We start from the raw sequence: 144,179 nt of genomic DNA on the forward strand, positions 1-144,179 counted from the left end.
AAACCACCAGAATGCAGGGTACAACATGGGTACAACACCAAAATAATTCAAATTTCCTGATATTTGAGCCACCAACGTGTGTGGCTGCGTGCGCGGCTAAATTTTGGTCACCCCCGACAAAATCTCACTCCATGGTTTTTTGAAAAGTTGGCAGCTCTGCATCAACACACATACATATACACTCGTACACGGGTCAAAATGACCCGTGTACGAGTGTATATGTATGTGTGTTGATGGGTCATTTTGACCCGAAGACAACAGGAGGGTTAAGCTATCAGGTCAACACAGTGGCACAAGACAATTTTCATATTCAACTTGTCATCACTTTATTGTTTTGTCATTGTACATGTTGTAATTGGACATTCTGTAAAAGAAACAAAGAGGAAAGTAACGGAAACAAGTTCCTTTCAGTCATCATGAGCATCATGCTTTTGGCTAAACCGATGACGGGATCATTACAGAGAGCGCCACAAAACAGCGAAACGCAACAAATACAAAGCCGTCTCCTCTTTTTTTTTTCCTTCTTTTATTATTTACATTGTAAACCCCTCGGTCATACATACGCACGCATGACCCGGGCTGTTTTTAAAAGTCTATGTGTAAAAAGAAAATCCCCTCCCCCACCCGGCATGTGCACGTCCGACAGCAGGAGAGGAGTGTCGGCCGGCCTTCGCGCAAGACAGCGGCCAAGTGTCAGCGGCTCGGCAGCGCGATGACGCAATACAGAGGGCAGTACAGTGAGAAGGTGATGTATCCGGGTGTCTGATGGGAGTGGAAATAAATTAAAAGTGGAATGGTCGCTACACGATGCCGACGTCGGGCATCGTAGCGAGCAGCTCATTCGAAGCTCAACAAGTGCTGGGTCGGCTCGATGACGCGAGGAAGAGTCGTCCGCTGACTCAGCCGCTTTGCCCCTGGAGAATCAGGGTCGACCCAAGCGCCGCATTTCTTCACGTAAACCAGTTTGATGGCAGCCACGACGACCGTGATGGACTACAATAAATATTGAACCGAAGAACCCAGAATGTCCTGCATATTTGATGAAATGTTTCATCTCGGCTTGTTGGGAGTTCAGTCTTTAAAATATTCTCTTTGGGACTCAAATCCAGCGATAACTGTACTGCATTCCAGACCTGTGCTCCGCTGGGAGAGAACAGCTCTGTGCTGGAGATGTTTAATCGGGTTAGGATCATGTTGACCAGCCTGTGTTGTGTTTAAAGGAATACCTTGGCATTTGGGGAAACACGCTCATTCCCCTTCTCCCGGTTAGACGGTACATATGAGCAGCCGGCTAGCATAGCATCAAGACGGGAAGCGGTTGAACACAGCTACACTGGCAAGATTTGGTTGCCTTTGGGCGGGCTGAGGCTAGACGCTGAATCGCGGTTTCCAGTCTCCGTGTTGGAGCCAAGCTGCTAGTTGTAATAAAGGACAGTGGTATCAATATTCTCATAACTCTTGCACGGAAAGCTAATGAGTATATTTCCAACACGCCCTCAACCCTGAATGACAGACTAGGTCGTTTGCCAATGACGACATGTGTTGTGAGGCCGTCGCAGTATTAAACACGTTAGGGAACTGAACTACTTACAAACCAACTACTCACAAAACTGTTAGGTTTAAGAAAAGATTATGTTTACGTTGAAATAAGTATGTGATGTAGTTTGCAACTTAAAATAACTCAAAAGTGTTGACTTCAGGTTGTCACGCGGGACGCGAACACCGGTAACCTGGGTGAAAGTCCTGCTTGTTTGACCCTTCCATCTACCGCAAAGTCCTTTTGTGGGCACTCCGCTCGTTTGCGCCGGTCATAACTGTTACAGCCACTGGGGGGCGCCGCCAAACAAACGGAACATCGTGACCTAGTAAGCCGCCTGACAGACCAACCCAACAGATGTTTAGGAGGATTGTGTGTGTGTATTTCATAAAATGTCAAACTATTCCTTTAATGCCATAATTATTAAACTGTTTTTTTTATATATCCTGTGTAATTTAGCTACATTAAAATATATTGGTTGTTTATGGGAAGCCCTTAACACTTAACCAGGTTCCACCCGTGCTCTAAATGCAATTTTACGATTTTTAGCAGACAAATTTTGTCAAACCAAAAAGGTCATTTGAAAAGGGGAACAAATTAAATTCTCAGCTGTGATTCAATAATACATTATCACTAAACAGATATATTAAGAAAACTGGATTATATTTCAAGGCTCTGCAACCCATGACACCCAAGCACCGTCAGAATCATCTACCACCGCCGGTAGAAACACAAAGATCTCGAGTCTTTTCTCATATTATACACAAAAACATACACCGCATTAGATTCAAACTAAAAAGAAATGAGGCATCACTTCTCAACAAAAATGGTCCTTTGAAACAACCTTTCACAAACTGCACTTTCTTTCCATGGCGGCATAGTTCATCAGGCACACAGCACTGCTACGGCTACACTGATGGTGGGTTAATGAGCGGAAACACAAATCTGAGTTACTCCTACTGGTCATTTCTGTGCAGCTTTTCCTTTTCTCCAACTGCAGTGGCTTCACCCAACAGTCCGCTGCTCGAGGGCATCGGGTTCATAGTCCCGTTCAGAGCCGTTCTGCATCATTGAGAGCAAATGGAGTAACATTTGGACTTTTGTCAGAGAGCCGTTGTTTTGGGAAGGAGAAGGGAACATCTCCATTACGGTTGTGGTTAGCGTGCTCAACACCAGGACATGGAAACTAATAGAACATTTAATTTATCCGCTCGTGTTACAATGCAGAACTTCCCAGCATAATTCCCCGCCATACGAGTTTAACACAACAAAGTCAAAACCATAACCACAGTTAGACCCCGCCCACCCCCAAATCTCCAAGCTCTCTGACACTGAACAGAAGTGACGTTTGAAAACAGAGACAATGGAAAGACAATGAAGTAGCTTTGTAGAAGACGATTGAAAGATAAGTTAGACTCGTAACACAAATGAAAAGACAAAACAGAAATGTGCAGAAACCGTCGTCTGACAAGCTTTGGCCCACTGTGTTGTGTGCGAGGTGAAGCCGCAGGAGATATTAACCGTCTCCAATCGGAGAATAATTCCCTCGGAGTCTCTGTCCTGGATGGAGGGAGTAGAAGAGAGGGAAAGGGAGAGACAGCTGGTTTAGCTCTGCAACCAGGCTGTTCTTCCCCAAGAGGCCAGTGGGTGGGGCTGTTGCGCCGTAAAAAAGCCCCCCTCACGTTCCCTCGACACACAAGTCAGTGCTTGTTGGACATGAAGAATAAAAAATATATACATTAAAAAACAAAAACAGAATGTGACCCAAAAAAAAGAAAACAGCAGCAACAGTGACAACTCAGTCTATCTTGACCGCAGCGTAGATTTTCCGGATGAACATGTACGCTGCGTAGAAGCCGATCGTGCCCGTTAGCAGCCAGAAGGACAGCACCATCAGGGCGGTGTAGCCGAAGTACAAGAGGGAGGGGATGAACTCCACGATGTCCAGCTGGGGAGAAGAGAAGAGCAATCAAGATCACATCTTTTGGTTTATTTGCTCGTCACTTGCATGTGTATGGAAGCCTGTTTCGAAATTATGAGATAAAAAGTCACAATTTTTTTTTGCGTTGCCGGAAATGGGCTTCCATATCCATGAAGTTGTCAGAATTGAGAGATTTTTAAAAAAATGGTAAAAACATTTAATAGAAATCAGCACAGGGTGTAATATTGTGACTTAGTTCTCCAGCAGGGTCCTCATCAGAGATGAGTACACGCTCCATCGAGCTGCTAATAGAGCTAGGTACGGGTTTAAAAGGCTTTGTGTGTGTCCCACTAGCTAGCTAGCGGTTACTGCTGGTAACGCCATGGAGGAGGAAGAGGTGAAGTTGGAACTCTCTGATTCCCATTTGCTCCCATGCTGCAGGTCTCTAGCTGGAAATTCATAACTCCATCCGTGCGGTTGGCATGCATGAAAAAACAAAGCTGGTCTGCAGTTGTATGCTGCAGTTGCACAATAATTTCTAGAAATTGATGCGACATGAGAAGCTCAATGTAACGTTCCTCACATTCACGCAACAAAGTGCAAGTCTGGAGCTTCACATTTCCCATAATGCAATTTGACAGAACACCCTCTGTCTGTCAAACGCACAATGTGTCATTTTCCGCCTCAAAGGGACCTCGATAAAAAAACAAAAGCAAAAGACGGAGTTCGGTGACGTCGTGAAGTAGCGTGGGATCATGGGAGTTTTTGTCAGCTTCTTCTGGTGTAGGATCCTTCAGTCACACTGAATGAAGCGCATTAAATATCAATCAGTGTTTGTCCGACTGCTGTTCGGGGGACGCAGGGCGTCCTGGAGGGGCCGGTAACGTTGGCTCGACTCGTTCCTCAGACAACTTAGAATCCTTCTTTCAAAGCTAGATGTACCGCATAAATGTGACTTAAAAACAGGATGAAAAGTCAGTTCATGACAGCTTCTGGCAGGCGACCACAAAGGAAACGGACCTTACTTACTTTGATTCAAATGACAGATTTCATCTGGGTTTAAAACACTTGAAAACATTTGCGATAATGTGAGTACACAACTCGACTAAATATGGCATTTTAAAGCAAAGACGTGACATTGTACACCTTTAAATGCAGTCATCTTTCAAACTCAATGCCCCCAGTTTATAGTGCCGGGTTTCTGTCTTAGGCCTGACTCGCAATAACCCTGATGACATCATCAGAGATACCAGTCATGAGTGCCATCAAGACAAACTCATCATTCCAACGGCTGCCGCAGTGCGTGCGATTAAAAAGCATTCATCTCCGGTAGAATCAAAGAGTGAAGTGGGCGAAACAGCCTCGGGGCTTTTTACCTTGTTGATGAAGTAGAAGCCGGCGTAAATGAGGACGTAGAACGCCGAGCCTCCCGACACCAGGAAGGTTCTCCACCACCAGCGGTAGTCCTGATGGAGAGCAAGAACAAGAGAAAGCACAGCGTGTTGGTTCCATTTGTTTCTAACTTCACCGCTCTGGAAGAGACATCCACTACTGAGGAGGAACTTGTTAAATTGTGAATAATGACCTCAATCCATTTATATATAGCGAGACATGCCGTATATTGTTTATTGCATTGATATGTTGGGCTACTCTTGGACTATTTTCATTTCCACAATGCTGCTATAGAAACCACATTTAGCCTCGTTACATTTTAAATATTCTATTCTAAATCCAGGCTGACGTAGGAAAAGTACAGCGAACATGCACACTTTATTTGTTTACTTATTCATACCGTCACCACATCTGGCCCTAAATGAACTCACCTCTGCACAGAGCTGGAAATAAACCATGACAATGCTGATCTGAGAGCAGGACACCACCAAGATGATGAAGACCAGGAACAGGAAGCCAAATAGGTAATAGAACTGATTCTCCCAGATGGCCTGTAGGTGGTGACACACACACACACACACACACACACACACACACACACACACACACACACACACACACACACACACACACACACACACACACACACACACACACGCACACACACACACACACACACACACACACACACACACACACACACACACAAAATTATGACTTCAATACGATACCTGCCATAAGTATCACGATTTTCGATACGATACCATATCTATAGTATCCCATGATCCCATGATTATATATCTATAATAGTAATAAATAAAACGTCTGTATGGTTCCCTTTTTTACCAGCTAGTTCCTGCCCAGCTTTTTGAACTCTTAACAAATGGCATTACTATTGGATATTAATGAAAACTACATGGTGCCATCATAGCATTGATTATACACAGCTATGTAGGCCATTGTCCATACATACATAGTTATTTTCCATAAGTATGAGACGTTGTAGAGTTACATCATTTTACAGGTGTGTGTTTGAGATGAAAAAAACCTAAAGCTATGTGGGATGGGTACATTAAAGATGGACACATAATTAAAGGGTAATTTCTCCCCTTTATTGAAAAACAACAATGAAAAACTGCCACCACATACCTTTCACCATTACAATGCAATTACACTATAGGAACAATGAGACAGCCAGTCTCTATGCTGTCTGGCAGAATTGTGAATATTCACAGTTGTTGCAACTATTGCACTTCTTTATGCGCTTATTACAACTATTTACTATTTAGTGAGTTTGATATCTTCATATTTTATCTTAATTCATGGAAGTTATTTTTCCGTAACTAAAAATAATTAGCTCAATATCCACCCTCACCGACACCCAAACCGCCAGTTTGCATCAATTGTGTATTCATGAGGACACTTGTGTGCATTCTGACCTCATGATCATATCGGCATCAAACTAGGCTGAGGCTACTCTGTTAGGCTGTATATGGTGAGCCTGGGGGTTTCATGTTTAGAATCACATTACCTGTCGCTCGTTGAGCTCTTTGAAAAGTGCGGGGTGTCTGCCTGAAAGGTGCCTTGCCATGTTCGACGTGTTACTCCCTTAGTCTGTGCGGCTTTAAAACACGTTTTGCAGTCAATGCATGCAGAGAGCATGACAGAGACGAGCGGAGCAGTTTTAAGGAAGCGCGCTATTTTGAGAAAGTTTCGATGCTAAAAATATGCAAAATCGCATCGACCTCTAAAAAAAAAATAAAAAAAAATCACGATAAATTACTTAAAGTAAAAGTATAACATTTAGAATCTTTGATGGTTTACTGGCTTCAGAGCGGTTGAAGACAAAGACACAAACACCTGAGTGGCACTGAAAGAAAAGGAGATTCCACATTTGGAGCAGAGCGACAGCACTCACGCTGAAAATGAAGAAGAGCTCGATGAACATGGCCCCGAATGGCAGGATCCCGGCCATCAGGATTCTAGAGGAAAGAAAAGGAAAGCTCAACACACGAGCCCTCCCAGTAAACAGCCAGAGACCAGTAGCAGGTTGTGGGACGGGTCGCACACTCACCCTACGAACTTGTTCATGTACCAGCGCTGCTCCGGGACCTGCCGGGGAATCTGGTTGGTGCGCACTGGGTTATCGTACGGCTGTTTGCGGAAGCCAAAGTAGTAGCCCAGGTAGACGAGGGGCAAGGAGATGCCGAACCACATACACAGCAGGGCCAGCATTGTGGTGAAGGGGACCTGGGGGGGCGAGAGAAGAAAGCAGGTTGTTGGTTCTTTCCCCACTTTGGAGGTCACGGAACATTTCTACCAGCCGCTCAATAGATTTGTCAGCGGTACCAGAAAGTAGAAATACGGCAGACCTCTTTACCCAGCCAACATTTGGCAAAGTGATTTCCTACGAGTAGTCAGTGTTTAGAAAAGTAATGAGTCTTCTGAGGAGTGTCTTCACGTTGAAATGAATGTACGCAGAATGCCTCCATGTGAACTCACCGCCCCAGAGGAGTGTTCCCCCCAGATGAAACAGTTGAGGATGAAGCCGATTCCAAACACCACAGCGGGATACAAAGTTGCCGTCTACAGGGGCGACGAAAAAAAAGAAAGAAAAACACAACGTCAGCCTCTCTGTTCACAGCGACACCGATCTACGGTACGGCTTCTTCATCCAGCTTGGGTACGCTGCACAGAACCAAACAAGTACAGGATTCAAATGGCTTATCGACTTACGCAAAATGCTCCTTTCCTCCACCGATGGCCCTTCAGTGTGCGGTACAGTCGGCCGGCGAAGTAGCCGCCGAATACGCTGGAGGAGAAACGTCCACAGATAAACAAAGACATTCCTGACTCTTGGGGATTTCCTCAGAGAGATGAATGTGGCTCTTACCCCATGAACATGAAGAGAAAGCAAGCAGTGGTCATCAAGGCTCCTCTACTGGATGGAGACAGCATGCCCAACATGGCAACAACTATGTGACACACACACACACACACACACACACACACACACACACACACACACACACACACACAATTATAATCCATCTTGAATGGCCGTAAACTCGGTACAACGACTGGCGTTTAACTGGTGAGCTCGACGCCGGGTCACGTGCATCATGTTTCAGTTTTGCCAGCTGGTTATTCCAAACATCAATACGTTAGTTATCATGTTAGGTTTCACTTCTCAATGCTGATTGGCTTAATTAAGCCACGCAAAATGTTTGTGTTTCGCGTCAAACCCGTCATTCGCGCGCCTGGCGGGAAATTTGCTTTTCGCATGTAATCTACTCGCGTGTCAAATTCGCAACGCGTTTGGTGTGAACGCAGCATTGGGCAGTCAAGGTGCTGCAGATTTCACAGTCCGCTTCTACATATTTTGGCTCTTCACATAGGTTTTTTTTTTTTGGGAAGGATAACATGGATGAGATCACTGCTTTGACCCAATTTCACCTCATGAATAAATGATAAAAGGAAAAGAACACTGTGGTCTGAGGCGAGATTGTGCACACCACCGGGATCTACAGGGAACTGATTGAGGGGAAAACAAACTCACATATGACAATGAGGATCATGCAGAAGAGCTGGATCCCCGAGCCCAGCAGGGAGCTGAGGATCATGGGATACTGAGGCGGCCTGAACACGTCGCCGTGCACATTCTTCCATCCCGACTCCTCCATGGTGTCCTCCTGGTCAGAAAGGAGGACGAAAATGTGGTTAAGTCATTCTAATCGCAACGATGTTCTCAAAAAGACATTTTATGTTCTTTCCCCAAAGACTCGCTGAAACCAAGCAAACTGTGTGTTTTCTTACGATGTCGTCCTCTCTGTTGTAGTTAGCGATGTCCTTCCTCAAGGTCCTGATAATGATCATACTCAGAATACCTGAACGGAGAGAAAAGACAGGAATCCCATCACCTCCCATGCTGTAATCAATCTACAGAGTTTGGATATCTGACATCATACATAGTAGGAGTATTGAACCGTTTAGAACAGGACGTTCGTATGCGCCATCCTTTCGGTACCCCTCGGACCCGAACGGCTGTTCAAGTCTACTACTACTACTTAGCCGTTGTTAATAGAGCTCAATGGTCCCACTTTAACGTCGACACTGATGTTGGGTTAAATGTGTGGACGCCCTTCAAACGTTTACTTAACGACGGCATCGACAGAATGTTTCGATCAGTGGAAACGAAACAAAAAGCCCTTGCCTTCACATGCGGATTTAGACCGTGCCAAGATGACTAATGCTGCAGAGTATATGGGACTACACTCAACCGCCGGGGATCCAGATTTAACTACGCAAGTTCACATGTGGGTTTAGACAGTCTGTCGTGCCTGCCTTGTATTTAAAAAGGAGCATAAGCCCAGTTCAGGAATCTTCGGCGGGTCAGAGTCTGATCAGAGGTTGTGGAGCGCAAACTTTACGACAGCTGCGCCGAGCAGGATGTGTCAAAAACAGGACATACCAGAGAGGAAGAAGACGACCACCACGGAGTTGACGATGGAGAACCAGTGAATTTGGACATCGCTCATGGTCAGGTAAGTGTCCCATCGAGACGCCCACTTCACCTCGCTCTCCTGCACAGAGGGGATAAGAGGCTCAGCTGCGCTTCCTCGACATGTCCCTAGCTTTGTTTAACCTCTCACACTAGAAAACTCAAACAGCTGGGGGGGAAAAAAGAATACCCGCATTTTATCATCCGACCTTGTTGCTTTGCGATGTATAATTGACTTTGTTAACAACCGCATTGAGCGTTACAGACGGGTCTGACTCCTCACTGAGAACCTGTGCTGCAGTCACTGACCTCCCAGTGGACCGAGTAGGTGAAGAGGACCTCGTTCTCCTTGGTCGGGTCAATCTCTTGTGGGGCAGAGCCACTGGCCTCAGGCAAGGTGCACGTCCTGTCCTTTTCCACTGCCTTCAGATCTGAGAAGAAATAAATAAGTATTACAAGAAGGGTTGCTTACTTCACTGGGTGCTTTTAAAAGAGCGTGTTGCCGCCTACCCTCGACTTTCACACTTTGGGGTATGACCTCAAATCGCACAACCCTGTAGTTGTGGACTTCCCCTTGCTCCAGCTTCTCTCTGTGGAAGTACAGGATCAAGGACAGGTGGTTGTGCAGATAAAACTGTGGGGAAGAAGAGAAGAGATCAAAAATGAGTGTCCTTCAAAGAAATACAAGTAGTACAAATACTAAACGCATATGTTGCAATGCCCAGAAATGGCACTATGTAAGCGCTAATTCACACAAGGACATGCGCCACAAATTACATTTATGGAACAACAATAACACAGAATATATTCCAGAAATTGGAGGATCGAGGATATGCAGACCGGGAAATGTGAAAGGCCTGACGAATCAGGGTGCAGAGACACGATGCCGTATCTACCTTGTTGCCGTCGACGAAGCCCAGCCGGTAGCCGTGTTCAAACTGGACATCTTTGGCCACGTCTTTCTTCTGCTCCTCCTCCACTGCCGCGTCTCTGTTGGCGTAGAACTCTAACCGGGTGGCAACTGGCAGGTTATCTGCAATGCTGAAAGTTACAGGGAAGGTGTTCAATTTGTTTTGCATTTCAACCATTACAAAAAATAATAATAATCTCAATGCCAGGTATTCTTTAACATATGGTTGAGAACCGATAAAAAATACTTTTTCAACTACATTATGCGACAAAGTACAACAAGAGGAATTGCTTGAATCATTATGTTAGACTTTTAGACCCACTGAAGACAAACTTTTACTCAACTACAATACAGTAATGCGTATTCCTCATGGCAATGGGTCAACAACAGCAGCATTCTGAGGGATTCCCCTGGAAACAACAGAGGAAAGGATGCTCACAGGTGCACATAATACTCCTCCTGGATTCGCTCAGCCACCAGCTTGCTCTCTTCTACGCTGAGCTTTTTCTTGTTGCATACCATCTCACATTTCCTATCCTTGTTCATCTCGACATTGTAGAGGGTGTTCACAATACGGTCCCCACGCAATACCTCACCTGTAATCATTATAAAAGAACACATATATATTTATAAAAACACATATTTTTATTTTAAATAGCAAAATGCAACACGAGATTGCTTGTCCCACTTACCCAGGTTCTCTCCCTTGTAGAATACATACTCAGGCTTACAGAAGGGCAGGGAGTAGTATTCATAAGGAAGCTGCGTGCGAGAGCTGGTCAGCTTCACTGCCTGAAAGACAAAAGATCTGACTGACGGACAGCGGCTCAGAAACAGTGATATGCAAAACTACTCACCGCAGCGTGGGCAATGCAAACTGTACTTTGGATGTGGGCTTCCTTTTCATAATATGTGAATATCTTTGTGAACATATATCTGCATAATTGCGGTTTTTTTTTCCCGGTGTGGGAGGCGGACACTCGCATGAATGAGGTAAGATGAGAAACTGCCACAAAGAAAGGCCACAGTTTTGTTCAGAACTGGGACCTTCAGGATGAAAGGCAATGGTGCTAAAAAAACGGAACAAACATTGCACAATGTTTCTGCTCATTCGTGAAATGTTGACCAGATGAATTTCGGTCTTACCTTAAGATCAACCGTGTCCCCCTCGTGGAAGTCCCGGGGAGCGACTCCCGGGACATAGAAGGGCCGGACAACAGGCAGTAAGGACAACAGCAGCAAGGCCAACCACGTCTCCTGCAAAAACAGATGCCAGCAAATAAGTCACCACACAGACACTTACACTTCATAATATGTGTGTTATGACAATGAACAGAACATTCCAGATTGAGAGATGCGGTTTTCAGCTCTTCGGCCAGTCACATATATCCTTTTGTCACATTTTACACACACACACAAAACATTTTTTACAACTACTTTGATCCGACACTTATTAGATTGCAATTCATTCACACGCATGCTGTTCACTCATATGAAAATCGAAATCGGCAAGCTAAACTTTAAAAAAATAAATAATCGGAATTGACCAAGACAATTGCAATCAGTGCATATCTATTCTAAACAGTACTGACAAGATAACTTCAATTTTCATCGTCATTGTGATGTGCACATCACAAAAGACTGTGTGAAATACAAGGAATAAGAAAAAACATTTAATAATGTTTAACGAAATCCGATATTAAATGGGCCCCAGGGCTGAAGATCAGAGTACTATCACACTAATGGGTGTGTCGGGACGGTAGAGGAGCTCTCCCACACACACACACCCCCCTAAACACACCTAAATCAGCAAACGGATCAGAGAGTGATGAAGACGGGGAAGTGACACACATAGGAAAAGCTATATTTCTTCATGTTGTTAACAAGGTTGTTTCCCTTTTGGTGAAGTCAATCTGTTTATATTCGATCACCTTCTTAAAGCATTGACCCTCGGCTCCACAAGCTAAACCAAAGGATGTCCGCATGCTTGTTCTCCAGTCTTTCCCAACGACACTTAGGAATATGACTTATTTGCTTGACATGTTAATTTGTTTCCAGTGAGATATTAACAGAATTTGTATAGTGACTCTGCTGTGATTAACATGACTGTTTCTACTCTACAACCTAAATGTAGCTTTGTTTATTCTGAATTCTTCAGACAACCAGGCTGTGTGTACAGCTAATACGCACACTTCTTCCCCGTTTATGTCAAGCAGTACCACCATCAATACTGAACATAGTTGTCGTGCATTGCAGATTAGATCAACATGCCTTACAAAGGCTGGAAGTTAAGGAACGCCTTGCTGTCCTCTCACAGTAAACCAACAATAACATTTCAGTGACTCTCCAATACATATAGGGATGCACTTTGCCTGGCGAAATGGTTAAAGCCATAGTCCAGTATTTGGACAGTAATGACAGGGGGGATCCCTTCAAGTCAATAGACACCCGCTATCTTATCTAAAGAATGCCAATAAAATGACGACATCAAGTCACAGCAACATTCCAAACTAATCAATGACTGGCAAATTAACAACCAGGGCAGGATATATTAATATTTCCAAGTTAAAGTATGGTATTTTTCTTTGACGGTAAAAAAACACAACGATGGCACAGCTGTAAATCTGGCAGGGCGCAAAGAAGAAATCTGTGAGGATCCTCAGTCCTACATGCCTGTGGACACCGAGGAGACTCCAGGGTGCCAACGCTGAGACGAGACACACACTCTATGCATACAACTGTTGCCCGGGTGATTCTGCAGTGGCAGCTTTATGTGACAGAGAACCTCACAGCCAGTGTTTCTCAGACGGCGTGTTCTCGTCGTGCCCTCTGAAGTGGCTACGTGGAGAACGAGAACTGATACCAGGGGAGGGAAAGACTTATTGCCCAACAAGACGTTGATCCAAGACACAAAAAAGCCATAGAAACATTCAACATGACCCCACAGCAAGTCGCTCCTCATTCCCACACGCCCTTCTACCCTCAATGTGTGGCAGCACCTGTGCAACTTGACAGAGCCTCAGCTGTTGTGCTTAGAGACAAACTGTGGGGAGAAACACTGCAGTGTCCTGATGTGCAAAGCTACAGGTCTGGCCTCCAAGAAGAGTCACTGCTGTGATTGCTTCCAAAGGTTCCCTAAATCCTGACTCGAGAGCGGGGGATGGAGTGGTGGGTCATAGTTTCGTTTTGACTTTAGTTTTAGGATATTTTCTACTGTTCAATGTCGGGGGGTCAAAAGACTTATAACGATTGTACGATCCAATGCTGTGAGCTCAGTGCTTTGTACGGGCATTGGGAGTTTATGGTACGTTAGTGAAGGAAGTTAGCAAGCGTGGCTTCCGACACAGACGACATTTACGTAATGGGACGGTACCGGCACAGCCGAACCCCGCAGACGGTCTGGGTTCACGCTGCGCGGGTCGTCTTGCAGTCTCCCGGCGCCGTGAACTTACGGCGACAACACGCGCAACCTGACGCGGTCCGGCGGGGTCGCTAACGGCTAACGCGGAGCCAAAGTTCGGCCAGCTGATTGCTCGAGGCTGTAACGGCGAATGACAGTCCAACAACCGAATACGTGGCGATGTATCCTCCGTCCGCAGAGTATCGTGTATTCGACAAACTACACAAATCGTTTTTTGTTTTTGTTTTGCCACAGCTCATTGACAGGCAAGCTAGGCAACGTTAATTAAAGGTAGCTAACGTTAGCTAACTCCAGCAAGCAGTTAGCTACATTGCCAACATCCAAACAGCCGCGAACCCAAGGAAGTCCGGGCCGAAAGTTTACATTAAAATGGCGTTTATCGACCGGGGGAGACGTCTACTCTCCCACAATGGCAGCGCTGCGTCGGAGCTCATTTGGGAAGACAGTATGTGCGAGGCGTAGTTTGAAGAAAAAGAGTTCGCTTTTCCACTTACCTTAGCCGCGGCCGCCATTTTGAATACGTGTCACTAGTGACGTCGCGGAAGTGCTCTGTGTTTTTTTCGATTCATCCATTTGTTTTTAATTTGACACACCCATATGTATTCATATGAGCGATATCTGACCCACCGGAATGAGACTATCCTACTTATAAGAATGAACAGGAATTCCCTTAACAAAGCGTTTACAGTATTTAGTCAATTTTTCTTTTGAAATCATGCGAAAGACTGCTATGATAAATATGCCTTAAAATAATTATGATTTGGTTCCACCTTCATGAATGCAATTAATGCATACAGACAAACGCATTAAGTGTGTATACAAAGTATGTAATACAAACTCATCAAACATTGCTTGCTTTGATATAAATACACAGATAGTTTTTTCTAAAACAATTTATTTGAAAATGTTCACTACAGTTGCATTGAGCCAAGCATCTAACCAAACAAAATATACAGTTTTATATTGATAAAGAAAAACCCCAACACACCATTCTCTATATTTGCATTCCATTAAAAAAAAAAACTCTCTCACTTGTTTCTAAATGGTTAATTGGTTAACATACTTTAAAATATTCCCTTTAACATTTGTAGGATTGTGGTCCTCAAAATGCATTGCTATTTCCAACAATAGAAGAATCACATTATCCAAAAAGTGTAGAAAAGAATTGCAAACTAATAAATCCTTCACTGGAAATCAAAAGGCATTTAGTTTCGGAAAGATCATTGCACTCAAGATACATTAATATTCAGTACCATTTGCACAAATAAATTAATCATTTCACAGAGAAAATAAGAAAGCCTGCTTTTTTTCATTTAGTTCCCAAATACAGAACAAAAGTTGACTGAGACAAAAGGATCAACACGCATTATCAGTTAATATGGCTTCACATAAACCCTATATTCCTAAATAATTGTATTTATTTGCATACTATATACACAGAGCGGATGGAATATATTAGAAATGTTGAGACAGAAAAAGGCACAACGAAATGCTAATGCTAATTTCAAGCCACATCGTGTTGGAACACATCTATGGAATATAGAAGATGTAACCATACATCAGCCATACAGTATATCTCACACTTTGTAAAGTCACTGCTCCCCTGCTCTACCTTCCTTTGATGGGTGCACATTGTGCGCTGGAGCACATCAACTAAATCCAGTCTTTTTCCACACGACTGCTTTTGTGTGGCCTCGTTTGTTTGCCGATATGGCCATATACGTGTGTGAAATAATATTTTCATACTTTTACATGTTATGGAAAATACTTTCAAAGCTGGTCCAATATTAGGGGCTGTACAAACATTATAAGAGGGGATGAGGGTAGAAAAGTAGTATGACTTTTTATCTTTTCTTTTTGTTTAGGAAAATGTTTTGTTTTTTTTACAGCACAGTGCAGGGCCTCCCCTCCACCCACCGTGTTGTTTTACTATTGTTTATTAATTATGATACATGTATAAATTATTCACTGACACTTAGTATGATGGCTAACTTTATAATGCATTATAAACATATGCTATATTTTGTTCATAACACTGAAGCCATGAAGCATATATTTATGAGTGCTTATAACAATAACCATATGGTTATTGTTATAAGCACTCACAAATATATCATGACACATTGTAAAGCACTATGAATAGTTATGAGTGCTTATAATAAAACAATTGCAGTGCTATGAATACTGTACAATACATGTCTATAATGTATATTGGAATGGGCGTCGTAGAAAGTGTTATATGTTAATGTGGAGCGCCCAATGAAAATATAATTGTCCTATAATATATAGTTCATGAAGTTTCAACCCTACCCAATCATTTTTGTACAGTCCCTTGTTACATGAACTGCGCTGCTTCATGTAGAAACGGGGCTTGCTGTTGAGTGTGAATGGAACAGCACTATTAGAGAAAAACATGTCTGTGGATGTTCAGCCTCATGGCTGCTGCTGATACTGGCTCTCTGTGGCTGTGTAGAAGTCCTCCAGGACACTCTGCAGGTAATCAAAGGTGGGGCGGTCCTCGGGCTTGTTCTTCCAGCACTCCAGCATGATTTCATAGAGTTCGGTAGGACAGCTGTCCTGGCGCTGCATTCGGTAGCCCTTCTCCAGGGCACGGATCACTTCCGGGTTGGTCATCCCTGAAAACAAGAGCATGTGATCGGGTTAGGAGAGGCTGGATGTGCTGCCATTCACGGTCACCAGAGGGCGTTCCCCTTACTTTACCTTTAGCACTATGATAACACTGATGAATCATGGTTTTGAGGTAAATATCCAGATAAATATATTGGATGGATTGCCATGTAATTTGGTTCATGTTGTCCCAACTTTTGTGATCATCTGACTTTTTTACTAGCGCCATCTTGAGTTTAAAATTCTAATCGTCCGATGCGTTGGTTTATGACCAAATACAACTAAGTAGACTAATCAGACGTTTGCATGCTAGATGCTATATGAAAATGGTAAATATGGTAAACCTAATATCTGTTTGCATGTTAGCATATACATTATGAGCATGGTAACATGCTAATGTTTTGGCTCACTGCACATGCCTATGCACAGCTTCACAGCTCCGCTAAACCAGGAAGTTAGCATCACGCTGGTTCCATCAAAAAAAGCAAGTCAGATTTTTCCATTGGATTTTTTAATTATTACAGAAAATCAATTCTGAGGTAAACACACATTATGATTCTCACAAGTTTTGTTCAGCAAGATAATCTTCACAAATTAACACCACTTTTAGGATTTTCTTAAGCATGAATGCAAAAACCAAAAACACAATAGGCTCGTTCGTTAGAGCTGCGCCTCGCCTGGAATCCAGACGAGAGCAGCGGCCGCAGCAGGAGGCGTTGACAAAAAACTGCAATCAAGTCGGACAGTTTTCAGCTGTGTAAACGCAGGAAGTCACAGAAAAAAGTACTTCCAGTTAGTTCCGAACTTTTGTTTACTTGTAGTTTACAGATCACGTTTGGATTTATTATATGTGTTTATAAATATATATATATTTATGTAGAAATGACTGTGTAGCTACATCCTTTGTTTTTTTTATGTCTGCCTGTGAAATACATTACTACTAGTTTTGATATGTGTTATATAAATACGATTTTGTATTAACAACCACACAAGATGTGTTTTTAGATCAAACATGAGACGAATAGTCAATAATCCAGTGTTAAGTATTACAACTACACATAAAAGAAGGATTTTATACAACACGTGGTGTTTGCTGTCAGATCTCAGAGCCAATCAGCTCTCTGATGTGGCGACAGCCAGGCGTTTCCCATCATGCACTGGGCCAAGCAGTCGGGGGAGAGCCACTGCAGCGCCTGCCTCTGAAATCGACGGTCGGCTTAGTCTCGTGAGAGTATCGTTGACCACGTGTGCATGACGTCAGAGCAAGTCGGGAGCAAGTCGGACACAAATCTAACCGGCATGCGTTACGCGCCGATCGCCGCCGATCGATTCTGCGCAGAACTGGCTCATCTCGAACGAGCCTATTGACTTGCAAAAATGCTGACTTATTTCCGGGTTTTAGGACTCATTCCTGCAGCATTCTATAGCTGTAACCGAAAGCCGCACTTTGGTGCTGGCTGGTGCGTTTTTGTCGTAATACATTGAGAAAAGCTTGATTGATACAAAATTAAATCTAAGGTGATGCGCTGTTGAAAATGACACGAGAAGGAAACTACAAATGGCCTTCCACACTCACAAGGTAAATCTGCATCTTCACCAGGACCCTACAATTTGGAAAGCCACTTTGAACGAAAGCCAATTATTGGGCTGAGTTTAGGTTCAGAAATAGAACAACGCCTTTGCTCTTCACAAGTATTCTATGTCAGAGCTGAAACCAGTGATCCACTTACCTGGGTATGGTGTGCGTCCATAGCTGATAATCTCAGTCAGCAAGATGCCGAAGGACCAGACGTCAGATTTGATGGTGAAAGAGCCGTAGTTGATGGCCTCAGGGGCCGTCCATTTGATGGGGAATTTGGCTCCTGGGTTGTAGGGCAAAATGGAGAATCAGTCAAGTAATGTTGACATTGTTAATTCCATGCTGGTCACGTATCCTCTTAAACTCATACATCCTCTGGCTCATTCAGTAAGCCATACAGCAAGTGACTCTCATCTTCACCCTTTACTATTTTTGGGCATCAGTTTTGGGTGAACTGGTTCCCCGGTTTTTGATCACTTCTACTGATGGCACTCGGCTACGCAACGTACCTTCCCTGGCCGTGTACTCGTTGTCTTCGATGATGCGGGCGAGGCCAAAGTCAGCGATTTTGCACACCAAAGCCTTGTTGACCAGGATGTTGGCAGCCCTCAGGTCTCTGTGGATGTAGTTCCTCTGCTCGATGTAGGCCATACCCTCTGCGGTCTAGAGACAAATAAATCCATGTAGAATAATCAAAACACAGTGGCCAACAGCAGCTATCACCCACAATGAAATTGTTCAAAACATCATGGACAGGGTGCCTCAATACTAGCAGCATTTCCTTATTATCAATGAAACTTTCAACTCAGAATGTAACATTTACTTCTACTTTGCTTGTTTTATTGTAGCCTTTGCATTCCCCTCATTCCCTCACCAACATAACTAGGACAGGGGATCTATAGTCAAAAATGGATTAATAGTCTTTATTATGTTTTCAATAAGTGTAAAATATCCTGACACTAATACCCGTAGTGTTTCTGTTAGCTTAGAAGGAGGCCTTCCAATCTACATTGGGCGTTGCACCACCACGTTTCTACAGTAGCTCAGAAGGAACAAACCAAATACTGGCTCTAGTCTAGACCATAGACCAGGGGTGTCAAACTCATGTTAGTGAAGGGGCCGCATGCTGCCCAATTTGATCTCAAGTGGGCCGGACCAGTAAAATCACAGCATATTAACGCATACATAATGACAATATTTCTCTATGTTTAAATCATTGGTGAAGGTTTTTGGATGATAAACCCTATTTTAAGGTATTTTTACAATAAACTAGAAACATAAAGACCAAAAATTCAGACATCAGCCCACTGTTTACCTGCCTGGGCTCTCCTCTGCAGATTCCCTCGCAGTTGAGCAATATTTATAGTAATGTCAGTGGTCTAATGAATTCTGACTCTGGGTCAATGTATAGCGTGCCCTAGGGCTGGGCGGTATGGCCAAAAATTCATATCACGGTATTTTGTAAGATTCTGGCGGTTTCACGGTATATCACGGCATTTTTTTTCCAAATAAACACATTAATTTACTGACGTCGAAAAGGACCGTCACCACCATCGTTATTCACCACTCGCTTGCAACTGGCCAGCAGCTGTTTGGATTGGTACATAGGGTGCTAACCTGGAGGAATTTAGGACCCAGGGGAATACCTTGATACTAGTGGCGCATGCGCGGCCGTAACGACTATTGTCATTCTTCAGCCGGCAGCAACATTTAATGTTTACAGTCACGGATACGTGTACAGCGGTCTGAGCTACTTACGTCTCACGGATATAAGTTGACTCAAGGTGTGCAAGACATGACATCGCCAAAAGGCATGATGGGTAAAGCCCGCCCACTGTGCTGCACAGGAAAAGACTTCTTCCTTCACAAGAAAAGTCTTCCTGTGTGGGCGGTGCCATTTACCCAGCATGCCTTTTGGCGATGTAATTTTTTGCACACCCTGAGTCAAATGAGTTAACATGAGACGTAAGTAGCTCGGTCCGCTGCTCCTTCAGCTTCAAGCTGTGAACATTAAATGTTGTTGCTGCCAAACAGCAGCGACCGGTATGACGGTATGTGAACAATTCATGCCGTAGGCACAACTGAGACTGTATACCGGTTCAACCGGTATGTCGCACAGCCCTAGCGTTCCTGTTTTTCAATCAGTGGTCAGTGGTTCGAGACCCAGCTCAGCTTTATTTCTTTTTTTCTGCAATTTTAACAATTATCTGGTGGGCTGGATTTTTGACACCCCTGCCATAGACTGTATATAAGAAGTGAACATAGCAGTGGTGGGCCGTCAGGGCCTTCTAAGCCTTCTCTGCTGGCCTAAACAGAATCACAAAGTTTAAATTTAAATGTAATTCTTTGATAATTTTTTAATATATATATTTTTAAAAGTTATAGCTATTTTATAATTTAATTGTTTTTCACAAATACACTACATATATTATAATTCTTTTTCCCTATTAGCTTATTTTCTCATTGACCATTTTCTGTGCAGGTGTAGGTACACATACCACGACACATAGTCATAGTGACGTCACCCATTGGTTTGCGGTTTTTGCCATCAGATTTTGGTCGTTGTCATCTTGGTTTTATGCTACCAGAGAACGCTCTGGTAGCAACCTGTCAATCACCTTGTAGCCCCGACCTAAATCATACCCTGCTTTATGGTCTATTTGATTCTAAATGGAGCATCATTTACTAAATTAACATCATGCTGTATTGAAGAATACTTGAAACTAGAGATTGAGATAAATCAAGAGATAAGTAGAGTAATTTTCTTATAGACTTCTATCCAAACAGAGATCTCAAATCTCACATGCTGCTGGTACTTTCCTAGAGGTAGTGCAGGTTGGAGGTGCTTCATATTTATTATACTGTGTGTGTTTGCTTATTTAGTGATCCATCTATTTTTTAGCCTTACTACACCCTGCAATAAGTGTGGTTGTTTTTCTTGCAGTCAGTATTGCATGTCATTCTCTGAACCACCATACAACCAGAGAATGAAACTCTTCCTGGTGTAAACAGTCAGGTATGGAAGAGCAAAGATCACCGATGGCCCACGGTCAATAAACTGTGTATTGTGTTGCAGAACTGATTTGAGTACTCAAATACAGCTTGTGTAGTGTTGCAGACACACAAAGGATTCATTGACATAAAACACAAAACAACCAAACCGATCTGGTGCGGCAAGCAAGCCGTCATGTGACAGACAGAACAGTCTCTCACCTGGGCAGAGAAGTCGATGAGCTTGGGGAGCTTGACACGGTTGCCCTCATCGCTCTTCAAGAAGTCTAATAAACTACCTGTAGGGGAACACACACACACACACACACACACAGATTAAGAAATGCACGCTGCATGTAAAGCTCAATGTGTTTCCTTTACCAGCCATTTAGAAGGAATATATGTTTGATAAATCACAACTTTGTTCTATGAATGTGCTATTGAAAACATACATGTGTTAAATACGTTGTAAATTAGACTAAATTAATGTATTTAGGCAGAGCTTAAACAAACAGAATGTACGCAAACCTTTCAAATCAGATTAAATGTTGTAAGTATAGGCTACAATCATCAGAACAATATGGCTATGTATATTTTTTTCAAACATATATTGCCAAAGATTCAACCATATCTTTTGATGTTAAATATATTTTCTGTACTGCTAAAAATGTCCTCACTCAGAAGGTCTAAAAGTTTAAGGTCTTGACTTGACTTTATGTATTTGATGTGGACATCACAATGTCATTAGAATTCATAGCACACATATATGCACAAAAAAACAGATGCACTGTGTTAAGTATATATAGCGAACTGAGGCAGGAGGCCTTTTTTTTATAGAATAAAATGTGATAAAAATAGAATAAAAAAGAGCATGCATCCACAGATACATACATAGATACATACACAAAGTAAAAGTATGTGTTACAGGGGTGTTAAATGTTAAAAGTCCTCACAAAGATAGCTGGACAAAACACACACACATACACACCGTTGTACTTTGTGAGGCTTCTCATTGACATAATGCATTCCCTGGCCCGTAAACCAACCATAAACATCTCAACTAAATGCCTCTAACACTAAACCAGATTCTAACCTGAACCTTAAATCCAGTTTTAAACCCTCAGGCTTGTGAAGGACCGACCAAAACGGCCTCAGTTTGAAGTCCTAAATCTCAAATTGGTCCTCACAAGAATAGCTGTACACACACACACACACACACACACACACACACACGCACACACACACACACGCACACACACACCTTTCTCCATGAACTCAGTGATGATGTAGATGGGCTCCTCTATGGTGACCACAGCATTGAGTCGGACCAGCTTGTCGTGCTGCAGAGTCTTCATCAGGTTGGCCTCGCCCATGAAGGCCTCCACCGACATGGTGCCAGGCTTCATGGTCTTCACCGCTACTTTGGTGTGCTTGTTGTACGTGGCTTAAAGCAAAATCAGACCATCAGAATTAGAAAATGAGTTGCTGGCTCCACACCTCCGTCAGTAGCTGGATTGTAAAACGGTCTGGATCATCTCACCCATCCAGACTTCTCCGAACTGGCCGGCACCGAGCTTCTTGTCCATTTTGAGTGAAGATCTCGGGATTTCCCAGGCGTCTTTCTCCCATGGTTTATCGGGTTTGGGGCTCAAGCACGGGCTGGTCAGGTGTTGGCAGAGGCCATCTCCCTGCTCTGGAATAAACAGGATTTTTTTTTCTTCAGGATTTCATCTTTTTTTTACATTCCATGAAATGTGTTGACATTTGTTGAAACAATAAACATCGTCACTATTTTTGATCTTATCTACGGGAAAATTATATTATTTAACAAATCATTAAAACATAAGTTTGGCAAAAATAAAAAACGCTAATGCCAGTACTAACCGAAGAACGATTCAATGTATATCACTTTATAGTTTATTGCAATTGCTAAGAAACCAAAACGTACACAATAACTGAAGCACTACCTCATGTATCCCTCTGTCTAGGTTTGATAAACCACAAGTACATTGTCTGCTTGACAATAAATTTAAAATTCTAAAACACACCTTTTGCAAATAACTACACACTCTTATCTACGTCAGACACGTCATAAAAAAGTAAAAGCATGTGCGTGTTGTTGGCTTAACACTTCCATTAAAATACCTACACTCAATTACAAACACCTGCACCCAGAATGCCCCTGTGAAAACACATAGTTTCACATAGTTTGAGGTATTGAAGTCGACCAATAGAGTGTGCTCTGCGTTACTGGACAGAGACTTTCTGAGAGCAGTAAACAAGAAATATCTGTCATTTGCTCTTTACCTTGTTGTTTCAAGAACAAAGCGATTACTCTACAAGACGGAGGTAGAAATCCTTCACTCACTCTTGTAATGGCTGACCAGCTCCAGCAGGGTGGTGAAGGTGTTGCGTGGAGAGATGTAGAATCCTCCGTTGTCCAGCGTTCGGATCTTATAATGTTTGACCGTGTCACTGACCTGGGGGTCGCCGTCCCGCACAGACAAGGAGTAGCTGCCTAAAACAGAAAGAAAGAAAAAAAACTATGCTGATACCAATATTTATTATTATTTTAGAAATATCCCAAAGATGTTAATTCTTCATGCCGAGCAACACTTAAAGGGACACTCCAATAATTTAGTATTGCACTCCAAGCCGCAGATATCCGGACTTTACTCAAGCTCCAAAAACACTGGATCCTTCATTTCCCCCAAAGCAATCAAGAGAATCTTGCCGTGACGTCGTCTTCATGGGGCACTCGCTTGAATCCTTTCATCGGCAACCAACTAGAGGAACGTCTGCACTGTGTTTTAAGGAGTGGAAGGCGTACTTTTGCAGGCTGACTTTTAAACAAAAGAAATCTGGGTCGCCTGCATAAAAGAATTGGCGGTAGCTACGATAGCTTGGCTTTTTAAAAATGGCTGGTTTGTGCAGGACGTCCTTAGTCATTAGTCGCACTAATGACAATTCTCGCAACTTAGGTGCTATCCAGGTAAGTCTGACTCATTGTGCCTTTAATGGCTAAGTCTTACGTATGCTAACCAAGTTTATTTATTTGTCTTTTAATTCATCTGTTAAAAACACAGTTTATGCAATAACTGCCCAGATCAAATTGCTTGATTTGTCATTTTTCTCTCAATAGCTTTGAATCCTGAAATAGGACTGCTCCACGAGAGAACAACCTTTGAGCTCACCCTTGGTGGTCTCGCTGTCTCGGATCATGAAGGAGCCCACTTTGTTCCCGGCGGCCAGCAGCTGCCTCTCGGCATCTTTCCTGCTCACGCCCTTGAAGAACCACCTGAACAACAGGAAACAGATCAGTTAGCGCAGAAACCCTCTCAGAGGACCTCCCTGTGCAAGCCTCGTGACAGCCTACAATGAGGTGCCATCCAAATATGGCGCATGGTATGGTATGGTGATGATGCATTTGAAAGTGTAATGCGAGTCCACTCACTCCTCTGCCTCCAGAGTGTCTTTGGCCACATAATTACTGGGGATGAAGCCCTCCTTACCCGAACTGATTAACTTAGCTTTCCACCACTCGCCCGATCTGGAGAGAGAGGGAGAGAGAGAGAGAGAGAGAGAGAGAGAGAGAGAGAGAGAGAGAGAGAGAGAGAGAGAGAGAGACACTTTAGGAACCAAGCCCTTCACCAAGTACAACAATTGCATTTTGAACATGCAGAGAACTTATTATTCCTCATATCTCACTGTTGGTACTTACTCCTCCAGGATCCGGAGCTTATCCCCCTTCTTGAAGCCGAGGTCGCCGTCGTGGATGGCCTCGTAGTCGTACAGCGCCATAGCGATGCTCTCACCTGCGGAAGCATGGCCCAGAAAAAGAAGTGAAAAGGAGCCGGAGGCTCGACGCGCAGCGTAGAAGGTTTGCCTTTTTACGCGTTGACATGTGAACTGTCTGAAGATCTGCATGCTGAGAAAAACTAACTCTGGATAACCTTCAACTATGGATTTGAAACCAAGCCTGTTTTTTTTGGCTCGTGTAAAGTCGACATTTGTCTCCACGTTCAGATCACATTCATTGGATTTAAAGTCTGAACCACAACTATCTTGTGTTCCCCCGGGCTTCGACTATGTAACTGACTTCCTTGTGTGCTTGATAATAATAGCAGCGGGGTCGGTCTTCAGTGCTTTGGAGGCCCGTGCAGTGGAAGCCTCGGTTTCGGGGATTCAAATTAAGACCTTCCATTGACTGATCTCAGTGGCTCGTTAGCGGTTGGACTTTCATACGAGATAGAAAAGCAAGGACAGGTTGCAATGCGCCCTGTGAGAGTGGAGCGGTATGGAGATAAAGATTGTGACTCACCGCCTGAAGAGTTTGCATTGGGCAGCATTTTGTTCTGTGGAAAGAAAGAGATGCGGTGGTATGAGGCCAAGAGAAGACCCTTCAAATATTCATCCCCACCCCCAGTTGTGTTGATTCAAAATGAGAAAACAAAAATTCTTAAGTTTCTAATATTTTTTGGCGTTTTTTAGGGACAGCTCGATGTTAACTTGCTTTAAAATGTCCGACTGCAGACGCTGGAAATGATACCGATGAGAGCTGTTGGAGTGAACCCAAACCTTAAAAGTACAGGACACGAAAAGCAAAACAAAAAGATGCTGAAAGATGCAAAGAAATTGCTCTGTAGAGCTGTGAGCATTCGCTACGAGCAATCCCTTTCTCATTTCAGGTATTTCATTTTTTTCCCATTGTTAAAATAGAAATATGAATTAGCGCCGCTTTCAACACTTTGCACTTGACATGATAATCGATCATTCTGTATATTAACATTTTTAAAGTCTCAAATTCAGCAAGAATAAAACCCCAAAGAAAACTGGAAGGATTTTGTCTTTTCAACTTTGATAAAATCAGCATGTTGTCGACAGTCATCTACAGTTGTCTGTTTGTTTGCAACATAGTGCAGCGTTACGAAGGTACAACGGGCCCAGCTGTGTAGAGAGCACACAGCCATGCAGACACATTTAGACTTCTGAGAGATAAAACAACTCAAGTCTTGTCTCCTGCCCGAGCGCTCTGCTTCTGTCACTTCCTCTTCCTGTTTGGGGGTGAAAGAGACGTGACAGTCATCACTCAGGAAGCGGTAGCCAGTGGAACCACACGAAGCAACACTGCCACAGCGACCAAAGTCTGGCCAGTATGCAAACAAGCCACAGGAGCATGTGTCGGAGAGCAAACTGTGGTCGTAACTAATGCGACAGTGTGCCCTTTACTCTGTTGCACCTCGTCATAATCTCACTGCTTCTGCAAATGACACCATTAATCTTCCTCATTCTTATATTTAAATGCCAGGGCACTTCTGTAGGTGTGCACATTCAGTGGTGGGAAGTAGTTAAGTACATTCAATCAAGTACTGTGCCCATCTGATGCTCTTCTACCCCACTGCATGTAATGTGAATGAAGTATAACATAATACAATGAAGTATAACATAACACATCACTTAACAACCGGATAAAACAATCTTTATATTTCTTATATAATGTTACATCAAGTCAGTGTTTGTTTTGGTTTCACGTGGAACATGAACATCGGCCTGCTGGGTGAAAGTCCTGTGTTTTTTTGACCTGCCCCCCCAAGCATCCCAATAGCCCTTAGTGGACATTTCTTGCTTGGAATACTCGTTATTAAACCACACAACTTTCAAAATAGTCGCTTGTCACCGTACACAAAAAATGGCATTCGATTTATCTGTGATTTGCAGAAATGTAGATTTAAAAACAAAATATTGGCTGACGTTTGCGACCTTTAGAGGTAACATCCTCCAGTATTACCCCCCCCCCCCCCCCAAAAAAAAATTATACTTTTGATGTATTAGGTGTATCTTGTTAAAACATCTTCTGTTTCACAGAATCAAGATTTTTAATGTGGAACTTTTACTGGTAATGGAGTATTTTTACATTGCTATATTGGTACTCCTGTTCTGAATACTTCCACCAGCGGACATGTCAAAGTTATTTGTAGAAGTTGTATTTGGAAGGAGGATCTTTGTGGAAGCAAAGTGAAAACGATAACTTCTCTATGTGACCTTTTATACATGTTGCATTGTTACTTACAGCTTTGCTGCCGGAGTTTGCTGCGGTGGGGTCTTTGACGTAGTGGGCCGCCTGCGCGCGGCTTTGCTGGTCGTCGTTGGCCGTCCCTTTGCCGAGAGCCTCCTGCTCCTTCTTGGAGCCCACACAGCCCATGGTTCCTTCTGACAACAGAGGAGAAACAGTCAGACATGAAGGCTGTAGAAATCAGCAGAAAAAAAAAGCCTAGTTCTCCCAGCTCTAGATTGACTTGATGTGTTCCTGCTTTATACAGTGGCAGTCACACACGTTTACTAAGGAACATAAACTGATAATGCAGTTGTCGTTGAGGAAGTGTTTGTGACAGAACACTGTTAATACATGAACAATTCAAGTATTAAATGACCTTTGAATACTACAAGGGGCACGATGCTGGTCAAACATTACAAAACAAACACTTTAAATATAAAACTAGTCCCTTTCTTACTGATATTAAGAATCATGAATGCAGTGTATGTGTGACATTGGCCTGTTGTTATGATTCATTCTGGTGTTATTGAAAAAAACATCACAGATCAATATTGAGGTATTGCAGGTTTTTTTCTTAACAGACAGAAAGACTGATTTGTGTTTAAAAAAAACTGAACACTAAATATTGTGGACAATGTTCAACTTTTACAACAACTGTATGTCAATGGATGGTAAGGCTAAAGGTTCTTTATCAAACGGGTAGCTCCAATCAAGCAATCGGATTGGTTTGTAGCCGCAGTGTGATGCCCACGCACCAACGCTACGCCGTCTGATGCCTCTGATGGGTCTTAAAACCAGAGAGATGATAGATGTAAGTGGCCGAAGCTACTGGCAACTGAAATTCAAGAGGCAGAGTGGGGCAACATCCTCGCCACGCCAAGCAACACACCTCCACCTGACAAATGAAGGCCAGCCTGCTGACGCTGGACAGTTTCTCAGCGGTTGCACAATAAATGGCAACATACAAATAATGTAAATAAAGGGCCGAATAATAAAGTCTGTGTAACGCTAGCTTGGATGAAAGAATAAATATGCTAGCTGTTAGTGTATATTTCATAGCAGCCATTACAGGAAGTCCTATTTTTATTTTCACCGCCTCGCTGTTTTATGCCTCCGCCAAACAGACCAGGTGGACGTTTGTGCCAAATCAGAAGAAATTCCAGAGATATCACATTCACGAGAATTAACAGACATGTGAGCGCCACCCACGGCCTGGCTGAAAATGGCCGCCGCTGTGTGCTGTGTTCATACAGTATTCACCCTCCAGTTGCCCCTCAGGTAAACATCTTCCTCTGACTGAATTAGCGATGCACGCCGGTACGCACAATCGTGACCGATCACATGATCCTCCAGGCGGATAACATAATGACAATAACAGTAAACCAAGTGAAGTAGGGTCATTTTTATCAGAGACTTCTATGCAATCAGACATCTTGCACCGTCAGCATCGTTTCACTTTTCAGGCCCAGAGGTTTCCTTTTTTGTAGACTGTGTAAACAACAGTTTTTTTTCTCTCTTAACTTTGTAAACTTGGACCACTAGTAAAAGGTTTTCTCACTTAAGAGGAGAGCAAAAATGAAAATACATCGGTGAATCCCAGAAATGTATGGGTGCTAGCAAAATATGGACAAAAGTTGGATACAAACAAAAATAAGAGTGCAAGTGTTCTCATATCGCTCCCTGCCTGAGGCCTCTTATCTCTCTCAGCTGGCTGTTGCTGTAAATGTGTTTCAAAATGTCCCTAATATTCGGTGGCAAATGTGTGAAAATGGACTATCACATGATGTTGTTAGGCATTCTTCACTTCAGGGGGGCAGACTTAACGCTGACACATTCAGCCAGTTTACGGGAAAACCTTGGCTATGATTTTGGGGATGCATCTGAAACCTCAACATTGTTGGTGTTCATTCTGACTTCATAGCTTTCACAGATGTTGGCAACCTGCTACAATGTTTTAATTGATCTATTAAGATATTACAAGAATCAACACAGCAAGGTCTTTCCATCTTCCGTTAACATATGTCCACACAAGACACTTTTCTCCTTCTTTCACACAAAGTCTGACTTTGTGTATCCTCATGTAAATGTGAACACAGTTATCTGGAACGAGGTTTAGGAGAAGCGAGAACAAAGAGGGAGTCTGTGATGGCAGTTAGAAGTTGTGTTTCATGGCGCACACACACGTGTAACCCGTCTCTCTTCAGCTCAGAGAAGCAGATCGCCATGTTTATCACAAACAGCGGCGCCCTGTAACCACGCAGACAGAACTCCTATGGTTGCAGAAGTCACACGTCAATTCAATTCAGTTTATTTTATATAGCCCAACATCACAAATACAAGTTTGCCTCAGAGGGCTTTACAATCTGTTCACATGACATCCTGTCCCGGAACCTCACATCAGATCAGGAAAAACTCCCCCAATAAAGATAGTAAAAACCCTTTCACAGGGAAAAAGGGAAGAAACCTGAGGGAGAGCAACAGAGGAGGATCCCTCTCCCCGGATGGACAGAAGCAATAGATGTCATGTGGCCAGAATGAATAACGTAACGGAGTTACAGCACATTACATGAATGTGACAGAAATCATTCATATAATGAGTATTAGGCCCAATGGGCCATGATCCAGAAAACCACGATCCATGTCAGCAGAAGGAGGTAGAGAGGAGGGGCGTCAGCAGGGCCATGATAGGAGGAAGGACCGGCTCCAGACACAGCCACTAACATGTCTCTGCGGAATGACCAGAACTACCACAAAAGAAGATTAAAATCTACAGTCACAGCCATACTCATGAGCATATACGGGCCTGCTGCCTCTCACCACTGTTCAGTGGTAAGCAGTGGAAAATGTTTCATTTGGATATTCAGACACAGGAAGTTCCGGTGTTCTGGAGGTCAAAACGGAACGTATCTGCTTCCTTTTTTGTGTTCCTCTTTAGAGGTCTAATTGCAGGAGGCTCAGGCTCGCAAGTATTGAACAGTTGCGGCTCCCTGTGATGTTTTCACTGATACAAAATGGAGGTCAGCATCAGGCTGGTGGTAACACATTGCCCTAGTTTGCCTCTGGGGAAAACATTACAGCTGTCATAGATTCCTCTGAGTTGGTGAGTAAAGCAGCTAAAATACATGTCAAATAAAATCTACATTTCACTGAGCCTGAATGTAATTGTAAATGTAAATCCGCTCACATGGCAGCTCTTGAGTGAATGCTAACTGGAAAAATGTTTTATGAAACTTTCAGTGGAAGACAGTGAGATCCATTAGGACCCAATCATGGAGACCAGCAAATAAAACAATTTGAAGGCAGATGAAAGCTTTTTAAGGCTGCAGACTGGGACTTTTTTAAATTATTCGATGATTTACAGACATCTCTTTTAGTATATGTATATATTAATATATGGGGAAATGTGTTTTGGGGCCTAATGGCTTCACATAGAGGACGTGGAAGTTGTAATTTCATGGTTTGGCCATTAATTCAAATTTGCTTTACACCCAGTGGCCATGCCTTGGACAGCCAGTCTCCATAAAAAACACTTTATGTTCATATACATATTGGTATCACTGTCTACTATATGTCCCATTTAGTATCTTGGTCACAATTTTTTTTTAAATTACTAACATTTTCATTATTGTTTTAAACACCCAAATATTGATATTATTTGCCTCAAAAGTCCAGTATTGGAACCCTAACCTTGACCCTGGATTGGTCTAGTGATTCACTAGATGACACCTCCTGTCATCATAGAATATTTAATTATATTTCTGGCCTCACAGCCTCCAAAGGGACTTTTCCGGTTCAATGGGGATGACCCCAGTAACACAACCCCTGCTGTGTCACTGACTGGAAAACACAATATTAACGCAATCATTTGACATTTTATTTGCTGTTCTACATTAGTGTGCTAATATATAGAGCTCGGGCTAGCAGATGCTAAGCTTACTGTAAAAACCCGAATCAAGGAGAAACAGCAAGTCTGGCCCTGCCTAAAGCCAAGAGAATCCAACAACCAGTATTCCTAAAGAAACATGTGCTAAAATGTCTCTGGCGTCATATTCATGAGAGTGGCGTCCATCTTGTCATCTCAACTCTCGGGAGGAAAGCGATCAACACTATTTTTGAAAATGTCAACCTTCACTGTTCATTCCAGAGTGAACAACCTCCTTCCTCTGCATGTCAGCATGTTTTCGCAGAGCATTATGAGGTCAGTGAAGATGACCTTTGACCTTTTGGATGTAAAATGCCATTGCGTCATCATTTTATTAAAAAACGTGTTTTGTGTGCTCACGATGACCTTTGACCACCGGAATCGGTCCGTCCTTGAGTCGAGGTGGATGTTGATATACGTTCACGAGAATAAGACGGACGGACAGGCGGAGAGACGGAAGGACAACCTGAAGCCATAATGCTGCTGCCCACTGCGATATTATATACAGCTGCAGTTTCACAAGCATTTCACATGTCAAAACTAGATGATTCTGAGAACATGGACACCAAGTAGGTGAAGGAATGTGTTTATTCCCCCTGTTGTTGAGGATATGAAAGAATAATCTATAAAAAAAAATGCTTATGCTTTCACTACACTGACAGTTTCAGTTCTGTGCTTCTGTTTCTCCTGGTTGTGACTTGTGTGTTACTGTCCAGATCACATGCTCCTTAAAAGTAGACCTTTCATCGAAGTGTGACCCACGTACATTATAATTAATTAATTAGTTTGTTTTGTGTGTGTTTTGATCCAAACCTTTAGTTCGTAGAATCAGCTCTGTGTTAGTTTGACAAGAATGTCAAAAGAAGACCATGTCTAATGCTGGAAATCCCAAATCTACCTATCATCAAATCTATCCTCCCCAACTCAGTTGTTAAGTAGGAAACATGTTGAAAGATAAACTCTCTGGGAAGTTAATAGGAATTCAGTTGTGAGCAGGAATGTGTGAGCTTTCTAAGGAAGGATAAACAAGTGTCTTGCATTAATGTAGATCATAAGAATAATGACATTATTGCAGCTCACACAACACCATGAGCCTCAACTTGGCGAAATAAGTCAGTTGTGGAAATATAACACATAATAACATTTAATTAAAAAAATCAGCTTCTTTGTGTTCTTGCAGAGATAGATGAGAAGATTGATACCACTGTAATACGCTTAATAAAAGGTCAGCAGCGGGTTAGCTTATTTTAGCACACAGTCACAGTGGGAAGCAGCTGACCTGCTGTGTGCAAAGTTAACTTCTCATAACCTCTGCAGCTCACTACTTAACATCATCTTTCCTGTTGGTGTAATCTGTAAAAATCTAGTTTCATGGAGGATTATGTGCCGGATTATTTCTCAGCCAGTAGCAGTGACTTGCTGGTGTCACAGATTTTTGCCTGGCAACCTAACGTTGACTAGAAGTGATAACACGTTCATGCCCAAACAAAATGGAGCCACTGTTTAATTTGTCCGTTCCTGGCACTTGTAGGAAAATGTTGCGACACAGCTTGTGACGTGGACGACAGACTGTACGTAAGAAGTGGGCGTCGTCACCGTGACGTCACCCATTGGTTCGTAGACTGCCTCAAGTTCGGCATTTTGGCTGTCACCATCTTGTTTTTTTGTAACCAGAAGTAAAACGAGAGGAAGTACTGAAGTCAGCAATGTAATCAGTAATGTTAGAACATCTATCTACATTTTTCAATTGTTTTTTAAACATTAGACACCATACACAAAATTCATCTGAAAGAGGAAGAGTGTGTTCTTTCTTCTTTCAAAGGTCACATAGATTTAAAATGAGCACCGTACTATATTCATGTTGCATCGGCCATTTTTCCTCTTCTGTAAAGTGTCAAATTTGACCCATAACGCATTGCGTGACAGGCGGTCTCAGTCATTGTTACATCAGTCAATAATAGGGGAACTCACAGGAAAAATGTTGTTTCGAGTTATATTTAAGACATTTTTTATGCAACTGGCCCCACTCTATTTTTGATTGAAGTGATAGTTTACTAGAATTTGGACAAGGTATAACAGGAAGAGAAACCGACCTTATTATTAAAACATAATATATACGGAATTCACATAACATAATAGTTAAGAGTTCTGGCCAAAAAAATACTGCTTCAAAACACTATTTAAAATACAATGTCGCCGACCTTTCTGTCACACTGCACCTCTAAGCGAAGTGTTTGTATAAAGGCCCAGTTCATAAGTATCATACCACATCATATCATGCAAATAAGTACCAACAGACGTCACCAGAACCATAAATCTACAATAAGACAGGCGGCCACATTCAGCGCAAGCTTTCAGGATGTGTGGATAGCAAGGGGCATTGATACTTTGGTAATTTAAGCACAACAAGAAATACACTTCAACATTATAGACCTTACATGTGTCATTGTAACCCTAGATAGCGTAACCCTAGCAAGCGTATCCATAGCTAGCGTAACCCTAGCTAGCGTATCCCTAGCTAGCGTAACCCTAGCAAGCGTATCCCTAGCTAGCGTATCCCTAGCTAGCGTAACCCTAGCTAGCGTAACCCTAGGCCCATCCGATTCATATCGGACCAAATAGGCAATTAGGCTTTCAGCTGGTGTCCCCACCGATCCTAGTGGCTATATATTTAACGCCTGAATAGTCTTTCCAACTTTCCCACATGAATTTAAGGCGACTCAGAGTGACTGACATGAACTTGATTATGAGGCTGATGCGCTGGGCTGATGCTGTGGCAACCCAGAAAATAGTACCCATACAATAGACTCCATAGATGTTGTTGTGGGCTTTAAAAAAACAATATTTCAAAATAAAAGTATTAAAAAAAATACAAAAGTTATCGATAAAACATTAAATAAAAGTATCCCCTCATTCACCTGTAGCGCCTGTGCCGAGGGCCGGCTCTGAGGGGTATTATCCTGCCGGAAAACTAGTTTAACACATAAGAGCTGAGACTCTCTCAACAGATGGGAATAATGGATGTATATTACATAACATGTATTCTGCTATGAGAGGTGATTTTTTAAATTGTATTATTAAACAGATGTACATTTTGTGGGCTACCAGGCTGTATGTACCTGTTTGGGACTGCCTCAGGCCATAACAATATCGCTTGGCACACAACCAGCAGCACCAAAGAAAGAAAGAAAAAAAAAAGAAAGAAAGAAAAAAAGGAAAGAAAGAAATAATTTGCATTGTTATTCAGTAACTTATCAGCAGGAAATGGACTGCATGACGTCTCCATCTCAGCATGCTCGGATGTTTTACTTTTAATAATCGTATACGCATGACATGTTGCATTAGACGTTATGGACAGTCCTGTTGGACTGAACCCAAGCTCCTCCCCCATTTATGCTTCTATAAAATTATGTTTGTTTGCTTTTGCCACCGCCTACATATCCAGTTTGCTTGACACAGTATATGAAAGTATAAAAGTTTATAAAAGCTAAAACTGATTACTTGTACGATCAACAAATACTTTTTGATCATACATATTATAATTATTTCATAAATTTGTATGCAAGATCATGTAGTGTATATGCAGGAATGTAGCATGTTGCATAGTGGAACTATTGGCATATGCCAAACATAATGTGACAAAAATTGATTGATGGACAGAAAATCAATCAGCAACTGTATTTTGATGATTGATTTTTTCTCTCATTTATATTAACCAGCAGACAATAAAATTCCCCAAAGTCTCTGGTTCCAGCTTCTAAAGTTTGAAGATGTACTTCTTGGAGTATCTTTGAGTTTGTTGAATAAAATGAGACCTCAGAAAGTTTCAACAACTTTTTTTCAACAATTTTCTGCCAAATTATAGAACAAACAATTCATTGAGACAATACGAAACAGATGAATCAATAATGCAGATAATCATTAGTATCAACCAGTGTCAAATTAGTGTCAAGTGGGTTTGTCCAAACATTTTAATTCTGCTTTCTCTGTCAAAGCAATTTGGAAATGCTGGGGTTGCGATAGATAACCCTCAAGGGAGGAAGCAGACTGAAGTGGCTGCAGGTGCTAATGCCCAATGGGGAATTCAACAACCGGTATGAAGCAACACCGGCCTTTCTGTAGTGTACAGTACAGTACATGCTAAAATGCGCAATGTGTGATACACTCTCTAATAGCACGGACACATGTCCTGGGATAGAAGACACAGTGTACCTGTGCTTCTTTGAGGGGGCTTATTAAAATCTGAAATGAAAGTTAATGCACAAAGAGACTGGAAGTAGCAGAACAGAAACTAGACTACTGATGCTGGTTTGGTCGAGATGGTCAGTCTAAAAATAACTCTCTCACGTACACACACGCACACGCGCACACCTCGCTTCACAGACGGCATGGGGAAAGTGGTGGGACGCGTAGGAATCCAAATGTTTTGTTTATTTCACTTCATTTTAGCCCACTTTCATATTTCCTCTTTGGATAATTTGTGACGTCTGCAGGCGGTTGTTTCAACTAAGAGATATTGAAGTTCCTCTTTTTTTTATTGTATCTTTTTTTGCATCCCTTTTGTAAAAGCCCCATGCCAAAGCAAAACGTCCGAAAAACGTCCGACACAAATCCGACACATTCATATATTAGCAGTTTTGCTCCTCTTTCAGACCGCCTCCACACAGATCAAGATGAAACTTACCGCGCTTCAACCGATCACTTGCTGGTACTCGTGCGCGTGGAGATGTGCTCTTCTAGACTCGGGTGTCCGTGTAAAGCGTAATCCTCATTTCTTCTTCGCCGGCTCCATCCTTTCGCATAACTTTTTGTTATCTCTCTCTCTCTCTCTCTCTCTCTCTCTCTCTCTCTCTCTCTCTCTCTCTCTCTCTCTCTCTCTCTCTCTCTATGGGGTTTCAGCTGAAGATGCGGACGGGTGGAAGAGGCGCAGCGCACTGTGCTCGGACGAGGAAGTCTGTGCTGTGAGAAGAGGAACCAGCGCGCGCGCGCGCACACACACACACACACACACACACACACACACACACACACACACACACACACACACACACACACACACACACACACTGCACATCTGACCAGAGTGCAAAAAGAGAAGCAGTAAAAGTGCAGTGGAGTATATGGCTACCCGGGCGCTTTTCAGCAGCCCACATCTCCTACATTGCTATGGATGGGTGAAATACAGAGCAAATTCCATGTATGTATGTATGTAAAAAGTATGCAATATGACAAATAACAAGTTCCTTCTTCTGGATTGCAGAGAAAAGCTGCTTTGTGTGTCAAAACACATTTTTTAAATTGTCATCATTGTCTGGAGTCATAGTTAACCTACTTCTTATTTTTATTTTTTTTGCCAATATGGAGACTGTTTAAATATGTACAGGAATCTTCTTTTCCCTGATCCTAAATGCCAAAAAAATGTAACGTTGAAGCCAAATTCTTATCTATGCTGCTGTTTTTGATGTTGGAGTGGATGGCCAGAGGGAAGAATGGATTAAATGGACGGATGCCATGGATGGGGCGGACAGATGTGAGGGACACAATTGCATGGTGCCCAGGACAGCTCATGTATTCAAATGAGTGGGACAGCGTCGGAGGCGGGCAGCAGAGCTGGAGGCGTGGGCGGCTCAGCCCTGGGGTCCACAACAGCAGCAGCTCGGCAATAACACATCAGAGAGAGCTGCCGGCTCTCCAGATGTAATCCTTAATCAACAGTCAGGATTAGAAAGAGTTCCTTCTGAAAGCCAGGCTGCAGTGATGGAGAGAGGGAGGGCTGTTCTTAAGGAGATGAGGATAAGAATGAAACAAACTGGATCAGAAGAAAAAACAGAAAAGGGTTAGATGTAAGAGTTTAAAAAAGGTGAAGTGTAATAGAAAATGCAAATAAAAACTCCTGCATGAGGGATACAAATACATAATTGGTGTTTAGCAGCTGCTCAGCAGCCGATGACGTTGCACAAGGAGCCTTTTACTCGGACATACAGGCCTCAGTTTGTGGCTCTTTATATTCAAACTTCAAGGGGAAATTAGATCCTCATTTACCAGGTTGAAGATCCACAGATAGCTTAATTATTATACAGCACATGTGGGTGACAGAGTACACACTTTACTGTTGTGGACGGTGTGTTTTGTGGAGCAGCTAACGGACCTACAACATTCACCGCTGAGTATATCAGCCGCTTAGCTGCTGCCAGCTTGGTGAGTTTAATTGTGTTTTGCATGACGTTTCTTATACACCTGGTGGGCATCTGCACTAGTTTGTATGAAATCTAATTAAATGTAAATACTTGTGAGTAAAACAGTCACCCAACAGCAAGTAAATGTAAAAAAAACATTGGTGTAACTTGATTATGCGTAAGCTATTGTTCACATGGGTCTTGTTCTTATTGTCTTATTGTCTTGGGATGTGTTCATGACTTGGGTCTTCTTTCTTTTAATCATTTTATTTTAAGTTTTTACAAGTTACACATTTCCTCACATTACTAGACAACAAAAAACAACCAATAAATAAAATAAATTAAAAAAAAAACATAACAGCATAACAACCAACTATACGAACAATCAGACAAGGACAGAAAAACACGGACAGAAATTTAACATAAATCATCCTCCTCCATATTGAACCTATAGCAATTGTATTTATCTCATTCTTACCACCATTTTATTTTCAATTCATACAGGCCACTTGTCGAATGTCACCAAGGTCGCAAAGCCTCTTCGTATGGTTTCGGCATAGTCCTCACCAACAAAATTCATAAAAGGGTTCCAGATGGAAAAACACCTGTTCATGTCTCCTTGGAGAACATGTGTGAGTCTTTCCAATGGTGTGAGTTGTAGGACATTGTGAAGCCAACTAGAGACATATGGTGTGGTGCTGTCTAGCCAATGCTGCATGATGGATAATCGAGCGCCGTACCATAGACGACTGAGGATTCTCTTATGTCTGTTTAATACAGGCGAGGCAGCGTGTAGGCCTAGGATACATAGAAGAGGATTGAGCTCAATTTGACATTTTATTATGGAAGATATTTGGTTCCCAATTTCAACTTGGGTCTTCTTCTTGACTTGGGTCTTGTTCTTGACCTGGGACTCCTTTTGTCTTTGGACTAGAACTTGATTGGGTCTTTTTCTTGACTCTGTACTGTTTTTTTACTTGGGTTTTGTTCCTGACTTTGGACTTCTAGTTGACTTGGGCTTTCTTATTGACTATAGGGTCTTCTTATTGACTTGGGTATTGGTCTTGACTTGGGCTTTCTTATTGACTTGGGTCTTGTCTTGGGACTCTTGGATCTTGTTCTTGACTCTGGACTGGTTTTTAAATGGGTCTTGTTCCTGACTTGGGCCTTGGTTTTGTGTCTTGTTCCTTATTTGTGTCTTCTTCTTGACTTGGGCCTTGGTTTTGTGTCTTGTTCCTTATTTGTGTCTTCTTCTTGACTTGGGCCTTGGTTTTGTGTCTTGTTCCTTATTTGTGTCTTCTTCTTGACTTGGGCCTTGGTTTTGTGTCTTGTTCCTTATTTGTGTCTTCTTCTTGACTTGGGACTTGCCTTTCTTAACTTACTTGTTGTTCTTGTCTCAGTACTTTAAAGCCAGACTTGATGTGACTTGCAACACAATGACTTTGTACAATCTCTGGCTCTGCCTCGCTTGACATTGTGTTTTTATTATTATTACAAATAATAACATTTTTTGTATTAATGTTCCACAAAATACGATTGGCATAATTTTGGTCAACAGTTCACACTGTCAGTCACATCCTGTGGGTGGAGATGTGAACATAAACCAAATGTCATGTAGGTACATCTTGAATAGAGTTGAGGAAATGCTCTGCACTATTGCAATCATTAATAGATTATAACTTTACCTAAAAATCTTTCTTTATGTAAATTGTATCTGTGAATAGAATGGTTTTACAAGAATCTGACCACTGAGATGATTTCCTGTAACATTACAGTTGTATCACACCACAAACTATTGATGGTTTCTACTGGTTTCTTCGCCCCTGTTCATCGCACCGCAACCGTTTTGCATAATGAACAAAACGTCACACATGATGTTACTTATATTTCCCAGAACACTCAGCATTATTCACTGGGGGTTATTCACACTTCAGTATGTGTACAGCAGGGAGCCACGGAAGTAACATTCAAAAGCAGAAGTATATTCCACATGAGAAGTAGTGCATTCAGACAAAAGTTTCTAAGAGTATATGTTGTACCAATAGAAAAAAACTACAACCACATTTCTGTTGAGGCCACACAACAATACAGCATTTATGGAGATGGATTAGCATACTGTAAAAGCCAGAGCACGCTATACAATACAGTCAATCTCATTTTAATTAACTGAGAGATACAAATGGCAGGGGAAGGCTATGTTGTCCAGTGACCGTTGACCAAGTGCTGTGCTTAATGGACTCTAATGGCTTTAGAGACATGGTAGAACAACTAGAATCAATAAAACAGCATTACGGCTGCACAGGTTTTCACACACAGGAAAATAAAAAATGCACAAAAAAGGACTGAAAAATAACAATCACATTTATTTGTAAATTGACTGATTCTTCCTATCGATTGTGGCACCACCATCAAAAACTAGCTTATATATTTACACAATATGGACATATTGACTTTAACGGTACAGTACCACAAAAGTGTAGGTTTTTCAGCTCACTGTGTTTTTAATCGCTTCCACCCGGCTTACACAAGCTGTTACAGCTGTGAACGGAAAGGTAATACTTGCAAAATATGTGCATTCTGAAAATGAAAAGAGGAACATGTTTTTTTTCTTCTGGGTTTTCACTTAGGAGGGGAGTGGTGGCTCTGTGTCAGAAATAGCCATGCAGTGACAGTAATGTCAGTGTGAGTTCTACCTTGTGTACTGTGACTGGGCACCTGTTACAAAAGTCTGTGTTTTTAAGCATGATCATGTTTCAGTTCTCCAACAAACAACTATGAGTTGCTGAACAGGATGCTAATGTGTGCTTATACATGCATATTCATATTTGCCTTTAAATGTTTTATTCAGATGGTGAGAGTCTAAAGAGAGACTCTCATTTTCATCATTGATTGGATTGATCATGATTTAGTGATTTCATGGAAATGGTATTTGTGCTGTTAAAAAAAATTCCCAATAACCAAGAGAATATGATGCTGGCATTAAAACACTGGTTCCATTTGGAATGTCCAAAGTAGCACATTGAGATTTATGTGAGCAGGAATTGGACATACCATTTATTGCAAACACTATATGGTACGAGATGTCAACTGTTCCATCTCATGAAATCACTATTTGAATATCCTGAAACTAAACAGAATATTAATGTCCATGCAAATGACATAAAGTGAATGTTGGATTTGTCAGGTGGACACAACACACACTCCACATGTTGCTGTGCGTCTGCTGGACGCAACACTATGAGTCAATGTAGTATCAGCTCACTGTGATCTTGGTCTTCCTCTCCCGATGGATGTCTGTGAGGAAGAAAAAGGAATTGTTAAAAAAACATTTGGCAAGAGTTGGTTGTGTGGATTAAAATACTGTGCATTTGCAATATAACACATTATCATTATAATTGTGTTTAATTTCCATGAATGTGTAATAATAATAATACATGTTATTTGTATGATTCATTCCATTTAGGCCATATAGGTCATGAATGTCAGATTTTACTCATAATTGAGCCGACGCTTAGTATCGATCTACGTGATTTGATGATAAGGAAAGCTTGACCAATCAGATTCTGAGTCGGGGAGTTGGGGAAAGACACACGAGGACTTGAAATGTGAACCAATGCCTACGGTCTGTTTCCGAGTCTCTGTCGGTTTCCGTCTCCACAGATGCCCTCTTCCTCTTGCGGCCGTGGTTGCTTTCTTGTCCTGACGCGCTCCCCTCCTCGCCCGGCTCATCAGAGCTGCTTCCTGGCCCGGCTGCTGGTGACGGCGTCTGTGACGAGGCAGAGGAAGCACAAGGGCTTACAAAAGAAAGGAAGCTCCGTTTCAAGGGGAAAAAAGAGCTAGAGCCAGCAAATATGTTCACATGGACATTTGACACATGACAAAACGGTCTCAACTGTGTCTGCTTTGGTGGCTTGAATGACCTCACCTTGCCGTTTGAGGATAAGGATTCTTGGAGAGCAGAATTCATGTTCTCCAGCACCACAACTATGAGATACATGAAACCAGACTATTATTATTCCACTGTGAAAATTAAGCACACGCATGAACACACACGGCCGTATGAATCTTAACTCCTCACCTGGACGTAATGATATCGTGAGGATGGGCACCTTCTTCATGTTGCTTTGGTCGGTCTTTCCATTCCGCTCCTCTCTCTGCTCCTGCTCTTTGATTACCTGTCGTGACCAGACCATCATACCATGAAGCATGTGTATCTCCTCTTTAGTATTTCTTTTGATTCGATTGCCAAGACAAATTACCTTGTGGTTATGGTCACTGGTAGACTCTTCCTCTTCTAGTTTTACTGGTGGGCTAGAAGTCCAGGAGCACGAGGGAGGAACGACAGGAGAAGGTGATGATACCGTTCCAGGTGAAGATAGATTTGCCTTCCCATCCATGTCAGGGCTCATGTGTACTCTCTCTCCACCATGTAAGGACAAGGGCGAATCATCTCTGGATTTGGACTTTCCTCGATCCGATAGGTCCAGAGGCCCGTCGTTCACCTCTCTTAGCCCTTCTGCAGAGACCCTTTCAGTTTTGGTAGGCGGGATTCCCTTTTTCTCTTGGGGCTTAGTTTGAGGCTCGACATGCTCTGGCAGACTTCTCAACCTGAACACCACAGTTGGTTCTTTGGCAGGGGGCTGAACGGCGCTCTGCTTGTGCCAGGGAGACCCCAAAACCTGCCTTATCGGGCTGGCATGTTGGCTAGTTGGGATCAGGTTGGGAAAGCGTGGCAGGTTTTGCTTGGGAGGCGGTTGCACTAGGCTGGTCCCGGGAGCAGCTGCGGTAACCCAGCCTGAGGATTCAGATACGGGCCAGGGGAAAGTAACAGGGCTGCTCTTGATTGGCTGAGGACGGCAGGGGACCGGAGCATGGAGCACATGTCCCCTGGGGTTCACATCTCCACCGGTCGAGGAAGAAGAGGTCTTAAGAAGGAGAGCTTGAGGAGCTATGGTGCATCGCTGGTCCGGTCCTTCAACACTCTGGACTCTAAGTTTTGAGAAACAGAGGCCAGGCAGATATGTAGAGGTTAAACTGTCTGTGCAATAAGGCAGTAATGCATTAGTTAGCAATAGTAATATGATTACATTTTCCACAACACAATTTAAATCTTTAATATCGGCTTTTGAAGTTGACTGATTGTTCTTTTCTGGCTCCCAAAACAATTCTTTGTTTAAATTCCAGCACACCCAATCACTGATTTGTTCCATTCATTGATCCATATTTCCATTGTTCATATAGTGGCACAACATCTTTAGTTTTTTGCTATTTCCCATGTCTCTGTGTCCCACCTCCTCTCTCCGAGATGGGTGACACCTTGTTCCGTCCTCCAGGAGAGAGGCTTGTATGACTCCTGTGAGAGTGGAAAGGGGCAGAAGGAAAAAGGTATGACCATATTTGCAGGTATCCTTAATCACATACATTAAAGTAACAGTTTGACATTTTGGAAACAAAAACAAAAAAATGACTCTCTCAATAAGAGTTTGATACGCTAAATATGAAACTACAACCAGGAGAAAGATAGCTTAGCTTAGCATAAAGACTAGAAACAAGCCCTATTTGTTTTTACACTTCTTGAGGATTAAACAAAAAGGAGAAACACCGTGTTATTGAGAGATAGGTGGATGTTTTTGCCGGCTAGCTGTTTCCATCGGTTTCAACTTTTGACTGTATGCTAAGCTAGGCTAAATATGAGAGTGGTCCTCTGAGGTAACTCAGAATTTAGAAACTTACAAAGTAGCTTCTGTTCATCCCTCTCAATTGTCTCTGTTCAATTTCTGTGATGGAACACAAACAAGAACGTCATGTAAGAATGAGCAAGTGATAATCGGACACACATATCCTCCTCCCAGCTCTTCTTCATGTCATCCTCACCTTCAGCTCTTTGGTCTGCCTCATTTCTCGCTGCAACACTGCCATCTGCTGGCTGGCTACTGGCCCTGCTGGTGGCCTGAGTGACGAGGGCCAGAGGTCCAAAAGAGGGTGAAAGGTCATGGGAGCTGTTTGCCTTGACCTCTGTGGTTTTGCTGCTGCTGTTGGAGTGCTCACTGGGGCATTTGCTGCACACACAATGTTGCTCGATTGGTGTGTGAGAAATTGTCAACCACTTGGAGTTTTACAGGGAGATGTTTTGATGTATATAAGCTATGCAAGGTGGTTATAAAAACTCAGACCAAACTATTACATTTATACAACAAAAACTAAAGAAATAGTGGTCACATATTCGCTGCATTAACTACAATTATTGAGAAATGATAAATCACACATTTGAAAAAGAGTTGAAGTTGACTCACACGAATAAAAATGGTGTGAGAGCACAACGGACGTATCCATTCAATTCAACACAGCAGGTAGGTCTAAAGTGGCGGCCATTTTCAACATGATCTACAGGCGATCTTCTGCGTCCATGACCCAGAGAGGAAGTGCACTAGCGTTTTATTTAACCCCGCCTACCAACTGCTCATATCAGTTTGCTCACCTGAACGCCGTTTCCTTATGCCGACGGAAATAACTCTGGCTTAGTGCATTTTACAACTCTATGGATCTAATGATTTAAAAAAAAGGGCAAAACAACAAAGATCATCACATTTCCAGAAGCCTCTTTTCCAATGTAGGTTTCTGGGAAAACGTTTTTTTGGCTACATCCGTCAAAACTGACTCCTTGAAAAAAAACGTTGACTTGTCCGTTGTCCTCTCATTCTATTTCCATGCTTATTCGCCATACTCACTCGAGTGCTGCTCTGATACTCCTGAGCTCGTCTCTCAGTTGCTTGTTCTCCTTCTTCAGGTTGTTCATCTCTCCCGCTGCAACACAGAACATGAGACATGATCAGAGCACTTTAAATTGGATCTTTTGGGGGGATAGGAACAAAACACAAATGGGAGGTTGAAACAAAAGTCGTGCCAAATGCCAGAAGCAGCATAAGAGATAAGAAAGGAATGGGGAAAAGTGAGAGTGCCATTAGAGGCAAACGATGGATCAGCAATGGTTGAAAGGTTGATTTGAACAGAATACCTAGTAGAGTGATGTGCTGGATGCTCTGTATCTGAGAGGACTCAAATTCCTGCTGTCTCCTCTTGGCGACCTCCTGAGTCACTGTGCATCGGTCACACAGCCCCGCCCTCAGCCTACACAAGCACCAGGAAACACAGCACACCAGAAACTCATGTCATCTTAAAGCTCAGGTACGAAATGCAGCGCCCAGCGCACCTAAAGACACATTCTACAGTCCGATAGAGCCAGACTACCTAACCTTTCAAAGAGGAAGTGACATATTCTACAAATGAAATGTTGAATTTTGAAGCATTGCCGCAGCCTCATTGGAGGAGGCTAATGTTAGCACACGATTGCTGTGGTGTTGACATTACTGTGTTTGTGGCCTCTTCTGTACTTGTTCGACAACTTATGTTTATACATATACAGGATATATATATATATATATATATATATATATATATATATATTTGACCTAACTGTACCTAACTGTACCTGTTTTCCAGTGTCTTGATGTTCTCGGTGAGTATTCTCTGCTGTTCTTTCATCTGCTGGTTTTTGGAAAACAGGTCCTCCATTCGCTTTGTATCACTGTTACATGCACACAGAGAACACACACACACACACACACACACGCACACACACACACACACACACACACACACACACACACACACACACACACACACACACACACACAAATCATGCTTTTAGTTGCAATGTTGTTGCTGCATTTCAGCATCAGCTTCCACATTTACACTCCTCTTTTCATTCATAGAAGTAAAAGTATCAAGAACCCACGATTTAAAAAAAAGTGTGACCACGTTCAGAATTTTTCTTTTATGCCAAATTTTCGAAGAATTATTACGAAAAAGGAGTTTAAGTTCATGCTCAAAACCCTGTAGATGAGGGTGGATTTTAGAAAGAGACTTTTAGTGTGGGAGAAATCACACAATCTATTTATACAGAGACAGTCAGAGGCACCAACACAAAGAAGAAACTCCATAATAAATATAGTAACATATTTGGCAAAAAGATGCAACCAAAAACAAGAAGAACTGGAAGTGAAATCCATTTGTGTTACTGCCCTGAGGATAAAATGCAGGGAAGAGAAAAACTGGACTTTTCAAGTTCAGTAAAAAACAGCGCTCAACAGCAACTTGTTGGAACCAAATAGTATGTTCGACACTTTCAGACCAACCTGTGTTTTTTAACTGATGTTTTGATATATTTTTACTGTTTACTGAGACCTTGTGCGTGTAATGAATATATAAATGATCATTTTGTGGTATTCCTTAAAACATTATGTGGATGTGATGCCGGAATTAAAATTCACTCACAAATATAACGCATGTTTTTAATTTTGGGTTGCTTGTTTTGCTGTTTATTGTCACTACTTGGCAACCAAAAGCCATGATTTGGTGGCCAATTTCTCAAAATGGTTGACAATGACAACCTGGCAACCCAGGTTGACTGTCAAGGCCTGAAAACAGCTGCAACATAATCCAACCTCGGGGATCAAGGGCCCACATTAAGAGATAACTACGAATCAATGTAATGGGATCAAAACCACATTGAGAACAATGACGAGTGTTATAATTATCTCCAGTGATAAACAGACCCGGTCTAATCTCCTGAGCCGCATGAGGTTAGACCGGTTATGACACAATCTGTAGACTTGACCAACAATTTGTACATGTGGACGAGGACAATCCATCCTAATAAGTTAATGAATCGGGTTAAGTTTGGATGTCATTGAAATCTTTTGGAGAACACTCTCTGCACTCCAATGCAATGAGCTCTCACTCATGGGAAGAGAGGATCCAGGTTGAACAAAAAGACAGGCTGGCATTTAGTGGGAACATGTTTCACTCCCAGTTGTAACAGGAATCTCAAATAACACCACTCTTGTTTCTCTCTGTTCCAAGTGGAAACGAAAGAAAGATTGTGTGACTCAGCACCAGACTGAATGACTTGTTGCAACATGAGCTTCCATGAGCCGAACATGACCCGGACCGACCAGCTGGTCCACACAGCGCCCCGAGTGGTGGGACCTGCGCACACCCGAACCTGAAAGTCTTGTCAGTGTTGTCTAAACATGATCATGCAGAGACCTCGGCGAGGTGAACCGTTCACTCACCAGCCTTTCTTGTTGGACACCTCCTGGATTTTCCCCTGCCACCCTGAAAACCAAGAACACACCTGGTTATATTTTTCAGGAATTATATGAGATATTACAGCTGTCGCTCTCTTTTATTTCTGCTGTTTCCATGATTTCCACTTACCCTCCACTTCTCGGTCGTGGAGCTCCCGCAGTTTGATGAGCAGGCTGTTGAAGCATTCCATTGCAAGACTTTGAGTCTGACTGTACAACAAAAGAAAAGAGACAGAAAAGGTTTCTTCCATGTTCCATGTTGGACTTGTACTATTTATTCTCCATAAATTCTTTCAGACTCGCGGAAAGAAAACATCCAGAATACATATCTATGTGTTTATTTGACTACTTTCTTTATTTGAGCCTGTAGAAGTCTCTAAATTCTCAGAAGATAATGCCTAATTTGCATATTTAAACATAACAAAACATAATAATAAAAAGTATTGTCTTATTGTAAGTAATCAACTCGGAAAATGTCATGTAGATATTAGTTTATTTTACGAAACATATATTGAAAGTCCGATTTCTCCAAATGAGTTTTTTCTCAGACTCAAACCTTCTCTTCAGCAGCTCTCATGCACGGACCTTCCAGTTTCATTCCTCTCTATATTCTGCAGGGTTTCACAGAGGGGTTTGATCTTATATAATTCATAGACTGATTTATAGAAAACACTTTCAATGATTTTCGACAGTATTTTCTTTTTTATGGAGTGATACGAAGAGATGTCAAAATGTCCCTTCATGAAGACCTCTGACTCTAACATGAAATGTTGCTTCATCCAATGTTTGGAATTCTGTTTTGGATATGTATGCAAATGATCACATATTTGATAAGATCATGCCTCATATGCATAACATGATTATCTTCATGTAAGTGATCAACCAGGGAAGTCTCGTGCTGATATCTTTTCGTAATGTTTTTTTTTACCTTGCCACCTGTAGTTTTAATCTGAAACAGAAATGTACAAACTTTTCACACATCCTAAATCCAACACAGTATTCACACTTCAGACAGATCGTGGAATGAAAACACAATAAATCAGTCAGAGTTATCAAGAGCTTGGGCGTTGTAGCCCGAGGATCTGCGCGTTGTGGACGTTCGGCACCGCTTTCATGAGCCGTCCCCGCCGCACGAATGCCTTATATCAAGGAAGATTAAAAACTGGCTCGACTGGTCCTGTGAGGCCTGGCACTCAACCCTGCAGCCTGTGTTCCCAGGGCACGCACCACAGCTTCTCACCGCGTGCGAGATGCGTGCACGCACACGTGCAACAGCCGCGTGCCGCAAAGAGATCGCTCGTTGATTTGTCTGAAACCCCCAATGTGTGTCTTCTGCTCCTGCTCACACGTGATCACCCACAGAAGCACAAATTAACGTATTCTACGTATGGTTTGGATCAGTTGATCCGGCCCTCCCGACATGTCAGGATGCGTCAGGCCGTTCAGATCAGCAGAGCAAGAAAAGACCTGCCTGCCTTCCTGTGGCTGCTCTGCGGTCTCATCATTATTCACACACTCACACGCACGCACAAATTGTTACTGTTTAACAGTTTGTTTTCGCTGTGTATACTTTGTATTACAAGCGTAGCCAGTGTGACGGCGGCAACAACACGTTTGTCTATACTGGGACCAAACCCCCGCAGCTGGGTGATTGCACTAGCTGAATGCAAGCTAGCTGCAAACTGGGGTTTAGCTACTTCTCCCGCGCTGTGTGTGAGTGTGTGTGTATGTGTGTGTGTGTGTGTGTGGGTGGGTGGGTGGGGTGGAGCGGGACGTTTTCCCACGCTGGATTATATCTAATAAACAAACTATCAAAATGTACGTGAACCATGTATGAGATTATCGACGAGCCCTCGGGGCGGCGCCACTTCTTCGTCCTCTCGTGTTGGACTGAGGACAGGCGGGCCGCTACAGAGACTCACTGTCGCCTCCAGAGGTACAATTGGTTATTACAAGACGGGTCGGGGCTAGCTGGTTAGCGTGCTCGGTCCCGTACACACTCTAATAAAAAACCCAAACTTGAGCCGCTCGTAGCGCTTTTAGCGTTCAGTTGTCGTGCAACAACACCGACCGATGCTGCTCCGAACGCAAAAGGCAGCAGCCGGGCTCTACAAACAAAACGACTCTCTCATTGGGCGGAGAGTGACGCTTGTCACTTGTCGCTCGTTCAATTTTTTTAAACTGCGACAACCACCGATAAATGTGTGTGGAGATAACAATAAATGAGGACAGACACTTGTATGAGCCCCACCCTACACACACTCACACACACACACACACACACACACACACACACACACACACACACACACACACACACACACACACACACACAAGCAGTTGTATATCTATTCATATAGACTTCGGTAATTTTTGTTTAACCTTGTTTAAAACTCCCACAATGAGCATGGAAGGCCTGATGAGGTCAGGGTCATTTCCTGAACGCAGCCCCTGTCCTTGACCTCCCTCCCAGGCACACATACCTGCGTCTCCCCGACCTACCTGTCAGCCGCCCAGACTCAACCGACCCTCGAGGCAACAACATAGCTGAATCATTGGAAACTTACCTCGGACATACGGGGACTCCTCTCAGCTCGCTTGCGATCCAGAGATAGGTCGAGTGCAAGGAATGACAGAGAGAGAAGAGAAGGAGAGGATAATGAGGTGAGGGAGAACGCCTCACAACCTGCCCTTCTCTCATCTCTCCACCCCAGAAAACCGGTCGGAGCTGTCGTCCCCTAAAGGAACACAAACACCGAGGCCCGGGCAAGTTCTCCCTTGATTTTCCTGTTCCTGCTGAAATCCCGCGTAACCGGCCAAACCGGCTCCATAAAGCCCTGGGGATAGAAGGACAAAGCCGATTGGGAAACACAAACATGTGATGCACAAGCTGGCAGTCGTTGAATTCACAAGTTAGCGAGGAAGAGGTTTTCAGTTTTTTGTATTATTATTATTATTATTATTATTATTATTTGTTCATAAATACACTTAAAATACTGGCATGAGTCATGATACTTGGATCACATATGTATTCATGAGAAAGTTCTGTTTTAAGTTTAGTTCAGTTTGGTGCTAAATCTCAGTGGGAATATCTTGGAAAGAAAAAGGCTAAATAACATGAAATATAATAACCCTTTGACCGTGGAATTTGAATAACTATGTCCCGAACATTAACGCTCCCAATTAACAACTAAGCTGGTTGTTGTCACACAATGGGAGTGTGGTAATACTTTTATTGTAAATTGTTCCAATTGAATAAGAAACAAACCATATCTTGAGTTCTGAACTTACAATATACGGCACATATAGGCCGTATAGGCTGTGTGTGAAAAGAGCCACAAAGCCGTGGCAGGGTGTGGTGGACACGGTGACTGTGGTCAGGTATGTATATTCGCTAGAAACACAGCAGACAATAGAAGTGTGTACTTTTTGTCCATGAAGCTCCACTTGATAGATGATGCTTGATTAGAAAAACGGCATTTCCTGATTCCTGAACCAGATGCCACACAACCGGCTGGACGGAGCTCGGGTGGCATCTCCCTCGTCATCCTCTTTCTCTTCGCTCAAACCACCACTCCTTGTTGTCGCAGGTATCGTAAATATCTGAAGATGAAGATTACACGTTTCCATTTTCAGCGTTCGCTGATACATGTACAGAAACACGAGAAGATAGAGGAAGGGAGGAGTCCCTCTGGGACGGAAGGACACGCAGCAGACGTCACGAGTACAGAATGTACCAAAATGATAATAGTACAATTACTATATGGAAATGTGTGAGTGGCAATAAAGACTTATATGAACAATGGGGATACGGACACACACCGCACACACACACACACGCACACACGCACACACAAGAGAGAACGCAGGAGAGCATTAAAGGAGGCACAAGAGGGTTGGATGGATGTAGTTTTAGTGATATTCTCAGGACAGGCATGTACTTCATTACTATGTCTTGACTAGATTACTGAGTGGGCCGACTGGGCGCTGGGTCCAACGGGTCAGGGAGGCCCTGCAGGCCCTACAGGCCCGAACCTCTGTCTGAATTGACAACATCTCTTGTCGGAAAGTCAATTAAACGACTTTCAGGAGACACAAAACTACCACAAAGAGAAGCAAAGAGACCACAAAGGATACACAAAACAAACACAAAGTTGCATACAATGACGAGAATGTGACGCAAAATGACTACAAAGAGTCATACAGCAACCAGCAAGAAACACGAAATGACCCCAAAAAAGTAGAAAATGACTACAAAGAGACAAAAAACAACCACACAGAGATGCCCAATTACTACAAAGAAGTAAAATAATAACAATAACAATGTAAGGGTATACATGACTACAAAGAGACACAACACGACCACACAGAGATGCCCAATTACTACAAAGAGATGCAAAATAAGTACAAAGTAAGGCTATACATGACTCCAAAGAGACGCACATTGGCTACAAAGACATTGGAAATGACTAAAAAGATACACAAAATGACCACAAATAGACACACAATTGCTTCAAAGATATGCACAACGACCACAAAGAGACTCATGTGGAATGGCTGTCAACAAAGGGAAGCTAAGGTTGGTGTAATAAAGTAAAATATTCTAGTTTTAGTCCAAATTCTGAACTTCTCCTCCACTATGCCAATAAAGTTGACCCGAATTGAATGCCTCATTTAAAAGTGGAGGTTTTATTTTCCTCCACCAGAGGGCCCAGTTGAACCTCGCAGCAGAAGGGTCTGATGAAAGCAGAATATTTTTGAGGCAGGTCCGTCTATGACGACCCATAACTTTCCCATACGCCACTGAGACGGCGCTCGTACTGAATGACTCCTCGCAGACGGGGAAAGCAGTTTGGGTGGTTTGGGAAGCATGCGACCGCTGAGTGGAGTGTATACAGGAGGATCCGGGGGTGAAAGGTCAAGCCTGCAATTTATCGCTGTCCTTCTTTCCCCTTCTGCTGCAGAGACTCCTCACGTGCAGCTTTCCTCTGACTGCTCAAGTTGAACACTTTCAAAGTCTGATGAAATTCTGAAAAAAGCTTAAAAAAATGTTTACCATCATGCCTACTACTCATTATATGAATAATTTCTGTCACATTCATTGAATGTGCTGTAACTCTGTTACGTTATTCATTCTGGCCACATGACATCTATTGCTTCTGTCCATCCGGGGAGAGGGATCCTCCTCTGTTGCTCTCCCTCAGGTTTCTTCCCCTTTTTTTCCCTGTGAAAGGGTTTTTACTATGATGTCATGTGTACAGGTTGTAAAGCCCTCCGAGGCAAACTTGTATTTGTGATGTTGGGCTTTATAAAATAAATTGAATTGAATTGAATTGAATGCCCAAGGTTCCCAAAAAAAAGTAATCATGAATAATTGTTCCACTCATAATTGTATTATGGACGCTGCACCGTTTTTGTACTGCTTGAGCACAGTTCAGCTTCCAAGTAAATGTAAAGTGTAATGTTTATTTTCCATCCAGTTTTCGGTTGTGCAGTCATAAACTGATAAAGGGGGCGGGGGGGAGTACAGTGCAACTCAGTTCAGGTTCTTTAGCTCAGCCAATCCAAGAGGAACATGAGTAACATGAACAAACAGAAAGCTGCAACTACACAATCCTATCAGAACATGTGTGTATTTTACAGGGTGAGTCTGTCTCAAGGGCTTCTGGGTACAATAACACGGACCATGGGTACGTCTGAGAGAGCGTGACTGTGGGTGTGAGAGTGTGTAAGTGTGTTTGCCGGGTTGTCTGGGTTTGAAACGTTCAGTCGGATCTGTTCATGAACAACTCGGTCTTACTGTCACCGATACGTTCAACAAACTTTGCATGCACATTGAAGTAAAAACACGTTTTATTTTTGCTTCAAACACGTTTTTGGGGGGGATTTTTTTAATAAAATAAACCAGGTTATCAAGCGAACAGAAGTTTCACAACAATATCAAATTATGAACATAAGATTATTGCTATTCTTGTTTCTATATTCACATAGGCAGCACCTGTGTAGAGCCTAGCCTGGCAGGGTTTTAATCCTACAGTCCTCAGATTGGGAGACACGAGTACTAAGCATGAAGTATCATGCAACCATCTATTTTTATTTCCACCTCCTTGTGTCCAGTGTACATTCATGATGTCCAGAAGGGGGTTCTCATCTCTTTTGTCATATGCTTTGGAAGTAAGAACATAATGATATTTCCACAAGCGATCCTTGTACTGTTTATTCCTAATTAATGTTAGGGAGAGTGGGCCTCCAGCAACATGTTGAGTTACGAATGCCAGATTGCCACCAAGGAAATATGCCTATGTTCAAAAATGAACTCTAAATACATTTTTCCCAAACTCATCTCCTTCATGCTTTTCTCCAAATGGCCACTTTCAGATTCAGTAATTATGTATGATGTTACGGATGTTCCATAAAAAGGTCACAAAGAGACGGTGCTGTATAAACATTTGCAGTTGTGAACAATTTACAAGTTGCCACTTTCACGGCTCTCTTCATGGGTAAATTATGACGTGAGTCGTAGGAATTTGAACCCGTCCTGGGACTTGTTATGTGGTTCATCCACCAGCTCTCACTTGTTATGATGTTCATCCGCCCTCTTCTCTCACTTCTCCCCCCACCACTCCTTCTCCTCCTCTCCTTTCCTGCACCTCTTATTTATGATCATTACCTTGACCTGCACCAGCCATCACTAAAACACTCAGAGGCCAGTAAATCACTGGAGTCTCTCTCTCTCTCTCTCTCTCTCTCTCTCTCTCTTCGTTGCGTAAACAGCGTTTAACAAATCTGTTGAGGAGGCAATAGGCCTGAGGGGCAGCGATCACACATTGTCACAGTTGCTCCGCGAATATCAAGGAAACATGTTTTGAATTTTGTTTTTGTTTCACTACTTCTATTACAATTTCTTGACTTATTTAATCTGTTTCACTTCCAAGAGGAAATCAACTGTAAAATCAATGCTTTAATTGTCTGTGGTTGAAAGCTTCCCCAAAGGGGCAATGTGTCTCAGTGCAGCTGCTGGCTTGATCTCACTCTGGAGGCCGAGTGTTGAATCACAGCTGGAGTGACTGTCAGGACGGCCAGCGCTTTGCTCAAGGGCACTCTGACAGGAGGCACTGCAGCTGACGGTCACATTGACCACCTAGATGAGTTTACTCTGTGAAAACCATCTCCAGGTCTCAGGAAATTACATTTTGTATAAAAAAAAAAGAGTCAATGTATGTTCATTCTTTTGTGGCATTGCTTGCCGTTATTTCCAAAGGTTTGTTGTCAAACTGTAGACTTTGCCGTTAGGGATAAGCTCCATCATCTTTATTTGGGTTATTTACTTAAATAAGTAAGTTGATTTTCTCAACTCTTAAAGGAATAATGAATCCTTCGATGTATTATTATTTACAATATTTCACTCACTGGATAGAGATGACTCTTACAAGTAAAATTAAAATGAATACATAATTAAAAATGTATTTGATCATTCATTTTTTTAATACAATTTCAAAGTGATTAGATTAATGAAACTAAACGAATGATGAAGTCAAAACAAATCTGCCAGTGGAACAAGTGAAAACTTCCCTGGCAAGATTTCTTGAAATATTATTTAGTCCTACTAAGAGAGCTGGGATATGCTCAAAAGTAGCACTTTTATTCTTCTCTTAATAAGATATTCAAGAAAGACAAATCCCTGTAACTCACTGAAATGTTGCTTTATAGGTGTTTGTCTAATATTAAGCGTTATGAGATACTTTGACTAGTAATTGGACAAAAAACCCATGTAAGATGTTTTTGCAGTGTAAACAATAGTTAGACACACACACACACACACACACACACACACACACACACACACACAGATAAGACATCAAAGCAGCGGGCAGATTTACAAGACACTGCTGAGGGCCTTTAAAAAATACTGCTGCATAAATGTTTACGCAGCCCTCTCCATGTCAGGCACCAGGGGGAGGCGAGCGTGGCGGGCAGCGAGGGCCCGGACACCTCGGGCAAAACGAACGGCCGCCCATGAATCTGACGAGCCGTTGCATGTCTGTGATGGGAGGCGCTGGAACGGCTGTAAATGGTTGACGGAGTAAATCTGGCCTGCTCAGCGAGGCTTTGACAGGTGCACTCTGGAGATCTCTGACTGGGGTGCACAGGGCTTGTGTGAGCCATACTGGGGAAAAAGAAGAAGAAAAAAAAGAAGAATGATATGCACTGCTCCTACTAGACACACAGCTCAGAGGAAAGGCAGGTGGCTTTTTGCAGGAGGGTCCTTCACATAGCTTTTTATGATGATACAGTGCCTCTTAAGGGGCTTTGTTTCTGTTAGAACATACTATATATCCTGTCTCGGTATATATACTGACACCTTGCATTTAGCCCATTACTGCACGAGTACAGTTAACACCACAGCCCACAAATCCACTGACAGAAATGGCCGTCTCTCCCAACGCCAGCCGGTCAGCCGGTCCTCTAGCTGATCTGCAGATTAAGGCCTGTGTGTGTGCACGATGCCTGAATGTGTGCACGACAGCATTGAACCTCACCATTCCGCCACCCTCATGCTGACCACTGTGTGCGATTGCAGGTATACGGTGCACGTGCTGCGGGTGTGCACGTGTCACTAAGGCTCGGCCATTGGACTCAGACGGGCCCAGCAGGGCGTGGCGGACTGAAGCGGAGCCTTTGATGGGAGAGTGGAGCGCCGAGCGCTGCGTGGCTACTCCAGTATGTGCACTGGACCCGTGCCCATGCTTAGGTACACACTGTAGGGTAGCCCAGGAGACACACACACACACACACACACACACACACACACACACACCTTTGAACACCCAAAAGGAACTATTATTTCAATACTTCTTCCCTCCTTGCTCTTTTTGGTCCCTTTCTGTGTCATGAATTAACTTTTTAAGTTTAATTTATAATATGAGACGTGAAGGACAACTCAACATAAAAGTACATTTTAATAAAGGGGACACATCACATTTTTCAGCTTCATACGGATTTCTACTAGAACATGAATACAATATTTGTCTCTTACCGTCTGTCTGAATATACCTGTTCACCCTCTGTCTGAAACGCTCATTAAATATTGAATCCAAAACATTGAGCTGAAAGACGTCTGAAACTGGGAACTGCAGAGTTGGTTCAACATCTGTGGCTTCATTCTCATGATCAACACCTTTCTCATAGTCTGTAGTCATTTGTTCCATTTAAAAATATTGACTAGATAATCTACTACGGTTCATTTGTGTTCCATATTAAACATCACAATATTAAAGTGTGGCCAATGAGGCCAACATAACGGAAAAACTATGGTTTGGTTGATAAACAGTGTGTGCAGGACGCCCCGCCGGTGGCAGGTACCAGACAACCAGAACATGTGGCTTCATCCTGTTGCATTGCACGCTGAACAGAAATAAAACACGGAATTTCGCTGCATATTAATGTGACGGAGAATAATAGTGTCCCTTCGACAGCCGAGCCAGAGAGCATCCAGATTTGGCAGCGTGGCCCGGGCCACCCAGAGCGATGAGTAAACCTGGGACTTCAAACAAGCGGAGAGGTATGATAAATATTACAAACCCCAGCAAGACGGAGGAGAAGAGAGAGGGAAGAGGCCGAGGAGAGAGGGACAGTGTGCGATAATGAGGCAGAAGAAAAGAGGAGGGAGGAGGGAGGGAAGAAGAGGGAGGGAAAGTGCCAATTACTGAGCTGGGAGGCATTCTTCGTACGTGGTTCAACAAAGTCGATCAAATGTCCTATTATCCATCTTAAATTAGCGAGATGATTGACACCAGGCTTTCCCGGTTCTTTAAAGGTTGACCCGCCCTCAAACAGTCTCGTTCATTCTAACCAGACGTCAGTCATCTGGATAAATGCGCGTGCCCGCTCCTCTTCAGAAGGGGGAGGAGTCGAACACAGATTCGATGATCTTCAAACGCTACAATTTTAAATAAACTCAGAGAAAGAGCGTCTTTTCTCTCCGTGGAGGAGCAGGAGATGATCATGACTACATGATGAATTTAAGACCTTAATCATGGCAAAGTCTAATGGTGCGTTCACATCCAAAGCGTAGCGAATATTCGCAACACTTCCTGTTTGTAAACGCAGCATAACGCCGCCTCCGCTGGTCGGGCTAGAGTCACATAAGCATCGCAAATATATCAAGTTAATGCGTAAGTGTTGGGAAAATGTATCGGCTAATTTTAAGTGCCTCATCACCCAAATCAATCAATAATATATACCTATGAGGATATATATGTACTGTATGCATATATACATGTATGTGTAGATTACCATATAATAGGAGTTTGAATATGTGTATGGGCGGATCAGTACCTTATAATATATAAGTATGAGTGATTTAACACATCTATCTTAAGCGCTAAATAAACGATACAAACAGCACGGCATGCAGCGGCTTTCCCGATGTTCTCCGCATCGCAGACGCTGTGCAAACATGAACCACTCGCAAAAAAAACCTAAAGACTGTGATGAAGTCTGTGAGACACTCTGTGATCCAGTCTGCATACAGTCTGTGAGACGAGCGATGCTCTGCTGCGCGGTGGTGTTTAATGTACGACTCGATGAGAATCGATAGCGCCGCGTACAGGAAGTCATCCTGATGTGAGGATGGATCCTGGTGATCTGGAAGAACTCTCTCCCTATAAAACTAATATAACTATTATCACTCCTTCATCAATGAGGAAGGGAGCTGCCTTTTTTGTCTGGTGGGAGTGGCCATCTTATCCAGTGAATTTCAGTAAACCTACTCTGGAGCAGGTTAAGGGATTTTGATGTGTTGCTATGGTGATTTATCTAAACTTGCTTCGAAGAACCGAAAAGCCTGACCTGCATCACCTTATCCTGAAAATTATCCAGCTAACTCAGTAAACCAGGTACAGAGAATAGGACCCTGGTGCGTGGTGAGAGTGTACCTACGTGTACATGTGTGTGTGTGTGTGTGTGTGTGTGTGTGTGTGTGTGTGTGTGTGTGTGTGTGTTTATAAGGTGAGTCTGTCTCCAAGGTCTTATGGTACTAAACCACAGATCTTGATATGCATGTGTGTGTGTGTGTGTGTGTGTGTGTGTGTGTGTGTGTGTGTGTGTGTGTGTGCGTGAAGGTGAACTTTGTTTTTATCATATGTGGTTATCAATAGTCAGTGTATACAGTAATAATACAGGAAAGAACCGGAGAGTTTGAGGATACCTCAAGGTCCTTCCTCTGTTGAACACACACACACACACACACACACACACACACACACACACCGCGGGTCTTTTTGTCTTGTTCTTCGTGTGATTAATTCCGCCGTCAATACATTCATTTCTAAATGTTGTTAGTTTTTAACGAGTGCTTTCACACTGATCGCAAATATAACCGAAAAACCAACATGATTTTTTATTTTTTGGGCTCAGCTAGCAGGGTAGAAGGCCCAGCTGATATTGCGTATACTGTGTTATTTCTTCATGGATTTCAACCAAACGTCATTGTCTGACACCCAGTTACATCTTTAGTGCCTCAAATTGACGTTCTTCGAACTAAAGAGAGAACGCTGGTTCAGGGTTCAGGTCCCACTCCCACAACCTCCTCCCCTTCTCTCGTGTTAACACATCAGGCGTGCTATCTTTGACTGGAGACATTTTCACACAGACAGACAGACAGACAGACAGAGAGACAGACACCAGCCTGAGTTGATTTGTTTGTTTGTGTGTCAGTGGTCTACAATAAGACGCCGTTGTTGCGGGCGGACTGTGCGAGCCCCGTTGCCGCCGGCTTCCTGTCTGTACTGGCCTGCTTCCTGTGTGCGTTTTGCCTCCATGACAGGACGCCTGCAGGCTTCCTCCCCAGATTAGTGTGTGTGGCTCTGCTGATAAAAAGCATACTGCTACCGTGTTTTTCTCCTACCCCCCCCCCCCCTCTTTCTCTCAGTCTATTCCTGTTTGACGTAAAAAAACTGATGGCCATGCGAAAACATTTGCGATGATCACATCGGTCTTCATTCCGGCTAAGAGAGATGGACAGATGGTCCTGAGAGAGACAGAGCCTATCGGTCACATGTTTTTTTTTCCCCAGCCAGACGAATGGACTGAAGACAGACCGAGAGAGGCGGGGTAAGGGATGGCTTTGAGATGACCAACATTAGGCATTCTTCTCTTCCTCCTCTCTCACTCAGCCTCAGCAAACAGATTGCTTGGCCTTGGATGGAGTGAGTGTGCGCGAGTGGAGGGAGCGTTTGGAGGGCCGAGATAGAGAGACTTTGCCCTGATTTATGCCCTGTTTCTAGGCCGCAGCCTTCACGTAACACCCTGCAGCCTCCAAGCCCCTCCTTGTCTTCAAGGAGTAATTGTTCCTGAAAATGACCCTCAAAACATTACACTCTCATGCCTCAGATGCTTCACCGCCGACCCCGCGTCACACAAACGGCTCAAACCCCGGCTGCTGCTGGTTTTGCTAACCCATCGTATTGTTGAGTTACAGTGCTGAACGCCTGTAACTCTCCTGGGAACCAAAACTGGAAACATTGCTTGGAATTCCCAACAAAGAGGAGCCCTGCGTGTCCCTGACTCCAGGAAAAAAATGCTGTTTACTCTCTCGCTCCCCCTTCTCACCCCGCTGTGGCCCCATTGGCTGTCAGCGTGGCCATTCATCCTGGGAGGAGCCAATGAGCGATAGGCCCCGGCGCCGAGTGGAGCCAATCAAACCGCACGAGATTGTGACATTGAGGGAGATGCTGGGAATAGCCGGCCAGTGTTTACGGGCTCCTGCCTGCCTGACATAAAGCAGAACCCCCTGACGGGAGAGAGAGAGAAGAAAAAAAAGCAATTAGGCAATTACACCATCTAGTCCTATGAGGATCCCACATCACACTGTTTTCTTAGCCTCTTCAGGGGCCAATAAGGGACAACCGCCCGCTGAAAAATGATCGGTGGAAGGACCTGTGGAGAATGGCAAGGAAGAGGAATGGGAAGGAGAGAGGGATGGGAGGGAAGGCTGGGCGGCAGAGTGGGATAGGAAAGGGAACGAGAGGGAAGAGGTGCAGGAGGCGAAAGTGAGGGAGAGAGAGTTCAGAGAGGGGAAAAAGTGGAGGAAGAAGGATGTTCAGGGAAGAAGGAAGAGTGAAATAAGAGTCAGTCACATGCTGAGGATTTGTTTTCTTGATTTGAACCTTCAAAATGGTGGAGTAAAAAGCGAGCAGCTCACTTCACGTACATCGTAGTGATGAAGCCAGTCCAGATTGATCGGATGATGGCGTGAACTCGGGTTACTCCGCCCACACATGCGGCGCTTCTCTTTTACCTGATCACACGTTGGCTCGGGTCTGCGTGGGTGTGTATAGACCCTGCTTGATTGACATCTCCCTCACGGTCTTAGCTTTTATCGCACCTGTAAAGGCGGGACAATTTAGACATCGATCACCCTTATTGGTTCATGTATAGCGCCACCCAACTGAACCCAGAGCAGAGGTCTAATCAGCCTGAATAAGTGGAAACACCTGTGTGGGTGTGCCGGGTTTACCTAAAGTTTACTTTACTCATTTATGACTACTATGGCAAATAGTAGATATTTATGGTTGGAATAATTCCTCCGTATTTGTATTTAGACTGCTGCTGAATTAAGTAAATATTACTCTAACGATAAGATTTCACTTACATTTTTAATTTGCACTCTGCACTATTATATTTTAACATTATTTGTACAGTGAGAGGAATACTTTCTTTTTCAGGAATGCCCTGCTCATATCAGCACTTCTCAAACCTTAAGGCCACTGCTGCCCACACATATATTGCTATTATTGCTAATAACTCATGGCTCCCTACCTGCAGTTCTTCTACAAGCATAGCACGAGTAACACGCACACCAATGGTGTCTATTGTTAAGCAGAGAGAGAGAAGTTTTGTGTTGACTTGCAAAGATTGTGTTGATTACTGGAAAAATAATCTATGAAAATATCCAATTCTTTGAGGTTAACTTGCCACCAACCTCCCAGAGTGACTAAATGCATCTGTTGAGGCCTAAAACCAACAAACCTTTGAGCATTTGCACCATGGAGCTCTTCTTCCTTTCACTTTTAAAGGGGTGTATGTCGGTGTATGCAGGGTAGACACGGGTGTATTTGGTCAAATTAAGTAGTCACCGTCGTTCCAGTGAGCCGGCATGCGCAGCACCAGGGCCCTGACCCACTGAAGTGGAACAGGGCCATAATTCATGTTATGAATTACACCTGTGCTTTCCCTGCAACGACGCATCTACATTCCTGTGAAAAAAGGACGTGTTGCATGTCATTTCTGGGCTTGGGTTGCATTATGGGAAATGCAGTAACCAGCGTTTTTGAGGCTTGACTGCTCTGCTCGAATGCAACGCATCTGGCCAGATGGGAAACACTCAAATCAGGAACTAGGTTTGAATAAAGCAACTTAAGAAGGAGCTCCAGCTGAAGTCCATCAGCATCTTTTCATGGCATGGCGTCGCTGCGAGGTAACATATCCTGGAGCAATGTACATGCTAACAATCGGACCCGGGTTGTGGATGCTGAGTCACTGGATCAAACCTGAAGCTGGCAGTGGACCCACCAGAAACCGATCCATCTTCCTGCAGCGAGGAGCAGGACACCTGGGTGGTCTCGCATCGCTCTCGCTCATTCTCTCTCCTTGTATGTCTGTCTTTCCCACCCTGTGCATTTTCTCTCTTTCACATTGCGTTCTCTTCCTTCTCCCTTCTCTTGCTCTCTGTGCATCATTTTCAGCCTTTGTAATGTCCAACCAGCAAACTGCACCATAAGAACCTAGATAAAAGTCCTCAAGAGTTTTCTGCTGTGCTTCTTCATTTTTTTGGGAGGGCTCTCCTCCACTTCCTATCATTTGACTCTCTCTTGGTTTCAAAGCCAGTTATTCCCTCTCTAAGTATGCCATTGAGAGACACGTAAGGTCCTCTAAGACCATTTCAAAACCAATAAACAATTGTCAAGTGAGAGGGAAAGCAGAGGGAGTGCGGGCCACTTTAAAAGCACATCAAAGGCCGGAGGAAGGAGAGGCATGAGGATGGGAAACGTGGAGGGATGAGAAAACACACACAGTTGCGGTTCCTTCACTGGAGAGTAGTCATTCCCAAGACTGGGTCGGGACCCAAAAGTGGGTCGCGAGAGATTTTATTTGGGTCGCAAAAAAAGAATTGCTGAATTTCGGCATTTGTTTATTATGTAACATGTATTTCTGCAGTACACCTTTGTGCCACATGAGGGCTCCTGAATCTTCGACTCTCCGATAAGTGTAGCCTACTTAGGATTATAAAGTATTAAACAATGTGAATATGTTTTCAATATGCATAAACAAAGTTGTGATGTATCAGATGTATCTCTTCTTGAAAGTGACGGTTTACCTGTTCAAGATAATATGAGGTGATGTGGAAATGGCAGCGACGCTAATTTACGCACATATTCACTTTTTTATTCATAACAAGCAGCCAAATAATTGCAGTGCATTTGTTACCAAGGTTTAGCGCTGCTTTGAGAAAACATGACAACAATTATTTTGCTCTCTTTCTTGACATAGTTTTTATTTTTGCAAGGCAGATATGGAAAAGTCCGGTAACATTTGTTGGATGAAGAGCTGCTTGTGTGAAACACTGTGCAGCATGAAATCAATGCACTGTAAACAGATACACCAACTGCTCTTCTGGTGTATATTTCTGACAAACTCGCTCAACGGATGTTTGCTGTTTGGTGGCAGATGGATGGCACCAAATCAACCCGGACCGAAATGTTAATGGTACTCCACCGACGTAGCACTTCATTCCTATAACTTTGTTGGGCAGTTCATGCTGTTATCTTTTTTTATTCTGTGCTTCCTTGTCAAAACCTGGCATCTCCATTTCCCACAATGCAACTCAATGGCCGGCAGTCCAGATTTGGGCAACTAGCGGCTAACGTAGCCTCGGGCTGCTAACCTCAAGCAGGATATGAGGGACGAGCTACTTCTTATTCCACCAACTTGTACACTGTCTTGAGCTCCAACCAAACTGACTCAAGTGACATCACTTGAGGTAACTTGTCAGATGACACGCAGCTCCCTCTGGAGACACTAAAGCTTGTGTACAGTACAACGTCTTTAACATATAGTCGTACAGACTTTGGTAATACCCATAATTTACAGGTGGATGCCTGGGAAGGAATTTCCCCCTCACACCTCCACTGTCTGACACCTCCTCCCACATCTCTCCTCCCTGTTCATGCTTGGAGGAGCCAGGCTGGCTGAGACAGAGGGAGCCAACCCCTCTGTAGGGCGGTGGAGGAGGGGTGGGGGAGAGAATTGGGAGAGGAGGGAGATAAGTCGACTTCACAGCCCGTGACATAAATCACATCAAGACATGACAGTAGGACATTGACCAGGACCGCTGATAAAGCCCAGCAGGGAGGGAGAGCGAGGGAGAGACGGACAGAGAGGGAGAGAGCAAAGTAAAAGAGAGAGGAGGAGGAGGAGGAGGAAGAAAGGCCCTGTCAGGTTAATATTACCCCGACAAACTCCCAATCTTCAGTCATCAGTGATCACTAATGAGCGAGTTTGTAGAGGTTCCACAGTGAGTGGGTGGCATTGTTTAATGCGGCTGTCTGCTTCTGCTGCCCATTGTTACAAGGAGGCTGGTTGGGTTATTGAGATGTGTGTGTGTGTGTGTGTGTGTGTGTGTGTGTGTGTGTGTGTGTGTGTGTGTGTGTGTGTGCATGGGGGGGGGGGGGGGCATCATGAGCTCATAGTCTGCGAAGAAAGATTATCTGTGAGGTGATTAGGTGGTCTGCGGAAAATGGGTGTCGATTGATGCAGATTCTTTGTGTTATTGGTTTGGACAAGTGGAGCCACTTCTTCAGCAATGTTTTAACAACAATTCATGGTGCAACAAAGCAAAGCTACAATAGTTTCTTCTTTTTCCTTCTACTCAAAGGTCAAGACGGTCGAGACGGATGGCAATTGGTCAAAGGCGCAAATTAACAGATCAAAGTTCGTCAAAGAGGATCTCAAATCAATTCCTTTTTGTGTCCATGCCCTATTTTACAAATCACTGTCCACAAATAAATGTATTTTATGATGTGACAATGCAATGGTTAAGGTTAGGTTAGGGTTAGGCACAATATGTAGTTTTAGGCAAAGATCAGGGTTTGGTTTCAAATAAGCAAAGTTATTAAGTTACATTGTTATTTTTGTTAAAATTGCAACTTTTGTTAGAATTGCAATTCTTTGGAAGCCAGCTTCCAACAAGTAAAGAAAAGTTAGAAGAAACCAAATCTCATTGTGAGTCACAAATTGGACTTAGAAACTCATATATTTAACTTAAAGATGACTATTTTTATTTATATCGTGCAAAACAGCAGAAATAGCTTAGCCTCATGTCCTCCTGTTAGCAGTTATAAATCATCGAGCCAGAGCAAATTGCAATAGAAACATGCCTTTGTTTAAGTGTCGCGTTGTGTCTCTAGCAAATGTTTTGTAAATTCATCTGAATGTTATTTCTGACTCAGGGCTGGATTAACCGGCTACAGGGCGTCCTGTTGCCATCCTGCCAAAGTCCAAATCCATTCTCGCTGTTAGCTTACAGTCCTTAAGTCGCTAACTACTCACAATGGCTAAGGCGGGTAGCTAGCTGCTGCTCGATTAAAAAACAGTTCCACGTAAATCTAAAAAAACAGGAAATTTGAACTAAAATGTCGATATAAAATGTGTTATTTTAGTGATGTGTTTAAAAGTAGTTTGCTGTTTGCAAATGTTTTTCCTTATATACTACTGTATTAATCACTTTACTGCCAGTTTGTCTCTCACAAACAGTACAGCTGGAGAGAATTGAAGATGACATTTGGGATACATCGGACCAATGTATGTTTGCATTGAATCCTGGCTGTTGATTGGTTAGAGAGGACCTCCTCTCTTGGAAAGAAATGCAATAGAATTAAAAAGGTTCGGTCCAAAGTACTACAACAGTCCATAGTACTACTTTCTGCTTACAATCCCACAACGCAATGTGATGCATTTTCTAGATGTGAAAAATCACAGTTTGTTGACAAATTTCCAAAAATCTACTAAGCTGAGTCAAACACAAATGTCCTGAGAAATATTACAACTTTTAAACTGATTTTCCTTCACATAAACTTCCATACTGTAAAAGGTTCAGTGTTTCTATGTTGAAGAACATCAATGATATCACAATGAATTTACAGTGGGATAATTTGACAGTTGTCGACTCCTCTGAATAATAAAGAAGCCAGACTCAGAAGGGATACAACGACGTTGTTGCTGTAAATGGTTTATACTGACAGCTTGGGACAATCCTAAGCCACAAAAGACGATGTGGACATTTCTCCAACTGGCTCATCAAAGACATCAAAGTTCAAGAATTCATAGTCCTCGACTCCACTCTAAGCCCACAGCCCCCTCGCAGACCTTATCAGAGAGCTGTGACGTAAGCCTGAGCTCTCTGAACATTACACCCCCACCAATGGAACTAGCATAATTGAGTGTGTTGTGTTTGCCAGACTTGCTGCTGGAGACAGAAACCAACTGGCTTCGCAATCCAGTCGCCAAGAAGAATGTTGGCATTGTACGTTTCTGCACACCACGAGATAGGTTGAATGTTTCTGAATCAAAAATAGGCTTCATAAATAGGTTTCATATCAGCCTCTTATCACGCTTGCAGAAAGGCGCAATGACTTGTGATTAGCGTGGTGAAACAATTAGTTAGGTTAAGGCAACAAAACTTCTTGGTTAATGTTAAAAAAAGGTGGTCTGTATTGAAATAACAAAGAAAAAACATCACGTAACACTTTAAAAACTTTACTAAAGTGAATAAATTCAAACGTTTTCATAGTTAATATTTGTATGTTTAGTCTGTATATTTAGTCTGTAACTTTGCTTACCTACCTCTATCTATCTATCTATCTATCTATCTATCTATCTATCTATCTATCTATCTATCTATCTATCTATCTATCTATCTATCTATCTATCTATCTATCTATCTATATCTATCTATCTATCTATCTATCTATCTATCTATCTATCTATCTATCTATCTATCTATCTATCTATCTATCTATCTATCTATCTATCTATCTATCTATCTATCTATCTATCTATCTATCTATCAAAAAGTCTACTTTTGGTTCCCCACGGGATACAAACAGAGGTCTCTGGGTCCTGTTTCTCGTACCTGCTTACTGAGTTAGCGAGCTAATTTTCAGGATAAGATAAGCTTAAGAAACTTATGGATGTGTTGAAAGCATTCATAATTATATGACAGTGCTATTAGTACACCATACATATCATTATTGTAGAACATGATTAAGGTGATCGTGATAAGAATACAGAGAATCACATATAATTTATTTTCACTGCTTCAATTGATTGAATTTCTGATTATGAATAATACATATATACTGATCCGCCCATACACATATTCAAACTCCTAGTTATATGGTGATCTACACATACATGTATGTACACATATATTACATGATTCATACGCGCATACAGTACATATATCCTCATGAGTATATATTTATTCGTAAATATAATCTGATTGATTTGGGTGATGAAGCACTTCAAATTAGCCGATACATTTTCTCAGCACTGACGCATTTAACTTGTCTGATATATTTGCGACGCTTATGTCTCTCAGCGGGGGCGGAGTTAAAGTTGCGTTCACGGCAACAGTGTTGCAAAAACGTTGGAATATTTGCAACGCGTTTGCTGTGAATGACTACGGTATTGACTTCCTCATATACCTTCATGATCATCTCCTGCTTCTCAGCAGAGAAATAAAAAGAGGTTCCTCTGAGTTTATTGTCCATTGTACTGTTAGAACATGGTGGTGTCAGTGCTCCATTATTATCCTTCTGAAGAGGAGCGGACGCATTTATCCAGATGACTGACGTCTGTCTAGAATTAACGAGACCGTTTCAGCGCGGATCAGCCGTGGAGAAACCCAGATAGCCTGATGTCAATCATCTCGCTAATTTAAGCTGGAGATTAGGACATGTGCTTGACTTTGTTTAGCCAGGTACGAGAAACAGGGCCCTGGGTGAAAGTCCTGTGTTCGTTTGATCCATCCCAACCTGTCAGATCAACATTTAGTGGACTCTCTTCCTTGTTATACTCCTTATTTTACCATGTAGTTACTTAAAAAAAAGACCTCTCCATATTCTACTTTGCTTGCCCCAAATGCAAAAACGTCAAACATTAAAAAAACTAAACAATGTGGACCTTCAACGTAGCCCTGGCTTGCAGAATCCTACAATGCCATTAGGTTTCCTGGTGACTTGGCTGTGCGTCTACCTCACTTCTACCAACACTTTCACCAAGTTCAAACCTGCAACCGCTGCCTTGCACCGCTGCACTGCAAACGCTCACTGGGTGATTTACTGGCTGAGGAGACAATGGTAATCCAAGGGGTCAAACATAAACGTGGGTCTTAAAGAGAGACAGAGAGAAGGAGGGATAGATGATTGTTATAAAGAATATGTGTCTTTGTGTGAATGTACTTACAGTGTGTGTGTGTGTGTGTGATTGTGTGTCTGCGTGATGTATTTGGGTCTGCGTCCCCCTGGGCAGTGGGGCCTGCTGCCTGTCATGGTGAGTGGCCTTATCTTCCCCAAACATTTACTTAACCCTTTGTCTTACAGGACCCAGGACAATGAGACAGGCATGAGGAATCCCAGCATGCGCACACACACACACACACACACACACACACACACACACACACACACACACAACACACACACACACACACACACACACAAAAAGACACACAGTTGTTTTTTGATACCCGACCTCCCTGATTACACAGAGTTGCCCTGCACACCTTTTGGGCATGCTTCACCCCATATAGACATTCATAATACCAATCAATCACCACATGCTGTGCTGGATCCTACCGTACATGCATGTCATCTCTATAACATACAGGATATGCTCAACTACATACGAAAATAAGTGGTTCCCTTGTGTATGATACTCGTTTTCTGTGGGATTTATGGTCTATTCTTTGATGAAGATGAACTCAATTTACGGGTCTGATTACATTTCAAACTTTTTATTTTATTGTTTTAATTTGAGAAAGGGAAAGATTATCCCTTTCCACAGCCGAGAGACCGAATGAAAGGAAAGACCTGACCAAATGGGTGAAGATCATAGACTATAAAAGAAGTGGACGTAGTCGAAGTGTCACCCGTTGGTTTGTGGTCTGCCGTTATGAAACCTCAAGTTTGACAATTTCGCCGTCACCATATTGGATTACGGCCGTCGCCATGTTGTTTTTTTGCAACAGATGAATGGAAGTTACCATATTTGGAACGCGGAGGAGTGAAGTAGAGACGTCACTATGTCTCTACGTATCGTTGCGTAGAGACATAGTGAATGAAAAAGGAAGTGAGGGGTCACTGAATGGTTTGATTTGTATGAGCATGAAAATGAATCATCGGCTCAACTGAACACTCATGGGAGGTTTTGGAGTCAGGTGTTATACAGAGCTCCACCATCGTCATCAAAACACTAACTGAGGGGAGAACACAACAGCGGTGCAGACTTTTAGGGATTTAGGCTCAACACAAACTATTTCTCATAGACACAGCAGTGTGCTCAGCTCAATTAAACCCCAAATCCACTGAAACATAACCATTTACAAAAGCAGAAATGGGTGAGGATTGTGGCGGCCCCTGTGGACAAAAGCGGTAGTGTTTCCGAGCAGATTCCCTTTAGAAAACCTCTCATTTCACTGCAGCAGGGTCTGACGGTCAGTCCTGGTTCTCCCATGCCTCCCTTCCCTCCAGCGGGCCCAGCAATACGTCCTGGGTCTCTGGCAGCGTGGCGTCGGTATTGGCCCCCAGCGGGAAGTGTGTTTAACGCTACTTGTCATTGCATTTTCTTCCCCGATCCATAATCCACAACATTGACAGATTTTGCATTTGAAAAAGTTTAGAAAGAGAGACAGATCCCAGTGTCATTCTTTTCATTGAACCCAGAAGTCCGACTCGCCTATGTTGCTGCTGAACTTTCAGGCATGCAACCAGCTTAATGATCATGAGACACCGTTCGACATGATTGGGCCATTCCTTTTGATTGCCCCGTCTCTTGTTCTGGCTGAGCTGGCTGGAACTATTTATTTCTTCTTTGGGTTTGAGACGCTTGTCTCGGCTGCTGTAAAGCCAGTTATCAGTACGTTTAGCTAATGTGAGAGAAGAATGCAGCAATCAGCCTTTGTTTCTGTGTCAGCGAAAAGGAGGGATGCCAGCAAGTAAGTGTGTGTGTGTGTGTGTGTGTGTGTGTGTGTGTGTGTGTGTCTCTCTACATATATCGGTCTGCATGTGTTTTTGGGAGTAAAGAAATACCAGAGATTTTGTAGGTGCATAAGCGCTGAAGAAGAAGAAGAAGAAGAAGAAGAAGAAGAAGAAGAAGAAGAAGAAGAAGAAGAAGAAGAAGAAGAAGAAGAAGAAGAAGAAGAAGTGTCTCCTAAAGTGTGAGTGTGTGTTTGTCCTTCACTGGCTTGCCTGAAGTACTGCAGTGGAGCCCAGTAGAACCCAACAACGTGACCTCATGGCCCGGCGTATAAACAGCCCACCGCTTTTAAGGGCATACCGCGTGCCATGAAACGCATTCCGGCGTGTCATTTAACGCCACGTATCAGCATCTAATCCGGCAAATCACGATTCAAATACGTCACAAAAGAAAAGGTTCTGGGTCCAATCTTTCTTTTCCTTCACTTCATCTTACGAAATAATAACGACAAGAAGTACAACATTTAAAACATGCCGATTGAGGCTTCAGTTCAAATTCAAACTGTCTCTCCCTCTCTCTCCCTTCCCGGGTAACCCAGCAGCTCCACTTGGTTAAACCCAGTGCAGCCAGTCAGTCTTTGGTCCGCGCATTCTTTCCCCTCGTGGAAATCAACGAAATAAATAGGGTGCATCCCAGCGCAGGAAGCGGAGGGGAGGCTGCTCCACGGGTTATCCAGAGTGCACATTCAGAAGCTGCAGACAGGAACAGATGAGCCAGCAAGACAGATGAAGGTAGGGACTGAGGAGTTGGAGAGAGGGAGAGAGGGAGAGAGAGAGAGAGAGATGGCAGCTGAAAGAGGCAGGGGAGAGTCAAACAGATGAAGGTAAAAAGGAATGGAGACGCAGAGAGCAAGGGGATGAACTTAAAACGGCAAAAGGGAGGCTTACTTAGTCCAAAGTGTGCACCAGAGAGTCGGGGGGGGGGGGGGGGGGGGGGGGGGGGGTCGAGGATCAAGACTGAAGGAAATTGCCAAGACACGAGCAGACAGATGCATGTGGAGAATGAGATACCTAGCAAGCAAATCAAAAGACGAAACCATTAAAATGATGTACGCTTACTACGCTGAGCTGAATATAAGTCTGCTCTGACAGTACAGCGATAGAGGGAGGAGAGAGGAGGGGACAGACGGAAAGAAAGAAAGAAAATAAAGAGAGAGATAATGGAGAGAGATGATAGAGGGAGCTCCACATGCAGTGCTTTACGATGGCTGTAATGATCCTTATTTAGTGCGGCACTTATAGGTGCAGGGGCGGTGGTGGGGATGACCTCACCAACTGGGGCTTCATCAGGAGATCAAACAAGGAGCCTGTCGGGCCGCTGGCAACGCGCCGCACACGGCTTACCTCCGCCAGTGTGTCTTCAAAGTGTACAAGAAGCAGAGAATACACAAGAGGTATAACCTCTTGTGTATTCTCGTACAACATATCCTCGTACAACGAATCCTGATATCATCCGGGGAAAAATTGTTACATGCATACATGCATTTTTAAATGATACTCTGGACTTCACAGGAAACAATGGTTGAAAATACAAACCAAAAAGTCCAGACTGCCGTTCCACTGCTGTCATCCAAAGAATACATACATATGACCTGATAATTAACATTTCTTTTCAGTAACATTTTACACATTCACAGCGCCTTTCAAACACAGCTGCAAGTCAAGGTTTAATGGTGAGGAAACACAATGAGGAAATATAATCACTATAAGCACGGCCAAATCGCATGATACACTTGTCACTATATTGTTGTGAACAATTCAGATATTGGATCATGAAATCTATGGATGGTGGGTGATACCCCGAGTTGAAAAGGTATTATAATTCCTCCTGAGGAGAAAGTGAATGTCTGTATTAATATTTCATGGCAATGCATTCAATAGTTGTTGAGATATTTCTGACTAGATTCACATTGTTTTTAGCGTAGCTAAACCCCAAACATAATACATGTATCACGTTTTTATATATTTTAGGAATATATTGAATATACAGTATATGTGAATATTGCCTTTTAAAATACAGATTCAGACTCTAGTTGACAAAAAAAGAAGAAAACTTGGACACTTGGACTCAATGTCTCGTCTCTTGCCTCTGATGTCAAGGTCCTTTTGGTAGCTGGATTTATTTTGATGTTTTAGTTTTAAACAGGACAGTTTTGGAACAAAACAATGGAATTATGAGAGTGCTGTCAGACATGACAGAAGCATGCAAGCACACCTTTTTACATGCAAGCACACCTCCCAGCTGAGAGCGATGGCAGACGCAAGATGATGATTCTAATTTTACGCTGCGTCAAATGGCTGTTGATGACGAGCAGTCTCTCACTTCCATCTGCTCACAGCAGGAACAACATTTATTTCTTTCTCATTTGGTTTGTAGGTGAAGTTTTATTTGAATGTTAGATTCTGTGCTACTTCGATACAATTTCAGTTTTTGCTTCTTCTAAAATGTCATAGCTTGTTTCAAAAAGTTGAGAAAATAAACATCAGGCAAGAGTCTTTTTCAATGTGAAGCATTTTTGGAATGAAATAGTTTCAATATTTTTGTGACGTTGATAGCTTTTTGGAATGGAAACCGTTGTGTAGTGTGCAGGAATCCATCCGAAATGGGCTTGTAGCCCACACTGGACCGCCGGCCTGCCTTTCTGAAGGGAGATCAGGCAGTCATGTCTGATGAGTCAGTGACCTGCAGGCCAAACGGGAGGTGATAGTGCATGTGTGTGTGTGTGTGTGTGTGTGTGCGTCTGCATCCATGAGTGAGTGTGAGTCTGTGTGTGTATGTGCATTTGTTAAAAATACCAGCAGACCCTTGGAGCCTCTGTGCCGGCCATCGCCGACGCCACCCTGACAACGACTCCGAGGTGGTGCTCTGAGAACCGTGGCGACGCCCCCTCTGAAGGGCTGTACCTGGCACGCATCACTCTGCACCTCTCTCTCTCTCTCACACACACAAACATACACAGACACACATTCACCTCCATTTACCATTCTCTCTGCTTCATCTGTATCTTACCCATTTAATAAACCTGTGTTTCTGTTTTTCACTCCCTTTTGCTCCACGCCCTCATATTACTCCCTACATCCATTCTAAGTAGAGAAACGCCTTTCATGATGTTCAGGTTGGATATGGAGAGGAAGCTTAAAACCATAAAAATAGAGTAGTAGGAAAAGGGACATTCCCATTCAAATCAACGTAGCAGGATGGTCAGAGCGGCGGCCATTTTTTAAATGAGAACCGTTGCAATTGCGACCGTTTTAGAGGACTAACCTCCGTCTAAACCAGTGGCTTTCAAACTGTGGGGCACGGCCATCTAGTGGGTACGGAGGTATTACAAGTGAAGCGCGGGGAGGAGATGCAGATTCTTAAAAAAAAAAAAAGGAAAGTCATTTTTTTTATAATCCGTTATTAATCCCAGAGTGGGGAAATTATTCTCTGCATTTTGCCATCCTTATGCCGTGTTCACACCGGACGCGGCGCGAATTGGCGATTTCATCGCGGGGCGGCGAGATAGACGCGTTTGAGGCGGCGCAAACAGAAAGTTTGACGTGGGGCGAACAAAGCGAAGGACGCGGAGTTGAATTCTCCCAACACCGGCGGAGAAATCGTGTGACGCAAAGTTGCGGCAGCCAATCAGCGTTGAGAATCAGCGTTGAGAAGCTCCGCCCGTCACCACCGCCGTCTCCCCGTTTCTGAATGAAACTGCTGCTGCTCCGCCTGAACCAGCGCTGACAGCGGCTTCATTGAGACGCTGTTGTGGGACTACGGATAATAGTATGAACCCAGACACCATGGAGTTTGATGTTCCGACATATGTGGAGTTTACACAAAAAGTATAAAGCAGAACTGGTGGTTATTTATTCCATGGTCGATAGTGGAAATGAAAGCTTCGTCGCTTGTCTCTGTGAGAGACAAGCGACGGAGCTAAGCCACACCCCCTTCGCGACACGCGATTTTTCGCGTTTGGTGTGAACACCCTCGTTTCACTCACGCGAGTAAACTGCCGCGATGGACGCGGCGCGATAATTCGTGCCGCGTCCGGTGTGAACACGGCATTAGTAATTAAGGAGCAGTGTGCTGCTGTGAAGCACTGGGGCTTCTTGTTCAAGGACACTTCAACATGAAACTATGGAGAACAGGGATGAACCGCTACCTTGTGGTTTCAGGACGAACACTCTCCCCATGAACACGATAACTTTACATAGTTCAAAAGTACAAAGTACACGGACATAAACGTCATTAATAAATACATGGTGAAATGACTGAACTTTCGTGGAAATGTTTACGTTACGCCGTTAACAGGTTACGCTTGCGCGACTCCCTCGGTTCTTGGCGTTTTGCCAAAAGCCTACCTCCGTGAGATCTCCGTTTTTTTCAGCACTGAGCAACTTTTTTTTTCTGAGCGCACATTTCAGCACTGTGAGCAATTCGCAACCATGCGACCTGCCGGAAATGACCACAAGCCTGCGTTAGCCAAAGGGGATTCAAAGAGATGACAGCAAATGCATCAATATGTTGATATTTATCAACCTTGTATAACATTTAAGTGGAACTTCATTGAAAGAAAAATGCTAATGCAATTCTTAACGATAATTATAGGCCTATTAAATTGACATGGTGTCATTTTTCCTAAAGAAAGCCTATATAAACAATTGAATAACTGGAGTGGTTTGCAACAAACTAGGCTACAAAACATGTCATTTGAATGTCATTGAGGGAGATAGGCCTATCTGGCTATGTGGCTCATCTTGTCTGCAGGCCTATGGAAGATGTCTCTGAAGAACAGCATCTGAAAAACAGGTTAACCAAAAGAGAAACAAACTCTACTTTCGCTTTTGCCTCGGAGCAGAATTTGCAGATCACGCCACTCCTTTCTTCATATTTAAATATGTCTGAAAGTTTCATCCTACCTGTGTCAGTTTGGACTATTTCATCTAGCCACTCATGTTTGAACGTTAGACAGACCTTTTTCTGGGGCGCCTGCTCTGCCTTTCTTTTCGCCATGGTAGCCTATAGCTGCTGGAGCAGGGCCCGCCAAGAGGAGCCTCAACAGCGCCGGCCCGAGCTCATGTGGCGCTCTGGGCGAGCTTCACTCCTGGCGCCCGGAGGAGGACAGCGGGGGTGGGGGGTGCTAACGGAGGCAGAGCGCTAGCGGATGTACAGAGAGCACGTGTAGAGAAACAGGACACTGATTGGCCAAGAAGACTCGACACGTCACATCAAAGATCTTCTATTGCGGAGATGGCTCACTCCTATCTCAGAAACACTGGCGCAAAAAATATTTTTAACCCCTGAAAAAAATTGTTTGTGCGGTCTGAAAAATCTATTGCACGGCCACTTCGACTGGCCTGCGCGGCCGCGCACATGCACGGCTTAGAGGGAACACTGCTCAGTAAGCGTTCTCTTTAATTGTAAATGTCTTCCCCATATGTTGTATTTATTTATTTAAATATTATTATTATTATTTTGTCTTTCTCAATGATGTATGTGTTTATGAGGGCACAACGCTCCAAGAACAATCCTGGTCTTTTTTTGTTGTTTAAAGATAAAGGTGTAATAAATAGCCATGAAAGAGAGTGATGTGGTGGACGGGTGCTCTCCTGTCCTCCTCTGTGACCCGAGGTGAAGCTGGAGAAGTGGATCAGCAGGCATTGTTGCTCTGTGTGCGGAGGCGTGTCAGCGAACATGTTCTTCCAGGACCCGAAGTACAGAACAAACCAACTCACTAACGACTAGTTCAGCTGCTTTTCTTTCTGATTTCCTGCTACTGTACCTCCTTGGTTCCCAGAGTGTGAAACCACTGCTCTGTGTCAGTTCTTGGGGTTCTAAGTCTGAGTCTGTTTTAAAGGATATATCTTGTTATAATCAGAAACCCCCCACACCGGCCTGCTGCCACACATACTCACAAGAGCACAACCTGAGGATTAATCCGCAGCTGAATATAGTCCCCAAAAATATTGCGGAAAGTATTGCGGCGGGACAAATACGTTCCTCTCAGACAAATTTGGGATTTTTTTTTGTCTGTATGAATAGAATTGACCTGTTGGTTTTGGTCTTTTTATAGGTTTCTTCCACAAAAAGAAAAATATAGAAAACACCGCACAGGGAAATTAGATACAGAAAGCTTAACATCCACACAAATACGTTTTGGGTTTTAAAAGGCATAACCTTTGACACTTTAACACTGGAACACCCTAAAAAAGGGAGATGTTTGAAGATTGATTACGCTGTTTTATAAAACATGTTTTCACCAAGACTTCCTGACACTACAGGCATCAATACACCTGAGGTGGGCCCATCGCTCTATCCCTTGTCCTCTTACATCCCATAATCACGTTAACTTTTATCAGTAAATGTTCTCAACCTGTCTTTAATTCCTCAAAGAGTCTTTAGAGGTGCAGCAGGGCGACCTGTGTCAGAAACAAAAGAAGCCGCTGACACTCTCTTTCTCCAGATTCCACATCTCCCTGCCTCCCTCGTTCTCCCCCGTCCTCTCTCTTCATGTATCTGCTCCTTTTCACTGAGAATAATCCTCAAACCTTCCATTTCCCAATCTTCCCTTCTCGCAATTTTTTTTTTATTGCTCTCTCACTGTTCATAGATCTCCTCCTCCTCTCATCAACTCTTCTCTTCACCCATTCCATTCAGCAACCACCTCCCCCTCCCCCCAAACCCAACCAGCCCCCAGTCACCCACCCACCCCTGGCCCTTGGTGATGGAGAGAGGAGTGGTGGGGGTGTTGAAGGGGAGGGGAGGGCCTGTGGGGGTTGAGTAAGCCTGGACTTGACCCCTGCTTTCTGGGCTCCGAGTAGTCTCCTCTCCACCCTGGGCCAATGACGGATGGAGAGACAGCTCGGCACACACACACACACACACACACACACACACACACACACACGCACACGCACACGCACACACACACACACACACACACACACACACACACACACACACACACACACACACACACAGCAGGGAGAGTTTTCTTTTACACTCCCATGTGTAAAATACAGATAGCACCCATCCAAGTCTAAAACACACACACACACACACACACACACACACACACACACACACACACACACACCGAATTGAAATCTTGGAAATGGGAGACATGAAATTGTGTGATGGATGTCCATTCGGGCGCCTGCTAACAAATCCATCTGTCTTTGCATCCCTTTGCATCCACATACGCGAGTGTGCACGGCGTGTGATGTACATCTGTAGAGTGCCAACTACAGTCCAGCATTTAGTGTACACAGGTTTGTAAAGAAGGGTTCTGTCAACACGTGTTCTTTATGAGTGATTAGTGACAAAACCAACTTTTGGATGAAACATATTAAATCAGGCTTTTTTAAAATTTGCCTGGTACAGTTTGATTTGAGCTTCATCACTTTCAAATCAAGTCGAATAAATGATCTTGTTTTCGTGTTCAGAGCTTGCGATCGCGTAACTCAAAACTATCCGATGACTAAACTAAACATTGATGTACAGAACATCTGTCATCTGACGTTCTTCTTCTTCTGCATTCGTTTAGTGGAAGCCGACTGAAGAATTAAGCTCCACCAAAAGTTTATTTCAATGTTCCTGACTCACATCAGGGCGGTTGATGAAAGGCACATTTCTTCACATTTCCTTTTGCTGATGATCTGGAAATTAAAGGTTCTGCAACATTTGGATGGAAATCCGTCTTCTGAGGAGGCTGTTAACTATTCAATGTGTCTGACTTGAAAACTGAACTTTGATTTCATTCATTTTCATTTGGGGTGTCTTTACTCGAAATTGCTCAATGTTGTGTATTGGTGTGTATTGGTGTGTATTGGTGTGTATTGGTGCATCAACGTGCTTTATGTTCTCTGACTAATGCCTGATACGGCATAGGTTATCAGCCTGAGTTTAGACCAATGAGATGAACATCAGAACTCATGTCATTGTTTTACAGAAATAAATCCCATCGGGACGAGGCTCCACAGGTCCTTAGACGGTGTATTTCACAGAGCAACCCTGTCTCCTAAAAATGACGTTCCCCCAGAACTAATATGCATTCCCAAATACGTTTGATCAGAAACGTGTCTGCTCCCTGATTATGATTGTGTTTGACGTATTACACATACGTTGATTATACACGAATAGGTTGATTAAACGCGTATAGGTTGATTATACACGTATTTTTGTTTTATTGTTTTTATGTTTGTGTTTGACGTATTACAAATACGTTTATAATTGTGTGTTTGTGTTATTGTTTTCTTTCTTTATTTAAGCATATTTTAATTTTTAAACTCTGCGGAGAAAAGAGGGGCGGGGTGAGGCCAGTGCCAGATCCGGGCGCCGGCCGCACCGGGAGGCGAAGACCGTTTGCCCGCCGTTGTTAGGCCGGTAACGGGCCAGTCAAGTAAAAACTCTTCAGCTAGCGATGTTAGCCCACTGGCTATGCTCCGGGGTGCCACTGAGCTATGTGGCTAGGTAGGTGTGAGCCACATGTTTCAGATACATCAGCCATGTGGGAATGAGAGAGAAAATGTGGACAACAAAATACAGTCAGAGAGCATCTAAGTATCTACAAATAAAGGAAGGTTCCTCCTGATTCCCCCCTCAAGGGAACATTTCACACTCCCCCTCACCCGCTCTTCCTGTAACCTTTTCTTCTCAAGGAAACAATCAAACTCACGGCCGCGGAAGTCATGGTTTCTCGTGGTGTCTCCGGGTGATCCATCAGCCCGTTGTTTCCAATCTTATTTTAGGCCTCGCTCAGCCTCTCCTGTTGTGTGTTTTTCCTCCTAAAAATGGAAAGAAATACGTCTACGAATAGACCCCAGCCTCGGTTAACAGCTAATTATATCAGCAGGGATTGCGTGATTCATGGTTTTTGCCGGGAGAGAGAATATGTCTGCCTGCCCAGTAAGACTCATTCTTTCTCTTTTGCCACGGAAATATTCATGTGAGAAGGTCATCAGACGCACGATGAAACATTTACCAGTAGTTAAGCTCTCTGTTGCTCTCTATGCATGTGTTGCTGATATTCAGGGTGAGTGTTATTGACTTTAGATAAAACTATGAATGAGGCATGTGTGGCTGAAGTGGGCTCACTGTGCCCCTCAAATAACCCATTGCTCTGGTGTTAGCTTGAAGGGGTTGGGCTGTTGAGTTAGATAGGTTGGGCCAGACTGCATATGGTTGGTGTTGGTCTCTGAACTCTTTCAAGTTCTAGTCTGTGTTCACTGGTTCTTTCGAGGAACTTGTCCTTATGTCCAGTTGGGGTGTGATTTACGCGATGGACATGCATTAATGTAACCAGGGTACAACAAGAAACCATGAAGGGAGCCCATTGGGGCAGCCATCTTTCTTTGGGCTCACTTTTAACCAAACTGTGTCACCACGGTAAGCTATGCTGCATGGCTCTGACAGTTTGCCTGGGCTCAGTCCCGAATCAGGTTCTCTCCAGACGGCAACCTGAGTGAAGCCAATGTGGCAGTGTGTTCAACTGAAAATGAGCCGACTTCTCACTTGATTTATTCGCTCAGTAAATGTGAGTTTGTCTCAATCAATGACGGCTGGTGTTTTTTTTGGGGGTAGGGCAAGCCAATCAATTTCAGCAAACATCCCCGTATGATTCAATGCAAAAAAAAATCACACAATACTACTTTGCAGTTAAATATTTAACATTTATTCCAACACTTTGACATAATAAGGACATCTTATTAATACAATTCATATATATATATATATATATCATGTCACATACCCCTCCGAAAGATAGTCCTGCACTTGATTTCAAATGTATTGATTAATTCCCAAAACCAACATAAGAGCTGTGTAGAAAGGTACAAAGACGATAATTATGTTTGCTTACTCCAAGTTTGCATTAATAGCACACACACACACACGCTAATTTTCCTTAAAACATACACAGTGCTAATATTGTTACTGTTTCTAATTTGTATAAAAAACTGACCATATTTTCAGTAGCTTTTGACATTCAAACGCCGCACATTGCGACTTCTGTTTAAAGCTTGCGAGCCGCCTACAAAATAAAAGCATCTCATTTTACAGGAAACCAGTTAAATGTAGCTTAAATTAATGCAGGTGTCCACATTTAGATAAAATAAGATAAGATAATCCTTTATTAGTCCCTCAGTGGGGAAATTACAGGATTACAGCAGCATTGCTCACAAGTGAATAAAAGAATGGGGATGTGTGCTGCATGATGAGGATCAGCTGATGCACCGTAGCAGTGGACACGTAGCAGTGGACACGTAGCAGTGGACACGTAGCAGTGGACACGTAGCAGTGGACACGTAGTGAGTGTTGGCGGCAGCCCCGTCGTGAGCTTGGGCGATCAGTTTGTCCGTGTGAGAGAACGGTGCTCAGCCTCTCCAAAAGCAGAGCTGCCAACTTTTCAAAAAACCTTGGAGTGAGATTTTGTTAGGGATGACCAAAATATTGGACTGAAATGTCGCAGAAAATCATGGATCCAAGGGTCATTTATTGTCATTATGCAACACGGATGCACAACGAAATGCACTTGCAGTCCATTCGTAACACGACAAACACGCAACAAAAAACACATTCCTGCAGTGCATTTTTTTATTTCTATCATGTAAACAGCAACATCTTCACATTAAAAATGAAACATGAGGAATAAAACATTGTCCATGAACTCTGACTGTGTTTACACCAAGCATCATGGTCCACCTCCTCTCGGCCTGCTCTCTGTCCCGCTGCCCGCCGGTCAGGTGCAGCTCGATCCCGGATGAACGATGGATGCAGGTCTCTGTGAGGATGTGGGCTCAGCAGTCACCGACCTCCCGCTGCTTTTCATCCATGGGTCGATGGCGGCGGACCAAGGCAGACCCTCGTGGACATGCAGATGTGCTAAGTACAAATAGGCCTTGAATCACACAATCAGAGAACACGCTCACATGCACTGCAGTTACCGGGTTAAGCCTAGTTTATGGTTCTCCGTCACGTCGACGGCGTTGAGTATTCGAAGTTCTGCGTCGAGGGACCGCGTTGCTCTGCAGTTAACCGCCATGCCGCCGGGGGGGGGAGGGGTGTATATAGCCGAATTCCGGTCACAGTAAACAATGGCGACCAAGTTGGAGCGGCTGCATTAAAGTTGGAGCTCATCAATATTGAAGAGCAAATGCTTATATTGCAAATGTTGAAGCGCAGGCGACAGAGAAGACGTTTGCGGAGGTGGTCTGTACGACCACTAAACCGGTCGAGGCTGGGAAAAAGCAACTGCCGGAAATTACGTTCTGAGCGGACCAATCACAGCGCTTACGGTCTGCGTCAACGCGACGCGTAGCTAGGATTTTTTGGAGGTGCGCCTCAGGCTACGGCGTAGGGGTCTGCGTCGACGGCGTAGCTACGGCGTAGGTACACGTCGACCTGACGGAGAACCATGAACTAGGCTTTACTGTAAATCAGAGCACGTCCACATGGACTTATTTTGAATATGAGTATGTAGTGCGACATGAAATGGCCTCTCCTTTCATCCACCTGCTCCGCTGTTGCGTCCCCCTGCCTGAAGGGTTTGTAACACGGCTGCTTCAGTGCACGTAAAGCACAGTGCTGCACATGGCTGCGTGAGCCCGGTTGGGTGAGTGAAAGGTTAATGAGTGGGAGGGCGGGACGGAGGGGTGAGGAATGAGGAGCATGCTGAGGAACAATGCTCCTCTCACCTCAGAGAGGAGCACGACAATGGTGACAAACCAGACACCTCCACTGACCCCAGAGCAGAGGTCAGGAAGAAGCACAGGGCATGATGGCAAGCCAGTGCTGCAGACCAGCACATCCCCAAAAGATCATTCAATTCAATTATTTCCTCAATATCCTCAATATAATTCCATTCATCCAGCATCATTGTTTCTAAACCAGCGAATTATGGTACATGTTATTTACTGCAAAGAGCTGCTATAATTAACATTTTATTCTGACAACATCTCAGGCAAAATGTAATGTCAGTCATACATCTAGATTGTGTGTGTGTGTGTGTGTGTGTGTGTTTTCCTCCTCTCCTCCTCCTCCTCCTCCTCCTCCTCCTCCCAGGTCAGATGCACTTTGGTTTATGGAGCCCTTGTTGTATTTCAACTCTTGCCCTGCTTGTTCTGTGGACTTCAGACGGCTGAGGACGTGTCCCCCAATGCAACCTTCTACACAGTTGTTGTTGTTGTAGTTATTAATTCATCGAGCATTACTCAACAAGATCATGGTGATCGTGAATATCAATGTCTGATGAACTGAAAGTGAATGTGAAAATAAACACCACAGTGAAGTTAGAAAAAGTTGACTGGAGAGGTCAAATGAAAAACCATCCGTCACCGAGGAGACCGTTGTTCGTTCCCCGCGTGACACGGGAAGTTTATATATCCGTGAAGTAACTTCTGAAGGGATTTGAACCCAAACCACAATATTTTCCAAAAGTTAACTAAGTTGTTTCCTGAGAAGAAGGACGTTTTATTTTGAAAAGACTGTATCTTTGTAACAAGTGTAAATGGACACGTGTTGCTGTACATTTGTAGGAAACGACGTAAAGTGAGGAGTGACCTTTTATAAAACATCGTTTGGACCATTGCATATGTTACAAAATGCTCAGTATGTAACTGGAACATTCATTTTGAGTTACTGAGCAGCAGAATGCTGATCTATTTATCAAATAACAGGTTATTTACAGAATCCTAACTCTGCTGCAGGATTATTGCAGTTCTAAGAGCTCTGGATTTGAGTGGCAGGCCTCTCCAGACCGTCTGTTCTTTATCTCTGTTGTCCCGAGGAAACGATGGACTGAAGCCCAGACAGACCACAACACAGCCCTATGAACATCCCACGAGAACAGCAAACACACACACACACACACACACACACACACACACACACACACACACACACACACACACACAAAGTGAAGAATGGGACCTCGGGGCAAATCACTGAGCAGACAGTTGGCGGAAGTTTTGATTTATTGGCAGAAATCTTTTTAAATAAATGTGTGCTACACTTACTCTACGTCTCTCTCTCTCTCTCTCTCACACACTCTCTCTCACACACACACACACACACACACACACACACACACACACACAAAAGGCAGTAACCAAACAAGAACCCACGGTACAGAAGAGAATATCCTGTTTGTTTGCAGGCAGTAATTGAATGAAACAGTCGAGGAGCACAACCCTGGGAACGAGCGTCAGCGGCTGTAGACAAAGAAGAAAAAAAAGTAATTTCTCACTATCGGTCACTCGTGTTATTGCTGGACCGTGGCCCTTTCCCGCATGTCAGTCCAGGAATTGAGTTGTCTAACACACACACACACACACACACACACACACTTAGATGTCGCGGAGCCGTCCAGGAAGACAGAATGCTGCCGAGAACATGAAGGAAGTGGAAATGTAGGGCCTTCAGGAGATGAATCTCTCTCTCTCTCTCTCGCTCTATTGTGGGTCAGGGTACATGGGGGAGGGGGGGGGGGGGGGGGGGGGGGGGGGCTGACGCACTAAACTCAAAAAGTTGTTGCAGAGCCGCGGCAGCCATCACGGCCTTGACGCAGCAGCCTTGATGCTTCCAGGTCTAAATCAAATCCAAGGCTTCTTTGTCACCACCGGCTGTCGCTTGACGTGGACGTAGTAAGTAGTCCTCCTCACCCAACAATACTAGATTGACATGCGCTAAGCAGGAAAAGCAGAGGTGTCCGAGGGAGAAGGTGTACATCCACGGCCGTGTAATTATTGGAGACATTTGCCAAATTGTTTGCAGCATTTAGAAACAAACACGGAAGACTCATCACTGTCAATGCAGCGCACGGGACATTGACAGAGGAAACTGTTTCCAGAGGACACTAAAAAGGAACGCGCACAGCTTGTAGCTAGCACGACAATTCAAATAACCTGACGAAGTACACACAATTAGTTGTGAGGCTAACAGCTAACAGGCTAACGTTATGTTAGCTATAGAGTTACTTTCTGAATGTGTAATAGGGCACAACAGAGTTAAACTACTGGTTTAACAAACCTAAATAACCTATCACTTCATTTGTTCTGCTTAATTCAGTAACTGCTGCCTGTTCTATCATTAGAGATAATTGGTATTAATATTGAAACATTACTGAAGGAGGTCAGAAGGAAGTGCATTTTAACCTGATGATTTAACCTACTATGGGATCAAATGAGCTGCAGAACCAAGTAGGTTCACCTGGTCATTTTTGTACAGTCCTTTGCATTTGAAAACAGTATTTGCAACAAGTTATCTTTGATATTTACACAGTTAGAAACAGGTATTGTTTATTTTTCCTCCTCCTGCTGAACACTCTTGGAACCTGAAAAACTGGGGAAGTTTTTCTGGAAAGATTGAACTTGACACCATATATATTCAGGAAAAAATGCAGTTAGAAAGTTTTACAATTTTGTGAAACCAGTTTTTAGTTCACACTGCCAGAGGCATTAATTTAAAAGAAACACACTCAGAGCCAATAGCAGGGGCCGTTTGATATTGACACAGAACAGGAGGTCTTTCACCCTCCAGGCCCGCTCTCCAAGCCTCACGGTGACACGGCTGTAATGACGCCACTCAATTCAACAACAAGTGAGTGTAAATGCGTCCGTAAGACTTGTTTGAGTGGAGGAGCTGTCTCTTTAGCACTCAGCCCTCACTGATAGAAAAGAGCTCGGCTGCCGTGTGTGTTTGTTTAGGGATGGAATGGGTCGGGGGAGGGGGATTGTTTACTTTGAGTTTACACTCGTTGAGGATTTTTATTACATTGATGCTGTAGTTAAGTAAGAAGTTTAATTTACCTTTTTAGGAGCTACTCAAATATCCACCTTATAGCTAAACTTCACATTTATAACAGAAAGCCAGCGGCACAAAGTGGGATCCATGTGGAATTGGGTAGCATTTAAATACTATTTAGCATTCATAAGCAGTGTATAAACATTAACACATTGTTCACATACATTATAATGTAGTTGTAAATTGAAATAGAGACATTTGTATGAATGTGTTGGTCAACAACTGTGAAAGAAGAGATAATTAATGCTTGACAATGTCACATAACTTGGTTGTAATCATAGAAAATATGTCTTCTAAGTTATCATGAAGTATTTACCGATCATATATATTGGTATATGTATGTGAGCAAACTCCATCTATTCAGGAAGTCCATAAGATGTGGGTGACAGCTCTGGAAGAAAGCTAGTAAGTGAACCTTTGAGGCATGTATTTTGACTGAGGTTGAGAATGAACCTCGAAGCTCAACTTCACGAGTTTTTAACACATTTTTTATGTTTCTCATTCATTATCTGTTGCTCTTAATGACTTTACACCATTTGTTACATGTATACACAGCTTAGTTAAAACAAAGTAGGACAAAGTAAAGATATATCAGGCTCTACTGCATCGATTTGGACCATTCTTTGTTAAAATTGTGTCTTTTGAAAATAAATTGTGTTTAACGTGGGTTCCTTTAAATCAAATACTTACCATGTCACCGTAAAGTGAATCAGTTAATAAAACAACCCCGGCTTCACAGTCAAATATATTTTACTTTTTAATATACCAGTGATTAATAGTATTTTTAGACATTTTATATGACATCCACTCCCCCCCAGACAAGGTAAATGTGTCTTCATCTTCACGTGAGATGGCAAGAGGCCTCTCCCAGCAACAGATAAGACGGCAACATCTTGGCCAACAGTCATAAAGCAGGGCAGTGTCGGTGGTGAGCCGGTGCCTGGATGTCGCCACGGCGGCAGTAAAGCGGCAGCTTGTTGCTGACAGGCCTCGATTCTCCTCCACGCTGCGTTCAGAGCCCGGCCGCCATAAAGCAAAGTTGGAACGCAACCTTTGGTCGACGCTGTCGGCTTAAGCAACCAGCAGGAGAACACACCCTTCTTGTACACACACACACACACACACACACACACACACACACACACACACACACACACATATGAAATCACACATGCATATACCTCGCTTCATGCATTGCAGCATGGGCTCATATAACTTTACTAAATATACAATGCAAATGCACAAACAGCTTTGCAAAGATGACCAATAGACAATGCAGTGCAGGGATCTGCATTCTAAAACGTAATAAAACAGTAAATGTGAGATGATATGGAGATAGGATTCTATTGTGAATAAACCACAGGATGTAAGAAGAAGAAAACATCTAATACAAAATAAAAAGCGTGATAGGATTATTAACCAGTGTGATGCTGATCTTTAATGTAAGAAACAATAACAAGAAATCTGCCTATAAACATTTATTGACAGTCATTTGTCACTGCATGTTGCAAATGAGTGTGAGTTCAAAAGGTTAGCTTAAAGTAATCAAGTAAGAGTTGAAATAGATAGAAATACAATGTTTAAAGTAATAGATAATTGGTTGAAACATTTAGCTAAACATTATGACTAAATTATGAATTAGTAGCAGTGAGCTAAAATAATGTACAATAATAATGTACAACTGAAAGTAATTTATGAAGTGATGGAAGGGTTAACTAAAAGTATTAACAGTTGAATTAGTTAACTAAATGTAATGGATTAAGAGTTGTAAATTCTATAAACAGCTGAAATAGTAAGCTAAAGGTAATTCATGAATTGTTGAAATCTAGCTAAAAGTAACTGATAAAGGGTTGGAAGAGTTAGCTCAAGTTAATAGATAAATAGTTGAAGTGGTTCGATAAAAGTAGCGGATAATAAGTTAAAATAGTTAGCTCAACATTTTTTAAGTTGAAATAGTTAGCTAAAAGTAATGGATAAACAGTTAAATACATGAGCTAAAAAGAAACATTGTAAAAAAAAAAGTATTAGATGAAGAGTTGTAAGAGTTTACTAAAAAATATGTATAAACAGCTAAAATAGTAGGCAAATAAATAGTTATAAATTGTTGAAATCTGATGAAAAAGTAATGGATAAAGGGTTGGAAGAGTTAGCTCAAATTAATGAATACATTGTTGACTAGTTCGCTAAAAGTAATGGATAAAGAGTTAAAATAGTTAGCTAAAAAAAATGAAATTTGAAATAGAAACAAATACTAGACAGCTAAAAGTAATGGATAAAACAGTTGAAATCTAGCTAAAAATTACGGATAAACAGTCTAAATAGTTTGCCAAAAGTAAAGGATTAATAGGTACAATGTACACCTGATCTAACCAACCTCAACATTGGATGAATGAATATTCCTGGCGAGGACATGCTGTGGGGGTCTTGCTGGGAACCGCATATTTTTTACATGAAAATCCATCTCTGAGCAAAAGGAGCGAGAACACCATGTCATGTACACTGAAGATATTCGGGAAATTTATTCGAAAACCAAACACATTCACAAATCAAATGACGAATATGTGAATCAGTTTATTAACCTGAACAGATTCCAAAGAGCATTGAAAAGAGACGGAACAAGAGAGAGTTCTTTGGAACATTATAACAACACAAAGACCTTACATATTAACAAAATACAGACAATAAAATTAGATTATGTTTAGAATCATTCAGACTCGTTTAGTTGTGCCTTCAATCGCTTAGATGAAAAACGGAGTCATTGCACTTTCATTCATGTCAAATATTAAAGCAGTACAACGAAACACACTTCTGATATGTAGTCATAATGTCAGAATCAATACGACTGGTCCTGATTGTCAAATGCATCGCACAAGGTGCAGTTTATGTCTCGTAAAGCCACTCACACAACCTCAGCGTCAACACACCAGCCGTTCTACAACAGTGAGCAGGGGGCTATATCTGGCTGCTTTTAGTGTCCACCATGACTTTTAACTGTCCTTATCTCAACATAAATAATGCGCCCATAAAGGTTAATCATCTACACGTCTGTAATGAGACATGTCCAACAGCCATAAAAAAAAGAAGAAAAATAAGTATTTCTCTGTCCATTTCCCACTATTTTTCCGGCGTTGACAATAATATACGTAAACTGCTCTCATTGTGTTGCTGACAAGGCCACAGAAAGGTATCGACAACAACAAGCAACTCTACAGGAAACTCAAATAAAAAAAGGAGTTATTGTATCATGTTTTTTTTTTACATTCCACTTGATTGTCTTTGCATTGGTCGGGTTGGGTTAGTCCCAACAAAAAGTATTTATTTTAGTCAAAGGTAGTTCTTGTTGTCCAGCAGAGGATGTGGCATGGTTGGGGTGAGTGTAGCGTCTGTTCTTCTTCGTCCGAGTTCAGCTGCGTCCGTCGCCCCGGCTGAGCCGCTGAGTCGGCGTGCTGCGTACGCATCCTTCTGTAAAGCGGCAGCCTTTCTGTCCGGCCGCAGAGCCGGTGCGTCACAGTTTCTATGGCGAGCGGACCAGACCAAGGTGTCCAAGAGTGCGCCCGAACACATGTAGCCATCAGACAGTCACAGTTTTCTCCCGCGGCTCCAGAGCGGAGCGCTGCAGGACGGAGGGCAGGGTGGCGTCCGGTCGGCCTCACGCTTGAGACAGAGCACACCAGGAGTTCTGTGGGGCCATGGAGCTCGGGGTAAAGGGGTAATCCTCGTATTTAATGTCCATGTGCCCCGATCCTGTGCCGTCTATCTGAGACGCCGCCTGCGGGGGAAAGAAAAAGACATTGAATTATGAAGAACAAATATCTTGCTCATCATGAGAGCGGCTACTTAGTCTGTGAAAACAGCTGTAGAAGCTGTTTCCTGTTTTTTAAAGGCGGATGATGTCGTCCGTGTTGACTTGAGTTTAAGGCGTCAACATTTTACTGCAATATTGGCCAATTCCAGCAGATTAGCCATGATCAATAGGGGTTCAGTCAAGTAAGTTGCTTTGAGACTAATGGGTCTGCCGATGGCTCTACAGTGGCGTTACTAGCTTGGTGCGTCGCGTACAGACGCTAAAGGCACCTTGTGCATCGTCATCAAGACGCCGAGGGGGTGACGTTCCAAGTGTTGGTATTTAACGCCCTGGAAGTCCGACCAGGAAGACCATTGACCACTGACAAGTCGTCTTCTTCTTTTCTTATCAACTTCTGTTGTACCAATAGCAACTGAGCTAGCGGGTGTGCTACTGGTCAGGCTAATGGTCCGTGGTGGTTTCTTAGCCGCTGCACGCTACGCACCGTGCATTTGAAGGGACAGGAGGTTTACCTGAGTGGCAGACGTGACCGTTTGTCCGGCGTACGGCGAGGGGGCCATGTTGGGTTCGCTCTTAATGGTGGAGGCGTGCTCTGAGGCTGACAGGGAGGGTGGGGAGCCGGTGTCAGAGGCGGCGGATCCTGAGGGCAGAACAGGACAGGTGAAACGAGTCTCAGAACAACTTGTGCTTTGCTGATACGGACTCTTCTGACCCCGAATCGCTTTTAAAAAATATGTAGATATTCTGTTCTAAAATGAAAAGATAATCAAACTGTGGGTTTAAATGTTGCCATCCATCTCCTCCTCTTACACCACCCAAATCTCCCGGCTTCTCTCTTCATCCGCCGGACCTTACCTGTGGACATTTTGTTCTTGGGTATCTTGGGTTTGCGCTTCCTGGTCTGAATGCTCTCTTTCTTCATGGCAAGAGGTCTGGCCACCTGCAGGGAGTACAGAGCGAACCCACATTAGCTGAGCGCACCTCCCTGTCCCCGATACGCCACGAGGCCGCGGTGTCATGGCGACCCACGCGAGCTCCCCTCCCACTGCCGCTGTGATAACACCACGATGCCCTTGGGGAGTTTCTTTACGCTGCACTCACGAGTGGAGCAGGAGTTGCATTGCAGTCCAGATAAAGCAGCAGATTTCAAGCGGTGGACTCCCCCCCCCAATACACACACCCGAGGGTGCAACCTACCCCGTGCAGCTTCATGTAGAGGCCGCAGGCGTTACACACGGGTTCCCCCTCAGCGTTGCGCCTCCACAGCGTGGTGGTGCTGGTGTGGCAGTTGGTGCAGCAGAGGCCGGCCCGGCGGGACGTGGTCTGCTGCAGGTTTAGAGGGAGAAAGAGTCCAAAGTCAATAACAGTTTGGGACTTTTGTTCAGGTTGGTAAATCACACATGCCGGTGCAGTCAGAAATAGGCTCCCAGCTCACATATGTGTAGCCTTGCCCTCGAGTCGAGCTGTTCCCTTAACTTTCAGAATGAATCGCAGGATGTCAGCGCTCGGTTTGGAACAACAATGATCCTCATGCACCGTGCAAAAGCTCCAATAACTCCTCAGTTGGACAAGCATAAACAATTTATTTTTAAGGTCTCGCCACTGCGGTGGGGCTCAGCCAGCAGCAAGCACCGCCACGTTGCCTTTGGAGCCGGCCCTCGTCTAAAAGCGTCCCCGAGGGCAAGGTCTGCAGGGGCCAATAGACAGGCAGAGAGGCCCGGCGGTGAGGAGGAGATGTTGGGCAACTCGCAGCTGCTCTCGAGAGGCGAGTTCCTGGGAAACGTGCAGCCGGGAAGCCTTGACACACGACCAGCGCCGCACAACCAACATGTTTGTTTTCAGTTACTAAATGCTTACAACCACAAAACGGGAAACGACCTGCTCTGAACTCAGAGCTGTTACATCTTTAGAGCGTTCTCAATTCACAAAATACTATTGTTTGTCTATTTAACTAATTGCTGCAGGACCTCAGATATCTAAATACACCACAAGGTGTATATTTAAGCGAATAATATAGAGTAAAATGAAAGAAGCATCGTTAGAGTGAAGAGAGGAACCTTGCTTGCTTTTCTAGTTTTTTTCTTCTGCTTTAACTCTTTTTTTTAAAACTGTGTTTTAGTTTCTAATAATTATTATTGTATTAACTCTATCTTTATTTATTACTATCTGTTAATTTCCCTTTTTTTAATCCCTTTTTTTAAGCACTTTGTAATTTATAGATATTATTATTACCATTATTATTATCAGAATTATTATTATCATCATCATCATCATCATCATTGTTATTATTATTATTATTATTATTACAATACAATACAATATATCATTTTTCATTCACTGATCAGATGTTTTGAGTAAAAATATAATCCTAATCTGTGAAGTATTTTGTAACTTAATCTGCCACATGCATGTACAAATAGACTGAGCTAAAGTGTAAATGTACAAGTACACCATAGAGTATATGCACTACAGGCCACATAAATAACACGTCAGGCGCGTGCGCGTCTCACCAGTCGCTTCTGCGGCTTGATGAGCGGCCGGTTGATGCCGTTCATCTTGTGGTAGAGGCCGCACGCGTTGCACAGGTAGTGCCCGGTCCCGTCCCGGCGCCACAGCGGCGTGGACACGGAGCCGCAGTTGACGCACTCGCGACCCTCCGTGGACATGTCGTCGATAAGGTCTGCAACGAGAAGACACACACATCCATTATTAGATAGAACATGTTGCTAGGAGAACATTTTAATTGCGTTATTACTCCAGAAATTATGTTTTTTTTTGTTTTTGCTTTTTGTTGTTGTTTTTACTCTGTTATACATACAGCAGTATTTATTGCATCACCACAGCGCAATCTGTGACTGAGCATCCTGTTGTTGTGATGTCGGGTTATCCTGCGGCAACATTCATAACGTGGATACAAACAACAACTTTTGGTGGTGGGCTGGGAGGTCTGGGCCCGATGACGCGGCCAGCAGGAGGAATTTACCCCCCTCCTCCTCTCCTTGTGATGAGCGAGCCCCCCATGAATCAGAAAGGGAGACAGAATGTGCGCGAGGAGGGTGTGTGTTATCAGCCTGAGGGATCCAGCCCCCAATCCACCCATCCATCACAGCTCTGACACGCGACGGACTCCTGGCATCAATTGCCCACATTCCTAATCCCTCAATTTAGAGCAAGAGCTCACGAGGAAGACCCCACAGGTCAGGGTGATGAAGGTCTGCTGCTGATGGCTGTTTCTTTCCGCCCAGAGATTGTGGCTTTTGATATTCCTTCAGTAGAAAATGGGAATACGTCACAAAACAAATGCTGAGCTGGAGGGGGTATTGAAATAACCATTAGGTCATGTTAAGTGAGCTTAGGTCCATCACACGCACGCGCCTCTCTGTTCTGGGAGAAACGTCATCATGATGTAAATATCCAGGTGTGCATTTCACAATTCAACTAAATTAGATAAAATCGTGACGTTTATTTTTATGTGGGAGAAGTGTGAAACCTCAAGGCCAAATAATCAAACACAAACTCTCAACTTCTGAACAAGGTGATAACATGCTCTTCTTCTTCTTCTTCTTCTTCTTCTTCTTCTTCTTCTTCTTCTTCTTCTTCTTCTTCTTCTTCTTCTTCTTCTTCTTCTTCTTCTTCTGGTTCTTGTCTCGTGTGTATTGAACCGTGGATTAAATTAACATGTTTAATTGATTGTGTTTTTAAACCCTCTCTTCTAGAAGAATGCGTATTGTCAAAATGTAATAGGGATTGCTTGGGGGACTTTGATTGGATCTCAGTTTGAGACTCTATCGCCTCTCAGTATCATAAACGACATGCATTTACGATCCCTGATAAACGAACTAGCACCAACCGCTGAGATAAAGAGAGAAAAGTCATAGCCAAGTATAACAATAACATGGTCGTATTAATGTGTATAAATGCGACTTTGTTAATTTGCGGATGTATTTAGAGACCAGCATGAAATTTATAATTTCATGGGAAAATATGAACGACGAAAGTTGTTATCGGTGTATTTGGAGGCTAGGGTTATTTTAATTTTGATAAAAATATTGATAGTTCAAGTGTGATTTTACACTTTTTAAATGATTGTTATTTAAATGATAGCGCAGATAAAATACAAATAAAAACAACACCGTTCAGATTAAAGATTTAAACAAAATTAAATGTTAAATGTTCTTGATCTATATATAATACTTATGTATTATATGTAATAAATCATATATAATATTTCCCTCACAGTTGGTTTACTGATATGTGCTTCTTTATTTTCCAGGTTATGAAAACGTACTTCATAAATAAATAAATATAGTCGGGCCTCTTACCCAGACTGGTCCTTCTCCCGGGCAGGCCCCCGTGCCGGCCCTGCAGACTCATCACTCCGCTCTCGAAGGGCCCCGGTGTCCAGGAGGACGTCGCCATCTCCGGGCTCATGTACGCGTAGGGGCTGGAGTAGGACCCCGCGACAGAGCGCATCAGGGACCCCCCGTACTGGTCCACCCGGGCGCCGTTGCCGAGGACCAGCGGGCTTTGGTAGGTCGCGTCCCGGCCGGTGTTGCTGCTGACCGGCGGGCTGTGCGAGTAAGAGAAGCCCTGCGGAGGGTGAGGACTGCCGGGCGCGAACGAGGAGCCGTCCGCGCCGGCCTGGGGCCAGCCGTGGTGCCCGCCGAGGCCGTGGGCCTGGTGGGTCGAGTCGCAGGTCTGCAGGTAGGGCAGCATGGCGGGGACCCTGGTGGTGGGGACGTAGACCGGAGAGCTGGCCGACGGGTGCATGTAGTTCCCGGTGTCGTGCGCGTACGGGGACTGGTTGGAGGACAGGGCCAGGCTCTGGTACATCTTCACAAACGTTTGGGGGGGATCCGGTCCACCCTCCTCAGAAGAGTCCGTCTGGGTCTTCTGGAGCACGCGACTTATTGGAGTTATTGTGGAGATTCTTGTCCTATGAAAATAAATAACCAGAGTGAGATTTTATAAAGAAGAAAGGACTGAACGTTCACACTTTGAGTTTGTATTGCGTCACAATCCAAAACATCATTTGCGTGAGTTAAACTTATGACGTTTGCTTATGAAAGATATAATATCTCAGGAAAAAAAATAACTCTCCAGCAATCATTAAGGATCATCAGCCATATTGCACCTGCATCTTAGTGACTGACATGGAAATGGACTTCACCGCCGTTAACGACGCTGATATGAGTCCGCGCACATAGTGCGACTATCGGCCCCAGATATCCCGTAGCCGCCTCATTAACGGAACCGAATCAAACTGCAGGATCACATTTTCTATCAGCGGAACTCAAATCACGCACAGCGCTGATAGCAGCGGCCGGTTCTCTCCAGCGGCTCTCTGCGCATTATCTCACCAGATAAGGACGGCCGGGTGATAAAGCAGTCCGGGTCCTTGAGGCGTCCAGACGCGGGTGAACTGTCCCACTCCACACAGACCAGAGACGGACGCGGCGCAGCGCAGCAGTAGCGTCTCCAAACGGCTCTGCTTTATTCTTTTAATGCGTAAAAGTTGCGCGCGCTGACCGGAGAGGAGTTAACCCAGAAGTTGTTCTTTTAAAAAAAAAAACTGCTTGTTGTGGTCCGGGACGCTGCAGTGGTTCTTCTCCCCCCGCTGGACTTCGTGGAGATAGGAACCGTCGCTGATAATTGCTGATACGGGTCTGCTCCTATTCGCTGCCCTTACTGGAAACTTTGTTCTGGAGAATACAGCACGTGACGCAGCCTCCGCTCCGAGGTAGGCCTGGTGGGGAGGAGGGAGGAGGAGGAGGAGGGAGGGAGGACCCCTGGAGAGAGGAGAGAGGGCCCACATGAGAAGGTGGACGCGGCGCGAGAAGTACCAGCTTGATTCTCACCTGCTTTCACCTGATTCTTTTTTATTATTATTATTATGGTTTATGCATGAAATGACTACATGTAGAAATATTAGTGCGCAATATCTATTTGAGGGATATTAATGCTGCAATAATTTAGCTTGTTTACCTCAGGATGATGATGATGATGATGATGATGACCCATCTTATAAACGACATTATTAAACAGTTTTCGATATGAAATCCACATTTGATCTACACCGCTGCTTTAATATTCAAAATAATCCTAATCGTTTGAAGAGAATATGCACCTATTGGCTTCATTTGATGGTTCAATCAGTGATGTTCAGAACTATATTTTGTTTTAAGTGTAGAGAGGGCTTTTTCTTATGCGGATATAAATGTGACGAGTTCTCTTATAAAAGCTACATACTAACCATTCAATAACTCATTTAGCGCCACACACATAAATACAGCAGCTCGGTTAAATGAGGACATACAGCACGAGTTATTACGCCACGTAATAACGTCCACAGAAACAAGAGGAATAATTCTGCGCTCATAATCAGGGCCTTCATAACGTAAACATGGCGGGTACTTGTTCGCTTCTTCCGGTGTGTTGTGTATTTAAAAGCGACTTATTTCTGGCCAACAAAACTACATAGATGATTTGATGTTTCCCCAAAGGCTCTGAATCTGAATTCATGAGCTACAAACATGGTGACCGGACCATGAAGACAGAGTTGAGACTATAAGATAATTGTGTGAAAATTAATTTGATTTATTCTCAACGTTTGTCAGAAATAATTAAAATGATCCGATATGAAATAAATACATCTGTACACGTCTGTCTGTCTGTCTGTCTGTCTGTCTGTCTGTCTTTCTTCTTCTTCTTCTTCTTCTTCTTCTTCTTCTTCTTCTTCTTCTTCTTCTTCTTCTTCTTCTTCTTCTTCTTCTTCTTCTTCTTCTTCTTCTTCTTCGTCTACTGGCCAACTCAGTGCCGATATTTAGTTATTATTTATTATCTGTAACTTTGTCATTTCACAGCTAGAAATCATTTTTGCGGCATGTTTGATCGTGTTAGTTTGTATTAAAGCTATTTTAGTAATCATTTTGGTTGTAAAATATTACAATATAATTATTTATTTTATTTATTTAAATGAAATAAAATGAAAAAATAATTCAAATAGAATAAATAAAATGGTATTTGTGTTGCTATAGACTTCTCGACTCCCCAAGTGAAACACTAAAGGAAAGCAGCTCGTTAATATGGCCTACAGCAGCCAACATGTGTCCACTTCCTGTTGTTGAGATCCAATCAGACTCCTTATCTTGGGCCTTGTGATTATAATCGGATTCATAGCCCTCACATTTATAAACAGCTCGGGATATCATCTCCAGATAGAGTTTATTTAAGGGATTAAAGGGATTAAATCACCTGAAGTTTAACAATGTATTTTTATCGTTTACATCATAATTTCCAAACTATCAAAGATAGACAAATCACTGTATAATTCTAGTTTTAATCACTCATAAATATCCATACTGCTTCATGACAATAATCATAACACATTATAAAGCGTTTTATAATGACTTAATGATAAGTGTGATACTTCATAACTGCTGCTCTCACTCACATTTTGTTTTTGCAAGTACTATTGTGCAATAACCATGTACAATAATGCATTATAATCACTGTTATGATACATGATAATGTTCATATAAGTTACTATGTGGGCATTGTTTAAGTAAAGTGAAAATAAATACAATAAAAAAAATGATATTTTCTCACTTTACCTTTTATTATATTCAATTACATTTTATTTTAGCTTGTTTTCCCCCCCATATAGCACACACAGTCTCTGGGTTGTGTGTTCAATGTCTTTAATTGATTCCCTATCAGATGACCCCAATCTTCTAAAAATAGGGGTTGAGTATTCATTGCCCAAAATTAAGATTATTTATATACTTGTGGCTTTAATGTCATATTTATGACAATATGATATTATTATATTTAACATTGGGCCTTCATCTTCCTGCGTGCCGATCGCATTTCTCTGATGCATATTTTTGAATGAGCTTCGTCCTTGCGGAGAGACGGAATGCTGTGAAACACGTCCGACATTTCTCGAGAAACACCAGAAATAATGTAACGTCAACGCTGTAATGCCCCGTGTGTGTGTGTGTGTGTGCGCGTGCGCGCGCGTGTGCGTGTGTGTGTGTGTGTGAAAGGATGCACAAGACATTCAGACTCAAGCAGAAGACGCAGCCGCGTTGCATTCTGGGGGTTCGTGGGTCAGCACCCAAAAGAGATTCAAAAGAGATTGGTGCTGCAGTGATTTTGAGCTTAAAACCAAATCAGAGTGTTGAGTACAACATGTCAGCTTCTAGACAAGAGCCCTCACTTCTCTTTTCAAACTTCCCCTTCTGTCAACTCTTATTACAGCTGTGGACACTAGTTTGGAAGGAATATCACTTGAATCAAGTTATGTTTCTGCCCACCACTGAAAACGTGGCTGCAATATTTAATTAACTCATTTTCCGTCATGAAAGGTCTGGAAGAACATAAGGAGACCTTTGCTAACTAATAGCTGAACACGAAGAAGTCACACACTGACCACAGAGAGCAAAACCTCAGCTCAAGTCTTCAAACCTCTAAACACATTTTGGATTTTCATTGAGTTTGCAATTCAAGGTGACACTTTTTGTTTTGGCAACACGGTTCTCCTCAGGAGAACCTCATGGACATGGTCTGTTCTGATTTTAAGTGCAAAATTCTACCTCTGGAAAAGGCATTGATGTATTGACACGTTTACCATGTGGAGAGAGGGAGATGATATTCATCTGCACATGGGCCAGACAACTGCTTAATGACATGGTCACTAACATAATAATGGTATTTTCATAAATATGCCATTTAATTCACCTGCACTGCATACATTATCTTTGTTTTGTGAAATACATATTTTATTTATTTTAATAAAATAAAATAAATAAAGACATATTTTCATCCGCGTCTTGGTCTTGTGTGTTGTGTTTAGTCAATATTGGACTTTTACAGTGACTGAACATTTCTTTTATAATGATACAAAGCGTTTCATTGAGCACGGTTTGTGACTGGTTCACGGTGTGTGTGCCATACAGTGACACAATAGTTTGTGTTTCTAAATTATTGTGTAGTTTGGAATGACGCGATTCATTTCGCCAGAGATCTGAAGTGTTTCTGTGTGCAGCGTTTTCAAGTCAAATCACAATAAGATTCCATTAAACTTTATTATCCAAAGTACAAAATACATTTCGTCAGAGGTGCAAAAAGGTTCACTGATTAGCAGCTTATAAATGCTAAATAGTGGGAGTGAAATCTAAATAGACACAGCAAGATGCTTCTATAGAATCATCTCTATATTGTTAAAATGAGAGCATGACAACATACTAACCCCTTATATAATGACACGGCACACATGACACGATCTCAATACATTTCTGAATGTTTAAAAACATTGTTGTACTTACTTCCCGCGACAGTGAACGCCACACGTATTTCACCTCGCTCCTTCCCCCTTATGATAAAATAAAAAGCCAACTCGCCTCTCATACGGGAGTCAGATAGCTGCTTATGGATGAGGTGCCGCTGAGGGCCCCTCCGCCGCAGTGCATCACGCCGCGGGGCCCCGCGAGCGCGCGCACAGCTGCCGCGCGGTCAGTCCGTGGTTATGTCAATAACCCCCCCCGAACAAATACAATAATAAACGGGGGCCCGTAGCAGGCCGCGTATCTGCTGTGTCACGTGTTTGATATAGGCTTATTCTATCCAGCAGGAGGCTCTGCGCGCAGGGATATGTGTTCATGTGATCCGCCTCTGACGCGACGCGCCGTCCTTTAGCCGGAACCCCCTCCATCTGAGATAAGTTAGGAATGTTTCCCAAGGTATTTATTGAGAGAACACACTGCAGTGTGTGTGTGTGTGTGTGTGTGTGTGTGTGTGTGTGTGTGTGTGTGTGTGTGTGTGTGTGTGTGTGTGTGTGTGTGTGTGTGTGTGTGTGTGTGTGTGTGTGTGTGTGCGCGCGTGCGTGTTTCTTTGGTCTTGTTTTCCTTTTTTTTCCTTTTCTAATTTCTTGTCATGTGGTGCAAATTGATGCTGTGATCCCTCCAGATAACATCTGCAGGCTCCATTTATCATGTTATCAACCTCCAGGAGAAGCACAGTGAGCGGTTAGCAGAGCTGCATGGGTTATAGCTCTGGTGCTGCTGCTGGTGGTGGAGGAGGAGGAGGTGGTTGTGGTGGTGGTGGATGAGGAGGAGGAGGAGGAGGAAGAGGAGGAGGAGGAGGAGGAGGCTGCCGTCGTCGTTGCGGCTGCTTTCTACTCATCTCGGCGTCTCTTGCTCTTCAGCTTTTTTTTGTGATGAATTTTTTTTCTTGATTTTCTAGATATCTGCATATAAAGAAAAAGTTGTGTACAATGCATGTATATAAAAGATACACATGCATATAATCATACAAATAAAAATAACAATACATAGGAGTATACCCGCAAATACACATACATATGTATATACGCAGATACACACCCTCATACATGTACACATGTATTTTTTATTTTGCTTAAAGCCGTAGACCAGGATGAAATAGTTTTTTCTTTAGCACCGTGCAATCTAGCTATTGAGAGTTCCATGTTCACCACGTCAAGATAACTAGCTAACCACTGGGGTTTCGTTAGCTAACCGCTGGGGTTTCGTAAGGGTATGAGGTGGACTCCAACGCATTGCCAGCATTTTCTTTGCGGCTGTCAGGCCGGTTAATAAGATGCGTTTTTGATGTTGTGATAATTGAAGTGCGGAAAAGTCATGTAGGAGCAGCACTGCAGGAGTGCATGGAACTACATGGTTCAGGATCTTTGTCAAAAAAACTACAACCTTTTTCCAAAAAAGATTAACATCTTTACAAGACCAAAACATGTGCATGAAGGTGCCCACAAGTCCTCCTGTACAAAGGGTACATATTGATGACGTAATTGTTTTCATTAAGAAACGTTTCCTCGGTGTATAATAGGTTCGGTGTAAAAAGTTTAGGTGAATCTGCTGATGGTTGGGGTTTTTCGAGGTTCCAGTTATGCCTTTCCAAATATAATCCCAGTCCAACTGCACATTCTCCGTCATGTGTTCGAGGTCTTTGGCCCAGACCTGTTCAATATGTAAAGTTTTGTAAGAAGATACAGAAAATAATGAGTACAGTTTGTATACTGTAAGAGCCATAATAGACTTTAATAAGATGTGTTCAGTGATTTATAGAAGTGTGTTGAAATGCTCCTTTAAGTTACGTTACTGACTACGTCAGAGCCTATATCCCTCAGTTGAGGTTAATCAGTCTGCGGAGCAAGACAGTTTTTTGACCGTTGTGCCAAGTTGAGCACTGAATGACTCTTGTATCTTTATTTTGTTAAGTAAACATTTTCAAATGGAGTCACTGCCTCTGAAGACTCATTACGCGTCAAGCTCATTGCCCACACACAGACTGTAACAGTAGTGGTAATAGGGATTACCGGACGGAGACAAGATTGCTGCTACATTTGAGTCAAAAAACTTCGCTCACGATGGCAAAAAGAAAGGATTATCACGCGGAATTTTGCATGGATGAGGACCAAGTCAGAGCCTTCATAATGGATGACGTAAATTACTGTGGATGATATTCATGAGGATTTCGCCACGAGATCAACAGACAGAAAGCTACATCGCACGCCGTGCTAGCTTACTGAAGTACCTCGTTACCGGAAACGCTGCGCTGTGGAACGACACGCCGAGCCAAGCGAGCTGGCGTGGCTTGTACACCGTAGAGGTGGTGAACATTTGTGGAACCTGGACAACAACTATCTCTGGAAAATCGGCGCTCACTGAAAGAAACTGTTGGACATTAGCTTCTCAAGTGAAAACGGACCGTTTTGAAGCAAATGCAGACGGTTTTGTGCACTGGCTGAGTCTGGACAGCGGTGCGTTGCTATGGAGGATTCTGACCAAAGGAGGGTGCCAAAGCCCACTGAAAAAGCTTTGGAAGACAGAATCAGTCGGCGTATTGCAGCTAGAAGAGGTAAATTATCTCAACTTTCAGTCGTGATGAAAACTATTGAAACCCTTAAAATTGATGGCACAAATGTGAATGAAGTGGAGGAGATGCTTTCTCAGAAATGCTACAAAGTGTTCAACGAGTTTGAGGATGTAAATGCTGAAGTTATGACTTTATTAGATGAAGATGAAAGACAAGCAGATCAGGATAATTGGTTTGAACCAAGATCAGCACCCATGAGAGACTTTGTGGAAAATACTGAAAACTGGTGTTCTGCAATGTGGAAAAAAGTAAGAAAGCAAAACAATGCCACTGGAATTCATTTTGCAAGTGAATATGAACAAGGTGATGTTAATGCTGACGACAGCATATCTCAGATTGGGACAGAAAAACATCGGAGTAAGAGTAAATCCGGCTCATCTGTTGGCTCTAGCTCAGTAGCTTCATCTGCAACTACAGGCTTCTCAGTGCGCATTAAAGAAGAGGCAGAGCATGCAGCACTGATCGCACGTTCAGCTGCATTAAAAAGGAAGCAAGCGCTTGAAATGGAAGAAGTGCATCTAAAGGCTAAAATGGAACAACTAGACATTGATACTGCTATTGCGGAATCCAGTGCAAAGCTCAAGGTGCTGGAAAAGTATGACAATGCAAAGGACAGAGCCAGCAGTCATACATTGAAGAAGTCTTCTCAAAGTAAGAGAAGGGAAGAAAGAGCACAAGACAAGCTACGTGTCTATGATAACGGTCGCCGTCGATCTGGAAACAATGACAGTGGGCTGTACCAAGTCATGCAGAGGCAAAATGTGAAAACTGAAATGCTTGTTAAGCAGCAGACTATGTCTCACCTCCCATGCAGAGACGTTCCAGTGTTTAAAGGTGACTCTCTTACTTACAAATCTTTCATTAGGGCTTTCGAACATGCAGTGGATAGCAAAGTTGACAGCTATCAGGACAAGCTTTATTACTTGGAGCAGTATACCAGTGGAGAACCACAAGAGCTTGTTCGGAGTTGCGAGCACATGTCATCAGACAGAGGCTACTCAGAGGCCAGAAAGTTACTCCAAACGCATTACGGAGATGACCTGAAGATAGCCAATGCATACATGGATAAGGCATTAAAATGGCCTCAGATCAAACCAGAGGACGCTAAAGCATTAAGCGCCTACGCTCTGTTCCTGATTGGCTGTAGGAACACTGTGGCCGATATAGAATACATGGAAGAAATGGATAATCCTGCTAACATGCGAGTTGTCATTTCAAAGCTTCCTTACAAATTTAGAGAGAAGTGGAGAACGACGGCATTTGAGATCCATGAGAGAGGAAGAGGACGAGCAAGGTTTTCTAACCTAGTCGACTTCATTGATCGGCAGGCAAAGGTAGCTCTGGATCCCCTTTTCGGAGTTGTGGTGGAGAGTTACGAAGGCACAATGAAAAAGGATAAAACTACCAAAGAGAGAACCATCTGGAAAACTGGTCAAAGCAAAAGCACTTTTGCTACAGGTGTACAGGACACAACCTCAGAGACAACCGCAAGGACAAGCAGCCCAGTGAAAGATGTTGTTACAGCTTTCCACAAACCATGCTTATTCTGTCAGGAGAATCATGCTCTGTCTGTCTGCAATAAGATTACAGATCTGACAAACAGAGAACGGATAGACTTCCTGAAGTCCAAAGACCTTTGCTTTGGATGCCTTACACAGGGGCACCTTAGTAAGAATTGCAAAAAGAGAATGATGTGTCAGGCCTGTTCTCAGGGGCACCCAGACATACTCCATGGCATTAAAGAAAATAATGCTGCGCCGAAAGTTGAAGAGAGCAATGCTATCTCAAGTGGCTATGTGTCATTGGATGAAGAGGTTTGTGGAAGCACTGGGGCTGGAGAAGGAGAATGTGTTCTAGCTGTGGTACCAGTAAAGCTGAAATCCAGAAAGAGTGAAAGGTATGTAGAAACATACGCCTTTATAGATCCTGGGAGCACTGCAACCTTTTGCAGTGAAGAGCTACAGAAAACACTAAACCTCAAAGGAAAGCGCACCCAGTTTCTGCTCAACACAATGGCTCAAGACAAGTCGAACAGTCACAAATTGATGAACAGTTGTGTTCTTTCAGACCTAGAAATATGTGGTATTGAAGAAAACATTCCACAACAAGAAGATATTTCGCACTGAAAGATGTGCGTCTCCCTCGTATTGAAGCAGAAGTCGGTCTGCTTATAGGTGCCAACATCCCAAAAGCCATTGAACCATGGCGGGTCATAAACAGTGAAGGTGAGGGACCATATGCTGTCAAAACTGCCTTTGGATGGTTGATAAATGGACCTCTCAGAAAGGGTGAAAACCCTAGGACAGCCAGAGGAAAACTGCAAAGCTGCACTGCTAATCACATCTCAGTGGTGGAAATAGAAGAATTGCTAGTGAAGCCGTACAAGACAGATTTCCCAGAAAGAAGCTGTGAAGAGATGGTTGAAATGTCCCAGGGGGGTCAACAATTCATGCACCTGGTTACAGGGTCAGCAAAGTTGGTCGATGGACATTGCATGAGTGTGCCTCTGAGAAATGAAAACATCAGAGTGCCAAATAATCGTTGCATTGCTCAGCAGCAGGTTGATACTCTCAAGAGAAAACTCAAAAGAAATCCAGAATTTCATGAAGATTACAAGGTCTTCAAGAAAGGCATTATTGAAAAAGGCTACGCCGAGAAAAAACCCACTGAGCAGCTCAGTCGCTGTAATGGCAGAGTGTGGTACATTACTCACCACGGAGTGTACCACCCCAAGGAAAAGAAGAAAAGATGGCGTGAAAGGCTATCAAACCAGGAGATATTGTCTTGATGATGGATGAACTGCCCCTCGCAACTCTTGGATCATGGGTCGTGTATTAAATACATTACCAGATTCTAATGGAACAGTCAGACGAGTTAGTGTGAAAACCAGAAAAACACACTGGACAGACCCATAAACAAACTCTCCCTGCTAAAGCAAGCAGAGTAACCAATTGGAACTCAAAAGTGGATAAAAGATTGTATAAAGTGTATTTACCTTTTGCACATGATGTAATCATTATTATGGATACATGTTGAATATGTTATGTCTCTTTGTAATTCATATTTAATAATTGTTTGCAGCCAGCATAAACAATTAGGGGCTGGAAATGTAAGAGCCATAATAGACTTTAATAGGATGTGTTTAGTGATTTATAGAAGTGTGTTGAAATGCTCCTTTAAGTTACGTTACTGACTATGTTAGAGCCTGTGTTTTCCTCAATTGGCTTCCAGGATACCGATGCCTCTGGATTCAACCAAATTGAGAGTGGTCTCAAAACAAAAGACCAAAAATAATATTTAAAGTTTGGAACTGCAAGACCACCTTTAGTTTTATGCCTGTGTAGTGTGGACATCTTAACTCGTGGGTTGTTTCCCACCCCATATGAACTTGGAAACTAGGGAGTGGAGTTTAATCCAATAATTAGGTGGTGGAGATCAGGGTAACATAGATGCGAAAACATTAACTCTTGGTGGAACATCCATCTTCACAATTGAAACCCGAGTCTGTAACGATTTTGAACTCTCAGTCCATCTGTTAAGGTCAGATTCAATACGTTTATATATGTCCAAGTAGTTTTTTGAGATGGTTGTATTTATGGATTTGAAGATTCCAATGCCAAGGTATTTGAAATGTTTAACAATCGGGATATTGGAAAGTAAGGAACCTGGTGTTAAATATTGATTTAAAGGTAAAAGAGCTGATTTAGTCCAATTCATTTTATAACCTGATAGGGAACTAAAATCTGTAAAGGTACTTAGAATATGAGGAATGGAAGTGGGGGCTTTTTCAACATATATTAAAATGTCATCAGCATATAAGGAAATGTTATGGCTGGTGTCATTGAAAGTTATTGGAAAGATAGATGGATGTTCTCTTAGAGTTTGAGCAAGTGGTTCAAGTGACACAGCAAATAAAAAGGGGCTAAAGGGGCAGCCTTGACGACAAGAGCGTGTGATGTGGCAATCCCGTTTGTAACTACAGTAGCCGTGGGAATTTTCTAAAGTAGCTGGATCAATTTCATAAAGTTTGTCCCCAGTCCCAATCTTCCCAATACTCCCCATATATAATCCCATTCAACCCTATCAAAGGCTTTTTCTGCATCCAAGCTCAGGACAGCACTAGGAGACGTGCTATCTTTCACAGCATGAATAATATGCAAAAGGCGACGCATGTTATCAGAAGCCAGTCGTGTCTTAATGCAGCCTGTCTGGTCACAATGAACTAATGTAATCACGCAAGGTTCAAGGCGGGAATGCGTGCAAACAATTTAATCTCGGTAGTAAGGATAAACAGGGGTCTGTAGTTGCTGCATAGAGTCGGATCTTTATCGGGTTTAGGTAATACTGATATTAAGGCTAGGTTAATGTCTTCTAAAAAACAACCCCTTTCAATAGAACAATTAATCATCTCCAATAGAAACGGGTCTACCAGATCCCAAAAAGTAAGGTAAAATTCAGGGGGAATACCATCCCATCCCAGTGATTTCCCCTTTTTCATCCCCGCAATGGCACCTTTAAGTTCGGTCAGAGTGATTAGGGCCCCTAAGTCATTGGATCTAGTGAGAGAGTTGGTAGTGTCACCTTTTGTAAAAAGTTATCACATTTTGCTTTGTCAGAGCGAACTTTGTTTTGGAGTAAAAGGAGTGAAATTCTAAATTTATCTCTTTAGGGTCCGTTAATATTTTCTGGCCAGAATCAATAGATATAATACTAGCAGCCTTCTCCCCTTTTTGTAGGCTTAAAGCCAATAGGTGGCTTGGTCTGGATCAATTGAAATAATAATTTCTTCTAGATCTGTGAATCAAAAATTCTGCTCTGGCTCTTCAAAGGGTGTTTAATTTAAATTTGATGGATTTTATTTGTTTTTCCCTGTCATCTGAGAAGCCAGTATTTTGCTGATTGTTCTCCAGATTTTTTAGGGTGGTCTCATATTCATTAATTTCCACTTATGTAGTTTTATTGAGATGTGAAGAATATGAGACTGCTGTGTTCCTTATGCAACCTTTAATGGCACTCCAAAGAACCGAAAAGCCTGACCTACGTCATCTTATCCTGAAAATTAGCCTGCTAACTCAATAAGCCAGGTACGAGAAACAGGGCCCAGGTGTTCTCATGTTGGAAAGTAAAATACGGCGTTAGCTCACTCATTTATATCTTTAATCAGTGATCAGCTAAACTGCATATTAGACCCGTCTTTCTTGGGCAAAATGGACATGGCCCCAGCACGGGTCAGCTGAGAGGTGCACGGGCGGAGAGGACAAGAAGGAACAGCATGTATTTTGGGCAGATCCTATTTTACAAATATTACTGGGTATATTCCTTAGCTCAAAAACACAAATATTGACAATTTGTATAGTTTATTAATATTATTATAATTTGTATAATTAATAACATTATACATTTTTATTTTTTTGGTGGCTGAATGTGGGGCCAGGCCCTGTGGCCCTCTATTGGCCGGGCGCCACTGCCCCAGGGGATAAACTCTCTGTTGAGTTGCGACATCGTCATCCACACAAAGGCTTGTGACTCCATGGATTGGTTGACCATCCCGCAAGATTCAATCTGCCGTCATCAACAGAACATGCACTTTATCTTGAAAACAAGCAGGATCATTTTGATGTTGTTATCAGTGTTTGACTTTGAATATTTATATTGTAGCAAGGACTTGCTCGTCTTAGAAGTTGAAGTTTCAGGACGTAGTAATCTTTGATATTTGTGGAAGTCTAATATCTGTTCTGTTTTTCTGGTTGAAGTAATACAATTCTATGTTTTATAGTTTTAAGATTTAAATCAGTTAGCTTTCTCACTTAACTTACCTGACAAAACTGAACCCCCAATAAAATGTTAAAAAATTCAGTAATTGTTGTGTATATCACTCAAGACCACTGATACCATGGGGTATAATCTGGCCATAGGGGTATGAATTGGCCTAGGCCATAATATACCCGGGGATAATCTAGTTTAGGCCCCTTTAACTCCAGGTGACTGGGGGTATACTATGGCCTGTTACACTGGGACAGGGACCAGAGCATGACACTGATGACGAGGGTCTAATATAATAATATTAGTGTTCTACATATGCCATGTAATCCACAACTGCACAAATCGTTGGCTGCAATATGGAGAACTACAAAATAATAGAAAAAAACCCCTCCTCAATATGTCATGATTGGCTCTGATTCTATATGCAATATAAGACATAACATCTTCCCACCAATTGTATTGTTTCCTAACATGAGTTTTCTGAGAGCAGAGCCCTTCACAACATGTCAAAGAACTGATAACTCACACAGGAGCTTAATTGTTCTGTAGCTCTGTTTCTCTGTGATGGATGTCGTCTTGTTTTCTGCCACAAGCCTTTTCCAGACCTCTGTCAGACCTCTGTGGCCCCCGTGGAGCCACGCAGGGCGCCCCCCCGCCTCCTCCCCTTACACATCACGTCTCTGGTCTACAGTCGTGTGTCAGATCCCCCCTCCAGCAAAAATGTGAACTTTCTCCTCATCTCTTTCTTGCAGCTCAACCTCGGTGGACTTTTAAACACGCCAGTGTACAGACGGGGAGCAGATAGAGGAGGAGGAGGAAGAAAGAGAAGAAGAAAGGTTTTCGGAGGCTGGGACGGGCCCCTGTTCCTGCTCCGCTGGCTGGGGAATGTGAAGTAGGAGTCGGGCTAATCTCCAGCGCCCCATGAGAGACTGGCTCCTGTCTGCCTGGCCGCCGCTTCCCTATCTGTGTGTTTCGTTTCAGCCTGTCAGGCCTATCTGGGCTGCTGGTTCAGGACCAGGGACAGAACAGAACCCACAGGACTGAAGCCTTAAATATTATGGTCTGCCGTCCTTCAGTGGAGCAGACTTGTGTTTACGATCACGTCAGGTTTTCATTTTACACAACTCTGCTATTGCTGAATATTACTGAATATTACTTCATGGAGATGTATATAATGAGCCCTGTGTCACTCAGACTGCATGACATCAGTTCACAATTGTGCTTAACAGACATATTCAAAATGGAGTTCTTGTGAAATCAGTTCTCCTGAGGTATCCATCCACACTTTAGATGTGTAGTTACAGTAGAACACTAACGTCGGATGATTTTCACCCGAGCGATTGTTGTTACGTTGCTTTCATTGTGTTGCTTTTGTCTGAGTTGCGTGGGTCCTTGTGTAGCTTCATGCTGCTCACTGACGTTAGTGAAGGTGGGTGTGTCTTCCTGTGTTAGTGATAGTGTGACTATTTTTTCCAGGATGGGTTTTAACATTGACTTTTAACATTAATGAACTTTTCCTTCACAGAACAAGACTCACATGTCCCAGGAACATGTGGACCAAATAATTAGTTCATAGATCCTTTATTTATATTTTTAATCATGTTTTATTGACGATTCCCTAATTTTTCACCGGATTTTGAGCTGACAGGTTGCTACCAGAGACGTATACCACGTGTACGCCGTCTCTACGTCACTCCTCCACATTTTAAATATGGTAACTTCTGTTCACTTGTTGTGAAAAAAACTTGCTGAAATTCAAGGCTTCATATCGACAGTCAACAAACCAAAGGGAGACGCCACTTCCTGTTTACAATTCATGCCTTAAATCTTGTTTGTAGTGAGCTGGAGAAAGAATAGAAGAACATCTCCTAATGGAGGTCTCTGATCTGCACACATGAGAATATATTCTTGAGTTGCTTCCTGTCTCCGATGCATATACAAAAACAAATAGCATGTATGACTGTGGTGGAAAGATGGCAAAGCATTTTTTTATTGTACATTTTGAGGACCTTTCCCCCCTTGACGGTGTAATAAGTTGCCTTCTAAAAACAACATGACTGGCCTCATATGAAACTTTCACATCCTTCCAGCTGAAAGCTGCTGAAATCCTCTCTCTCTCTTTCTCTCTCTCTCTCTCTCTCTCTCTCTCTCTCTCTGCTGATTCCTACTGTACCTTGATGATGTGGAATCACTGTTACTTGTCATTACTCTACTTAATCTCCAGCAGATTGAGCCCCGCTTTTTTTCTCCCTTTTTTTTTGGGCCAAACAATGACAAAGAGTTAAATAGGGTGTGAAACATCTTCCCCTGCAGTCCCATAAAAGGCCAATTTACACAGATCATTCACTCGCGGTTCCATCGCACAACACGGAGCCTCGCTGCCAGCTGTCACGCGGGGCTGCTGGCAAATATACGTGGCTGCGGCGGCAGCGGGGGGAGATTGCCTGCGTGTGCACGTTTGTGTCTGTGTGCGTCAGAGAGACCCAAGGGTGCTTTCCCAGGGCTTGTGTGCATATGTGTTTGTGTTGTGCTGCTGCCTGCTGCTGTCTGCTTGTATCTGTGCTGATTTATATGTTCAGTGTTGGTGTCGCTTGGCTCCAGGAGGACTCATTCCCAGTGGGGCTGATCCCTGCAGGTTGTCTGTGCTCGCTCTCAAAGGTCAAACGGCACAAACACAGGTCACAGGAGAGGAGGTCAAGACGCAGGGTGTGGTGATAATGTGTGTGTGTGTGTGTGTGTGTGTGTGTGTGTGTGTGTGTTGGAGGGTTATTGATTCATGTTAATGTGCAGATGAGCATGTGATCACACACCTGCACAGGCTGTAATTACATCTGTTTACTTAACAATACACACTTTTGAGATATACAGTATAGCAAGGCCAAACTGTGTGAAGTGCAATAACACAGTTGTTTTGTACAGATTTTTGTTCCAGTATTGCCGCCGTTATTATTATTGCGGATATGGGAAGTTGTTTACTCGATACCCTGACGTTGAAGTGGCGAGAACACCGCTGCTAGCAAGCGAGGCATAATGAAGAAGATCAAAATTTTCCTCAGCAGAAAAACTCTACACGCTAGAAACTTTTATATATTACCTTGCCATCCACCCAAAAGACGTAAGTCCATGACCTCCATTAAATCGTTCCTCCGCGAATCACCACCTCAGTGATCCTGGGAACTATGTTGTCCGGGGCATCAGCACCTGGTAAGGTCTTCCAAGGCAAACAGGTCTTGGGGGAGAGCCCAGACTAAGAGTGGTTCAAAAACCCTGATGAATAGCGGCCCACACATTCTGTTTATGAACCGAACTGCTGACCCAGATTGGGGACATATCGTCGGGCGGTGGAAAGAGCACTTTGAGGAACTCCTAAACCCGGCCAACATGTCCCCTGGAGAGGGGGCAGTGCCTGAAGACTTTGGGGTGGTTGCACCCATATCCCTGGCAAAGGTCACTAAGGTAGTCAAAAAGCTCCTTGGTGGCAAGGCGCCGGGGGTGGATGAGATCCGCCCTGAGATGCTGAAAGCGCTGGACATTGTTGGGCGATCTTGGCTGACACGCCTTTGCAGTGTCGCATGGGGGTCAGGAACAGTGCCCATGGACTGGCAGACCGGGGTGGTGGTTCCCATCCTCAAGAAGGGGGACCGGAGAGTGTGCTCGAACTATCGTGGTATCACACTGCTCAGCCTCCCGGGGAAAGCTTCTACCAGGGTGCTGGAAAGGAGGCTCCGACCGCTTGTCGAACCTCAGATTCAAGACGAACAGTGAGGATTCCGTCCCGGCCGTGGAACAGTGGACCAGCTCTTTACCCTCGCAAGACTACTGGAGGGGTTCTACTGGGATACAGGGATGTTACATTATCTCGCCGTCTTGTTCACGAGGGTAAGGTGGAGCGGGAGATGGACAGGCGGATCAGTGCGGCTGCAGCTGTAAAACAGGTGCTGTACCGGTCCGTCTTGGTGAAGAGGAGCTGAGCCGGAAGGCGAAGGTCTCCATTTACTGGTCGGTCTACGTTCTAACCCTCACCTATCCGAGACCTCGTATCGAAAGAACGAGGTCTCGGATTCAAGCGACCGAAATGAGCTTCCTCCGTAGGGTGGCCGGGCTCAGCCTTAGAGATAGTGTAAGGAGCTCGTACATCAGGGGGGAGCTTGGAGTTGAGCCCCTGCTCCTTCAGCTGAGGTGGTTCGGGCATCTAATCAGGATGCCTCCTGGACGCCTCCCATTAGAGGTTTCCCAGGCACGTCCAACTGGTAGGAGGCCACGGGGAAGACCAAGGACACGCTGGAGGGATTATAGAATCTGTTAAGGACAAATGTAGGAATTTCCTTTTGGACAGCTGCAGCATCGTCATCATCAAATATCTGTAAAATATAAAAAACAGAATAAATCTGCAGGAATTCTTTTTATTAAGACTTAGATACTTGCACATAACTTAAAAAAGGGCTGCTAATTCATTAAGCATTTACATGGATAAACCTTTATCATAAAGCGACACATTTGCATGCCAGAAACACAAGCAAGTTTAAAATCCATCGAGTCTAAAATGTATCAAACCAGTTTTGTGAAGTGAATATAAATGAATTTTCTGGGTTTAGAGTGAAGATTTCATGAATACCCCAGGAGAAACATGTATACATGATTCCACAAAGCCATCAACTATGCTGGATTGTACAATGGTGTTTCATACAGGCAGGGCTTCAAATCCAAGCGGCAGAGGTATATTGTCTTTACCTCGTAGACCTTGATAAACGTAGAGAATGTGGCCTCTGATCACAGCTTCTCTTCGAGACTCAAGGCTGTTGTCCTAAAAAAATATGAAAAATGGGATTAAGCCAAGTATAGACATCAGATTGCTTCTACACAAAAACTTCTAAACTGTACGCGCCTCATTCCATTTGTCAAGGGTCTCATGGAGGTTCTTCCCGACAGCTCCCCCTCCCTTCTGTATGGGCTCCACCGTTTGACAGTATTGGTCCAACTTCCCCAGGAATGTGGACAGTAGTGGCTTCAGTGTGATCCTCCGAAATTCCTCCTCAATCTGAGAGACCAAGAGAAAGATGGAGAAACAAAAACAGATACAGAAAGAAAATAATTAGAGACACGGGGCGAATAAAATGGTCATACCAGTCAAGTACATGATGTGTGCTAAGTTTAGCTAACTTTGTGAAATATTGCAGTATAATGGACGTCACTGAGTCAGGTGTTTGATTTTATGACTTGATGGTGGTTTGACCAAATTATTTCAACTCAAGGTTCACTTACTTCTCATCTCATGGTCCTCATCAGCATGGAGATAGGTCTGGATTTGGCCCAACTGTCACTTGTAAAACAACGAGTAAATGGGTGTTGAGTTAAGTTTGAGAACACTCTCAGACATTATGAGCCCTTAGTGAAGACTTTCTGTTAGTCTGCATTTCTGCAGAATAACCCACAATTCATGGTGTTGGGCCTACCAGGGGGAATAAAAAAGGTAAACAAAGGGGATGGCACATGGGTGCTTAGCCTGGCATATTCACTGTATATAGAAACATTAACATTATTCTTGAAGCTCACTCCATTCATTAAATTATTTGAAACAGATTAATTACAAGACATTTATTTTTAAAATCAAAATAAATGTCAGAGATAATCACCAAACTCGCTGTATGGTTAGTAATCCAATTTCAGTAATCCTGAAAATAGGATTTTGATGTTTCAAAGAGCAGAAAAGCATTCAATCATTTTCAGTAGCAATTCAATTCAATTCAGTTTATTTTGGGGGGGATCACAGGGGTCCAGCATTCAGTGTGGGTTTAGCTCTGGACTGGTCTGCACTGTAGACTGTATATATATATAAATATATATATATATGTAGAAGTGGACGTCGTCATGGTGACGTCACCCGGTGGTTTGTGGACTGATGTTTGAAGCCTCTAGTTTGATGATTTCGTTGTCACCATCTTAGATTACGACCGTCACCATAATGTTTTTTGGCAACCATGACCGGAGGTTACCATACTTGGAATGCGGAGGAGTGATGTAGTGATGCCGTATACGTCTCTGGTAGCGGCAGCGACCTGTCAATCACAGTAAGCCCTCCCTAAAGCAGCCCCTGCTTTATGAGCTGTTTGACTCTAAATGACCATAATTTACTAAATGAACATCATGCTGTATTGAAGAAGACTTCAAACTAGAGATTGAGACATAAACTCATGTTTACAATATTTTCTGAGGGAATACATCAAGAGAGAAGTAGAGTAATTTTCTATAGACTTCAATACAGCCAGAGGAGTCGCCCCCTGATGGTCAGTAGAGAGAATGCAAGTCACTTCCACTTCCGCTTCACTCGGCAAAACCGAACGTTACCACCTGGTCTGCACCGGTAAATGACGTAATGTTTCTCCTGCAGGGCCAGTCGTCTACGCCGTGCAGCAGTATAGAGGAACAGCTCACACCTGCGTGGCCTGGCAGACAAACAGAGAGGCGGGGCCTCGTGTCTCTATCACACACTCTTATCTTGAGTAAATGCTACTCCACACATTTGTCTGTCTCCCCGCCTGCTGCAGAGCTGTTGGAATGCTCAGGTGAGCACCTACCTGCCTCACCTAGTCGATACCTCCCTTTTCTCCTCCTGACTGTACACTCTGCCATCAAACCTCCCGCTTGTACTCAAAAATGCTAAAGCTTTTAGGAACAAATATCGTGGTTCGGGTTCAAATTATTATGTTTGCAAAGTGAAAATTAAATAAAAAGACACCAACAGAGTTCTCCTGGGTGAAAGTCCTGTGTTTGGTTGACCCATCCATCTTTATTTGTGTTTTAGGACTTAATGCAACAATTGCAGTTCATACTCCTTATACATTTTTCAAGTGTTAACTTTGATTGAGTCTTATTTAGTGATTCATATTTAACATTATGCTTGATTTGAAAGCACGTTTTTGTGTTTTATTTCTGATTCCCCGTCATCTCCCCCTTATCCAATCAGCATTAAGTCAGAAGCGTGCTTCTACACACGCACACACACACACACACACACACACACACACACACACACACACACACACACACACACACACACACACACACACACATTTTCTGAAATGTTATGTTTAAATAAATAAATGAGGCGTTATCTAAAAAGATAACTTTTGGTGACTACAGACTCCGCTATCAGTTTAAACAAGAAGAAAAACACGATGAGGGATTGTGAAAAAAAAGAAGAGAAATGGACATTATGACCAAAGCAAACGTGTTCACAAAAGGTTAAATACTGTGTGCTGATCATTTTGGTCTGTTTGCAGAGCCTCACTCTAATCATTAGCCGGGTTATGCAAGAGCTGTCGGCTCATCAACTTCACCTGTAATATGCTGACCGTTGGCTTCTTTATCTCACCACACACACATATATGGACGAGGCCATTCCGTCTGAGGAACACCTTTTCATACCTCATAGACTCTTTTTCAGTGTGCAATACCTTTTTTTTTACAACATATATATATATATATATATATATATATATATATATATATATATATATTTACTGTAAAATGAAAGTCTGAACTTCTGTGTTACTTTTAAAAAGGTTGCTCCTTCAGGACAAAATTGTCTATGTAAAAAAAAAACATACAATGATATATTGATATTATTTTGAGTTGCATAAAACATCAGTGCTGATCGCCATTGCTTAAATATTCATTCATTTTCAGAATTGTATTGCTTTAAGTTCCTGTTTGATAACATACTGCCATAACATACTGCCACCGTTGTAATGAAAAAAATGTAATATTTTAAGAATGCTAAATACAGGTCTATTCTCACATTCAAGGATGTATCATTGGTTTTAATACATATTTATTTTAAGATTAAAAAACAAAAACACAATGTCCCCTTTCTAAAACTGCGACAAAATAGTAACTATTTCAACTAGTTTCATCTTTCACTGAGTTAAATCTGTTAAGCAACATCGGCTCTAATCATATTCATTTCTTTTCAGAATGTTAACCCTTTAAATGACAGTTTGTTTACATAATGCAACTTATATTTAATTATGAACAAAACTGGACTAATTTTCTGTGTAATAAATGCTGGGATTTTTTTTCACAGTCTGGGATAGGTCAATGATGAGTAATCACATTGATTATGATGCATTGCATCAAATACTGTGCAGTGCTCCATTACAGCAGCAACGCCCCTAGTGGAAACCAGGAGAATAGCATGCATTTGCCCTAAAGGACAAACATAAGAAAAAGGCTCAATGTGGTGGAACATAGAAAAAAAGTACAATGTTGAGTCTGATATAATATAATGCATGCTCTGATGATGGGGATGGTGCCGTAAAGAGAGCAAGCCCTCCAACAATGTGGAGTAAAAAACATCTCTTATTGTGACCAGCAATTGTGGCTCTAAGTGTCTGTATATGTTTATTATGACACACTGGCCGGGGGTCAAAGATTTGCTTTTGGCCCCTGTTGCATCAAAGGTGTCATCATCCACACACAACACAGCTTTGGATAACATATTTAATGTTGATATATTTCATCGAGACCCAGAAACAAATCAGTACTCTTACACCTGAATACTCGGCCCATATTATATAATGCCAGTTAGAAGTTAATGGAACTAGATTTAAATGTGTTTTAATGGTGTACTTTATGCACAGTCCCCAACAAATCATTAACACTATTATCCTATTTTGATTTATTATTATTATATTATTAGATGAATTGTTATTATAGTTCATATTTATAAATATATAAATATATATATATATTATATCAATTATTATTATATTATTATAATGTATATTATTATGTATATTTGTTGTGCAATACTGTTATATTGTTTATATTTTGTGCCTTATTTTTATTTATTTTTTACCTTAAGTTTATTGTAATTCTGTGTGTTAGGAGGACCCAGCATTTCATTGTATAGAATTACTCTGTTATCTGTGCATATGACAGCAAAAACATCTTGAATCCTGAAATGTGCAAGTAATAAAACAAGTCAAAAGCAGCTGACACAGTAAACCTGAGGGTCTTTCACACCTAAAAATGCTCTCCCAGTTTTCTTTGAAACTGAGTCAGGTGTAGAGACGAAGCTGCACATTTTCTTTACACTGCTTATAGTTGTATTAAAGCATTTATTTCTACTTAATCTAATCTGTAAAATGTTTCATATATGGCCAGTAAAAAAAAGACAACGTCTAGTTTTGTAATATACAGTGTATATATATATATATATATTTAAAAAAAGTCCACTTTTTCAAAGAGTAGGGTTAGACAGGGAAAAGTCATCTTCCAATTTGATGCTGAACAACCTCTTCTCGAGGCGGCCTTCTCTCCCCGCTCGTTTAACATACCAACTGACCTTTTCTGACCCTGAAGGCCACTGCAGGGTGAGCAGGAGGTGCTGTGCAGAGCACCGCCAGCAGGGGGCAGCATGGACATGCTCAGCGGCTCCGCCGTGACAGCTCCCTGCACTGCGTCTGTAGGCTGAGGGACTGCAGTCCAGTCACAGGCTTCTGGACGCGATGTTCTCATCCCATCAGCTGTGTTGTTAGAGGCCAGCAGGTCGTCCGCTCACGTCTCAGGTTTGTTCTTTGTTTCTGTCCTGCAGAGTGTGCTGCTGTATTCCTTGGCTGCACATCTGGGGTAGAGACATCATTAAAAAGAAATTCACAACACACATATATATATATATATATATATATATATATATATATATATATATATATATATATATATATATATATATATATATATATATATATAAAGATAACAAGCTAGCAGGCAAGGTGAAGTGAGTATAGAATTATTTTTGAACTTCCAACTAGTGATGTGGAAATCAATGTGACTGTTTCACCCGCCACAGATACTTTAAAATGTATGTGTAACATGTTCAGATAACATTCAAATACTGGCGACGATTAAAAAAACAAATTGACCCACAGACTATTTTACAAAAGGGTTTCTTTTTCACTTGTTCTCCTTTATTTTGAGCAATAATCTTTGGCTTCTGTAATGTTTTAATAATTGCTGTTTCTCACTGGCTGCCGTCCCTTCAGATTGAATCGTGTTCGCTCTCAGAGACACACAGCACCCCACCACCGTCCCGTCCCGCATTATAGCGGATGCCCTGTTCGGGATAAGCAAGTAGAATCAGTCCTGTGATTTGTTCGTTCCGTGTGTGCGGCGCGTACTCTGTTCGAAAATTGCATACCCAAACTAAAAAAGGTATATCTCTGCAACCACTAGGGCTATTTAAATAATTGTGGTGTTATAATAAAAGAGTATAATGTGAGTTATGTGTTCAGATGTGTAAATATCAGTCTATATGTTACTGGTTATGAGTAAAGGAAGACGTGAATTACACAGTTTTTATAGCAATATCTGCCATAGACCCCATTGCATTCCACGCCCAGCGCTTTTTTCTCATCGGGCCTGCTGACTGCCAGCATCCTTTTACATGTGACCTTTGCGGGACGGCAAATGCAGACGGGGGCTGTTTGTCCGGTGCGTCTCCTTGAAGACGTCGTTGTCGACAAATGTCAGGTTTTCCGGCAGAAATGTTTGAGCAGTGTTGTTTCCATAAGGTAACTTTCTGTCTCTCTCTCTGGGTAGAGGGAGGGGCGGTCGGGCGGTCGGTCATCGGGGACCTGGGTAATAGCTCCCAGCATGTTGAGCTGTGGAGGGAGGCATGCTGACCATAATCATATTAGGCAGCACTTCACTAAATAAAGCAAAAAGGCCCCTCTCATCAAATCCACACGGCCACTAAGTGGGCCTCCGAGGCACCAGGGCACCCCACTCAGATTTTTTCACCAGAGCTTATGGTAACTACTACAGAAAAACAAAGCGAAATGTCACACCTTGTTTTGTGTAATCATATCCGTGCGTTATATCTACAACGCTCCAGGAACCATAAGCAATTCACATACAGGCCGGGTGTGCATATTGCACACATAGACTCGCTGTCTATTAATAAACGCTTCATCGAATTGTGGGCAGCATGTCCTTGCAGCCCTGGGCCGCTCAGGTTTGCTGTCCGAAGCTGTTTTTGACTACAGGGAGTTTCTGCATGGGGGGGGAATTTGAGCTTGTTATAAAGTGAGAGAGAGAGAGAGAGAGAGAGAGAGAGAGAGAGACGGAGAGACAGAGAAGATGACGGACAGGAGGTTTGCATGCATGGTGTCCTAGAGAGAAACAGGCTGTTTATTAGAATGTGGCTCTAGGGGTCCAGGTAGCTATTCCTGGACAGCACTGAGGTCAGCATACCAACTACTGCAAAGACCCGCTACAGACCCGGGACCAGCAGAGTCAAGAAGTGCACTCTTCGCAGACGGCGACCTCATGTGCATTCTTACAAGATGAATAAATCAACGTTTCCAATTTGCACTGGAAAAAAGAACAACATATTTGCGATGGTAATGAAGCTGCAATGCGCCTGTAATCCCGGGAGGTCAAATCAGTGGGCCCGTACGATGCAGAAGAGGTCAGAGGTCAGGATCAGCTACTGAGCAGGACTCATGGTGGAGATGAAGACTTGAACCCGGGTCCATTTCATCAAACCTCCCCTGAGACTCTGAGGCTCTGTCCTAATTTCAGTCTTTCAATTCGGGCTACACAACAGAGCTTCCTGCTGCTAATAAAATGATGCTTCGAAATTCATCTGTAGACCATCCTCAAAAAATGCTAGGTGATTGGATGAACCATCTGTCAATCAAATTCTTAACAAAGCCAGTAGAGCAAAGAGCTCTTCTGTCAAAGGTGAAATACTCTAATGATGCTATTGCAGAGTCTACTCTAACTTCTTTATTGTCTTTGTTGTTTTGAACGAACAGTATCCTCCGTTTTGTCTCACACACACTTAAGCCACGCCCATAGCTGTCAGTAGCCCCTCGCAGGAAGCTGATTGGTCCGTGCTCTGTCTTGCTGGACATCAGCACATCCCTTAAAGCCTGCCAAGATGGATTTCCATGTGATATGTGATCCTCGCGATTCTCGCGTGATCTTGTGACATTGCATTCCCCGAAGTGTTGGCGCAAACACTGCCTGCACCCCCCCTCTGCCCTAACCCAGACTTGTCCTTCCCCGATGGGGGCTCAGCCGCCCATGACCGTGGGCGAGCAGGACTCGTGCCAGTGAGAGCCTCAGTCCGTGACATTGATGAACCACCCGCTGCCCCGTCTTTTACAAAGTGTCCCGAGTGAGCAGGTAGCAGGAGAACATCCCTCGGTCAAGGTCCTGAGGGAGACGGCACCGAGGCCTGACCACACACACACACACACACACACCACCCGATTGCATTGACATGTTGTACATATACACACACATGCACTTGACAAGTCATTTCTTTGTCCTGTTTATTCTGTTCTCCAACAAAAAGGCAGTGAGTCAGTAGAGTTGTACTTTCCTCAATTCATTGATTTCTGCCGGGAGTTATGCTGGATTTTATCTGATGAGATGTTGTGCAATGAAAACATATTTAATCTTATTAGAACTATACTGAAATGTGTAACTGTTCCACCCTGTGGCAATATGACTAAATGGACTTTTAATTGGCAACATATTGAGCACTTACAGCCAATCAATATTTTCTTCAAATATTCTTTCAAATACATGTTCTCCTCATGGATATATAGAGGGAACTGATTACTGTGTTGGAGGCGGGGCTCTGCTTATTAGTATGAAAGTTGCTCAGTGACACGCACGTATAGAATTCAGCTCAGAGTCTCTAGTTTGATGGAAACAAATGGTTTTCAGCAGCATCAGCAGCTTCCTGTTGTGTTTCACAGTGAGGCTGGAGTATCCACACCAATTGTTTAAAGTAACAGCCGCTAAAAATATGAGGGCCCAGTGTGTTGGCAGCCTGGGCGATGGTGTATGAGTAAATTAATGTGAATGAGGGAATTTCAAGGAAAGGCATTCAGCACAAAGTTATTGTATATAGTCCACTGCCAAGCAAGATGCACTTTGCAGGTGCAGTTTTGCACCTTGCATGGGAGCCCCTGTCATCACTGCATGAACTATGAATGGGTGTAGTGTGAAGCCTTCAGATGTACGCTGATGACACAGTTGTCCTATTAGGCAAAAACTGGGATGGTGGTGAAGATAAGCTACTAAAAAGCGTTCCCTGTGTCTAGACCACAAAGCCTATAGGATTAACCAGACTGCACTTTTTTTTACTACTGTCTTTAATGTCTTTTTTTAATCTTTTTTATATTTATCTTGTTTACTGTATATTGTGTGTGAAAAAGTTCAAAGAGCAAAGTGAAACCGTAGTCAAATTCCATGTATGTGCAAACTGTAAGCTGATTCTGATTCTTATATCAGCGTTTCAATTGAAAATGACCTCTTGATGTGTGTGCAGAACTTCACTTGCATCCATTGCATTGGTACTTTATGTAAGGAGTAAGCCTCCTCGAGCTTTTTAGAAATAATAAAGTTTCTCTTTGGCATGACGCCTAACAGTTGGCGTTCTGACAGGTTCTCAGAAGAGTCATAGCCTCGACAACGACAAATATATCAATGGACAAATACAGACAAATAGCTGTTGAATTCAAATGTATGGTGCATTGTTTATGTCTTCATATTGAGTTATGTAACATGAGTGGGACAGAACATGTTAAACGTTCATAACAATTGTGACAAGTACAATATCACTATAATTTAATTGTGGTGAAACTGGGACATTTGAGTGTTTTAAAGGTATTTGTCGGGACTCAGGACACCCAGCTTGAAACCAGAACAATCTGAGATGTCTGTTAGCTATAATCAAGTCAAACTGATGGCAATCCATTGTTGTTGAGACAATAAAATTAAAAACACAAATGTCAACCTCATGATTGTGCCCCAGGAAAAGTCAAATCAATAAAGACACTGGGATTCATTGTCTTGGGAACATCCAATAATTATTTCAGTCTGGACCACTGTTCCGTAGAGCCGTGTTGCTAGTGTCGCTAATTCACGTATCCAAGTTCACATGCAGGTGTCTATGTGTGTTTGCGATATATTTTCCATGAAGTTGCAACAAACAAATAAAGCTAATGTGTTTCAATCCTTCCATTTAGTCGTAAAATGAATGCTGCTGCTGGAGAATATGACTGTTGGCCATATTGATTAGATTCAGCAATAAAGACAATCATAACTTTTACTGTATACAAACCAGGTGCATTATTTGTAGTGATTCATATTTTGTATTTTACAGCTAATGCCAAGGTTTCAGGATGAGTTTAATGGGAGAAGGAAAAGAAGAAGAAAAACCAGAGGCTCACACAACCAGACTCCTCAAGGAGAGTCAAGAAGTCAAGGAGAGACTCTCTTGGACCTCGACCATTGACCTCATGCCCAATGTAAGTCCCCTTCGCTACTTTATTTTTTAGGTTTTTTTCACATTGTGGTATTAATTCTTTTAGGTAAACCATGTGACTCTGCTCTAACCCAAGACCAACTTCACTGTAGTGGCCACACGCCCAGCGTTGGTGGAATTCTGTTTTTGTCCAACACAGTATATAGGAAGACATACTTTATGACACAATAATAATAATCTCAATATTCCTAGACAACGAAGAGGTGCGTGCAACACAAAGTTGGGTTTTGGATCCCTTAACCAAAGTTAACAAAAGAAGACAATGAGGAGAGGAGGGTGGCAATGAGGACGAAGAATAAAAGAACATACGGAGAGTACATACAGCACAGTAGAAGTGGATGAGGGGTGTGTGTGTGTGTGTGTGTGTGTGTGTGTGTGTGTGTGTGTGTGTGGGCGGCACGAGGAAGTAAATTCACACTGCCTGGCTCGCTAATGAAACTATTAATTGAATAAATGGGGAATGTTGTTTTGATCACCATCTCGGTGGTCCATGAAATGAGTGACTGTACTGTATATGTGTGTGTGTGTGTGTGTGTGTGTGTGTGTGTGTCCTTGCGCACATTTGCTTGTGCACGACCTCTCCTGCATGTGTGTGTGTGTGTGTGTGGTCGTGTTCAGCTATGTGTGCCACGACAGAGTGACAGCGCGCCCCGTAAGCACATTTCCAACAGGCTAATTAAAGCTCCTCCGGAATAGGGCCAGGCTTATTAACATCTCAACGCAGCCACTAAAGCCTGCTCATAACCCAACAAGGATCAATGCTCTTCATTAGGGGCCGGACCCGATACAGCTGGCCTGCCAAGCCGGCCCAGCCACCCGAATGAAGACCGTAGGGGAAGTGCAGAGCTGGTGGAAATGCAGAGAGAGAGAGAGAGAGAGAGAGAGAGAGAGAGACAATGACTGGCAGTGTGTTTGTGTGATTCTGCGGGTGTGTCACTTTGTATTTTATAGTTTCTTGGGGAGGAAATGATCCTTACGTATTAATGGGAAGAGATGCAGCGATTGTGCTAATGATGTGCTGGATGTATAGCTTCAGATGGACCACACAGCGCAGCGTTCAGTCCACTGAACACACAGTCTGTCATGCTGTCTATTTTAGGTTGTGCTTCTCTTTTGTGTTGTGGTGCTACGCACAAATTAGTGTCCGCATTTAAAGTTAGTTGAGTCTCAGTTACTGCGCAATTAACAATAAAGTGATTGTGGAGTGTATTCACCAAGATGTGGAGTTATTCCTATTGAGCTTTTTGAAAAAAGAAAACCAATGGTGTTGGGGCCACTTACAATGTCGGGAAGTCATAAAGGGTATGAGTATAAATATGAAGTATGAATAAATGAACGTGGTAAAATGTTCTCAGAATCAGCTTCATTGGCCCAAGAGTTTTTATTTAAACATAAATATACACATAACAGCTAAGAACAACTAGCTGGACAAATAAAGGCAGGGCATAGATGGGAATGAAGTTCACGCTAGAATTAGCAGTTTTTACTTTTCTGATGTGAGGGATCAAGGACATAGGAAGTATCATGTGGTGCAGATTGTAAAGCCCTCAAAAGGTACATTTGTGATATTGGGCTCAACAAATCAAATAGTATAGATCTAAAGCAATCGGCCATGCCACGAACGGGCCCTGCACTAGTTTACATAAAAGCACCAATGGCCCACAACAGTAATAAAAAGCCAAGTGTTTCTGCAAGTTGCAAACAATGTAAATAGTGGAATATATACACACATTTATGTTTAACACTTTAGCTGTAAAAATCTATCTATAATGGAAGCAAATGGATGTTTTATTCTACAAGAGAGGGAACTCATCAGAGGGAAGAAAGTGTCCATGCGTCTCCTTGTTTCTTCCCTTTTATGTCTCAAAGCTCTTCGTGGACCTCCCAAGTGCTGCTGCCACGTCCACAAATATGTCTTGTCATCCCATTGTCTCGGCTTTTAATTTCACCTCCCATCATGCTCTCTGTTCCCACATTAACCCACCCAATGTCTCCCCGTGGACAGTTATTCCTGGCCTTCCCTCATCTCTCGCCTGTCCTCTCATCCCTTCCCCCAGCCTCCTCAGGTCAATCTTTGAGGCTGCTTTCAAAGCCGCAGCTGCTGCAGTGTTTCCCTTTGGCTCGCCGACCTGCTGACACCGCCAAAGATCAGAGGCAACGCCGGGTCTGCGCCCGGCTCCTCCGCAGAGAAGAAAAGAAAAAACTTCCTTCACTCCACCTCATCAATTAATAATACTCTCTTGTGGGAATTATAGCTTGTGTACATAAGCAGCACACTCGCATCCACACAGGGTGTTTTTTTTCCCACTCCTGTACATAAAATTAGTAATTCATTTGTAGGGAGAGCAGATTTACCGACGCGCGGGCAGGAACATATTTCCTGAGTTCCCCCGAGGGCGTCGTTGCTGACTCGTGTCATATTTACTGTGTAATTGATTTTTAAACACTCCTCTCTCTCATTCCTGCACTACTATTTTTTTGCCCACAGCAATTGATCCTTCCAATCTGACTGTGCCTCTATATTCATCCATTCATTATAAGATAAACATCATCATCTCGGCATTTCTGTCTTTCATTATGTATTGGCTTCCCTTCAGCAGCTCCCTGCCACCTGACAGGAGCACCTTATTGCACATGGAGAGGGTGAGAGAGGAGGAAGGCAGCGAGGGTGGAGGGAGTGAAGGGTGGACGAGAAGAAGGGAGGGCGTGGATGAGGAGGACCAAAGAGGACGGACGGAGAGGCGGAGGCGGACTGAAAGAGGGGAAAGAGGCTTGAAGGCCAGAGAACACTTTTAAACCGCTCTCACTCCCTCAAATACAGACGCTTGTCAGAGCCCCTCGCCGTCTGATCCCGACCCCTTTAGCATCCGTGTCAGGACCTGGAAAGAAGGTGGACCCAACAAACCGTTCAAAGTAAATTTAATATACAAACAGACTCAGGTGAGGCTTAAAACAGGCCAAGAATCCAAAAACAGGGATCAAAAACAGGCAGGAGGAACAAACAGAAAAACAGGAATCCAAAAGCCGGGAGCGAAAACCGGGAAGGGGAACGAACAGGAAACAAGCCAGGAGACTTACGGGACATCTGAACAAACAGGAGGATCCAACAAGGGGAGAGGAGACAAACAGGGTTTAAATACAAGGGGAAGGTAACGAGGCACAAGTGGAAACAATGAAGGCAGCACAGGCGAAGGGAATACACAATCAGGGACACAGCAGACAATCAACAGACAACCACGAACAATCACAAGGGACAAGGACGTCACAATAAAACAGGACAAACCAACATCATGAGTGAACTTACCCGCATCAGTATTGCTCAGAGCAACTGACGTCATCTAAAGTGTGCGATGGTCTGCCCAGTGTGACTGAGGAGGGAGTGTGGAAGAAACACAGGACTTTCACCCAGGAGACCACTGTCCGTGTCCCATGTGGAATTTAAAGTCAACATTTTGTTATTTCACGTTAACGGGATTCATGTGAACGTCAATCTCTTCCTGGATCCTAACTAAGTGGTTTTATTGCCTGAACATAACCTTCCTGTGAAGACACAGTTTTATGTTGAAGAGACACTATGTGTGTGACGAGCGTATATTGACACGTCCAGAACCGAAGCTAGAGGTGTACCCCTATAACAAGAGTAAACGTCTAAAGGGGATGTACTTAGGAATAGCAGCGCTTTGGTATCTTAATGCCAGCATGCTAACATGCTCACAGTGACAATGTTAAGAAGGTATACTGTTTAGCACCTTCAATACCTTAGGTTAACGTGATCAAATTAGCATTAAACAGTACAGCTGAAGCTGGTGGGAAAGATCATTTGTTTTAGAAGTATTATTTAGCCAGAGATAAAACAAATTGGACAAAGTAAAATGTTTTCGATAATGTTGCAAGATAAAAAGTTAAGGTTTAACTGTAGTTATAATTCTTCCTGTGGGAAAGAACTTCATGGCAACCCGTTCAATAGTTGTTGAGACATTTTCACTCAAACTCAACTCATTTTCACTCAAACTCAAACTCAACTCAAACATCATAGACTCAATTCATAACATGTATGTTCCCCAGAGGATGAAGCCTAATAACTTACATTTATTTGGTGATTTGGTAATTTGGGACAGACATTCTTGTTCTCCATACATCCATCTATCAACATCTATTACATTACATTTCATTTAGCTGATGCTTTTATCCAAAGCGACTTACAATAAGTGCATTCAACCATGAGTACAAACTCAGAACAACAAGAATCAAGAAAGTACAATTTCTTCAACAAAGCCAAACTACAAAGTGCTATAAGTAAGTGCCATCTAAGTGCTACAAAAGTGCTATTATCTTTATTCAAGGTGTAGTCGGAAAAAAGATAAGTTTTTAGTTTGCGGCGGAAGATGTAGAGACTTTCTGCTGTCCTGATGTCAATGGGGAGCTCATTCCACCATTAAGGAGCCAGGACAGCAACCAGTTGTGACTTTGTTGAGTGTTTAGCTCGCAGTGACGAAGCTACAAGCCGAAGTGAACGGGCTGGGGTGTACGTTTTTTTTGTCCTGGATGTAGATTGGACCGAATCTTTTTGCAGCACGGTACGCAAGTACCAATGTTTTGAAGGGCATACTGCAGCCACTGGTAACCAGTGAAGGGCGCGGAGGAGCGGAGCAGTGTGGGTGAATTTAGGTTAAAGACCAGTCGAGCTGCTGCATTCTGGATGAGCTGCAGAGGTCAGATGGCACTAGCAGGTAGAGATACAGTAGTCAAGGCGTGAGATGATCAGAGCCTGGACCAGAACCTGTACCGCCTTCTGAGTGAGAAGGGGGCGTATTCTCCTGATGTTGTACAGCATGTACCCACAGGAACGTGTTGTTGCAGTGATATAATGAAAAAAAAAGAGCCCCAAACAGCCTGATCATGTGCAATGCATCTGTCTTTGTGTTTGTCTTGCAATGGATCTACCAACGGGACAAATCCACTGAAATGTGGTCCCACCTATGACGGGGTCGCTGTGAAGCCCTTGTGTCAGCTATACTCTAAAAGTCAAATAGAAGGTAAAAGGTGTGTGCAACTGTGCAATCAGGAAGTATCAGAATAGAGATCATCAAGAAGGGGCACAGGAAAGGAAAGAATGGATAGGTAGATGAAGGATACAATAATTAGAAAAGGAAAAGAGAAGAAATAATGCAATTAAAGTAGAAGGGAGCAAAGGACGAGCGGAGAGCAGAAGAGTGAGCAGGAGACCAGAGAGCGAAGCGCCCTTTCTCCTGAGGGGAGGTGCAGGGCTCTTCTAATCAATCCATGGATGCATTGTAAAATCAATGCTCTGTATAATTAGGGCAATCCAAGGGTAAAAAAAATGCACCCTGCTCTGCATTTTGCCTCCGTCTGCACTCCGTCTTTGCTTTCCCCTGTAATAACGCCTTCATCGTAAACGGCTTCAGGTCACAGTTACATTATTCCAAATTGGTTGGAATAATTGAAAAACCTCTAGGTCCTTGCTGTATGACTTGTCACAAAGTGCAATAGCCTCAAAGGTAACAATGTGCCATGATAAAACTTGAGCCAAGCCCATTCTTATAAGCGACCTGATGGTATTTTTAATAGTTTTTAGCCTCAGCCGAGCCACAATCGATACGTTCACCCGAAACAGCTCATCTTTTTTCTTTCTTTTTTTTCACCACTGAGGACCTCCACCAAGACCACACACACACACACACACACACACACACACACACACACACACACACACACACACACACACACTCCTCTTTTTCATCCTTTCCTTTTTGTCTTCCTTTATTGGAGAAGGTGGTGAATACACTGAAGAAAAAGTACTTTAAAATGTCCCCTTTTATTTAATGTATTATTTGGTGTTTGTCTGTAATAATGTATCCGCTTTTTAATCAGTAAATGTGATCCTTCACTCCAAGTAATATTAACTAAACTACTGTAGTGACAGTACAACCTGACACACCGTATCACTTTGGTAAAGTGAGCTCTGTGGTGACACGCACACACAACGCTCTCATGTGTGTATTCTTAATACACACACAGGTATAGGTTTGAATCTGTGTGTTGCAATGGTTTTAGCAAGATGCATCCTCTTGATCGTGTTGGTTTTTTATTGTCTTTTGTCACAGATTAAAGTTCAGAAGAATATATCTGGAGTGAACCACGACCAAATTCCTGAATATGTTTTGGACAAAGAGGTTGCAGGGACTAAAATGAGACGCCTGTTGGTTTCACTCAGCCTTGGGAAGTTGAACATTTTTATAATTGTGGTCAAATTATGGTATATACACAGAGAATAAATTTGAACACATTCAATATTTTTGAATTATTTGTTGCTTTCCCCCGCCATTGTTCTCTTTTAAGAACACATACAATTAACATTACTGTAAAAGTCGGGTTACGAGCCGCTACTACCTTCGGTCAGTGTCCCCGTTAGCTCCCCGCTGTAGCCCGCTTGGGCTTCTGCTAGCGCTCCGTTACTTTCCCGCTAACTTCCGCTAGCTCCCCGAAAACCACCAAAGGTAGCAGAACCGGGCTCGACACCCGACTTGGGCAGAGGGGACGCGGGCAGTAGTAGCAGTAGCAGTAGCAGCGCTAGCTAGCAGCAGCGTTAGCTAGCGCTGCTCCTAGCTTGCTACAGCGGGGACACTGACTGGAGGTAGGAGCGGCTTGTAACCCGACTTTTACGGTAGTCAATGTGAGGTGTTCTCTGATAATCGTTTGGTAACACGAGGCTTGCTTTGACAAAAAAATGATTATGTCAATGACCTGAATTTACTTTTTATACATGAAAGAGATTAACTAGGGTTAGCTCAGACAGAGAATTCTAAAAGAAATGTATTACATAATAGCTAACTTACCTTTACTTTTTTTTATGTAAAAGTAAATTAATCAGTTACCTAAATACTTACCCAGCATTTGACCAATGTCTTGCTGTGAGCATCTTATTTCTGTTGCATTATTGCATCTGTAGACTGTATTAAATGGCCACTTCAATTATTATTGGTGTCTGTCTGTAAGCAGTTACCTCTTTCCAAGTGTTTTCAAACAAAGGTGCAGCTTCTGTTTCATGTTTTGTGGGATAAAAAGTAGCCCAGATTAAAAAAAGCAACACAATTATATTTCAATAGTGGTGTAGAGTAGTGGTAGATGGATGACATATTATGTAAATATTACTTCATATTTTTCAAGAGAAGAATATAAAAGCTTGTCAAATAACCATGAAATATCAAATAATTTTATGGGGTTTTGTAATTAGATGCAAAAGCAGCCTGAGTCAAAATTACAATGAAAGGAAGTACATTTGTATGTCTAAGAAATAAAGTTAAAAGAAAGATTTACTGAAATATGTTTGATAAAAAACAATTCTTACTGGTAAGTAAACTTAACTGGATTTCCTAAATAAAAAATACAATTTCTGTGTGGAAATCACATATATCTTAAAAAAAAGAAGTAAATGCCACTCCAAATGTTTTCCATTGTACTGTTTCTCTCCACACACCATTGTCCTGTTGTCATATCACCACTGCAATATTCATGCAGGCAACAACAGACTGGGACAAACTTCAAGGCTGTTTGATGTGTGTGAATGTCAGCTTCATGTTTGTATAGTGTATGCTCTGAAAAGTAAATAAAAAATGTTGGTCCGTCTGTGCTTTTCTTGTGAGCGTGATATCTCAGGAACGCCTGGAAGGGATCGCTTAACATCTGAGGATGAACTGATTATAATTTGGTGGTCAAAGGTCACTGTGACTTTGTGACGTTTATGCTAATTATCTCTATCGACCTGTCTTAAAGGATAGAAATTATGAACATTTTGGACAGGCGTGGATGTAAACTGATTTGAAGAAATTCCCTCCAGCCGTTCCTATGTCTATATATACCTTTCTATAGACATATCTCATTTAGAAGAATGGTGAATTTAAGGGTCAGACAACTCCCGAAAATATTAATACTCCAGTCACGGCTCTCACCGATGCAGACGCATTACATATTAGATCCGTGAGTTCAAAAGCTTGTTGGATGCCAAAAACCCTGCATAGCACAATGAGGAAGTATTTTACGAATGTTGGAATATTATCATGAGAGCAATCATTTATTATTCTGTCTAAATGATCTTGTGATTATTAAGATGTACTCTTTAACTTGTGTTAGAGAATACAATTCTCCATTCACGTTACAAAGTGATCTACCAAGAATGTGGACGTTGTGTTGTGCCTGTTCCGTGTCGCCAGATGACGATGTCGTGTATATATGGCAAAGGATACACCAAGTTCAGTTTTTAAGTTTAAATTTTTCAACATGGAGGTCTCCTACCTTGACCTGTCCAGAGATAGACTGAGTCTCAACAGTAGAGTTCACATGGTGTGGGGAGCCAAAAGGAAAAGGGTGGTAGTGAGGAACCAAATAAATAAAGAAAAGCATTCAAGAGCAGGATTCTGCCAAGACAAGGAATAGCAGATATATTCGAGCAGGTGGACAGTGCAAGTATCAAGTAGTCAAAATGGTAAAATTATGAACTTAATTAAATGCTCAAGGCTTTCTCAAATGTTCCCTTTGTGTCACTAGCAGCCCAGCTGAGCCATTAAACTATCAAATAAATTGATTAGATAAAATTAAGTTAAAAGGGCTGTGAGGAAAACGCGCCCATAAACTTAATTAGGATTTTACCAAATGAATAAATGTCTGAGGAGAGTTAGCGATGGTGCATAAGGGGAGAGTGTATTTCTATGGCAGTTATCAGAAAATAAAATGAGCGATTGGATGCAGGGCTGTTTTTGGTGTGCACTTCTATTACCCACTGGAAATCTTTTATTTTATCCGTTTGTTTCTATTTTGATGTTGTATGGGCCCATGTGCATATTTAACCATGTTTTATACTTCACTTAAATTATCTGGGGATATAATATGAATGACAGTTTTTCATTCTATTCCTTGACCTGCCGGAGAGAGAATAACAATCTTTATCCGTGTGCACTTACAATAAGTGGATTCAACCCCCAAGAGCTAAATGACAGAAATTGCAAGTCACTAACTGAATGTAAGGTAATGCAATGTCAAAAAAGATTTAGAGCAGGATAACTGTGATGACTATCAAGTGAGGTATAATGTACAGTCAGCCTTCAGGATGTGGAAGTCCTGCTCGCCCTGCTGGGGTTCAATTCACAATGATAACCTGCCTGCTGTTATTTATCTTGCTTGCACTACTTAAAATATCAGTAGTTTGATGCAAAATATTGATTTAAAAAGGATTTTAGGACTTTGGCGAAACCGTTTTTGCGACACTTTTTCGCGTGACTTTCCTCGCCGGACTATTTGTGGTTATTCGACTCATTCGCGAGACGCGCCGGAGAGGGGGTGTGACCTATCTCCATGGAATAAGTTATAATTTCTGCCATTCACCACTATTTCTCTTTGTACTTGTTGTGGAAGTCCCACAAACATCGAACCATCAGACGCCCTCATGTCTGGGTCCATAATGTTGTCTGTAGCTGCACACAGCGAGCGCTACTAGAGGCGGACCAGTAGCCAGTTTGACTTAACAACGGCGGGACGTCCGTGATGACGGGCGGAGCATCTCAACACTGATTGGCTTCAGCAACACAGCGTCCCAAAGTCTGCATTGACGTTCATGTAATCTACTCACGCGGAAAAAACGCAGCACAACACTTCCATTGTTTCTGCACCCACGGGATTATTATCGACATTTCTGGACCGGGAAACATTTTCATGAAGACCTTTCATATCAGCCTCGTATCACGTTTGCAGAAACGCACAATGACACGGTTAACAATGTGAAGCGGTTGGTTGGGTTGAGGCAAGACCATGGTCCTTCATGGACTCTCTTACATAACGTAATCATAGACTGTAAGAAGTGGACGTAGTCATCGTGACGTCTCCTGTTGATTTCGTGGACTGACTCGAGTTCGGATATTTTGCATCGCCATCTTGGATTACGACTATTGCCATGTTGTTGTTTATTTGCAACCAATGAATAGACGTTGCCATATTTGGAATGTGGAGGAGTGACGTAGAGACGGTGTAAACGTCTCTGGTAGCAGCAGCGACCTGTCAATCACCAGTAAGACAGTAATGCAACAAACTCATGTTGTAGCAGTGTCTAGTGGCTCTAGTAAGGGTTGACTTGGCATTGAAGGTTTGGAGAGTTGTGTTTTTTATTAATCTTTTCACAATCAAAAACTCAACGCAACCATTCTTGAGGAAGTGCCTAAAAACTTCTGGAAAAAACAAAGCAATGGTCGTAATCAATGATGGTGATGGCCAAAGCGCAAACTCAAGACTTCAAAGCGGTGGTCCACAAACCAATGGGTGACGTCACGATGACTACGTCCACTTCTTATACAGTTAACTGAATTAGCTAGCTAGCTAGCTAAGGCTGACAACATCTGGCAGCGACAGTTACTTTTTGTGGACGGTCGGGGCTAGAAAGGAGAAACCTGCTTTTCGTCTACTTACTTTTTTGTGTTCGGTGTGAATGAACTCATGTAAGTAAAACCAGTATACCACTCAGTTTCTCCGATATCCTTCCATTGTGTTTTCATTTCACTCTTCATTCCTTTTCTCTCTCGATGTATCAAACTGGTCCGATCGAATGCATACATGCACACACGCTCCCGTTAAGTCCACCCACTCTGGTGAACCGCTGTGTGTTCCCACTGGTGCCCCCATGTGTGATGAATGCAGTAACCCAGGCCCAGTATCACGCTTTATCCCAATAATAGTAGTTTAACACCGTTTCCTAGGTTCCACAACAGCGAGCGCCACTGAGGCAAACACTGTTAGCGCTGACAGCGGAGTGATGTCTTTCTCATTGAATACCGATGAAGTCCTCTAGATGTCCATTAATGATAGATTCCATACATAATAAAAAAACGGGGCCGACCCACCACTGATCCGTAATGGATTGCCAGGCAGGACCTGAAACCGGTCCAAAACCCTGTCTCAACACACACAAACACACAAACACACATACACACACAGACACACACACACGTTTGCAGACATGCACATACAAACAAAGTCCTCACTCATCCCACTGTGTTTAATCTCTCTAAGTGTTTTTCCACCCCTGCTTCCGTCCAATCTTCCCCATCCCCCTTCCCCTTTCTCCCCCTTCTGAGCCACACCTCAGCCTCCTAGATGTTACCACCCACACTGCCATCAGCTTCTCAAACGGAGACGCGGACACTCACTTCTCTGCAATGCCTCCGTCTTCTCTCCGTCATAAATCCCTTCCTTTATTGCTGATGCTGGTGTCTGGGCCAAAAGATATGGCGGCGCGGCACACCAAATCACTTATTAGATTGGATTGGTGCTTCGTTAGAAAACAAATAAACCAAGCCTTCACGCACTGTATTTATACCTGAGCCTGTTTGCGAGCGTCTCTCCTCTCATGTGCTCTGTGAACACTCTGATTCTCTACGGCGAGCTGTGTTGAACCAAAGAGTGGCGGTGAGTCATTTTAGATCAGTTTGATGAAGAGTCGTTGTGCAAATATTAATGTAGAAGAAATAAACCTCTGACCATTTATTTTTTAAACACAAAAAGTCAGTGTCAGTTGGAGTATGCCACACTGCAGGACTGTGTGACCTCTATGAGGTTCAAATATGTATATACATTGTTGAGTTTGAATATTTGGTTCCAGTCCATATTTACACTGAAACACGAGGAGTAAACATGAAGGAATACGGACTGGAAGCTTTGGTGACTGTTGACCGGCAGCAATGGCTGCGTACATGGACTGTATATAAGAAGTGGACGTAGTCACAGTGGGCGACTGTGGCTCAGTGGTGAGTCAGATGAGCGGCGGTTCGATCCCCATCTCCGCTAGCCCATGTCGATGGTTTAATCTGACAATAAATTATCAGTTTGAATCTCCTGTTCAATCTGATAATTTATTGTCTTCCATATCGTGATAAAATGATATAACAATATATCATGAATAGTTGAGTTGTCAAAATGTATCATAACTAAAATTTCTCCGAAAATCTAAATTGATATGAATTCTGCTCATGGGAATACCCATGTATCAAACTACTATCTTTACGCTGAATGTGTGGGCATCCATGTATGAAAACATATTTTCTCTGTCATTTCTTAAAATAATTTCTTAATGTATTTGTAGCCTTAACCTACAAAATGTAATTCAAAGACAACTCAAATGAGGACAAAGAGATTTAAAGAGACACTAAATGGGCACATGACACTACACCACAGAGTATCTTCTAGGAGAGGCGCCTGGTCCTTTTCCTTGCCTTTGCCCAGGGACCCATTTTCTCATAATCCACACATGCGCCTTGTACACATCATAAATAGGCCTTTTCTACGACAGGAATTAAATGAGCTGTAACGTGAGGGACTTTTCTCAATATCCAGTTTGAACATCCTCCATTCCTTTCCTTTCCTCTCCTCCTCTCCTAGCGTCGTAGTCCCGCCAAAAGGCGACGCGAGCAGAGGAAGCGAGGAAGAGAGGCGAGGAGAGAGGAGTCGAGGCTTCAGGCATTCAATAAAATGAGACATCCTTTCTTTATTGTTCATGACAACTTATATGTTTACTATTAATTCAATTCACAACATGGCATAATGATACCTACATTTACAAAAACACTGTGTACACTCTTGTCTATATGACAGCATAACAGCAAACATGTGTAAATGTAAAAGTATGTTGTTATTGATATAATCATTTGACATCAACAGCTGTTTGCACTCATAAACATCATGTCACGATGAGCCTTAAATTAAAAGTACAAGATAAAAACATAATTCATATCAACAACGCTTGGGAAGCATAAATACATTCTACTTGTATAGATCTTTTCTAGTCTTCCACTCAAAGTGATTTAACACTACTTGTCATAATGCACCCATTCACACCCATTCACACCCATTCACACACTGATGGGAGGAGCTACCATGCAAGGTGCCACCTGCCAGTCAGGACTAACTAACATTCATATCCCTTTCTCCACTACTTCAGGAAAATGTCTTAATTTTAAGAATCACGGCACGACATAGAGATTAAAAGAAAGTTGCATTGACGGCGGTCATATTTGTAGGAAGAAGTGATATAGAACGTATTACATTTTAAACAAGGCCCATGTTCCACATCCCCTACTTTTCTGTCGCACTCAATCAGAGAGAAATCTCCTCCTCAGGCCTTCTGAGAACCGGCAGGTATCTGCCACATTAGGATGGATAATGGGGATGGATGGATCATTGCAAAGACAGGTACAGTGGGACCGAAGGGTGTAGGTGGAGAATGGATATGTCGTGAAAAAGGAGGACTTGTGAATAGCAGTTAGAGGAATTCCACTGAGCCCCGTCTACATGCCTGGAGCCGGAGGGGAACAGGGCATCCATCATGAATATGGGGAACCTGGCGTGACAGGATTCAACCTGCTAAGCCTCTCTGCAGGTTAAAAATACAAATAGTTCTGACCTGCCAGCTCAGGCTCAGCACGGACAAGGTGCATATCATGTCCTTCTCACTTATTCTTTTACATATCTTTACTTTTGTAGTTCAACACGGCTTTTCTCGATCCATTTGTCTTTCCCTAAACATTTAGTCCTTTCTTTTCAGATGTGATTCATAAAACCATTTTAACGGTCATTCCTGTCCTCATATGTAAAGAACACATAAAAGCCCACCTTAGATGGTGGTTTAGTAGCGCTCAGTCAAGACCGCCTGCTGCAGTGAGGCTTCAGTGCCAGTAGAGGGAGACTGCAACTAATCACCGTGACTGAAGTAAGAGCATCTCAGTAAAACAGAGAGCAGGTTTTCTTCTGACCATCAAATCATGTCGAAGTGCTTCTGATTATAAAATGACGTGTGTGTCTTTTTCATGTGTGTGTGTGTGTGTGTGTGTGTGTGTGTGTGTGTGTGTGTGTGTGTGTGTGTGTGTGTGTGAGAGAGGGGGGAACAGGAGGAAGCTAGTGACAGAGAGATGGAGATTTGACTGCGTTTTAAATCTGCACACTTCCTGCCTACGAAAGGAACGATTCAGTAAGATTCTACCTAAAGACGCAATGCATTGTGGGGCAGCTGAGAATTCAAGGACACAACATTCAGATACGATGCCGTGCGAATGCACCACTTACTCAGTTATACGTTATACTTAGTATGAAATTATGTTAATATTAATATTTCAAACACAGCCATAGAGAGTGCTGACTTCAGCGAATGCTGCTTCTCCTCCCTGACATCTCGGCTTGAGCCACTGATTCTTACAGAGCGAGGCCCGTCAGTCAGATGGGGCACGGTCACCAGGAAACCCACAGATTAGTGTGTGCATACTTGTGCGTTCAGAGTAAGTCAGAGAAAGAAGAGGCCGACCATTTGACAATATGAAGAAAGAATTTAGAGATCAGGAGAGCGGTTACATGTTGTCACAATAAAGAGAATACTAGCTAACTTTAGTATTTGAATGAAATGGTGCCAACAGTTGACAAGAGTCCAGCAACGATAATCTGACAACGGAGTAGGGAAGTGGATCCTCATGTAGTAAGAGACCAAAGGGGAAGTGGATCCTCATGTAGTAAGAGACTAAAGGGGAAGTGGATCCTCATGTAGTAAGAGACCAAAGGGGAAGTGGATCCTCATGTAGTAAGAGACCAAAGGGGAAGTGGATCCTCATGTAGTAAGAGACCAAAGGGGAAGTGGATCCTCATGTAGTAAGAGACCAAAGGGGAAGTGGATCCTCATGTAGTAAGAGACCAAAGGGGAAGTGGATCCTCATGTAGTAAGAGACTAAAGGTGAAGTGGATCCTCATGTAGTAAGAGACCAAAGGGGAAGTGGATCCTCATGTAGTAAGAGACCAAAGGGGAAGTGGATCCTCATGTAGTAAGAGACCAAAGGGGAAGTGGATCCTCATGTAGTAAGAGACCAAAGGGGAAGTGGATCCTCATGTAGTAAGAGACCAAAGGGGAAGTGGATCCTCATGTAATAAGAGACTAAAGGGGAAGTGGATCCTCATGTAGTAAGAGACCAAAGGGGAAGTGGATCCTCATGTAGTAAGAGACCAAATGGGAAGTGGATCCTCATGTAGTAAGAGACCAAAGGGGAAGTGGATCCTCATGTAGTAGGAGACTAAAGGGGAAGTGGATCCTCATGTAGTAAGAGACTAAAGGGGAAGTGGATCCTCATGTAGTAAGTGACCAAATGGGAAGTGGATCCTCATGTAGTAAGTGACCAAAGGGGAAGTGGATCCTCATGTAGTAAGTGACCAAAGGGGAAGTGGATCCTCATGTAGTAAGAGACCAAAGGGGAAGTGGATCCTCATGTAGTAAGAGACCAAAGGGGAAGTGGATCCTCATGTAGTAAGAGACTAAAGGGGAAGTGGATCCTCATGTAGTAAGAGACCAAAGGGGAAGTGGATCCTCATGTAGTAAGAGACCAAAGGGGAAGTGGATCCTCATGTAGTAAGAGACTAAAGGGGAAGTGGATCCTCATGTAGTAAGAGACCAAAGGGGAAGTGGATCCTCATGTAGTAAGAGACTAAAGGGGAAGTGGATCCTCATGTACTAAGAGACTAAAGGGGAAGTGGATCCTCATGTAGTAAGAGACCAAAGGGGAAGTGGATCCTCATGTAGTAAGAGACCAAAGGGGAAGTGGATCCTCATGTAGTAAGAGACTAAAGGGGAAGTGGATCATCATGTAGTAAGTGACCAAAGGGGAAGTGGATCCTCATGTAGTAAGTGAATAAAGGGGAAGTGGATCCTCATGTAGTAAGTGACCAAAGGGGAAGTGGATCCTCATGTAGTAAGTGAATAAAGGGGAAGTGGATCCTCATGTAGTAAGTGACCAAAGGGGAAGTGGATCCTCATGTAGTAAGTGAATAAAGGGGAAGTGGATCCTCATGTAGTAAGTGACCAAAGGGGAAGTGGATCCTCATGTAGTAAGTGAATAAAGGGGAAGTGGATCCTCATGTAGTAAGTGACCAAAGGGGAAGTGGATCCTCATGTAGTAAGTGAATAAAGGGGAAGTGGATCCTCATGTAGTAAGAGACTAAAGGGGAAGTGGATCCTCATGTAGTAAGAGACTAAAGGGGAAGTGGATCCTCATGTAGTAAGTGAATAAAGGGGAAGTGGATCCTCATGTAGTAAGAGACTAAAGGGGAAGTGGATCCTCATGTAGTAAGAGACTAAAGGGGAAGTGGATCCTCATGTAGTAAGAGACTAAAGGGGAAGTGGATCCTCATGTAGTAAGAGACTAAAGGGGAAGTGGATCCTCATGTAGTAAGAGACTAAAGGGGAAGTGGGAACAGGTGAGCACAGGTCTGGTGAGCAGGCCTGACAGGGACAGAAACAAGGGCAGGAACTGAAACGACAGGAGAAGTGACTTTTTCAAAAATAAGGCAGGCAATACTAAACATGAAAGGTGTGAATACATGTATGTAATATTTATAATATGTGTAATATATGAAATAAAAGGTGAATTCTCACACCAAAATCAATCTGTGTTTGTTGGGTTTGAAGACTGCGAGAGACGTGAGCTTACAGATCACAAGTCTTTGGTCACAAGTCCAGTCAAGGCCTAAATCTTTGAGCTGGAGTCCGAGAGAAGTCTCAAATCTTTGAACTAGAGTCCAAATCCCAAGTCCCCTGAGGGAGGAGATCAGCTGCCAAATGGCTTTGAACTCCTGGAAAACAACGGTTTGGTGCGTTGCCGCTACCGACTGGAACGGAGCGTGGAGCCAGACACTCAAAGTATGTTCGAGGCTCAATGTAAGCGTCAAGTCTTGAAGAGGAAGAATAATGGAGTAAAAAAGACAAGACACAGTTCAATCTTGCAAAACCTAATTGGTGGAGTACTTCTTTAAAGGGTAGCCGGTGGATTTTATTTATTTTTACTTTAGTTTCTGTTTACATCAAATTATTCTCTCCAAGCACATTTTATGTATCCTTGAGATACATAAGCTATATAACCATTTTCTCAATGTGAATCATTTTTTCCTCATGTGGCCAGTTTGTATACAGTGTATACCTGAATAAGAATTATATGAGGCAACTTTGAGATGCTGCTTTTTAGCAGAATATTCCCCTCACAGATGTCTTTCCTTCAACACACCTTTCCTACAATTATGTCAAAGATACAGCTGACTTCTCTGCCCAGTTAAAATACAATCCAGCACTTCGAAAATTTAATTCGTAAGCATTCATAACCAATTCCTCGCTGTAACTTTTAAACAGTTTGACATGTTTCCTGCATTCATGGGGCCGAGCTGATCAAAGGTACAGAGATACATAATTGAGGTCCTGCCAGACTCTCAAAGGGCTCGCTGCCGTACTTCAACATTTTGTTCTCGGTTGAGTCATCGCTGCATGGCCTGATATGTAGATGCCAACAAACACTCAACATCAGATCCCAGAGCAGCGCGCCCAGCAGTTTGCCAAAAAGAAAAATCAATTACTTCTGCAGGGGCGCGTTCCCACCGAGGTGGACATGTTTCTCTCCTGACATTTAGGTTTCCCTTCAGTTGCTCTGCTGCTGAAGTTTAACCTCCAACTAGAGTGTGTGTGAGAGTGTGTGTGTGTGTGTGTGTGTGTGTGTGTGTGTGTGTGAGTGTGTGTGTGTGTGTGTGTGTGAGTGTGTGTGCGGAGTGGGAGAGAGAGGAGAGCATAAATTTGAGCTGGCCCCTGATCAACCCTTTGTGCTTCCGGGTCGGCGCCGCTGCATCCATCCGCTCGCTCACGGTCGCAGAGGAGCCCAAAGACGCTCCGTGCCGTGTCCCACTTCTCTTTTGAATGATGCATCGTGACATTTTGACCGCTTGTTCAAAGAAAAGATTACGTGAGTGAGCACGACGGGGACAAACAGGTCACCAAAATATCCAAAGTGAAGTGTTTCCTCTTGCAGGTGAGAGGAAACAGAGGCACGGCTGCGGTTTGTGTTTTTTTTGGTGATTTCTCCAGAGGGGACTGGCAACATTGCTACATTTTTCTTTGGTATGTAATGGGCAATTAAATTGAACATGAAACAATTTGTACTGAAAGTGGATGTAAACATCTCCAATGAATCATGTGAATGGAGGTCAGAGGGGTTTTTATTTGGTGAGAAATTTCCAGATCAGCTTACAGCTCAGTATAGAGTGTTCAAGATTCAAGATTCAAGATATTTGTATTGTCATATGCACAGATAACAGAGTAAATCTGACAATGAAAAGCTCGTTTTGCTGGGGCCTCCTAACACACACAATTACAATACATTTAAGGGGAATAAAATAAGGCACACACTCATCTATTTGGTGAAAGATGTGATGTAAATATAGTAATTTCATCACATCTTTCCACACTGAGAACGGAATCCAACGACAAAAAAATGAAAGCCGATCATTTTGAAGTACGACTTGAAGATTATCCGGTTCAACTGTTCAATTGTTCAATTGGGCCATAACACTCCAAAGTGACATCTGCACGGTATGTTTGCGCTAACTTAGTTCCCCAAATATGACAGAGGTAATGCTGCCTCCCATGACTGGAGCATGAGATTCATCTATTGGTCTAAATCTGGACAGGAAACCCCTCCAGTGTTGTCTATACATTGAGTTTCAATTGACACTAAATTGGACAAATTCCTGAGTAATCTACTGTACTGCTTTTAATGTGTGATTGTGTGTTCTATGTTTTTATTGTATAGCTCTTTTATGATAATTGTAATTGTTTGTAAAGCGTCTTTTAGTATTTTGAAAAGCGCTATGTACATTGAAAGTGTTATTATTATTATTACTTGTAATAATTAAATTATTCAAATGCATATTGTTGTTATGTATTTTCAACATCCAACCACAGCTGAGGATGTAAGTGTGGGGGCCTGTTTACTGTGTCTGAGGGGGCTCAAACCAGTTAAATCCTGAAAGAGAAAACAGACGGTTTTGGATCATTTTTCATAACGATTTTATAAATTCCCGCTCTGAGGCATCCATCAAAAAAGACTAAATAAACAATCAACAACAATAACAAGGTTATTGACAACAGCGGTCTTGTGTGACCGCACAGAAGTTGGCGGCGTGGCGCTTCACAAGCAGATATCGGAAGGACTCGATCTAACGGAAGCTGACAATACGGACGGTATCTGGACGGATGAAGTCATCATTCCTCAAACCATCCCAGACGGCTGTTACTGTTATCGGCACGTGTCTTCTTTTCAGATGGTGTCGGTGCGCATGCAGGGTTCCCTCATAAATAGACTGTATTTTCCTGATGTTTGAATCAGATTTGGGGATGGCCATCCCAGGGTGTGGAATCAAGCAGTCAATTACAGTCTGGAGGGACCGATCAGAGGAAAGCAGCAGCTGCACAGACAGCACAGTTAAATATAGCAACACGACCAAGTGTGAAATGCTTTCTTTATAAATAAACGGGCCTTACTTCGTGCATGTGGCCTGGACATGTTAACGACTTGTGTTTCTCACTTCTAGGTAAACTGGGGATGTTCTCCCAGCCACTGTTTACTGTGCAAATGAGTGTTTAAACATGTAACCATGCAATGCCACACCACTAATGCGCTGCAACGCTGCATTTGCAAAGCTGCATTTGCAAAGCTGCATTTGTAAAGCTGCATTTGCAAAGCTGTGCCATTCTTTCTATAGGGAGCGACACATTTAGAGGTGCACTGCATAAGAACTGGTCACATGCTCCGAACAAATAGAGGGCAGCACTTCTTGGCAGGGAGGACAAAACTAAAATATCAGTCTTTTTTCTTCTCCTTCATTTCTGCCACTGTTGTAATAAGAGACAGGATCTACTGCTAGCTAGTTTGCATGCCCATTCCAGTAGATATACTCAAGATAAAGACGTATAAAGAGCTCCGGGCATGAACAGCATTTATACTCTTTGCACTGCATTATTCTCCGACACGCCAGAGGGTGTGGAAACAAAATTAGCTGTAAAGAATCACAAAGAGTGTAACTCATAGATACGCCCATAGACTGGAGGAATAACTGTCAAATTGCCATAAACCAACCTCCACAGTGTCGAGGAGGGATTGTAAGTATCCCTAAACTCATATCTCGTATTCATGAACTACTTTAATGCTGCCTTTGTACCAGATGTAAAGATAAGGTCAAGTATTAAATGCATTGTAAAGAAACAAAGCATCCTGTAAACAATTTGATTTGGCTGCAAAATGTTTACTAAAATATAGATTTTGAAGAACTCCTGCTTCTAAAGCGTCTAAAAAACAAATTGTCACAATTGTTTTCGTGAATACAGAAAGAAACTCACTTATCACACTTATAACACTTATCTGCAGCTCTAATTTAGGGCTTCAAAGCTCCCTAGTTTCCTAAAATAGAAGGCTGGCCTTTAAGTATAGCGACATTGGCATGACTATTATCTTGGCTCCTCTCTCAAATGATGTCATCACAAGTGATTTATCCATCTGACAATGTATCTTTCTTTCCAAGCCAAGCTATCAAGCTAAAAGTAAAGACGGGGAAAAAAGAAGAAGCTCTCAGTCTGAACGAAGTGTATCAAAGGTAAGGCAGGAGGAGCAGAAAGAGGGAAGCCAGAGGTTGATTTGTCTGTAGGGAGAGCGTGACCTGGAAAGCTCAGGAAGGGCTGCTCCTCTCACGCACATTTCAAACAGGGGAGGAGGGAGAGGAAGCATCACTGGGTCCAAAAAAAAAACATTTAAGAAAAAATACAAGTGGAAGAGGGTGACGGGAGCAGGTCAAAGGGATTGGACGGAGAGGAGGCAACAAGATCAGAAGAACAGGAAGGATGGGAATATGACAAGAAGAGGGAGAGGGCTGAAGGGAAAGACGGAAAATCTCGGGAAAAGACTACAGGGGAAAAGGGAATGGAGGTGTAAAGATGAGACCAGATGAAAAAGAACGTCAGAGACGATCCTCACGCTTCCTGGTTCACTCGACCAAAACTTCCTGAAACAAAGTCCGGTCTCAGCACAGCATGTCAAGTTCAACTTCAGGAGTACGAACTCCTGGGAACAGGAGGGGCTTGCACACACCTGTTACATTTCATTACATTTTCAGGGGACATGAACAGTGGTCTCCTGGGTGAACGTCCTGTGCTTGTTTGATCAGTCCACCACCAACTTAATGATTGGTAACACTTTTTACTGTAAGATCTCACTGTCAATAATGTTCGACTCAGCCCCTGATGGTCAGTAGAGAGACTGCAGCTTTTCTCTCGACAGAACTGGAGGTTAACGCCTGTGTGCATCATGTGACGTGCACCTCGTGTCACACACGGAGGCTCGCTCTCATGAGCATGCATGGGCACACACACGAGCAAGCACACTCTATCAAAGTCCTAATGACAGCGCTCTGCAGCGATACAAGCCCGCAATGGACATTTGTATGCATGTCTGGGTGGAGACCCTGACTCTCTCTTGCACACACACACACACACACACACACACACGCACACAAAGACAATCCCACCCTCCGCCATGCACTCTCCTCTTGACGCCCATCACGGATGTTAAAGCCCTGACAGGTTCCATTTAGCAGCAGAGATCCAGAGTCAACCACTGAGATCCCTTGGAAGAAGGACTCCACCACAGCGCACGCACACACACACACACACACACACACACACACACACACACACACACACACACACACACAGACACACAGAGAGAGAGAGAGAGGGAAGGCTTTTTCCTCCTCCCTGTTTCTCTCCACCAGTGGAGCAGAGACATCTATACTGCCGGGGTAGCGTCCTGCTAATTTCTATTTAGATGTCTGCGAGTCCCCTGGGAGCCCTGTGATGGATCTTTCCTTCACTGACTCCGGTTCAGGGAGGAACCACTTCTGCCGCAGTGAGCACGCGTTTATCCCTTTAACGCTCCTCGTTCTCCCTCCGCGTCCTCCGTCTCCCTGGCCGATTTCACACTAATACAACAAAAATCTGGAAATCAATTGGGAAAAATAGGATTTTGCCAGACTGAAAATAGGATTTTGCCAGACTGAAAATGGGATTTTGCCAGACTGAAAATGATTCCAGTCTGGCAACGACACTGATCTCTTGTAAGGCCCTGCTCTTGTGGTCGGCGCTGACGTGCGACCTCTGACCTTGCTCCTATCGATTGGCGTCACCTCTTTGGGTGTAGTTTGTGAACCGTGGAGGGAGAGTGTTGGGGAGACTCAGCGGGTCGCCTTTTTTTTTAGCCTCTTCGCTGGCAGAAGGAGCTGTGACGGAAGCCACGGCGGCGTCAGTGGCTCCCTGGCAGGTACGCTGAGAGACGCCCCCCCTGGGCCCAGTTTGGCCCGCGTTAGCAGCGACCTTGAAACACGACAAGGAACAATAAACCATAAATCAACACCGAATGGCGGCGAGGAAAAAAAGAGGGCGAAGAAAGAAAAGGGGAAAGTGTGTGTTGCGGGGGAAGAGACGGGGAAAGGGGGGGAGGAACCCAGCGACACCTGTCATTCCTGGTTTGGTTTATGGACGTCAGTGGCCGGCCCGGTCGCGACGCAGCGCCACTCTGCTCCAGCGTTTGGCAGGATCAGCAGAATGGGAGATCGCTCACATGGAGCTGACCTTCAGGATCCAGGGCGGGGGGCACTTCTGAGCAGGGAGGGACGAATAGGGGAGGGAGAAGAGAGGAAGAAGAGAGGGAGGATCTGTTTAAAGAAGAGAGGAGGAGGGATTTGAAGCTGGTGGAACCTGAGTTTATCAGGTCAAAGGTGGCTAAGCGGGCTCCTGCTAACAACCAAAAATGCTATATTTATGCATTTACTTTTAGTAGTTCTAATTTGAAGAAAGAAAGTTAATGTTTAAAGTCTGCAACGCCTGGATTACATGCAAAGACAATGTTTTACAAAGATCTCACCCACACCTCTGTGCATCGTGCGTGGCTGTGACGCTGTGGTGGGGACAGAATCGGCCCACAGACGTTAAAATTAAAATCCAATTAGTTTTCGGGTGGTGAATACTGTAGCTTCAAACCATGTGCTGAGTGACTGAAGCGATGTGACGAGTAAAAGCAGTTTCTTTAGCCGTGGAGGAATTAGTAAAGAAAATGAATTACTCCCTTTCCAATGAGTAATTGATTAAATTTTTAATCAACTTATGGAATACTGCTAAAAAATGTCTCAATGACCGATGTCTCTATGACCCACGGTAAAGAAGGACATCAAGATTAGCTTTTTCTACATAGTTATTCTCAATGCTTAACATCGGTACGGATTTCCCACAAAATCCGACAGAAGTATTTACATTATTGCCAGTTGGAGCTCCAGGGGAGAGTGGACGACTCACGGCTGGGAACAGACGCCGACGCCACGCTGCTGGAGAACCAGAACCAGGACTGAGCTGGGCAGACAAAATGAGGGACTCTGATGCTCGGAAACATTACCGCCTTTTGTCCACAGGGGCCGCCAAAGTCAACACGAATTGAAAGTGACTCGTAGCTTTAAAAAACGATCCTTTAGTGAAAAAGCGATAGCTTGAGTCCTTATTGGTAGCGAGAGGCAACATAACAGGGACGTTGGCAGTATTTGTGAATAGAAAATGTAAATAACTATTTGTTCATTGAATTAAAGGATCAGGAGGCACCAAATGATTACAGTTTGTGGTCTGTGCTGCTTGTTTGAACATCTTTCTCATCTTTGACCTCATGAAAATTGCTTATAATGACAAAGTGTCCGGGTTAATTCATAGCTTAATCATATTTCACGGGGAAATAAGTTACCTCAGCCGGGGAGAGAACGCGTGGAGCAGCAGATGCAGGGGAAGGGGCACATGGGGGGAAATGCAGCAGCAGAGGAGGGAGGAAAAAACAGAGGGTGATAAATTTACGCCCCGAATAAGTGTCTAAAAAGCTGCCATGTTTTATGAAATGCACCCATAAGCTACACTAAGTGAAATGCATTAAACAGGTTGTGATTTGCCTCTGATGCCATTAATAAGGTAAAACACACGCATGGCTAATTTATTAACGCACGTCTCTTGACATTCATTACTACTGAGGCAGCAGCCCTCACACACACACACACACACACACACACACACACACACACACACTGGTTTGAGTGATACACCTCGGGCTAAAAGTGTCACCATAATCGATTGGAGGAGCGGAAAGACAAACTGGAAACTGTCCAAATTACAAATTGAACGGAGAATCTCCTCGGCCAAAAAACTTTCAACATTTTACCAAACAATTCATTTTAATGAGTCGACTGTCGCGTTGTGCAGAGAAGAGACCACCACCACCACCTCTTCTTCTTCTTCTTCTTCCTCTCCCTCTCTATCTTACTTACTCTCTGTCTCACTGAAATGGTGGGAACATGCTGAAAGGGGTGGAACAGTAAAACAGATTGGAACGTCTCTATTCTCCCATAACTATTTGGCTGACCAGAGGCTGACCTCACGATTATCACTCAACATGCGACAAGGGAAATTGCGAGACCAATTTAGAACTTAAAAGATCCTCCCAGCGGTGGCTCTGGACCATGTGTTTGGGGGAACAGATAGAAAACTGTGCTTAGCGCAGGAGCAAATCACAGAAAAGGTTGAATACGTAGCACGAGCAGACTGAGCGTATATATAAGATCGCAGTAATTCTTCCAACACACGGGTTAAGATAAGGGAAATATTGTGTTTACAGTTTATTTCAATGTCAGCTGCAAGTGTGTGACAGGATGCTAATGCTAGTCTTATCCGAGAAGGTCTGATGCATGCGCTAAAGCCCACCTCCCAAAGCGCTCACTGTAAAGTGCATTCTGGTTCCTTCCCCAGCACCAGGGGGTGCATTCATCTCAGATAAGATAAGATAATACTGTATTAGTCCCACAGCGGGAACATTTGCATAATTACAGCAGCAACGTGGATCGTGCAACAAGAGACAATACAAAAAATAAAAAATAAGTACAATAAATAATCAAACAGTAAAGGAATAGAAAAATAAGTAAATCGTAAAAAACAACAAAACCTAAAAATACAATACAATCAGATTGAGTATTTGGATTCACATTATTGCACATTATTGGGTGGGAAATATAAAGTGTTTGTATAGCACAGAGTATTTATCTTGCTTATACATTGATACTGTTATCGCACATGAATGAATTTATGAG

At 43.0% G+C, this 144,179-nt stretch overlaps 4 protein-coding genes across 4 annotated transcripts; all 4 read right to left on the minus strand.

Moving 5' to 3' along the window:
- Positions 1–315: 315 nt before the first annotated feature.
- tm9sf4 (transmembrane 9 superfamily protein member 4) lies at positions 316–14,194 on the minus strand (the record flags this gene model as incomplete). Its single annotated transcript, XM_079226376.1, has 18 exons — positions 316–3,485; positions 4,835–4,924; positions 5,282–5,401; positions 6,769–6,832; positions 6,925–7,100; positions 7,353–7,436; positions 7,587–7,662; positions 7,744–7,825; positions 8,410–8,542; positions 8,667–8,737; positions 9,322–9,433; positions 9,661–9,782; positions 9,862–9,985; positions 10,248–10,392; positions 10,701–10,857; positions 10,954–11,053; positions 11,408–11,518; positions 14,177–14,194. The coding sequence occupies 18 exons, from the start codon at positions 14,192–14,194 to the stop codon at positions 3,336–3,338; spliced, it is 1,935 nt and encodes a 644-aa protein (XP_079082502.1). The 3' UTR covers positions 316–3,335.
- Positions 14,195–15,907: 1,713 nt separating this feature from the next.
- Positions 15,908–35,713, minus strand: hck (HCK proto-oncogene, Src family tyrosine kinase). Its single transcript, XM_079225941.1, has 13 exons — positions 35,542–35,713; positions 26,951–27,090; positions 25,202–25,235; positions 24,602–24,695; positions 24,335–24,430; positions 24,075–24,178; positions 23,249–23,398; positions 22,421–22,573; positions 22,138–22,324; positions 21,103–21,175; positions 18,399–18,552; positions 18,041–18,172; positions 15,908–16,318 (listed from the first exon to the last, which is right to left on the minus strand). Exons 2-13 carry the CDS (start codon positions 27,080–27,082, stop codon positions 16,116–16,118), a joined length of 1,512 nt encoding a protein of 503 aa, XP_079082067.1. The 5' UTR covers positions 27,083–27,090; positions 35,542–35,713; the 3' UTR covers positions 15,908–16,115.
- A 3,383-nt stretch (positions 35,714–39,096) lies between these two features.
- Positions 39,097–48,786, minus strand: rbbp8l (retinoblastoma binding protein 8-like). The gene is made up of 14 exons (XM_079226602.1): positions 48,750–48,786; positions 46,313–46,392; positions 46,168–46,210; positions 44,523–44,618; positions 44,049–44,161; positions 43,762–43,837; positions 42,908–43,092; positions 42,767–42,810; positions 42,325–42,386; positions 41,293–42,022; positions 41,112–41,208; positions 40,959–41,017; positions 40,655–40,799; positions 39,097–40,327 (listed from the first exon to the last, which is right to left on the minus strand). Exons 2-14 carry the CDS (start codon positions 46,371–46,373, stop codon positions 40,287–40,289), a joined length of 1,752 nt encoding a protein of 583 aa, XP_079082728.1. The 5' UTR covers positions 46,374–46,392; positions 48,750–48,786; the 3' UTR covers positions 39,097–40,286.
- A 38,146-nt stretch (positions 48,787–86,932) lies between these two features.
- Positions 86,933–91,921, minus strand: gata5 (GATA binding protein 5; the record flags this gene model as incomplete). Its single annotated transcript, XM_079225640.1, has 6 exons — positions 86,933–87,052; positions 87,601–87,728; positions 87,944–88,028; positions 88,286–88,414; positions 89,599–89,768; positions 91,411–91,921. 6 exons carry the CDS (start codon positions 91,919–91,921, stop codon positions 86,933–86,935), a joined length of 1,143 nt encoding a protein of 380 aa, XP_079081766.1.
- Between the last annotated feature and the right edge of the window lie 52,258 nt (positions 91,922–144,179).

Source organism: Taurulus bubalis (assembly GCF_910589615.1).
Source record: "Taurulus bubalis genome assembly, chromosome: 11".
Classification (NCBI taxonomy): Eukaryota; Metazoa; Chordata; class Actinopteri; order Perciformes; family Cottidae; genus Taurulus; species Taurulus bubalis.

Bases quoted from the DNA above. Each gene is read 5' to 3' on its own strand.
- hck (XM_079225941.1), bottom strand. From the start codon at position 27,082: ATGGGCTGTGTGGGCTCCAAGAAGGAGCAGGAGGCTCTCGGCAAAGGG. The intron at 21,176-22,137 runs GTGTGTGCGTGT...CCCTACAGGTAG, and splicing joins GAGTTCATGGAGAAAGGTGT to TTTATTAGACTTCTTGAAGA. The intron at 18,173-18,398 runs GTACGTTGCGTA...CCTACAACCCAG, and splicing joins CGAGTACACGGCCAGGGAAG to GAGCCAAATTCCCCATCAAA.
- rbbp8l (XM_079226602.1), bottom strand. From the start codon at position 46,373: ATGGAATGCTTCAACAGCCTGCTCATCAAACTGCGGGAGCTCCACGAC. The intron at 43,838-44,048 runs GTATTCTGTTCA...TCTGTGTTGCAG, and splicing joins CCAGCACATCACTCTACTAG to CGGGAGAGATGAACAACCTG. The intron at 41,209-41,292 runs GTAATTTGTCTT...TGGTCACGACAG, and splicing joins CCAGTGACCATAACCACAAG to GTAATCAAAGAGCAGGAGCA.